The sequence below is a fragment of the Balaenoptera ricei genome, chromosome 2 (assembly GCF_028023285.1).
Source record: "Balaenoptera ricei isolate mBalRic1 chromosome 2, mBalRic1.hap2, whole genome shotgun sequence".
Lineage (NCBI taxonomy): Eukaryota > Metazoa > Chordata > Mammalia > Artiodactyla > Balaenopteridae > Balaenoptera > Balaenoptera ricei.
The window spans coordinates 12,862,103-13,006,281 of record NC_082640.1 but is presented as its reverse complement, the minus strand read 5'-3'; the positions used below and the strand labels follow the sequence as shown (position 1 = coordinate 13,006,281).

The 144,179-nt window shown below is 38.5% G+C and overlaps 1 protein-coding gene across 1 annotated transcript; it reads left to right on the top strand.

Moving 5' to 3' along the window:
- Window positions 1-44,006: 44,006 nt before the first annotated feature.
- On the top strand, window positions 44,007-134,956 carry ARMC3 (armadillo repeat containing 3). The gene is made up of 19 exons (XM_059915298.1): window positions 44,007-44,075; window positions 47,131-47,179; window positions 55,868-55,985; window positions 62,742-62,867; window positions 74,015-74,083; window positions 74,329-74,504; window positions 76,880-77,074; window positions 79,295-79,478; window positions 85,163-85,315; window positions 85,417-85,522; window positions 106,342-106,591; window positions 110,625-110,761; window positions 111,589-111,757; window positions 114,167-114,267; window positions 114,963-115,064; window positions 115,468-115,584; window positions 128,847-129,047; window positions 130,874-131,036; window positions 134,713-134,956. Exons 2-19 carry the CDS (start codon window positions 47,132-47,134, stop codon window positions 134,920-134,922), a joined length of 2,625 nt encoding a protein of 874 aa, XP_059771281.1. The 5' UTR covers window positions 44,007-44,075; window position 47,131; the 3' UTR covers window positions 134,923-134,956.
- Window positions 134,957-144,179: the final 9,223 nt, after the last annotated feature.

Genomic DNA, 144,179 nt, shown 5'->3' with positions numbered 1-144,179 from the left:
CATGGCCTTAAAAAAACTATATTCTCATAGGTACTCCATCACATTTTTAAAAATCAAAATGTTATTAACATATATACATTACAAAATTCACTCCTATTTTTGTGCCTATCCACCCTTTTCCCCTCCAAAGTAGAAGCAAGGGAGCTTCTCCTGTATCCTTCCCATATTACTTAATGTACATACAGCAGATATAGATTTATATCCTTACCCCCCACCCCTTACACATATATGTACACCATACACTGTTTTACATTTCGCTTTTTCATTTAATGCTAGGGCAAGCTTTCCCATATTAGCACACAGGGGTCCTTTTCAACCGTAGGCATTTGTTGTGTGGATGTACCATAGTTTATTCAGTGACTCCTAACTAATTATTGATGGTTATTTGGGCCCCGTCAGTCTTAAACAGAAGATGACATGAACTTGAAATAGAATGTGCCTGAAACAAAATTTAAGAGATGCTACTAATTTTTTTCCTTGAAATTATAATTGAAGTCAATGGGAAAAGATGTTCCACAAAACTTCTGATAAAGTTATCTATTACCGCTTAAAATATCGACATCCCTGGGCAAATGTTTATGAATGAGAAAATTTGTTCTTTTCATGTTATTTCCCATGTTATGAGCAGCAAAAATCTGTAATAAAACATTTAAAATAATACTTCGTAGGTTTCTTCTGGTTTTGAATATTTTGTAAGTATCTATCTGGTCAACATAAATTTTTTCTATTTCAATACTAATGGTAAAACTGGTTAAAAATTCCATGTCAAGGGCTTCCCTGGTGGTGCAGTGGTTGAGAATCTGCCTGCCAATGCGGGGTACACGGGTTCGAGCCCTGGTCTGGGAAGATCCCACATGCCGCGGAGCAACTAGGCCCGTGAGCCACAACTACTGAGCCTGTGCGTCTGGAGCCTGTGCTCCACAGCGAGAGAGGCCACGACAGTGAGAGGGCCGCGCACGGCGATGAAGAGTGGCCCCCACTCGCCGCAACTGGAGAAGCCCTTGCACGGAAACGAAGACCCAACACAGCCAAAAATAAATAAATCAATTTTTAAAAAAATTCCATGTCAAATATTTCTATTGCAAATTTTTCATCAACTTGATTTCCCCAAAGGCTAAAAATTAATCATTGTAAGCATTAGTATAAGGTTATTCTTCAAAATAATTTATGTTTTGGGAAACATGAATAGAAAAAGTAACAGAAAAAATGAATACCATGTACCAGGTGCATCTAAAACTTATCTCACATGACCCTTAAAAATCTATGAGTTAGACATTATTATTCCCTTTTACAGGTAAGGAAACAGGATCAGAGAAGTAAAATGTTATGCCCAAAGTTAGACATAAATTCAGTTTAAGAGCCAGGATTCAATCCTCTCAGTTTCTGTGCTTGTCCAGTGCTTTACCCAGACTCTTGGGCAAGTCGATTGTACATGACCTCTGATCATTTATTTTTTTGACCATTCATCACAGATAAATCACCTTCTTTTAAATTAAAAAAAGAAAAATCATTTTGCCACCTTTTAAATTAAGAAAAGAAAAATCATTTAGGGTTTCCCCAGCTATTCAGGGGCCTAGGTCAGCTATCTCGCTCTCTTTTTTTTTTTGCCCTCAGGGATAAAGCAGCTCTGAAAATAAGTGATACATATTAGATGTCTCTAAGAGGTCTTGGTTTCTAAAATTTAATAGTGGGGCAACACACTTTTGTAGACAAACCATTGTCTCTTACAAAGGTAAAGGTAGAGAGAAACATAGAGAAAATCACTGTGGAGCACAATATCAGTTACTTCCACAGAGAAACCAGATCTGGAGAGATAAGTGTGACACCGAATAAAAGAAAGTGAAAGAAAAATGAGGTAATTAGAAGCATATCTCCAGTTTCATAGAGCACAACCATATTATAACAGTTCCCTATTGACAGAAATATGCTATTATCTACTGCTGGGGGTTGTCACTTGACACAGTATGTTTTATAGAATTATATAGGAAAAGAAGTTCAAAAAAAGGGCGGTGGGGAGGTCCCATGATTCACATACTGGAAAAATCTTGAGTTTAAAGTAGATCATCCTCTTGTCTAGGTTGTTGATGTGTTTTGTGAAATGTTTGCGCACTGAGATTTTCCTTCCCCTATCATTGGTCCATCTTCCTCTTTCTCTCAGAATTGGAGAAGTAATTGGATTTGAGGTTCTCCACTGTGAAGTAGTAACTCTGGGCAGGGAAGCTGTGAATGCTCTCTGTGTCTAAAAAGTCAGGGCATTCATTTGCAAGAAATAAAGTCAAAAGGATGTTAATGGAAAAATAGAAAAATTTCACAGGTAGGGCAGGTTCAGGAAAAATGGATTCTCTTGAGTGGTGAGAACTGTTTGATTTTAGATATTCTAAGAACCTATGAACTGAGCGAATGTACCTTCCCAGACACCAGTCCCAGTATATCCCAACTCTATAGGTGTTCAAACCTCTTAGTCAAGAACTGCTTCAACCTGCATGGATTCCTGTATGTATTTACTTCAGAGCAGGTCCAGGGAGGTGAGAGATGGGACAGTAGGTGGAGGCACTTCCCTGTTCACCTCAGTCAATGATGGGCAGAGGCAGCAAACCCCTCATGGTCTGTGGGCAGTGAACCACATGTACCTGAGAGAAATGACACAGCTGGAGAAATAAAAAGGTCTTTTCCCCAAATTTCCTCTTCTCAGAGTAGAGTTAGGGCTATGCACCAGGAGACCAAAAGAAGGTGTCCACTGTGAGAGTTACACACATGTAAAAATCTTTTTTGATAAGAAATAATGGAAAATGTGGCATTGGAGATATTAGTCACACTTGTATGTTGTATTTTCTTGATATATCTTCCTGGAACATACCAATAAAATAAGTGAAAATTCAAAAGAGTGATTACCCCTGGGGGAGGGAATAAAATCTGCAAAGGAATACAAATAGGTTGTTAAACAATTCTGGTTAAATGTCATGTCTTTAAAAATAATCTGAAGCAAGGATGACAAACTTGAACATTCGGTAAGCTGGTTTGCTTATGGATTGTTAAATGAATTTCACTGTGTCTTTTCCTGATGGTTTGAAATATTTTATGTGGCAAATATGTATTGGTTTGCTCAACATCCACACCAATCTCCTCTGGGTGTGCCTCCCTGATCTCACAGACTGGAAAGTGAAAAACTAGACCCTTTTCTAGCTAGGGTCCCAGGTATGATTTAGGTTCCAACAACACAACTTAATCAGAACTGACATAACTGGGGAGAGAGGCAGGAATGAAGCATCTGTCTGTCAGGATGGCCATAGAGATGGTATAGATTAGAAGCTGGTAGCTGTGGGGCAGGTTCCCCAGCTTAACAGAGATGGCACGTTTGGGAACTAGCATCTTCTCTCAGACCATGGTGCAGGGAGAGGACCAGCAGGCAGAGTTCCAGAAATGTGTAAATCTGCACATTTTATAAGCTGAGCAATTCGCAGGTATCATGCAGGGCTGGGAGATATTCAGGTTCTGACTTTGCAGAATGCTGAGACCTTGCTGAACACTTGGAGCAGTAGGTAGAGATCCCAGAAGGGTCACATGTTAAGTAGTAGAATTAAATTAGTCCTTGATTAAAGACTACTCTAGACATACCTGAAAAAAGCTTATAAACAAGCCTCAGAGGGTCAAACTGACTTGCAAATAACTGCCTGTCAACAAAAAAGGAAGAAAAAATTCAGATATTCAACAACATAATACAATATCCAGCACCCAATAAACGAGTCAGTCAATATAGGAAAAAAAATAGAAAAAGATCCAGAAATGATAGCAGTGATGAAATCAGCAGAAAAAGGCTTTAACACAACTATTATAAATATGTTCAAGTATCTAAGGGAAAGCAGTCAGTTGAAAAAAGATATTTAAACAGAACAAAATGGGGGCTTCCCTGGTGGCGCAGTGGTTAAGAATCCACCTGCCAATGTAGGGGACACGGGTTCGAGCCCTGGTCCGGGAAGATCCCACATGCCGTGGAGCAACTAAGCCCGTGCACCACAACTACTGAGCCTGCGCTCTAGAGCCCATAAGCCACAACTGCTGAGCCCATGAGCCACAACTACTGAGCCCATGTGCCACAACTACTGAGCCTGCGATCTAGAGCCTGTGTTCCGCAACAAGAGAAGCCTCCACAATGAGAAGCCCGTGCACTGCCACGAAGAGTACCCCTGCTCGCCGCAACTAGAGAAAGCCAGCGCGCAGCAACGAAGACCCAGTGCAGCCAAAAATAAATATATTTAAAAAAAAAGAAGAACAAAATGGAACTTCCCAGAGGTGGAAAATACAATATTTAAAATAAAATTTTATTGGCTAGGATTAGCAGCAGATTAGACATGCAGGGAGAAAAAGATCAGTAAACTCAAAAGCACTGCAAAAGAAACCACCCAAACTGAAGAAAGAAGAGGAAAAAAAAGGATAAAAAAATGAACAGACTAGGGAACTATATTCAATATCTCATCATAAACTATGATGGAAAAGAAAAAATAAAAATGAACAGAGCCTCGGCATCTTGTGGGACAATGAATACCAGGTGGTCCAGATTCCTGTAACTGGAGTGTGGAAGAAGAGGGGAAAGGACAAAACAGAAGTCATGTGGAGATGCCTGAAGAAATAATAGCTCCCCAACTTTCAAATCAAATAAAAAAATTATAATCAACTTGTTGAGAAACAGTGAAAAACAATATTAAAAGCAGAAGAAGGAGAAGGGGAGGGAAGACATTACACACAGGAGGAAAAAAGAATAATCACTGACATCAGAAACAATGCAAGCTGGAAGAGAGAGGAAGAACACTTCTAAAGTGAAGAAAGGGGAAAAAAGACCCTAAAGTTTTATATCTAGGAAAAATATCTTTCAAAAAGACAGACAAAAATAAATAAATGTTCAGGCAAACAGAGAAACAGAAAATTAATGGTCAGGAAAGCTGCAAAACAAAAAACATTAAAGAAAGTTCATCCTTCAGGCCATTGAAAGATGATCGCTAATACAGATTCAGATCTACATAAAGGAATGAAGAACACCGGAAAGAGTAAATATATGAGCAAATATTAATGACTTTTTCCCCTCATTTAAAAAATAATTAAATAGACAACTAATGAGAACATACTGTATAGCACAGGGAACTCTACTGTGGTGACCTAAATGGGAAGGAAATCCAAAAAAGAAGGGATATATGTATATGTATTGCTGATTCATTTTGCTATACACTAGAAACTAACACAACATTGTAAAGCAACTATATTCCAATAAAAATTAATTAAAAAAATAAAAATAAGAAAAAAAATAATCGGCTATGCAAAACAAAATTAATGCCAATGTATTTGTGGTTTTTACCACGTGGAGAAATAGTGTATGATGATAATAGCACAAAGGATAGGAAGGGATTAAGTGAAATCACACTCTATGTAAAGTGGTGTAATAGCATTTGAAGGTGGACATTGACAAGTTAAAGATGGATATTGTAACCCCTTGAGCAGTGGTAACGTTAGGGATCTGGGTAGAGGTCTGTGGGAACTCCGAGTACTTCTGCAGCTTTTCCGTAAGTCTAAAATTATTTCAAAATAAAAAGTTAAAAAGAAACAATATATGTATTGGGTACATTTGATCTTATGTTCATTGTATCTCAAAAAAGTTGATTTTAACAAAGATGATCCAGCTATGTCTCCTCTCTGTGTGTCATAGAGTCAACTTTATTTCCAAGGTGGTTCCCATAAAGGTCTCAAGACTTCTGCCAGCTACAACTGGGACTGCTAGTTTCATCACGTCTATCAGGGGAGAGGGCAAGCACCTTATAGGAAGTTCCCATAATTCTTTCACAGAGAGCCCCTAAACATCTTATATCTCACCGCACTGACTGGATCACACGCCTACTCCTGAAAAGAGCCCTGCGGCGTGGAAAACAGCATATCTTGAATTACTAAAGCCAATCAGGGCTCACCCTGGAGCTGGGGGTGGCGTTAGTCACAGCTCAACCTTGCTACTGGGCAAGTTAGGGTTTTGTTAGGACAATGATAGAAAGAAATGGATGCTGGGGAGGCAGCCGACAAATGCCTGGAAGAGATGGCTTCTGGGTTGCTATAAGCAAAATATATGTTAAATGCCCAACCTAAGAGGCTCTAAAGACTAATTATCAGCATTACTTGACTACAGCTATTTTATCACTCTACTTGCTTTTTCTAATCAGAGAAATTTCCAAAGAATTTGGATGGGCTTACACTGGGTAATACCATTTAGATAAAATATTAGATAAACTCAACTCAATGATTTTCATGACTCCCAGAAGACACACCATTCCATTCTCTTTCCTCTCTCCTCTACTTGACAGACTCTTTCTTTCTTTTTCCTCCTTCTCTTATTTTCCCCACTCTTTTTTTTTTTTAATTAAATTTTATTTATTTATTTATTTATTTGGCTGTGTTGGGTCTTCGTTTCTGTGCGAGGGCTTTCTCCAGCTGCGGCAAGCGGGGGCCACTCTTCATCGTGGTGCGCGGGCCTCTCACTATCGCGGCCTCTGGTTGCAGAGCACAGGCTCCAGATGCGCAGGCTCAGTAGTTGTGGCTCACGGGCCCAGTTGCTCCGCGGCATGTGGGATCCTCCCAGACCAGGGCTCGAACCCGTGTCCCCTGCATCGGCAGGCAGACTCCCAACCACTGTGCCACCAGGGAAGCCCTCCCCACTCTTTTTGTTCTGAACACCTTGTTTACAGTAACACAGGTAGAGCAATCCTTGAGTCAAGTGCAATGCCAAATGAAATTAGTTTGATAGTCCTGCTGCTTTCAAAGAATAAGTTTGTCCTACCGATGCTGGGTCTTTGATTTTTCCAATGGCTATGAAATGTAAAAATGGTTAGTGTTACATATAAAAAGAACGAGTGTTCTAACTGTGAGCTCTTCCCAGTGGGAATAATCAGTTTAAGAGTGAGGATTAGAACCTCTGCAAACAGAAGAATGCATTTACTGAGAGTCTTCCCTCACTCTTGCTTACTGTACCCAATTTTCTCAAACCTTCATTGGTAGATGTTTCCCCAGTGACTGCCATGGAAGAAAACTGTCATTTTCCTAAGCCTGCTAAGTGCTTCTAGGCTTGACTGTTTCTAGCCTTGACTGCATCTAACACTTTTGGGACAAATTTCGATTTTCCTAGGAATAATAATTAACTAGTCTCAGAGTTTGCCAATAACAGGCATACACATCAAATAATATATTATCTGCAATTATGTTTCAGTTAGCATGCTATTATATAATTAGCAATTTTCAGATTACTATAATAATCAAAAGAGCATATATTTTGATAATGTGCTGATTACATGGCCCACAAAATATCTTAACTCTTCAGGAGAGGCTTGTCTCTGAGCATTTTAAAAATTCATACAGTAGAAAGTCAGCTCATCTAGCTTCTCAGCTGCAAACCACTTAACAAATCCAGAGTGAATTTAAAAAATGCCAACCCTGCTATCTGAAGAGCCTGCTATTGTGCCAGATTCCGCTGATGGAAGAATGTTTTCACAGCTTGAATATCAATCCTGAAAAAATATCCAAGAGAAAGCAGAAATAGTAGACAAAGGAGGACACTATAAACCCAAGAAAGGATGTATTATTTCCCTTAGCTATAAGTGGTCTGGACTAATGATTCTCTGAATATTGACTTTGCACATTTGTCCATTTTAGACATGTTACTTTTACTATTTCTAACATTAAAACATTTCACACTATTCACTGTTAATAGTTCACAATTTAGTTGAGTGTTAATTTTTTTAAAAGGCTAAGTATAATGTGTATATATTTAACCAAGTTTACAAATCAAAGTAAATAATTATTCTTTTTTCCCTAGAACATAAAATATTCTGTGATATTTCAGTGGGAATTGGAAAAACTAAATGTGAGTGGGTGAAGCCAGGATCTACAATAACTGACCTCATACCCAGCCCAGCGGGAGAGTTAAGAGATTCTAGAGCCACGTTGTCCAAGAGAATATAGTGAGAGCCACATAGGTAACGTCTAACTTCCTAGTCGCCATATAACAAGGCAAAAAGAAACAGGTGAGATTAGTTTTAGTAATATATTCTATTTAGCCTAATATATGTAACATATAATCAATATAAAATTATTAATAATATATTTTGCTTTTCTCCTACTATGTCTTTGAAATCCAGTGTGTATTATACTTAACAGCACACCTCAACTTGGACCAGCCACATTTTAAGTGCTCCAGAGCCACATGGGGCTGGTGGATACCATATTAGACAACCCAGCTCTAGGTAGATTTGCCAAGGATTGATATCATCTGCTTCTCAGACTTTTGGAAGACCAATTAGATTAATGGATTTTTTAAATGTAAACTTCTTCTTGAAGTATAAAAAGTACAGAAAAATGCACAAATCCTAAATGCATTTGGATGAGTTTTCATGAAGAACATAGCTGTTTAACTATAATCCAGATCATGAGATGAACATTAAGAGAACCACAGAAGGTCGCTCAAAATCCCCTTAGATTTTTAATAATTAATTAATTAATTAACTAGTTCAATTTTTGGCTGCATTGGGTCCTCGTTGCTGCCCGCGGGCTTTGTCTGGTTGCGGCGAGCGGGGGCTACTCTTCGTTGCGGGGCGTGGGCTTCTCACTGCAGTGGCTTCTCTTGTTGTGGAGCACGGGCTCTAGGCTCGCGGGCTTCAGTAGTTGCAGCACGCAGGCTCAGTAGTTGTGGCTCACGGGCTCTAGAGCACAGGCTCAGTAGTTGTGGCACACGGGCTTAGCTGCTCCGTGGCATGTGGGATCTTCCCAGACCAGGGCTCGAACCCGTGTCCCCTGCATTGGCAGGAGGATTCTTAACCACTGCACCACCAGGGAAGTCCAGATTTTCTTTTAATATCACAAATATGAAGACATTGCTTTCCTCGCCCTCCCTCCCTCAAGTGGATCTACTTATATAACCAGGAAGAGGCTATTGCTGATGCACTGAAAGCCAATCCTTGGGTGCTCAGAGCCATGACTTAGTGGCCATGAATCTGGATTATGGGCCCTCACAAATGTGAAGAAATCCTCATGGGATCATGCCAGGAAAGCAGGCTTGGGAAAGCAGGACAGCCCTGACTACATAAAAACAATTGGCTCTATCTGTATTTGTCTAGGCTCTCATTTAGTTTCAAATATAAGGTGATTTAGACTCAAATAGCTTTTTAATCTGCTTTCTTGCTTCACATCGTCATTACATATGAGAGTAGGGTAATGATGAAAAACTTATTCTCAGTTATACCAACTTGCACAGAATTTTGTGACGACTGTAAACGTTTTTGATCAGAGGCAAAATTCTCTCTTGGCATAAGAAGAGCTGGGTATACAACATATGCTCCGGAAATACTTGGTGTAACTAGGAGCATGAGAGGCCAGAGCAAGCATCCAAGCATTTTATGTATTCTTCTGAAAAAAAAATTTTTGGAAGGCTATGTCTGAGATTTATAGATGTAAAATCTTTCTAGAGCCAGGTTGGGGGCTGGGGCACAAAGGGTCAGAGTGAAGATAAGTATGAGTGCAGGGAAGCAAATGTAGCCAAGCTAGAGATTAAATCACACATCTCTGCCCTCTCCTTTAGGACCCTCTGCCTGGGACAGGAGAGCTGCAAGCCTTAAAGGCCCTTCCCAAGCAATCTCATCACCAGCACAGATCAAAATGGCTCTCCCAGGAAATAGAACACCTTGCTCCCACTGTGAGCGTGATGTCTCTCTCTTCCTTTCTGGCACATCCTTCCCAGTAGGGTGACTTTCTTTGGGGGAAAAAAGTGTCTAGGCTATTTTCAAGCACCTGACAAATGAAGATCATAATGAGAGCTGGTCGACCACAGAGCTATTTAACCGGTTAAAGATAGAAAATGGTATTGGCGAAAACCCAGTCTTTCCATAGCTTAGTGACTATTTTGTCATAACCTATTCTGGAGAGAGTGAAATCATTTTATAATATTGGTGTCGAGGAAAGGATGCTGAGGATTACATGTTATATCATTTGTCCTATCTCATAGAATATGACTTAACCCTTTATGTATCTGAGTGTGACGGAAATCCATATGATCATGGGGTCTTGGGGCTTGGCCAGGAAATGGGCTGGCAACACTAGATCTGCCAGGGAATGAAACCTTTCTAATTTCCCACAAGACTTTTGGAAAGGTTGTTGTTTGATTGAGTACCTCTGGGAAACTTTTTGCCCAGATGAATAAGGGCATTAGAACATTCAAGAATAAAATAAGTTAGTATAATCTTAATAATTACGTGCAAAATAGATCCCCTCACTTCCCAGAAAAGAAAACCACAAGACAAAATAACAGGAGTTCTAAATTTACTTTTTAAAAATATTTTCAGCTTTGTTGAGGTTTAACTGACATATAAAATTTTAAGATATTTAAAGTGTCCATCAGGGAGATTTGACAGATGTCTACATTGTGAAAGGATCCCCTCCATCAGGTAATTAACACATCTCTCACCTCACCAAAACAGTCAGTGATAGCTACATAGTTATTGCTTGTATTTAGCAAAAAGAGTGGAGATCTAGCTCTGTGAAGGCAGTTTTTAACAGCAGCAAGAGTCTGATTGCCAGATAACCCTGGACAATGCCTAAAACCCACCCATTTCCATTACAACGCAGCTTGAGGAGGAAGGAGAAAAAGAAGAGAAAGATGGCAACCACGTGTAAAAGAAACCATGAAGTTTACTTTCTCTGGCTCTTCCACCTACCTTCTGTCCCAACCTACATTTTACTCCCTGATAAAGCTCTAAATGGTTAATCTGAGCAGAGTACATAGCTAAAGCTGTACTAGAACTTTTTTTTGTGCACATTCTTCCCTAGATAAGCTTATCATTCTCTTGAATTTGCATACCTTCTATATATTCATACCAACAACTCCTAGATCTATCAATATATATCCACGGCACAAACCTTTCCTCTGAGCTTCAGGCACATAAATAGAGCTTCATAGTAGACACCTCCAGACACATGGTTTATAGGTATGGCAAATTCAGCAAGTCCAACTGAGCCTGGGATGTTTCCCTGACAAACCTGTTCTCTTGCAGTGTTCTCTGACTCAGTGAATGGCACTTAGTTGCCCAAGTCTGACACCTGGGAGTCCCATGTCAGTACTCCAACTTCCAGTCAATCACCAAATCCTTTTGATTCTAGCTCCTTCAAATCTTTTTTTTTTTTAATTTATTTATTTAATTTATTTTTGGCTGCATTGGGTCTTCATTGCTGCACACGGGCTTTCTCCAGCTGCCATGAGCGGGGGCTACTCTTCATTGTGGTGCACGGGCTTCTCATTATGGTGGCTTCTCTTGTTGCAGAGCACAGGCTCTAGGCACCCGGGCTTCAGTAGTTGTAGCACACGGGCTCAGTAGTTGCGGCTCTTGGGCTCTAGAGCGCAGGCTCAGTAGTTGAGGTGCATGCGCTTAGTTGCTCCGTGGCATGCGGGATCTTTCAGGACCAGGGCTCGAACCCATGTCCCCTGCATTGGCAGGGGAATTCTTAACCACTGTGCCACCAGGGAAGCCCTAGCTCCTTCAAATCTTAAGTCCATCCACTTCAGCTCAAGGTGAAGGGCACAGTCCTCCAGACTGCCAACTCTGCCCAAGACTTCTGACACCAGCCGGAAGTTTGGGGGCTCCCAGAGCTACCCTCACTTCAGACTAGCTGCCTACAAATACAGGGGTCCCCACAGACACTCTCAGGCTTGATAATTTGGTAGAATGACTCACAGAACTCAGGAAAGTACTATATGTACAGTCATGATTTTATTACAGCAAAGAGTAAAAATCAGAACCAGCCAAAGGAAGAGATGCATGGGGCAGAATTTGGGACTGAGAGGGCTCCAAACTCAAGCTTCCATGTCCACATGTTGGTGTCCAGAGATTTTACTGAGGCATTAAGTAGGCATGTTGATTGAGTCGTGGCCTACACTGTTAAACTCAATCTCCAGCCCTCTCTCCTTCTTGGAGGTCAGACTGGCATCACATGGCTCAAAGTCCCAACCCTCTAATCACATGATTGATCTCTCTGGTGTGGTCAGTCCTCACTTTAAGACTTTTGGTGCAAGAAGAACCCGCCAATGAGTCATCTCTTAGCATAACCTATCAGAATGTCCACCATGAGTCATTTACCAGCATAAACTGTTAGGTATGGTTTGAGGGGTCACCATGAATAACAACACATTCCTATTACTTGGGACATTCCAAAGGTATAAACGTTAACGCCCAGGAGCAGGGACAAAGGCCAGACCTCTCTCTGAGTAAAGTTAATTCATCACTGTACCGCATCTTAGAACTGGCAGGTTGGTGCTCAGGATAGACAGGCTGCATTCTTTTCCTAACTGTATATAAGAGACCAAAGGCCAAGAATAAGCAAATTGGGGCTTAGGGAGATTTTAGTCTACAAATGCCATCAGCACACTTTATTTTGTCTTCAGCTGCTAAAACTTCATGGTATAGACAAGGAAGAATTAATATTACCAGATATATCCCCAAACAATGACTGCTATACTAAGGCTTAGTTAAACCAAAGGTTACAATAATTTTGGCTTACCTCTTTCTGGTTATTTATAGTTTACAAAGTGCTTTATATATCTTATCCTTGGATTGTTAGTCATACTGTAAAAAGAATATAAAAATTAATTCAAAAATTGAGTGACAGGACTGCCCTGGTGGCACAGTGGTTAAGAATCTGCCTGCTGATGCAGGGGACACGGGTTCGAGCCCTGGTCTGGGAAGATCCCACATGCCACGGAGCAACCAAGCCCATGCATCACAACTACTGAGCCTGTGCTCTAGAGCCCACAAGCCACAACTACTGAGCCCGTGTGCCACAACTACTGAAGCCCGGGTGCCTAGAGCCCATGCTCTGCAACAAGAGAAGCCACTGCAATGTGAAGCCAATGCACTGCAATGAAGAGTAGCCCCAGCTCACCATAGCTCGAGAAAGCCCATGCACAGCAACGAAGACCCAACGCAGCCAAAAATAAATAAATAAATAAATAAATTTTTTAAAAAATTGAGTGACAATTAGCAGAGCAAAAAGATTATTCAACTTAATTAATTTAAGAATTAAGTTGTGCTAGAATTCATCTTTCTAACTCATTTTTCTAACAGTTGATATGCTAATTTAGATTCCTCTAGGAAGTCTGTTATGTGGCAAACCTTTGTTAATATAGTTCAAGATATTTTGTTAATTTGAAAGTTCAGAATTTCATATGCAGTAGTTTTTTGAGATTTTTTTCCCTCTAAAACCAAACTTGTGTTAGTGTGACATGAAAAAATTAAGATAAAGCAGATGATGAGGGGCTTTCCTGGTGGCACAGTGGTTAAGAATCCACCTGCCAAGGCAGGGGACATGGGTTCCATCCCTGGTCTGGGAATATCCCACATGCTGCGGAGCAAGTAAGCCCATGTGCCCCAACTACTGAGCCCGCGTGCCACATCTACTGGAGTCCTCGTGCCTAGAGCCCACGAGAGAAAGCCCACGCACAGCAATGAGGACCCAACGCAGCCAAAAATAAATAAATAAATGAATTTATTAAAAAAGAAGCAGGTGATGAAATTTTTTTTGGAAGGAAGATGTTTGTCATTTAAGCAGAATATTTTCCCCCTTTCCCCTAAATAGGGAGAAATTCATGTCTCTTTTTGAGAATGTGTGAAAGTTCTTTACTTCTGATATAATATCAACCTACCTACCAGTAATTTTCAAATGCAGAAAGTTATGCCCTCACCCTTTTCTTTCAAATTTTCTATATTTAAACTTTTCACAAATTCATACTGACCAAACTAAGGAGGCTTAGCTATAATGATGATATTTTTCTAAATCTTTTGAAAAGTGGTTCCAGATACTTTATTTAGAAAAAAGCAACTAACTAAAGGATCTGGTCATGATAACAGACTGAGCTCACACCAAAGCCTTATTCTATGCCTCCCAAACCCTAGAAATAAGATAAAATAAATATAATAAACTAGTAAATCTATAACTATTCTAGAAGATAAGAATAGCAGTTGAAGACCAAAAACTATAAGGTTCTTCTAAAGTATGGAAAGCAGATAGGTCCAAAATTTTAAAACCACAGCTGGAAATTCAAGAAGAACTGCTATAAAAGACCATTTATGAATCGATAGATGTATTCCAGTGTATCCGTTAGGGAAGGAGAGAAACAGGACCAGTAGTGGAGATATCTACATCCCTATGTACAAAGAGATTTGTTACAGGGTTACCACTTGCTCAATTGTGGGAGCTAGTTAAGTGGTCTCTATGAAGCTATTGTCTCTGCATTTGATACTGGAGCTTGAAGTCCACAGGGCAGGCAGTCACGTGGAAAGATTGTGAGCAGAACGGAACCCACAAACACAAACTGGAGCTCCACAAGGACAGACTGAAACTTGTGCTCATTCTTGCTACTCCTGACATTGGTGTCATTGGTGCCATTGTGTCATAGAGCTAAACATGCAAACCTGACTCAGGGGTCAGAGAAGTGGAAGGGTGATCCAGGGGAAGGGAGAAAAATTGCAGGCCTAGCTGCAATTGCTTTGTGCTTGTAAGATACGTCAGCAGATGGGTAACAACATGTGAGCATCCTAACCAGAAACATACAAGAAAGGGAATTCTAGGAAATGTAGTCCAGCCTACTAGCCAAGGTTAGTACATGACAAAGCTGGAATGCAAGAAAAAAAAAAAAAGAAATCAGTGAAACAACTTATTAAAGCTAAATGTGCTAGAGACAGACAAATACTGTATGATTTCACTTATATGTGGAATCTAAAAACCAAAACAAATGAATAAACATAACAAAATGGAAACAGAGTTACAGATACAGAGAACAAACAGGCAGTTGCTAGAGAGGAGTCGGTGGCGGGGGGTGGGGGGGGGGTGGCAGAATGAGAGAAATAGGTGAGGGAGATTCAGAGATACAAACTTCCAGTTATTGGTATGAAATGTACAGTGTGGGCAATATGGTCAATAATTATGTAGTATTTTTGTACAGTGAGGGGTGGTAACTAGACTTATTGTGGTGACCATTTTAAAACATATAGAAATATCCAATCACTATGTTGTGTAACAGGAACTAACACAGTGTTGTAGGTCAATTACACCTCAAAAACAAACAAATAAAGAAGGTCATAGAAAAACAGATCAGGTTTGTGGTTACCAGAGGCCAGGAGTGGGGGGAGAGGAAATTGTATGAAGGTGGTCAAAATGTACAAACTTCCAGTTAAAAGATAAATAAGTACTAGGGCTGTAATGTACAACATGATAAATATAATTAACAATGTTGTATGCTATATATAAAAATTGTTGAGAGTAAGTCCTAAGAATTCTCATCACAAGGAAAATAATTTTTTTTCTATTTCTTTAATTTTGTATCTAAATGAGATGATGGATGTTTGCTAAACTTATTATGGTAATCATTTCGTGATGTATGTAAGTCAAATCATTACACCGTACACCTTAAACTTATATAGTGCTGTATGTCAATTATATCTCAATAAAACTGGAAGAGAAAACAAACAAACAAAAACTAAAATTCAACACTATTTTAGTTTCCTAAAATGTATTAGGAAAAATTGGGTAATGAAGGGAGATACAGACAAAAAATACCAGGAAAAAAAAAAAAAAGGAAAAAAATACACTTAAATGTGTTGATTTTTTTTTTTAAAATGTAAAGCAAAATCAATAAAAATTACAAATAATATTTTAGAAGAACTCAATATATGAAACAGTAGGAGTGAGGCAGGAAGGAGTAGAGGGAAAGGAAAAACCAAAATGTTTCTGAGATTCTGCTGATTCAGCAAAAGATATAGCTATTGGCTAATTCTAACAACAATAAAAAAGTGACTTTAAGAATGCATTTTAAAATTATGGAAGCAAAAACAAAAAGGTGAAATAAAGACTTTCTCAGACAATCAAAAGCTTAGGAAATTTTTTTGCTTATAGAAACGCACTTTAAGAAATGGTAAAAACTGTTTTACTGATGGAAAGTGATACTAGATGGAAACTTAAATCTATGCAACTGAATAAAGAGTGCTGGAAAAGGTAAATATGTGGGTAAATATAAAATACTTATTTTTCATTTTAAAATATCATAAAAAGACAATTGACTGCTTAAGGCAAAAATAATAATACTTTATGGGTTTATAACATATATAGAAGTAAAATGCATAAAATAGCACAAAGCAAGGGAGACAGGGAATTAGTGTATATTGTTGTAAGGTTATTGTATTGTGCAGTGATACAATATTATTTAATGGTAGAATGTGATAAGTAAAGATGAATATTGCAAACTCTAGAACAACCCCTGGTACCCTCAAAAAACAAACAAATAACAAGCAATTCAAAGAGATATAGCTCCAATGAAAAGCCAGTAGAGAAGATACAGTGGAATACTAAAAAAAGTCAAAAGAATTAAGAAAAAAAGGGGGGGAAAAAAAAGAACATATGGGACAAATAAACAGCAAAGAGCAAGATGGCAGACTTAAATCCAACTATATCAGAAATTAAATTTAATGTAAGTGGCCTAAATATTCCAATTAAAAGACAAAGCCTTAGTGAAATAAGTCAAACAGAGAAAGGCAAATACTATATGATATCACTTATATATAGAATCTGAAAAATAATACAAATGAATGTATATACAAAACAGAAACAGATTCACAGACATGAAAAACAAACTTGTGGTTACCAAAGGGGAGAGGGAAGGGGGAGGGACAAATTAAGAGTATGGGATTAACAGGTACAAACTACTATACATAAAATAAACAACGAGGATTTACTGTATAGCACAGGGAATTATACCCATTATCTGTAATAACCTATAATGGAATATAACCTGCAAAAATACCGAGTCACTACGCTGTACACCTGAAACTAATACAATATGGTAAATCAACTATACTTCAATAAAAAAAGAAAAAGCCTGCCAGACAGGATAAAATGACGAAAGCCAACTACATGCATGTTAAAAGAGATGCATATTAAATAGAAAGACACTGAAATGTTGAACGTTAATGGATAGAAAAAGATAAATATAAACCATAACGAAAGAAAACTGACATGGCTACATTAATACTGTCTTCTGGCTTGCATAATTTCAGACAAGAAGTCTTTCTCTTTTTTATATTTGTCCCTCTGTATATAATGTGCCTTTTTTTTTTCCTGTCTGCTTTTAGAATTTGCTCTTAATCATAGGCAATTTAATTATGCTAAGTCTTGAGGCATTTTTCTTTGTTTTTATCTTGATTAGGATTTGTTAAGATTCTTAGATCTGTGGATTTATACTTGACCTCAAATTCACAAAAATGGTTTGCCATTTTTCTGCTTTCCCTGTTCTTCTAGGACTCCAATTACACATATGTAAATGTGTCTCACAGATAATAAAGGATCTTTACTTATTTTTCCAACTACTTTTCTCTTCATGTTTCATATCAGAGTTTCTATTTGCTATGTCTTCAAGTTCACTGATCTTTTCTTCGGCAGAATCCAATCAGCTGTTAAGTCCACCTGGTGAATTTTTATTTCAGATTTTGTATTTTTCAGCACTAGAAGTTACATTTATATAGTTTCATTTCTCTCATTATGTTTATGTATTCCTTTCATTCCTTGGCATATTTTTAATAGCAATTTTATAGTCCATTTCTACTAACATTATCATCATTCTGGTTCTGTTTTTATTAACTAATTTTTTCCTGCTGAATATGTCACATATTCTGCTTTTTTCCACAGCTGGTAATATTTTTATTGGATGCTGGATGTTGTGAATATTATGTTGTTGAGTGTCTGAATTTTTAAAAAATTTTTCTTTAAAGAGTGTTGAATTTTGCTATGGCTGGTAGGCAAATTATTTGCAGATCAGTTTGATCCTTTTGATGTTCATTTATAAGCTTTGTTAGGGTCGGCAGACAGTGGCCTTTACTCTAGGCTATTTTAGCACTATTACTAAGTTGCAACCTTTCTATGGTCTCTGCTGAATACTCCAGCTTTTCAATATGGTTTCTCCATTGTAGCTAATTAGAAAATAAAACATCTCTCAGCCCAATGTGAGCTCTGGGAATTTTCCAGTTTACAGCTCATTTGCAAAGCCTTATGGAGTTCTGCCCTACACATGTGTAGCTTAGTATTCAGCCGAAACCTCAACAGACCCTTATGCAGATTTGTACATTTTTGGAGCTCTAACTCTGCACAGTTCCCTCTTACCCAATATTTTGCCTTGTAAATTCCATTCACCTTGGCATTCCCAAACTCCAATCCCTGTCTCTTTAGCTCAGTGAGACCACTGTCATCTGCCTGCTGCCCCCTTACCGTACTACAATATGGAAAGTACCTCTGGGCAGAAACCAATGGTGATCATCAGTTTCACTTTGTTTCATTTTTTCAAGTGTTACAGTCCTGACTGGTTTCCAATTTCCAAACACTGTTGTTTCAGATATTTTGTTCAATTTTCTAGTTGTTTATGGCTAGTTCAGTACCAGGTATTCTGTCATGGCTGAAAGAAGAAAACCTCTACACTTTCTCTTGTTTGTATCATTGAACCAATGAATCACATGAAAAATTACCTACCTCTGTACTTTTTAGATACATGAGGCAATAAACTTCCTTTTTATTTTAAGACAGTATGAGTTGGATTTTTCTGTTGCCTACAACCAAAATTTGTATCCTAAGTGATACACTATATAAAGACTTGGATTCATAGCTAAAAAGTGAAATATTTATTTAGTATTTTATTATTTCTCCTACATTTTTTCCCAAATTGATCTTTACCAATGCAAGCATTGTTCTAATTCAGTTCAGTTGCCTTCTGTTAACTACAAATTGGCACTTGACATTGGCATTTGCTATCTACCTCTACAAGGATTAAACCATGTCCTTCTGTAGCTGCTGACTTTCAACACCCGCTGAAAGGAATTCAGTGTGGAGAGCAGAGATGAGGCACTCTGTGCTCTGGGAAAAACTAGCAGAACAGGTCTTCAGATAGTTAGATAGTTTCAGAAGCCGATTTTATGAGCCCAATTCTTGTATCTCCTCATATCTAGAAAAGTACTAAAATCCTTCATGGTGACGTCTGTTCCGCATGACTAACAGTAACCTTCACAAGGCTAGAAGAAACCTTCTGCAAAAAATATGTGCTTGATTGCATGTACTCTCCCTTCAGCAAATTCACATATATACTGACCTTACCCCCTACCTCTGTGGAGCAGTTTCTCAGAGCTAGCTGAAATGCTGTCTCCCGGTCTATAGTCCTCATTTTACCCCAAATAAAACTTAACTCACAACTCTCATGGTGTGCTTTTTTTTTTTAAGTCCACACTTCTATACACATTCACTGAAATGTGTCTACATACATTGACCTAAATATAATTTGATGATATGCTAGATACCAAGAGTGTAAAGATAAAGTTACTGCTCTCAAGAAGCTGACAGTCTACTAAGGGGAGTTTACATATAAGCAAATAAGGACAATACAGTTTATTGTGGACTGAATTGTATCCCCTAAAATATGTAGAAGTCCTAACCTCTGATATCTGTGAATGTGAATTTAAGAATTTGGATAAAGGGTCTTTGTAGAGGTAATCAAATTAAAATGAGGTCATACTGAAATAGAGTAAGTCCTAATCCAAAGACTGCTTATCCTTATGAAAAGGAGGACATTTGGACACAGACACAGAGAGGAAAGCACCATGTGAAGACAGAAATGCAGAGACACGAGGGAAGAAGGCCACATGAAGACAGAGGTGGAGACTGGAGTGATTCATCTACAAGCCAAAGAATGCTAAGAATTGCCAGCAACCACCAGAAGCTAGGAAGAGACAAAGAAAGGATTGTCCTACAGAGCATTCAGGAAGAGCATGTTCCTGCCTACATCTTGATTTTGGACTTCTAGCTTCCAGAACTGTGAAAGAATAAATCTGTCTTGTTTTAAGCCACCCAGTTTGTGGTACTTTGTTATGGAAGCTCAAGGAGACTAATACAGTTTTATACACATAATGGTGGAAGCACATGGCAAAAATGTAGCACAGAGGAAGGAATAAAGCTTCTCCAGGACTCATAAGTGCTATGATGCATCTACTAAGTAGTGAGTAGAAGGACCAATTACTAGGCACCAATCCAAGTACTTTCCATCAGTCAGGAGAAGCCAGAAGGGAAGGGGAGGCAGAAAAATATTTCCAGAAATAATGGCCAAAATTTTTCCAAAATTGAGGAAAACCTTAAACTCACATATTCAAGATCATCACATCTCAGGGGCTAAAAGCAAAAAGATTTCTCATGCACACAAAACTCACTGTGTTTCTGGGAGACCGTGCCAGGTACCTGTCATGAAGGTGATGGCTCTGCAGGATCTACCTCAGCTTTCCAGCCAACATCACACCATCCTCAGGATGGCCCCTAGTTGGTGATAAGCACGGCAATGTATCAAGGGCCTAGTCATTTCCGCCAAATGCAGAACTCCTCTGAAGGGCAATCTTTGCTCCAGAGTTCTGTCCTGTGGTGGCAGAGACTCTGTCCCGTCTGCCCTGTGGTCTGACAGCTCCCCCTGCCCCCTCCTGCTCCCTCCCCCTTTCCTTTGTAACTTCTATTTCACAATAAAACATTTACACTTCTGACTTCATTACCACAACTGCTTCCTGGAGAATCCAACCGGTGATCCTCCTCTTAACCCTCCACCCCACCATCAAGGCAGGAATTTGGAAATCAAAGTAAGACAAATGGAGAAAGGTAATTTTTCTGGTTTGACTCACAAAGAGATACTTCCTGCTAAACTGAGAGCACGTTTTAATGAAAACAGACCCAGGTAGAAGGCAAAAATTTTTTAGCATAATAAGAAGTATTATTGTGTAAGATACATGGCCTAAGTCATAGGAGGAATAGGCTGTCTGTGGTCTCAGAAGAATACTAATTCCTGATAGAGTCAGCGGAAGCCAGCTGCCATCTCTCACTGGGAAGAGAGGCCAAACTGTTTCTCCCAGCATCCAGGAGCCAGAGCCCCTTTTCCATTCTTTCAGAGCCAGGCCACAGCTGGGCAGAGGAAAACCCATCCACACCCAAGCAAGGTCTGGGTTGGCAGATTTCTGCAAGCCACCCAAAAGCGGCTGGAGATGACACTCCTTATCTAGCAGGATTACCAACCTTCCCCCCAAACAGGCGATGTAAAGGGATCGTAGGCAGTAAAATCCCGACCAGCAGTGTAGTGGTACTGTGCTGCTCAAGGATGCTTACAGGAACATTCAGTGATGACATTTTTATTTTAAATTTTTACACAGGCTGCTTTTACCTCCATCCCAGTTTAGTGTGGTTTAATCTGGGAAGTGAGGCATGGCAATGTTAGGAAGGGGCCATTTCTGTTCCTGATCACCTGGTAGGTCACTGTCTGAGACAACCTTGGCTTCTCTTAATGATCCCTCCCTCCTGAGGGTCGCAAGGGACACCCCGGTGGAATGAGGAAGTACTCCATCATACTGGTGATATGATGATCGGTCTGGGCGTAGAATTTCCTGGGTGCAAACTGATCTATTTTAATTTTATGAACCTCCGTAGTTGTCTTTTTTTATAAAGTGGTTTCCCAAAATGTACAGGATAAAACTCAAAATGCTTTGCATAAACTCCTTGGGCATAAGGTCTCTTCCTATATCCCAGCATCGTCTCCTGTCCCTTCTCATGGGCTGTCAGCTCATGTCATGATAACTTTCTTGCAGTGGGCAAAAGATATTTTGTTCATGATATTTCCTCTCTCTGAAATAATATCCACCCCATTGTCTATCTGGCTAAAATGTAACCAATTCTAGAAATTCAGCTCCTTGGAGCCTGCCTGCACCTTCTTCCTTCTCTCCTGGACCTGGCGGTGTCCTGCCCTATTGCTTTTCTCTGATCCTTTTTATATCTAATCACTGAGACTGAGAACTATGAGTTATTGACGGAGTTTATATAAAAGACTAAGATTTTGTGGCCACTAATGAACTCTTCTTGTAAATACGGTACACCTATTTCTAAACCTGTTCATATCATTCAGACGAATTGAAGTAGAAAACATCTGTGAAATAACAATACTTATAAAATATAATAACTTACTAAAATAAATCACTAGTATAAATATCCCAATTGCTGTATTCTTTAGTACATATTCCTGAAAAAGGGGGCCTTATAGTTAGTTCATGAAATATATGATGGGCCAAAATCTCAACAGAGGAGTGAAGTAGAAATTTAAGTAATCAAATACAGTTTTTCAATAGATTCTTCTTAGCAATCTCAAAATTTTGCTTCTGAAACTATTAGTCTAATTAAGAACTAACATTCTAGGGAATTCCCTGGCAGTCCAGTGGTTAGGACTTGGCGCTTTCACTGCCATGGCCCGGGTTCAATCCCTGGTTGGGGAACTAAGATCCCACAAGCCTCAAGGTGTGGCCAAAAAACCAAAAAAACAAAGAAAAAAAGAACAAAAATCCTAACATTCTAGTTCCACAGATGGAGTATGGGTAGAACACCAATAAGTTTCCCATCTCCTGAGACACAGCGGGGAAAAACAAGAATGGTCTTTGATAAGGTAGGGCGTTCATTCAGCATTAGAGTTTCTTACCACTTCTGATGGTAAGAGGGTAAGTGTCCACTGTCACTTAAGAGGGGGGATAGATTTGTTTCTGAAATGCCTAAGTTTCTAAGCAGCTAGATTCTTCTCCACTGGTTAGAGCAGGAGAACACTGGCATTGGTAGTCTCAACAGCAGTGGAATGGGCTGGCTGTACATCCTGTCACCTCAGATTGTTCCTATCGGTAGGGACCATGAACTCTGGATACACCCATGGTTCTGTCAAGCATAACAGGTCATCCTGGATGTGGGTTGCTCAGACATGTTACCTGTTATTCTTTTCTTTCTTTCTTTTTGCTTTAATTTTCCACTTAAAAATTATCATTAAATGGGTAATATAATCACGTTACACAAAAGGTATCAAATGTTATACCGTGAAGAACGTCTCCTTCCCACCCTTGCTTTCTAGCCATCCGGTTCTCCCCCCAGATTCGAAAACTGTTCTCCCCTGCTTGTGTGTCTTCTAGAGTATTTTCGCCACAAATGGTAGCATAATATTCACACTGGAATGCACCCTGCTTTTTTACTTGATATCTTTTTGAGATTATTTCAAATCAATACATATATTTCATTCTTTTTAAAAACTGTATATTATTCCATCAGTAAATGAATTTCATTCCCTAGCAATTGCAAATGCTAGGATGAATATTCTCTCTTTCAGCTTTTATGAGGTATAATTGACAAAATTATAATATAACATTAAAAGTGTACAATGTGATGATTTGATATATGTATATATTACAAAAGGATTCCCACCGAGTTAACTAACACATCCATCACTTCTCATATTTACCTTTTTCTTTTTCTTTTGGTGAGAATGCTCAAGTTCTACTCTCTTAGCAGATTTCAATTGTACAATACAGTGTTATCAACTATAGTTGCCATGTTATACATTAGATCCTCAGACTTATTCATCTTATAGCTGTAAGTCTGTACTTTTTATCAACCTATCCCTATTTCCCCCACCTCCCAGCCCCTGGCAACCACTTTTCTACTGTCTATGAGTTTGACTTTTCAAAAATTATTCCACATATAAGTGACCATACAGTGTTTGTCTTTCTCTGGGTAGCTTATTTCACTTAGCATAATGCCCTCCAGGTTCATTCATGATGTGGCAAATGGAAGGATTTCCTTCTTTTTTTTTTTGGCCATGCCACGGGGCTTGTGGGAATCACAGTTCCCCGACCAGGGATTGAACCTGGGCCCCAGCAGTGAAAGTGCTGACTTCTAACCACTGGACCGCCAGGGAATTCCCTCCTTCTTTTTTTAAGGTTGAATAATTTTCCATTGTATAGATACCAAATCTTCTTTACCCATTTATCCATCGATGGATGCTTAGGTTGTTTCCATATATTGGCTATTATGAATAATGCTGCAATGAACATGGGAGTGCAGATAGCTCTTTGAGATAATGATTGCATTTCCTTTGCATATATACCCAGGAGTGGGATTGCTAGATTATACGTTAGTTCTATTTTAAATTTCTTGAGGAACCTCCATACTGTTTTCCACAGTAGCTGTACTGGTTTACATTCCCATCAAGTGTCCAAAGGCTCCCATTTCTCCACATCCTCACCGGCATTTGTTAGCTCTTACTTTATTGATAATAGACATCCAAACAGGTGTGAGGTGATATCTCATTGTGGTTTAGATTTGCATTTCCCTGATTTTTAATGATTTTGAGCACCTTTTCATGTACGTACTAACCATTTGTATGTCTTCTTTGGAAAAATGTCTATTCAGGTATTTTGCTCATTTTTAAATTGAGGTTTTTTTTTGCTATTGGGTTGTATGAACTCCTTAAATATTTTGAATATTAACCCCTTAATGTATATGTGGTTTACCAATATTTTCTCCCATTCCATAGGTTGTCTTTTCATTCGTTGATGGTTTCCTTTGTTGTACAGAAGCTTTCTGGTTTGATATAGTCTCACTTGTTTATTTTTGCTTTCGTTGCCTTTGCTTTTGGTGCCAAATCCAAAGAATTATTGCCAAGACCAACGTCAAGGAGCTTATCACCTAGGTTTTCTTCTGGGAGTTTCAGGTCATACATTCAAGTCTTTAGTCCATTTTGACTCAATTTTTGTGTATGGTGTATGGTATATCCAGTTTTCCTAACACCATTTATTGAAGAGACTATTCTTTCCTCATTGCATATTTTGCCACCTTTGTCAGAAATTAATTGACCATATATGCATGTGTTTATTTTTGGACTCTCCATTCTGTTTCATTGACCTATTTCTCTGTTTTTATGCCAATACCATACTGGTTTGATTACTCTAACTTTGTAATATAGCTTGAAATCAGGAAGTGTAATGCCTTTAGCTTTGTTCTTTTTTCTCAAGGTTGCTTTGGCTATTTGGGGCCTTTTGTGGTTCCATAAGAATTTTAGAATTATTTTTTTCCATTTATGTAGAAAACACCACTGGAATTTTGATTGGGTTTGCACTGAATCTGTACATTGCTTTGAGCAGTGTGGACATTTTAACAATACTAATTTTTCCAATTCATGAAATGTCTTTCCATTTATTTGTGTCTTCTTCAATTTCTTTCATTTGTGGTTTATAGTTTTCAGTGTACAGAGCTTTCACCTCCTTGGTTAAATTTATTCCTAAGTATTTAATTCTTTTTGATGCTATAGTAAATGGAATTTTTCTTAATTTCTCTTTCTAATTGTTCATTGTTAGTGTGTAGAAACACAACTGATTTTTGTATATTGATTTTGTATCCTGAAACTTTACTGAATTTATTTGTTCTAACAGTTTTTTTAGTGGAATCTTTAGAGTTTTCTACATATAATATCACATCATCTGCAAATAGAGACAGTTTTACTTTTTCCTTTCTGACTTGGATATCTTTTATTTCTTTTTTCTTCTTTTTCTTTTCTTTCTTTTTTTAAAAATTCCTAATTGCTCTGTCTACTAATGCACAACAATGCTCTATAAAGTAGCTTTGGCCATCAAATAGTTTTCTCAATAGTCATAATACTGGCAAATCCACATTCATAATTAAATATATACCTAAATATTTGCATCAGTTACATACCTTCCCCAAACACTAGAAGCTTTACTTGAGTCATAGGGCAAAATTGTCATCTAGTGTTTTTAAGGCCGAAGAAATATATGGCAGCTGATTATTTTAGCAGATATGCATCATTTCCTTGACTTTGGCCCTTAATATGAGTTTTATCTTGATTGACACCAACTGGAGAACCATCTTAGAACCTTCAAATCATAAACTGCAGTACTCAGAACTAGTGGATAATAGAACTTCCCGTCTGAGCTGCTATTGTCCACTCTGGTGAATCAACTGAAAAAATTTTTTCTGTAGTTAGACGATAGAAATTGCAAATATTTCTAATAACCCAAACTGTAATATTCTTTAACAAAATTCTTTTGAATAAATATATAGCATACTACCTTTCTATTTGAATTAGTTTTCAGGTGCTGTAATTGGTATTGCCAAGCTTAGAATGATAGTTTTTGACTTGGATTATGTTCATTAAGATGCTCAAAAATGTGGTGAACATAATCCAAAATTGCAAGGTTCACGTGAAATATAATGTGTATGGTAAACATTAATAGGTTCAAAGAAAAAAGACACTAGTGTTTAATTACTGTTAGAATTTAATGCTAAATAGTAAGACCAGTAGAGTAACAATGGTTTATGCTTACTTTCTCAAGTAGTATCCTGCGACTGCAATGAAAACAAACTGCTTAGTAAGTGGAATATACATAGAACTACATTTTCTGCAGAGGTAGTAATGTGTTTATAAGAGATAGAGACTAAATTTGAAGTGAAGAACTCATCTTATTTTGAATAGAGGAAAACAAAATCTCTCTATTTTGGTATTGTTTTCCTTTTGGATTTTATTTGAATATATTGTCTAATTTAATATGAAAAATTAAATTAGATTAATGTGATAGAGAAAATTATTTGTATTTAAGAGTTTGTTTTGTTATTTAGTTTTTGTGTGAACTTGGTCTGTCTTCCATTAAATAAAGATTTCAGAATATTTTATCTCTCTTTAATTTTTCGATTCTTATGAAGGGGTCATATTTAAAATAAGCCCTACACCCTGAAATCAACTGCTCAGAGGATTATTATTATTATTGTTTTTAACATCTTTATTGGAATATAATTGCTTTACAATGGTGTGTTAGTTTCTGCTGTATCACAAAGCGAATCAGCTATATGAATACATATATCCCCATATCTCCTCCCTCTTGCATCTCCCTCCCACCCTCTCTATCCCACACCTCTAAGTGGTCACAAAGCACCGAGCTGATCTCCCTGTGCTGTGCGGCTGCTTCCCACTAGCTATCTATTTTACATTTGGTAGTGTATATATGCCCATGCCAGTCTCTCACTTCGTCCCAGCTTACCCTTCCCCCTCCCCATGTCCTCAAGTCCACTCTCTATGTCTGCATCTTTATTCCTGTCCTGCCCCTAGGTTCTCCAGAACCTTTTTTAAAAATTTAGATTCCATATATATGTGTTAGGATACAGTATTTGTTTTTCTCTTTGACTTACTTCATTCTGTATGACTGACTCTAGGTCCAACCACCTAAATACAAATAACTCAGTTTCATTTCTTTTTATGGCTGAGTAATGTTCCATTGTATATATGTGCCACGTCTTCTTTATCCATTCATCTGTCAATGGACACTTAGGTTGTTTCCATGTTCCGGCTATTGTAAACAGAGCTGCAATGAACATTGTGGTACATGACTCTTTTTGAATTATGGTTTTCTAAGGGTATATGCCCAGCAGTGGGATTGCTGGGTCGTATGGTAGTTCTATCTTTAGTTTTTTAAGGAACCTCCATACTGTTCTCCATAGTGGCTATATCAATTTACATTCCCACCAACAGTGCAAGAGGGTTCCCTTTTCTCCACACCCTCTCCAGCATTTATTGTTTGTAGATTTTTTGATGATGGCCATTCTGACCAGTGTGAGGTGATACCTCATTGTAGTTTTGATTTGCATTTCTCTAATGATTAATGATGTTGAGCATTCTTTCATGTGTTTGCTGGCAATCTGTATATCTTCTTTGGAGAAAAGTCTATTTAGGTCTTCTGTCCATTTTTGGATTGGATTGTGGTTTTTTTTGATATCGAGCTGCATGAGCTGCTTGTAAATTTTGGAGATTAATCCTTTGTCAGTTGCTTCATTTGCAAATATTTTCTCCCATTCTGAGGGTTGTCTTTTCGTCTTGTTTATGGTTTCCTTTGCTGTGCAAAAGCTTTTAAGTTTCATTAGGTCCCATTTGTTTATTTTTGTTTTTATTTCCATTTCTCTAGGAGGTGGATCAAAAAGGATCTTGATGTGATGTATGTCATAGAGTGTTCTGCCTATGCTTTCCTCTAAGAGTTTTATAGTGTCTGGCCTTACATTTAGATCTTTAATCCATTTTGAGTTTATTTTTCTGTATGGTATTAGGGAGTGTTCTAATTTCATTCTTTTACATGTAGCTGTCCAGTTTTCCCAGGGCCACTTTTTGAAGAGGCTGTCTTTTCTCTATTGTATATTCTTGTCTCCTTTATCAAAAAGAAGGTGACCATATGTGCCTGGGTTTATCTCTGGGCTTTCTATCCTGTTCCATTGATCTATATTTCAATTTTTGGGCCAGTACCATACTGTCTTGATTAATGTAGCTTTGTAGTATAGTTTGAAGTAAAGGAGCGTGATTCCTCCAGCTCTGTTTTTCTTTCTCAAGATTGCTTTGGCTATTCGGGGTCTTTTCTGTTTCCATACAAATTGTGAAATTTTTTGTTCTAGTTCTGTGAAAAATGTCATTGGTAGTTTGATAGGGATTGCATTGAATCTGTAGATTGCTTTGGGTAGTACAGTCATTTTCAGAGTGTTGATTCTTCCAATACAGGAACATGGTATATCTCTCCATCTGTTTGTATCATCTTTAATTTCTTTCAGCAGTGTCTTATAGTTTTCTGCATACAGGTCTTTTGTCTCCTTAGGTGGGTTTATTCCTAGGTATTTTATTCTTTTTGTTGCAATGGTAAATGGGAGTGTTTTCTTAATTTCTCTTTCAGATTTTTCATCATTAGTGTATAGGAATGCAAGAGATTTCTATGCCTTAATTTTGTATCCTGCTACTTTACCAAATTCATTGATTAGCTCTAGTAGTTTTCTGGTAGCATCTTTAGGATTCTCTATGTATAGTATCATGTCATCTGCAAACAGTGACAGTTTTACTTCTTCTTTTCCGATTTGGATTCCTTTTATTTCTTTTTCTTCTCTGATTGCTGTGGCTAAAACTTCCAAAACTATGTTGAATAATAGTGGTGAGAGTGGGCAGCCTTGTCTTGTTCCTGATCTTAATGGAAATGGTTTCAGTTTTTCACCATTGAGAACGATGTTGACTGTGGGTTTGTAATATATTATGTTGAGGTAAGTTCCCTCTGTGCCTACCTTCTGGAGGGTTTTTACCATAAATGGTTGTTGAATTTCGCCAAAAGCTTTTTCTGCATCTACTGAGATGATCATATGGTTTTTCTCCTTCAGTGTGTTAATATGGTGTATCACATTGATTGATTTGCATATATTGAAGAATACTTGCATTCCTGGGATAAACCCCACTTGATCATGGTGTATGATCCTTTTAATGTGCTGTTGGATTCTGTTTGCTAGTATTTTGTTGAGGATTTTTGCATCTATGTTCATCAGTGATATTGGCCTGTAGTCTTCTTTCTTTGTGACATCTTTGTCTGGTTTTGGTATCAGGGTGATGGTGGCCTCGTAGAATGAGTTTGGGAGTGTTCCTCCCTTTGCTATATTTTGGAAGAGTTTGAGAAGGATAGCTGTTAGCTCTTCTCTAAATGTTTGATAGAATTTGCCTGTGAAGCCATCTGGTCCTGGGCTTTTGTTGGAAGATTTTTAATCACAGTTTCAATTTCAGTGCTTGTGATTGGTCTGTTTATATTTTCTATTTCTTCCTGGTTCAGTCTCAGAAGGTTGTGCTTTTCTAAGAATTTGTCCATTTCTTCCAGGTTGTCCATTTTATTGGCATATAATTGCTTGTAGTAATCTCTCCTGATCCTTTGTATTTCTGCAGTGTCAGTTGTTACTTCTTTTTCATTCTAATTTTATTGATATTAGTCCTCTGCCTCTTTTTCTTGATGAGTCTGGCTAATGGTTTATCAATTTTGTTTATCTTCTCAAAGAACCTGCTTTTAGTTTTATTGATCTTTGTTATTGTTTTCTTTGTTTCTATTTCATTTATTTCTGCTCTGATCTTTATGATTTCTTTCCTTCTGCTAACTTTGGGTTTTGTTTGTTCATCTTTCTCAGTTCCTTTAGGGGTAAGGTTAGATTGTTTATTTGAGATGTTTCTTGTTTCTTGAGGTAGGATTGTATTGCTATAAACTTCCCTCTTAGAACTGCTTTTGCTGCATCCCATAGGTTTTGGGCCGTCATGTTTTCATTGTCATTTGTTTCTAGGTATTCTTCTATTTCCTTTTTGATTTCTTCAGTGATCTCTTGGTTATTTAGTAGTGTATTGTTTAGCCTCCATGTGTTTGTATTTTTTACAGATTTTTTCCCCATAATTGATATCTAGTCTCAGAGTGTTGTGGATGGAAAAGATACTTGATATGATTTCAATATTCTTAAATTTACCAAGGCTTGATTTGTGACCCAAGATATGATCTATCCTGGAGAACATTCCATGAGCACTTGAGAAGAAAGTGTATTCTGTTGTTTCTGGATGGAATGTCCTATAAATATCAGTTAAGTCCATCTTGTTTAATGTGTCATTTAAAGCTTCTGTTTTCTTATTTATTTTCACTTTGGATGATCTGTCCATTGGTGAAAGTGGGGTGTTAAAGTCCCCTACTACTATTTTGTTACTGTTGATTTCCCCTTTTATGGCTGTTAGCATTTGCCTTATGTATTGAGGTGCTCCTATGTTGGGTGCATAAATATTTACAATTATTATATCTTCTTCTTGGATTGATCCCTGTATCATTATGTAATATCCTTCTTTGTCTCTTGTGATAGTCTTTATTTTAAAGTCTATTCTGTCTGATATGAGAATTGCTACTCCAGCTTTCTTTTGATTTCCATTTGCATGGAATATCTTATTCCATCCCCTCACTTTGTCTGTATGTGTCCCTAGGTCTGAACTGGGTCTCCTGTAGGCAGCATATATACGGGTCTTGTTTTTGTATCCATTCAGCCAGTCTATATCTTTTGGTTGGAGCATTTAATGCATTTACATTTAAGGTAATTATTGATATGTACATTCCTATTACCATTTTCTTAATTGTTTTGGGTTTGTTATTGTAGGTCTCTTCCTTCTCTTGTGTTTTCTGCCTAGAGAAGTTCCTTTAGCATGTGTTGTAAAGCTGGTTTGGTGGTGCTGAATTCTCTTAGCTTTTGCTTGTCTGTAAAGTTTTTAATTTATCTGTCGAATCTGAATGAGATCCTTGCTGAGTAGAGTAAACTTGGTTGTAGGTTTTCCCCTTTCATCACTTTAAATATGTCCTGCCACACTCTTCTGGCTTGCAGAGTTTCTGCTGAAAGATCAGCTGTTAACCTTATGGGGATTCCCTTGTATATTATTTGTTGCTTTTCTCTTGCTGCTTTTAATATTTTTTCTTTGTATTTAATTTTTGATAGTTTGATTAATATGTGTCTTGGCATGTTTCTCCTTGGATTTATCCTTTATGGGACTCTCCGCACTTCCTGGACTTGATTGACTATTTCCTTTCCCATATTAGGGAAGTTTTCAACTATAATCTCTTCAAATATTTTCTCAGTCCCTTTCTTTTTCACTTCTTCTTCTGGGACCCCTATAATTTGAATGTTCATGCGTTTAAGGTTATTCCAGAGGTCTCTGAGACTGTCTTCAATTCTTTTCATTCTTTTTTCTTTATTCTGCTCTGCAGTAGTTATTTCCACTATTTTATCTTCCAGGTCACTTATCTTTTCTTCTGCCTCAGTTATTCTGCTACTGATTCTTTCTAGAGAATTTTTAATTTCATTTATTGTGTTGTTCATCATTTTTTGTTTGCTCTTTAGTTCTTCTAGGTCCTTGTTAAACGTTTCTTGTATTTTCTCCATTCTATTTCCAAGATTTTGGATCATCTTTACTATCATTACTCTGAATTCTTTTTCAGGTAGACTGCCTATTTCCTCTTCATTTGTTTGGTCTGGTGGGTTTTTACCTAGCTCCTTCATCTGCTGTGTATTTCTCTGTCTTCTCATTTTGCTTAACTTACTGTGTGTGGGGTCTCCTTTTCACAGTCTGTGGGTTTGTAGTTCCCATTGTTTTTGGTGTCTGCCCCCAGTGGCTAAGGTTGGTTCAGTGGGTTGTGTAGGCTTCCTGCTGGAGGGGACTGGTGTCTGTGTTCTGATGGATGAGGCTGGATCTTGTCTTTCTGGTGGGCAGGACCACATCCGGTGGTGTGTTTTGGGTTGTCTGTGAACTTATTATGATTTTAGGCAGCCTCTCTGCTAATGGGTGGGGTTGTGTTCCTTTCTTGCTAGTTGTTTGGCAAGGGGTGTCTAGCACTGGAGGTTGCTGGTCGTTGAGTGGAGCTGGGTCTTAGTGTTGAGATGGAGATCTCTGGGAGAGCTCTCACCGATTGTTATTACAAGGGGCCGGGAGGTCTCTGGTGGACCAATGTCCTGAACTCAGCTCTCCCACCTCAGAGGCTCAGGCCTGACACGTGGCCAGAGCACCAAGACTCTGTCGGCCACACGGCTCAGAAGAAAAGGGAGAAAGGAACAAAAAAAGAAAGAAAGAAAAGATAAATAAAAAAATTAAAGTTATTAAAATAAAATTTTTTTTAATTATTAAAAAAAAAAAAGTAGAGAGCAACGAAACCAATAAAAAAATCCACCAATGATAACAGCTAAAAACTATACTAAAAAAAACGGACAGACGGAACCCTAGGACAAATGGTAAAAGCAAACTTATACAGACAAAGAAGCATACACATACACACTCACAAAAAGAGAAAAAGGAAAAATGAAATATATGTATATATATATTTAAAAAAAGGAAGAGAGAAACCAAATCAATAAAGAAATCTACCAATGATAATCAGCTCTAAATACTAAACGAAGGTAAACATATAAATCAGAATCTAGTCAGTCACATATAGCAAACCCCAAGTAAGTCTACAGTTGCTCCCAAAGTCCACTGCCTCAATTTTGGGATGATTCGTTGTCTATTCAGGTATTCCACAGGTGCAGGGTACATCAAGTTGACTGTGGAGATTTAATCCGCTGCTCCTGAGGCTGGTTGGAGAGATTTCCCTTTCTCTTCTTTGTTCGCACACCTCCTGGGGTTCAGCTTTGGATTTGGCCCCGCCTCTGCATGTAGGTCACCCTCTGGCGTCTGTCCTTCACCCAGACAGGAGGGGGTTAAAGGAGCGGCTGAATAGGGAGCTCTGGCTCACTCAGGCCAGGGGGAGGGAGGGGTACGGAGTGCAGGGCGAGCCTGCAGCAGCAGAGGCCAGCGTGACATTGCAACAGCCTGAAGTGCACCGTGTGTTCTCCCGGGGAAGTTGTCCCTGGATCACGCGGGCTGCACAGGCTCCTAGGAGGGGAGGTGTGGATAGTGACCTGTGCTTGCACACAGGCTTCTTGGTGGCTGCAGCGGCAGCCTTAGTGTTTCACGCCTGTCTCTGGTGTCCGCACTGATAGCCGCAGCTCGCGCCCATCTCTGGAGCTGGTTTAAGCGTTGCTCTGAATCCCCTCTCCTCACGCACCCTGAAACAATGGTCTCTTGCCTGTTAGGCAGTTCCAGACTTTTTCCCGGATTCCCTCCCGGCTAGCTGTGGCACACTAGCCCCTTCAGGCTGTGTTCACGCAGCCAACCCCAGTCCTCTCCCTGGGATCCGACCTCCAAAGCCGGAGCCTCAGCTCCCAGCCCCCGCCTGCCCCGGCGGGTGAGCAGACAAGCCTCTCGGGCTGGTGAGTGCTGGTCGGCACCGATCCTCTGTGCGGGAATCTCTCCGCTTTGCCCTCTGCACCCGTTGCTGTGCTTTCCTCCGTGGCTCCAAAGCTTCCCCCCACCCCCGCCCACCCCCCCGTCCCCTCCAATGAAGGGGCTTCCTAGTGTGTGAAAACTTTTCCTCCTTCACAGCTCCCTCCCCAAGGTGCAGGTCCCATCCCTATTCTTTTGTCTCTGTTTTTCCTTTTTTCTTTTGCCCTACCCAGGTACGTGGGGAGTTTCTTGCCTTTTGGGAAGTCTGAGGTCTTCTGCCAGCGTTCAGTAGGTGTTCTGTAGGAGTTGTTCCACATGCAGAGGTATTTTTGATGTATTTGTGGGGAGGAAGGTGATCTCCATGTCTTACTCCTCTGCCATCTTGAAGGTCCTCCTCCAGAGCATTATTAACTCCTTCAAGGTGCCCTGAAGTTTGAGGTCTAGTCAAAATTAAAGATACACTTTAGGTGACTGACCTCTTGTGATTTAAAATTTTCATCAATTTACATAATTTCACTTATTAATATCATAGATTATACTCTACTTGAAGCTAAAAATTGTTTCTTTAAATATTTAATAATTAAGATTTTTTACTGGTAGATATATCTATCCATTATAAGTTTAAAAATACAAACAGTGGGGATCTTTCCCCTCTACTTATTCAAATAATAACTACAGTGGATTATTATGCACCTTCTTTTGCTTATTTTTTTCTGTTGTACAAGCACTTGGATCAAACTTTAATAATTTTAAGTATTTCCATTTATTTATTTATTTATTTATTTATTTTATAAATTTATTTATTTTATTTTTGGCTGTGTTGGGTCTTCGTTCCTGCATGCGGGCCTTTTCTAGTTGCAGCGAGCGGGGTTACTCTTTGTTGTGGTGCACAGGCTTCTCATTGCGGTGGCTTCTCTTGTTGCGGAGCAAGGGCTCTAGAGCACAGGCTCAGTAGTTGTGGTGCATGGGCTTAGTTGCTCTGCAACCTGTGGGACCTTCCCGGAACAGGGATCAAACCCGTGCCCCTGCATTGGCAGGTGGATTCTTAACCACCACGCCACCAGAGAAGTCCTCCATTTATTTTTTAAACTTGTTTTACTTGGCATTTCTTAAAATAAGTGATGGAAAATATAACAACTTTGAAATGAAAGTCTGATGATTCTGCCCAAAATTAAACACAAAACTCCAATAGTCTGTGGAAATTAAACTTACTATACCTGAAATGATGCTGCTTTGGAACCAGATCCATGCAGGGTGGCCCACCCTTTCGAATAAGGAGGGCCTTCCAAATTCAGGCTCAAGAACCCTCCTTGGGTCAAGGTTATAGTCACCAACTGTCATTGGAAAAGCGTGAGCTCAGACCTCCTTTTCTAGCAGTAATAATGTATCAGTCGTGATCCAGCTAAAATCTCTGGCCCAATTTGGTTAAGAAAGCCAAGGAGGGATCAGACCCAGCAGCCTGGCCTCAATAGTACCAGGTGCTATTGTATTGCCTTACAACTCACCACAACAGGCCAAGACGAGAGCTCAGAGAACCCTCTCCTACTAATGCACTGGTTTTCTTGGGAAGTCCTCAAACCACATTATATTCAATATAGTTTATTCTGGTGAGTCTGATCTGGGTTGTATTTTAGATCAACCCACTTATTCTCAGTTCAAGGGATCCTTCCTTAAACAGACACAATTGTTCAACTTCTTTTTAAAAACAAGCTAAATGCCAGAAGCCAACTCGGGGAATGTCTTCATGTGCAGGGGTTACTCTGACAGCAGTTCCTACTCTGTATCCACAAGCATAGGTTACACATTCTGTGTAGAGGGCTGATCAGTGGTGGGGAAGTCATTCTGGGGCATCCTTCACAAAATGAGATGTTTATCTCAAATGGATAAGTTGTCTCAGACTTTCTGTAAGTGGGATGCATCCTATTTTTTCTCTTAAACCTCTAACCTGTAACAAACAGGAAGATTATCTCCATAGTGCAAATTATAGAAACTTGAGTTCAGAGTCCAAGAATGTAAAACCTAGACTAAGAACTAAATGACTACTACATATGGAACCAGTCCACTAAGTTAAGCTGATTTTAAAGGCCTGGAGTCAAGTACATGATGAGTAATGTTTACTTTGTAACTCTATCTTTCAGGCTTTTCAATGATCTTTTTTATGGTGTGGCTGTCTTTAGTGTGAGGGGATCTTATTTTTAGCAGTGGGAGCTTAGTCGTATTACCCTTTTGAATGGCCAGCAGGGCTCCCCACTGTTTCATGACCATTTGCAGAACAGTGTCAGTCTCTGGGGCCCTTCATTTTTTTCTCCCCTGGTACAACAAGACAAATGCACTGAAATTGTGCCAAGATTTCGCTTCAACCGTAGCATGAGATAAAGAGGATTTACAGGCAAAGAAATCCCTTGAACAGCAGCCAAAAAAGCAGATAACTTTTAAATAACACAATGTGGTGGAAGAAACTGCCTTGTGGCAGTCTACAGTGGAGGAAAATAGCAACTATTTACAGTACATGTTGGCAAACTATCTGTTTAAGCTCTAGAAAAGGTGAAGGGTTACCATACTGTTTATGGGTTTCCTTACATCGCTAACACTGAATTGAATGTTACAAACAGAAGTCTTACATTTTTATTGTTTATCTTTAACGAAGTTCAATTGATTTACAACAATCAACCATCTGACTAATTCAATTTGAATGGAAATGAATTCAAAGAATACATTAAAAGGAACATATTACAATAAATTACCTAATCTTATACAGAGGTACCCCCTTCACTTTAAGCGAATTTAGATTTATAAAGTAGATAAATAATATATAATTGCTTTCTTTTACTGAAGGGCTCTTTTCTTTTTTTACATAAAATGATTCACCCTCAGATTTCTCTAAATAGTGAACTCTCAATGTTCTTAAAGTATAATTAGATTGCAAAAATTCTTTTCAAAAACATATTTTCTGGAACATATCTATTGAATCAAATGAAGCTTGTTATGCTAAGACTCTCAAGTCGTTAACATGGGAGAGTTGATGGTGTTGTGAGGTTTAATTGTTTCCAAAACCACAGTACTTGTGGGTGGAGCATGACAGTTATAATACCTAAAGGCACTGATTTTTGTTGTTGTTGTTGTTTTTGTTTTTTTGTTTTGGCCATGCAGCTTAGTTTCCCCGACCAGGGATCAAACCTACCCTGGCAGTGAAAGCCCAAGTCCTAATTCTCAAGGCAGTATACATTATTATATTTCCTGTGATCTTTCCAATCTTGGACCATGTTCATTAACACACTCAAAATATTAGTTCATACTTTTTTTTTAATTAATTTATTTTATTTTTTATTTTTGGCTGTGTTGGGTCTTCGTTGCTCCACGCGGGCTTTCTCTAGTTGCGGTGAGTGGGGGCTTCTCTTGTTGTGGAGCACGGGCTCTAAGCACGCGAGCTTCAGTAGTTGTGGCACTCGGGCTCAGTAGTTGTGGCTCACGGGCTCTAGAGTGCAGGCTCAGTAGTTGTGGCACAAGGGCTTAGTTGCTCCGCGGCACGTGGGATCTTCCCAGACCAGGGCTCGAACCCGTGTCCCCTGCATTGGCAGGCGGATTCTTAACCACTGCGCCACCAGGGAAGTCCTAGTTCATACATTTGTTTTTAAATTATTTATTTATTTATTTATGGCTGTGTTGGATCTTCGTTTCTCTGCGAGGGCTTTCTCTAGTTGTGGCAAGCGGGGGCCACTCTTCATTGCTTCATCGCGGTGCGCGGGCCTCTCACCATTGCGGCCTCTCCCGTTGTGGAGCACAGGCTCCAGACACGCAGGCTCAGCAATTGTGGCTCCCAGGCCCATTTGCTCTGCGGCACGTGGGATCTTCCCGGACCAGGGCTCGAACCCATGTCCCCTGCATTGGCAGGCGGATTCTTAACCACTGCGCCACCAGGGAAGTCCTAGTTCATACATCTTTTAAGCCAATAAACCAACCTTCCAATTTTCAAAGTAAGAATTATCTATACCCACAATTACAGCCAAAATTTCAATTCTTCTTTTGGCTCAGAAACTCTTGAGAAAATTTTTCATTGGTCATCCTCTTTGGTATGAACTGGCAGAGTGTTTTTTTAATCTTAATTTTTGCATAAAGCTGTAAACAGGTATGAATACAGGGGCTTGGATTCACCATTTTGAGACTATCATTTAACGTAGAATATGGATCTGTGGAAAATCTTTACACTAACATTTCTTTGTAATTAAAACATTGAGTTCTTTCACTGATAGGACTTTGGGAACAAACTATAGATGTAAACCCTTTAACCTACAATTAAACCATCAATACATACATTTAAGCAGTATTCCTAATACATCTTATTTGTTTCAAAATATTCTTTAAATATCTTACCTTAAGGTCTTTGCTTTGGTGCCTCTTTGCAGAATAAATAATGTCTTTTTTGAAGCATTACTCTTCAGGTTATGTAACTAGATCTATTAACTTGTCACACTTCATAATGTCTATGGATTCATCAATCATTTGATTTAATTATCTTCTAGATTAGTGTTATCTTTATGGCACCTCACATGCCATAAATGCATCTACTTATGGTGCTATTCAAAAATGACATCTTGTCCTTGCCTGTGCCTTGCTGGTCCCAAACATAGACAATTTTCACAGAGGCTGTTAAACTGAACGATTCTGCAATTGTGCGTGTGTGACTTGGCTTTAGCTATGATATTGAGCTTAATTTCGTAAAGGTATAACTATTTTCATAAAAGAATTTCATTTTTTATTTTGAGCTTGCAGATGCTTTAAGAAGTTTAAATCTTTCTCTCTTCAAGGTCTAAGCTGTGTGGAGTGGAGCTGGCCTGATTAGTTAGGCACTATTGCTTCACTTGATAACTTTTCCATGACAGCAACAACCAAAAAACAGGCTGAGGAGGAAAAGAATTAATGAAGAATGTAAATGCTAACTGGAGAAAATCCTCATTATTCTGCATGAAAGAGACTTAAACTTCCTGATTCCTTGGCTTTCTTGTTTGGCCACTTCTGCAGTATTTTTCCCAAATTTTATTGAGATATAATTGACATAAGACATTGTATAAGTTTAAAGTGTACACTATGATGATTTGATACATGTAGGTATTATAAAATGATTACCACAATAAGGTTAGTTGATATATCCTTCACCTCATATAATTAACATTTTGTTGTTGTTGTTGTTATGATGAGACTATTAAAACTCCATTCTTATAGCAACTTTCAAGTATACAATACAGTATTGTTAACTATAATCACCATGCTATACTTTACATCCCTGGAACTTATTCATCTTATAATTGAAAGTTTATACCTTTTGATCAACATCTTCCCATTTTCCCAGACCCCTCAGCCCCTGGCAACATCATTCTATTCTGTTTCTATGAGTTCGATGCTTTTAGGTTCCTCATATAAAATGAGATTATATTGTATTTGTCTTTCTCTGTCTGACTTATTTCACTGAGCATAATGCCCTCAAAGTCCATCCATGTTGGCATAAATGGCAGGAGTCCCTACTTTTTTATGGCTGAATAATCTTCTATTGTACATAGATACACATTTTCTTTATCCATTCATCTGTCAGTGGACACAAGTTGTTTTCACTTCATAGTTATTGTGAATTATGCTCTGCAGTATTGTTTTGAAAGTCATCTCTGATATATCAGCCTAGAACCTGTTTCTCCAGCCTTTGCAACAATGCTATAAATCTCTAATTCCCTGCTAACTAGAATAGATTTTGTTGTCTGCAATGGGACTTCAAATGACACAGTAATTGAAACGAGAAGTGATTATTGATCTTAGAAGCTCAAAGATGTAAATCTGGGACTGGCTATTTGACCTGATTGAATTTGAAAACTGAAGATTTGCTTACTTTGAGAGGATGGCTTATTGGGAGTCACTTGTGGTCTCCTAAAAAGAAGTACCTATTGAAGAGTTCTGACAGAATAAGTGACTACTGCCATAGCACAGTGTGGTGGACAGAAGGGCTACAAGGGATGTGGGGAGGGTGAATTACTTCTAATTATATTTAGTCGTTCTGAGACAGAAAATGACAGTTTTAAGATCCCAGCAGAAGCCATGGCTAGAGAACCAGAGAGTGCCTATGACTGCCACACAATGATATTTTATCTGTTATAACCATAGTCTGGATCTGTAGATATCTGGTTTATAATGTGTGCTGAATTCAGAGCTTCACCAGGCTTCTGAGAAGGCCTAGAAGGAATGACCAACTCAGTAGCAATGAGCAACGCTAGTGTTTAGATTATGGTCTCTAAATTTCATTTTCCACTGTAATGAACCAGGTCCAAAAATATTTCCAAATTATATATATGATAAATGACCTGTGTCCAGAATGTATAGCAAATTCTTGCAACTCAGTAATAAGACAAACAGCCCAATTAAAAGTAGGAAAAATATTTGAACAGATGCTTCACAAAAGAAGATGCAGAAATGGTTAACAAGCACAGAGAATCAGCTCATCATGATTAGTCATGAAGGAAATGCAAATTAAAACCAGAAGGAGATAGCACTACATACCCAATAGGAAGACTAAAATTAAAAGGCCTGACAATATCAAGTGTTGTAGGGCATATAAAGCAAATGGATGTCTGACTCATTGCTGATGGGAATGCAAATATAGTATAGTTCCTCTGGAAAACAGTTTGGCAAGTTCTCATAACATCAAACATACACATGGCATAAGATCCAGAAATTACACTCTTGGGTATTTTCCCAAGGAAGGAGAAACATATGTTCACACAAAAACCTGTGTATAACTGTTTAGAGCAGATTTATTTATAACAGTCCCAAACTGCAAAGAACCCAAATGTCCATCAACCAGTGAATGGATGTTGTACATCCATGGACTGCAACACTACTCAGCAACAGAGAGAAACAAGCTATTGACACATGCAGCACCATGGACAAATCTCGAAAGTATTTGCGAAGTTTAAGAAGTCAGACTGAAAAGGTAGTGTATTGTGTGGTTCCATATATAAGATGTTCATAAAAATGCAAAATTAAAGGGAGAAAAAACGGATCAGTTGTTCCCATGGAAGTGGGATGGAGAGAGAGATCTGACTTCAAAGGGGCATGAAGGAAATTGAGATGATGGAAATGTTCTATATCTTAATTGTGGTAGTGGTCACACAACTGTAAACATTTGCCAAAACTCATCCAACTGTATAAATAGGCTCTCAAAAAAATAGACATGTGCAGTAAAGACTAAGTCTGTGGGGAAAAACAGAATCAAAACAGCAGTTTTAATTATTTCATGAAAACCCTTTACAATTTGTTATAACACTGTATTTTCAGGATGGGCTGGTATGATGTATTGGCTCAGAACATGACTGACAGTCAAGCTGACCTCAGCTCAACTCCTGGCTCTGCCATTTATCGATAGAGTGACCTTATGTCAATTACTTCATTTGTATCTTACAGGGTTATGGTTGGGGTTTAATGCTGCATTCTAACCACTTCATAATTGCCTGGCTCATAATAAGTATTCAATAAATATGAGTTATTTGAAGAATATTTAGAAACAGCCAAGGTGGGGAGACACACACATTAACAAATGAATTACAATATCATGTGAAAATAGCAGAAATAGAGCAGGTATAAGGTACAAAATGAGAAATGTTTATTATGTTTGGAGAATTAAGACTTTCTGGAGGAAATCATGACTAAAATAAATTTTGAAAGACAGACAGGTTTCAGGTTGATTAGGAGAGTTAAGGGCATAAAATGTCATGGTGTCCTTGAAGAATTATGAGCAGTTTGCTATTTTTTTTTTTTTTTGAGTGATTAGAGAAGTTATTGCAGTAGGGAGGAGTCAGCCAGAACAAGGTCTTGAATGCAAATTTAGGAATCTTATTGCATCTCATCATGTATGTGGTGGAGTGACTGGGGACCAGCGAGGAGAGAGACAAATTACAAAGATTACCTGGGTCATCCTGGAGAAGATGGACTGAAGCCAGGAGAAAGTCAGAGGATGGGAGACGTGTCAGAAGGCTTGTTTGATGAAATCAAGCAAAGGATGGTGACACTCTGTACCCAGGCTATGGGAATGGAAAAGTGAGAATAAATTCAAGAGAATCCAAATAACTGCATATGAGGGAGAATAAGTTTAGAATGACTGTCAGACTTCATGCTTGGGTATCTAGGTGGGTGGTGGTACCCCTTGATAAATAGAAAAATGTTTATATTGGGAAAATAATGAGTTTAGGTGGTAAACACCTGTGGACATCCAGGTGGAGCTTTCCGTAAAAAGAAGGATACATGACATAAAATACAGGTAACCAACAAGGACCTACTGCACAGGGAATTATACTCAATATTTTGTAATAACCTATAAGGGAAAAGAATCTGAAAAAGAATACATATATGTATGTATATATATATATATATATATATATATATATATATATATATATATATGACTCTCTTTGCTGTACACCTGAAACTAACACAACATTGTAAATCAACTATACTTCAATTTAAAAAAAAAAAGGCTATATGAGCCTATAGCATAGTACTGGAGTCTGGTGGGGAGCTATGTATATGGCATTTGAAGTCACAAAAATAAGTAAAATCACCCTGAAAAAGCTATAATATAACAAGAGAACCAAGGACAGATCCTTGGGAAATATCAACATTTAAGGCTGTACAGAAAGGACCTTAAATAATGCTTATGAAACTAGGAGGATCAAGGAAACCCAGGAAGGTGTTTCAAGTATGAGGTATCATCAAGAGTGTTATTTGCAGCAGCGATGTCAAAAAAGATGAAGTCTAAGTAACAGACAATGGATTTGGGTAGTTGTAGTGGTAGGACCAAACCAGATCACTATGGTTTGAAGAGTGAATGTAGGTTAAAAATGTGGAAGTATCAAATGCAAGCTACTTTGGGGGAAATTCATGGTCAAGAAGAGAAAGAGAAAAACAGAATGATAGCTAGAAGGAGCTACAGGTTCAAAGGAGGCTTTTTGTTTTTTGTTTTTTGTATGAGGCAAATGAGAGACTTCACAGTATTCATATACTGAAGGGAAGAGAGAGAGAGGCTGAAGATACAGGAGTGTATTATTCAAGGTCCAATCAGGAGACGGAAATCACATGTTATTTGACCATACAAAATCTAATATAAAGAACTGTTAAATATGTATTAAGTTGTTTATCAGGTAATTGAAAAGGTAAGAAGAGGACATAAAGGGATAGGAAAGAAGCAATGGTAAGAAGCATCTAACACTCTTAGGACTGGGAGGCCAACGGAGACAGGTAGCAGATGGAGTTCAAAAAGCCTGAGGGGAATTCAGGAGAGGGAGAGATTTTTTGCTAAGATCAATCAAAGAGTATTTTATGAAGATGGCATTTGAGCTGGGCTTCATTATGCAGAAATGAAAGAATATTCCAGGAGTTGTGCAAGTTGCCCATGACCTCGCAAATGGTAGATGCTTAATAAATATTTGTTGAATAGATGAAATGATGAAGGAACAGAGTGAGCACAAATCTAAAGGAGAAAAGCATGGAAAAATTTGGGGGAACAGTAAGTTTGGCTGGGGCTTGTGTTTGGGACAGGGGTGGGCTGCACAGATAGAACGGGGTGGGGGGGGCAGATGGCTTTGAAGAACAGGCTAACGAGCTTAGACTTTATTTTAGGAAGCCGCTCAAGTCTGAGTAGGGGAGTGACATGACTAGAGCAATAATTTCCGGAAGGTTGATCTGTGGTACCAAGAAAGCACTGGAAAGAGAAACCGAAACCATCACTTAGAAGGCAAAAAATGATGACCTGGATTGGGGTGACAGTAAAGATTTAAGAGAGGGAATAGACAGGGGACAAAAAGTGGAGGGCGGATTGATTTAAGTGCTGATTGGAGTTGGGGGTGGAGGGCGAAGAAGGGAAACTGAAGTTCCAGGCTATTGGGAGGAATGGCAGAAAGAGGAAACAGCTGTAAGAGGAGGAGGTTCTGAAGGGACATGATACGTTCTGTGGGGACAGACTGGACACCCTCGTGCCTGGAAAGTCAGCAATGCAGGTCGGCAGCTCGGCGGAGTCCGGGCAGCAGGTGGCGATTTGGAAGTCACCTCACAGAGACTCTGGCCGAGGCCTGTCGCTGGAAGAACGCATCCGCACCCGCACCTCAGAGTATGTGAAACCATAGCCAGTCCTCTGGCCAGCTGCTGAGGCGGCCCTGTCTCCCGATTTACACTTGTCACTAGGGCTGGCCCTCAACAACTGGAAGGAGAGGATTCCCAGTGTCTATCCTGCCCCGAAGCCCGGGACTCAGGAACATTGGGCGCACACAGCTCCTCAGGTACCTACCTCTACTCGCGAAGGGGAAAGGGGCGCCTCGGGAAGCCGAGCGCGCGCTTCCACGGCCGAGGCGCACGCGGGCGCGGATTGCGCAGGCGCGGCCCGCTGTCGCCTAGCAACCAGGCACAACAGTGGACTAGAGACGCAAGCTGGCTGCAGCCGGTGCAGCTGGCCAGGTCTGAGAAGCCGCTGCCCGGCGGGATCTCCCTGCAGGTAAAGGCGGGAGGGCGGCTGCACCTCTACCCCTGCGGTTTGAAGAGAGGCCCAGGGTAGAGGCCCCAGCAAACTTTGGGGAAGGAGATAGTGCCCCGCGTGTGGGGGGCATCTGGGGCAACTGAGGGAACACCTTCTAAGGACCTCTGGGTCCCTGCCTTACGCCCGCAGTGTTAGGCTGTGGTTCCCGTGGATTTCATAAGCGTGCCGGCCGCCTCCTATCTAACAAATAGGGGACAAAACTGAGGCCCAGAGTGAGGATCTGAGGGTCTAAGATTCCGTTACTTGACTCTGAGCAACTCAAAAAGTGGGTCCCCAATTGCTCTAGCCCTTCTCCTCAAAATAAATCTCGTTAGAAAATGTTTAAGATCGCATAGGCTGAAAATTCACAAAAAAGATCAATAAATTCGTGAAAAAATGTGACTCCTTTCCAGTAACCAAGAAGATGCATATTCAAAGCAGATTTGTTTTCATGTCCAATGCCGTGAAGTTCATACCTTTTCACCCAGTTATTTTACTACTAGGGATTTCTCCTAAAGAAAGAGTTGCAGATGTAGATGAAAATTCTATTGTCTAAGGATGTTCATTTGCAACCTTGTCCATAATTCCAGAAAACTGGAAACAAATGCTCAACAACAGGGGACTGGCTAGATGGTGGATTTTAAAATATTATTTTAAATGACATGCTGATCCACTAATGATGATTGAAGCAATAAATGGAGAATGAGATTTCATGAACTTGTCCATTAGTTTAAGAATTTAGTAAGAAAATGGTCCCAGGAAGGGAAGTTGAGAATAGCAGATAGAAATCCAGGTAAGATGGTAAAATCACTATAGAAAATACACAAAACATGAGCTATATCCAAATAGTGCTGATCTCCCTGAACTTATTTCTGAGTGATTTTTTAAAATTCCATATTCCCTTCCTTGTTTTCCAAATTCTCTGTAATGAAATGTTATACCTTTATAAGTGAACAGTAGACACAGAATTATACACTTAAAAATGGTTAAAATGGTAAATTTTATGTGATGTATATTTTAGCACAATAAAAAAAATCAATGGGCAGGTGGTAAAACAGTCAAGGAAAACAAATTTAGTTTGCTTCAAAAAGTCAAAGAGATTTATTTTCTTAATTTGACGTCTCTGTAGCTTTAAAGGGAAAAGAGTCTTTAAAGAATAAAATAAGGTAATTTAGTTGTATCACGTTGATTTTAAGTGAAATGTTTAACTTACAAATTAAAAAAAAACCTTAGGGTCATCTCTGGGGTTCACTGCCCCTGGACTATGTCAACTGTGTATTTTCTCCCTTATTAAACTGTTATATCCAATATGGTAATAAAAAAAACAAACGAAATGCTTCCTACTTCACCATATTGCCAAGGACCAGTTCCATCTCTGTAATCCTGTATGTTTAGGCTATTCCAGCCTCTGTATTTTTCAGTATGCAATTACTCAAAACCACTATCCTGAAATGGGAAAAATAAGTTCCTGAGTGAAAATCAGATGACTTCAAGTAACTTTCTACGGGTGTAATTTACTTGCTTCTTGAATGTTATTCATAAGGAATTCTTTTGTAAAGCAAAGGCTGCTATATCTTGGAATTGGTTATAAAGAGCTGTGAAATCTCTTTTTCCTAGAGAAATCATAGGTCAGATTTTCATCTGTCCAGAATAGTCTGTGTGTCTGCCTGAAACATTATAGGCACAAAGTCTAGGATCTCTGTGCTTTTCAAGTATCTGTGAAAGAAAGATATTTGGGATCTGAAAAAAAGCATTTGGTCTAAAATATGAAAAGAAAATTCAAAAATTAATATTAAGTGTTTTATTAATATTAAAATTACATTTGAAAACAATTTTCTTATTTTGCAAGAACTTCCAGGTGTACAAACTGATGAGTCATTTCAAATGCAAAATTTCAAATCTTTTTTATGATGAAAATTATATTTAACAGGGGATGTGGGTGTATTTTAATGTTTTAACATATTAGGTATAGCATGAGGTAGTGCACAGCATCAGCTTGCCCAGGCCCTCAAGGGTCTTGAAATTTATGTGACTTGAAGTTAGGGACCTGGAATAGATGTCTTTCAGAAGTCACTATGAGTTTCTATGAACATGTGGCTTTTTAACTTATGTGATCAATTCTTGGAGTTGCTTTTGTCCCTTGGCAAGCCATCTGAACTAACCCTGACATTGTAGATTCTCTCCAAAGATTTCCTACTTCCCAAAATTTTCTTGAGACTATAGTAATTCCCTTGAGACTAGAATATACCATCTGAGATTGCCCTAATACCAAACATAACCCCACAAACTCTCATTGGAGAAAACATGAAAGATTTCTAGGGTTATTTTAACAGTCACCAGCATCTTGGAAAGTTCTCTGTACCCAGGTGGAGTTAGTAACCCCAATTTCCCTAGAATACATCTTTTGAGATTCTCAATTACTTTTTTATTGAGCTATGGAATACATTAGAGAAAACATTTTTTTATCTGGGAAAATGACACATATGTTCACTTGGTCTTGGTAGATCTTGGATATCATTCAGAAAATAATTACCCCCAGGAACAACAGAGTTAATGATTTTTATAAATGTCAAATGCCCAGTATGTACCAGACACTGTTCTAGGTGCTTGGGATACATCAGTGCAAGAAAGCAGACAAAAATCCCTCCCTTTGTGGCAGAACATTCCTGCAGATCTCAAAAGTAATTTAGATTTGGTCTCCCAAGCCCTACACAAGTGAGCTATAAGCATGGTAAACCATTACCTGTTATGTAAGTAAAATTTATGTCATTAATGTATTCTCCTTCTTTCCAAACTGGAAGCCAGGACTAATGCCCAACAATCTTATCAATAAGTTCCTTTAAAATTGTGACGTTTGGGATGTAGGTAACATATTTGTATATGTGCAATAATTTCTACGTGTATTGCCCAGTTTCTTTTTAGGTAAAATTTAGAGGACGAAGTACATCTCCTCCTAGGAATGCAGGTAACTGAGAGATTTGTACATATACAATGTACAAATGACATTTTAACCATTTGTGGCATCTTTTTCCAGGATGGGTAAAAAGATAAAGAAGGAACCAGAGCCCCCTCCCAAGGATGTGGTAAGTTTCTGATTTGAATACTAGCAGCATGTTAACAACCAGTTTTAAAAATAAACTGTTGAAACAGTTTGGCATGTACCACTATATACATGAGTGCATGGTGGCAGAAGTCCAAAGTCTGACTAATGATAAGATTAGTCAGAGAAATCTAACATTATGTAAACAAACATTTACAACATTGTCATTACCTGATTAGCACAATTAGAGAGTAATTATTAGCTTTTCCAGTATGTGGATGGCATGTTTATAAGCCTAGTTAATGAACAAATAGTTTTGGTTTGTTCTTTCAAATACTTTAAATTTACATTTGCCAGTCTCTCATTAATGTTAATTATCCAAATGAATTTTAAAAAATGACTGGAAGTTATGCTATAGCTATTAAGTATGTATGTGAGGTTGTCTTAAGATGACTATTTGGATATTGGAAGTCCTGTATTTTCCAATTCTATGGAGAGAAAAATCTGTGTTCATCACCTTTTTCTCTTTCCAGTGCTTGAATAATGCATTCCCCACAACACAAAACCTTGTCTCTCCCTTTTAAAAGCAGGGTTCAACAATGTCCAATAGGTTGGTCATTTGGGACAAGGTGATCTTAGAAGTTGTAAAATAATTTAAAGTGGTCATGGTAAATAAGCATGGATCATACAAAAAATTATTTCCATAGCGGTAGTGATTATAGAAGTAAACAATTAGAAGTAACAAAAATGTTTTATAATAAAAACTTAGTTAAATAAATTATTCCATTTTGATAAAATGATGTCACTGAATATTTGATAGCATGGGAATATGATCACAATATATGAATTAAAAAGCTATGACATAAAGAGAAAATAAATTGAGTTATTTGTAGTGAGGTGGATGGACCTAGAGTCTGTCATACAGAGTGAGGTAAGTCAGAAAGAGAATAACAAATACCGTATGCTAATGCATATATATGGAATCTAAAAAAATGGCACTGATGAACCTGGTGGCAGGGCAGGAATAAAGATGCAGACGTAGAGAACAGACTTGAGGACATGGGGGGGAAGGGGAAGCTGGGACGAAGTGAGAGAGTAGCACTGACATATATACACTACCAGATGTAAAATAGATAGCTAGTGGGAAGCTGCTGCATAGCACAGGGAGATGAGCTCGGTGCTTTGTGACCACCTAGAGGGGTGGGATAGGGAGGGAGGGAGGGCGACGCAAGAGGGAGGAGATATGGGAATATATGTATACATATAGCTGATTCACCTTTTTGTACAGCAGAAACTAACACAACATTGTAAAGCAATTATCCTCCAATAAAGATGTAAAAAAAGAAAAAGAACCCATCTGAAAAAAATGGAAACTCACCAATTTTTGGTTTCTGCTATGCTTACTGGGATACTGAGTTAATCAGTTTATAAGAAACTACTATTCTTGAACTGTAGTTGTTCTACAGAAAGTGGAGATACAGAACCTATTCTAATTACAAAAAAAAAAGCTATGATAAAAAATTAAAGCAGGGTTTTATTGTCTCTCTTTAAAGTTTATGAACTACTGATTATGTTAAAAATAGAAAATGTCCTCAATTTTCAATTTAAAAACTTATTTTGAAACAGACATTTGGTGTGGTTGTCTTCAAATAAAATGTGAATGAGAAAAAATTGTGTATAGTCAAAAGACTCGCAGGATTTTACTGTTTGAAAGAAACTGAGGTTAGTGCAGGAATCTTCCCGACAACACTGGAACACTGTGGTTACAAATATGACCTCTGTCCCAGCTCTGCCTCTCATAAACTGTTATTTTGGTGAAGTTGCCAAATTTGGCCAAGTTATTTCAGCTTTTTTTTTTAATCTCTTCAATGAGAATTGTCATGTCCAAGTCATTTTGGTTGTTCTATCGATTACAATGAGAGTACATGAAGTTCACAGTGCCTAGCACATAGAAAACACTCAGTAAATAAGACCTGTTGTCTTGTGAATCCTTTAGATTCTGCTACACACACACACACACACACACACACACACACACACATCCCTATATAACTCCTGTATGATCCTTCAATGCAGCTGGAAACAGAGGCTACAGAAGACCTGTCTGTCCAGGTCTAGGAAAGCTTTGCAGAGAAGGTCACTGTGGTCTCCTGATACAGTTCATCAGTCTGGCTGCTCTCCTTTGGATATACTCCTAAAATGTTCTAAATTCTCTTAATTTTTCATTGCATCTTATTTGCATTACCCTTCTTTTTGCTGCAGAATAGCATCATTGACATCCTATTACTACCAGAAAGTGGAGTCATGCACACAGTACTTGACGACAAACACTTTCTGATTAAAATTAGAATTAAGGAACTATTAAACAATAGATACATTTGTCTAATACACGCTCCATAACTTTATAATGTCTTGCTGGTGTTGTCCTCTGTACTCCAGTCCTTGAGGAGCACAATCAAGGACTGAGAAACAATTCCGATCCTCAAGTTAACAAAAATCTAGCTTTTGATTCCTTGGGTCACAGCAGTCTTGAGGGCAGCCAAAGGCATGTGTAACAGTGACCGTTGCTCTCTGACAATCCCGAGGATCCTTCCAACCTTCCCCTACTCTGATTTTATGTTAATAAAGCTGATAGAGTAGTATTAAAGTATCTAACTGCTGTTCTGTCTTATAAATTCTAATACTTCAAAACACTATAGCACAGTTTAAACTATCTGAACTTGGAATTTGTTCCGAGGTATACCTCTTCAAAGTCTGTGAAAGGTTTGTTGTACACATTAGAAATAAAAACCAGATTTAAAAGAGGGACATATAACTGCTTGAGAAAATAACCTTTTCTGTGTCAAGTCATGGCAATTTGCCATATATATCTCCTAAAACATTGTTTCCAAAGATTTTTATTTTTATTAGTCTTTCGTCTACTGGTTAAAATGCGTAACGGGGACAGAAAAAAAGAGTTAACGGGGACAAAAAAAAAGAGTGTTTGGTGATAAGGTTAAAACAAAATGCTCCCTTTGCTTTTGTTAGTATTCTCATTGTCAAAGCATACACTGATATGTGCATTTATGGTTTATTGCTCTCCGTTTCTTCTCATAAAGGAGGACACTAGCTAAAAAGATGCCTGAATGGGGGGAAGATATGGCTTGAATAACCAACACAACTATATTATGCTTTCCCAAATTATTTCCAAGTCTGTCTGAAAGGTTGTTTGTGATGCTTTAACAAAAGGCAGACTTTTTCTGTGGACTGATTGCACGAAAGAATTATTAACAGAAACAACGTTAGTAGGCAATGTTTGGTATAAGGCATGATATTCGGTTACTGAGTATGGGCTCCAGGGTTATACTGTCAGAGTCTGAATCCTCACCTCATCACCCACCATCTGTGATCTGGGGCAAATCTCCTAACCTCGGTATTCCCCAATGAGGATGTAATCATGTCCACTGCATACCCACTCACAGCAGTGGGGCAAGGTTAGAGAAGTAAAAGATGCTTAGAACAGTGCCAGGCATTAGATAAGAACTTAGTAAATGTAATTATTAATGATGTAGTTGAGGGTGCTGTCCATCATTGTACAAAACTGTTGAAGTTTGCGTGAAGTGTCCAAGGAGGCAGGGGTATCAGCTGTGAGAGCCCATCCGGCCACTGAAGTTCCCAGAGGCCTAGAGCACAGCCATCACGATTCATGGTCAGGTCTTCGAGTTTAAGAGCACAGAAATTTTATTCTCTTATGTTTCAGAGGCAGTTGAACTTTAGTGGGTAAATCCACAGTATTTAAACTCACAAGAGACTATGATTTGGCCTTGGAATCTTAGTGGTTAAGTATCAAGTCAACTGAACATTTATGTTAATGGGTCAACGCCTTCCTGTTAGGTGCATACAGGGAACCAAGCATGGTGGGTGTTGAACCAGAGGAACGGGCAATAGTGGAAACTGCTCCCTCACCTGGACAACCAAACCCAGTTCCCTGGACGAGTGGGATGTCCCCAGGGTCTTGTTTTTCTGGACCCTTTTCATCAGCCTCAGAACTCAACCTCTAACTCTGTCATAGACTGCCAAAACTGCCATAGACTTTTTTTCTAGGAATGAAGCCTCTTAGGGACTTTATTTTCCTATCTTTCTCCCTCATCACAGATGTATGTATAAATAACCTACATATACAAAACTGTATAAATAAATATCGGCTTGCTCACCTTGCTCTAAAGATTTGCTATTTTGATTCAGGTTGTAAAGCAAATGAAAGGCCATTTTAGCGGTTTTCATTTTAACCTTTACCCTTTTGCAGATTTTAAGTGATGTCTAGAGAGTCTGTACTAAAAGTTCATGCTCGAGTGGTGCAGTCTACTTCCTTCTGTTTATCTGTCTCCCTTTTCCTGTGCAATTGGCTCCTCGTGATCGGAGACCACTGACTTGGTAAACACATTCCAACAGAAATCAAAAAAGCCTTTTATTTGCACTTACCGGCAGCATAAAAATCACTCAACTCTCATGATTTATCTCTTTTCACTGAGTTCAGCTTTATAATTGTATGTTCTTTTAGACTTGTGCTGTCTAATACAGTAGCCACTGGCCACATGTGGTTATTTACATTTAAAATAACTAAAATTGTATTAATTAAAATCAACAACAAAAAATAAAATGAAGAATTCAGTTCCTCAGTCTCATCAGTTACAGTTACACTTCAAGTGCTCAGGAGCCACGTGGGCTTGTGCCGCCAGATTGGACGATGCAGGATCAGAACATTTCATCGTTGCAGTTCTGTTGGGCAGCCTTATCCTAAATAGTCTTATTTCCTTAACAGAGGTAGAAAAGCATCTCTACACGTATATGGCTTCTCTAATTGACTGGGTTTAAAACTCAAAGCTTAGCCAAAATGCTTCCCCTTTCCTTCATTCTCTTTGTAAATAATTTTGGTTCATCATTTATTCAGTACAGAGCACGAAATTATAATTTCACAACCAGCTTGTTGGTGACTGACTATGAGTTCTTCATGGGAAAGCAAATGGAATCTGTAATTACAGCACAGGATTATATATTTAGTCATGTGGCATTCTTTTATAGCTATCATTTTATTCTCGGCGCCCTTTTTAATGAAAAATTACTATAATGCCGTAGGCTCTGTAGGAGAAACACATGTCATGCCAAGTTTCTCCACTGTCTGCCAAACACTGGTATTTCTCCTCCTTTGACAGCTCTTACAGTGGTAACTCTCACGGTCTCAAACTTCCTCTTAAGCTTCTTGTACCCCCATCACCTTTTTCTTAAGGATGACCAGAAGATATGGCAAAATACCGAAACATTTTCTGAACCACTGAAGGAGCATTAAAAGATATTTAAATGTATTTCCACCTACCCTGCTCCTTTGAGAATTGTAGCCATTCTGTGGAGATCACGACAAATCTACGCTTCAACATAGTTTACTCATTCACGTGCTCGTAAAATCAGCTTTAAAAATACTGAAATATCAGAGGTCTCTGAAGTGGAAGTTCTAAAATGGAAGGAAAGGTAACCAGCCAGGATGCTAGGGAAACTGACTTAAGTGGAAAAGGTGATCTAAGGCTTTGATTCTCAAGGGTTTGGTGGTGGGTCGGGGGCCTTACGAGGGTAGGATGGTGACTGTGGACTCTCTCCCTGTAGAATGCACACCAAAAGTTCTGCACACAATTTCAGAGAGACAAGCTGTCCCTGGAGCCCACTGATGGCTCCGTGAACCTCAGATTTGGAATCTTCTTTTCTGGCATCAACAGACAGTACAACAGTTAAGGCACTTCAAGGCCACATGTATAAAAAAAGAAGTTTCCAGAGGCACTTTAATATATTCCTTTATAGACATTATAAGGATTCCTTTATAGACATTATTGAGGATTTCCATATACTGGGTGTTGTTCTAGGTAGTGAAGATAGAGAAATAACATAATCTTTTGTCTGAAGAAAGTCATTCATTTACTGGACAAATATTGAGTACATACCATATGCAAGTATTCCTTTACATCCTGGGCATACAGATCAGGCCTCAAGGCAATTTACATTCTAGTGGGGCAAACAGTCAATTAACAAATAATGTAATTCAGGTAATGATAAGATCAATGAAATTTTACCTGAGTTTTGTTGAAAAAATCTAGAATTTTAATTCCAAATCATTATTAACTTTTTTTTCTTATTATGTCATTACTTCAGAAATCCCTTCTTAAGAATTACACTGTGATTCAGACCATCATTATCATCCAGTTTAAATATCAATTTATCAATTTATTGATCCACCACTACTGTGTTTATATTTTGTCCTCCCCAATCTTGGCTGAAGTATTTGCCAAGTAATTTGTTTACGTGTACAGTTGGTATACTTGTTGAGTTTGTGAATGCCTGAACATGTCTTTTTCACGTATGAATGATAACTTAGCAAGGTATAAATTTCTAGAGTCACAATCCTTTCCTCTGAACTTTGTTGATTATCCTCGAGGGCTGGTGAAGGGAAGGTCTAGGTCACTTGCTGAGGCCTCATCTTTCCTTATTTTTCAGTAATATTTCTGCTTCCTATTTCATATTTTCTATTCAGTCAAACTCCTATTTTACACACCATAAATGCAGCATTCATTCCCATTTTAAACCTTCCTGGTGTCATTTTCCCCATTTGAATATCCTTCCTCCTTATCTCAGCCTACCCCATTGTATCCATTCTTCAAATCGCATCTAAAATTCTACCACCACCGCGGACTTTTCTCCATTTATCCCAGTTCAAATTAACTCCCCCTTCCGCATCACAACATTTATCATCTCTGTCATATGTTTTTGTACTTCATAGAATCCTAGAATTTTATATCTGGAAGAGATCTGAGAGACATAATCCAACTCCCTAATTTTTCAGATTAAAAAAGACGTGGTTAGTGAGCTAGTGATGACTCCAAGTGCTCTGGCATTCTGGGGCTACCCCTTAATGCCTATCTAAGATGTTTCTCAAGCCTCAATCACCGGGCACTTTTAGAAGTTCTTCCTTAAAATTTCTCTGGATTTCCAGGCCCTTATGCTCTCCTGGTCAGTGTTGCAGACAGCATCCTAGCCATTGCTCTAGGCTCTGCTAGAGGCCATTTTTTCCCACTGGTTCATGTCACTGGAACCCGTAAGTGCCGCAAGCCTGGTGCATATGGCAGACTTTTACTGAAGATTTGTCTCCCAAAAAGAATCTAAGAGGCTTGAGGCTTTGATAACTCTTTCAGCTTCCACTACAGAGCTAGACATGCACAAACAACAGCTTCAATTTGGATGTTAGATAATGCTGTCCTAAAATCCAACAGCCATTTTCCCTCCAAGAGGTATTTTTATCCCAGCCACGTCCTTTCGGGTCATTGCTTACTGCCATCTTCTCTGTTTTCACTCTTTTAACCTCACACAATTATATCTCCTTATTCAGAATAATCTATCTCTCCATCCTCTACCCAAAACTGAACATCAATTTTTGCTATATCTCAAAACACATTAAGATATGCATTTAGAAAGGGCCAACACAAAGAACCAGGTAAAGCTTTGAAATTCAAATTTTTTTCCTTTAACATAAGCAGAACCTCCTCCTCCATGGTCTCTGGAAATGGAAGAAAAATAGTGTAATAATTTGTTTTCTCCTTGACCAAACAAAACCCAGGGAGGTCATGCATTTGTTATTGTTCATTTCAACTCCACATGAATTCTCAAGATCTCACAGCAAGATACAGGACTTCTTAGAGTCCTATACTTTTTCTTTATACTATATTACCTTTTCCCCTGTTCCAGATTTTATCCAGTTTTTTTTTGTTTTTAATTTTATAGCTACTTTATTTATTTATTTATTTATTTATTTTTGGCTGTGCTGGGTCTTCGGTTCGTGCGAGGGCTTTCTCTAGTTGCGGCAAGCGGGGGCCACTCTTTCATCGCGGTGCGGGGACCGCTCTTCATCGCGGTGCGCGGGCCTTTCACTATCGCGGCCCCTCCCGTTGCGGGGCACAGGCTCCAGACGCGCAGGCTCAGCAGTTGTGGCTCACGGGCCCAGCTGCTCCGTGGCATGTGGGATCTTCCCAGACCAGGGCTCGAACCCGTGTCCCCTGCATTAGCAGGCAGATTCTCAACCACTGCGCCACCAGGGAAGCCCTATCCAGTTTTATATTTTGTGATATGCTGTTATCTTTTGCTTTTTAGTTGTTTCACATATGTAATTCCTGCTTTTCAAGAAAGGGTGTAGTGGTTAGAAAGCAAGTACTGATCACTGAGACTGTCAGGGCATCTAATACATACAGGTTCTCAAGGATTCTTGTGTATTGACTAAGAATTATACTAACATAATGTTATTTAATGAGCATCTATTATGTGCCGGACAATGTGCTAAATAAGTGCTTTACATACATGATCTCTAATCCGCTCCTTAATCCTTTGCAATAGGTATTATTATACCCATTATTCAGAGAAGGAAACTGCAATTCTAACAGCGTAAGTAACTAGTTTGATTCCCCATGGCTAAAATGAGAGACTACACCTGCCGGATTCCAAAATACTTTGCTCTTCCCTCCATACTCCAGGAATTCCAAAGCCGCCAACGTTGACAACCGTGATGGTTTTTAAATAAAAAATTTACAATGCACTTTGTGGGCAGTGACCACATCCTTTTTGTAAGATTATGTTCTCTTTAAGTTTCAAGACACCACTCATGTTTTATGTGCTTTTAAAGCTCGCATGTGGCTCTGATATTTTTCTCTTTGAATTTCAGTTTGATCCATTAACAATTGAAAGCAAAAAAGCAGCAACCGTGGTGTTAATGCTTAATTCTCCAGAAGAAGAAATTTTGGCTAAAGCATGTGAGGCCATTTATAGATTTGCTTTAAAAGGTTTGGATTTTTTTCAGTTTATCTTTCTAGTTCATTAGTTTCTTAAAAATATTTGCTACATAATGGGCACTTTTCTCCCCAGTCTTTAACTTACTTCCTGTCTGATGAATTCTTTCAGACAATCAGAATATCATTTAATGCATCACCTGAAAGTAATATATCTCCCTATGTGCCTAACCTAGTCTTAAGGAGCAATTTAGTCAATCGGTAGAATAGTCATTTTGAAGGCTTTATTGCAGTTTAAAAAACTGTAAATGTCACAGGAGCTGAAAGAGCTCCTAAGGATCAAAGCTGGAATAATTTGAGCAACAAAATAAACAAAGTATTAGATTTATAGCCCTATAATTTATATTAAAGAAGAAAATAAATATCCATAAGTCTATACAGACAAATAAACGATTGAATAAGTAAATAAATGGGAGAGAAAAGACCAATCTCCAATGCAGAAGAATCCCAATTTATGCAGATACTCTGCCCTTGAGGAGGTGGGATGCAACTTCCTATTCTTTAGGGGCTGTGCATAGTGACATCTTTCCAAAGAGTGCAAGATGGACACAGGGGGAAAAGAGTAAGTTTGTAGCAGAGAAACCTGACAAACACTACCTCTGCCAGGTGATCAAAATCAACATCAACAGAGATAACTCATTTGATAATAAGTGCCCTTGACATGACATAATGAAAATGGCACTTCTATGTTATTTTCCCCCAAACCTATAGCCCCAGTCTAAATATGATTTTTTTAAAAAATAAAACAAATTCCAATTCAGGGACATCCTCCAATTACCTAACCAGTACTCTCAAAACTGTCATAGCTATCAAAAACAAGGAAAGTCTGAGAAACTCTCATAGCCAACAGAAGCTAAGGACACACAATGACTAAATGTCATGGGGGACCTGGATAGGATGCTGGAACAGAAAAAGAAAAACTAACAGTAAGGAAATCTGAATAAACTGTGGAATTTCATTAGTAATAACATATCATTACTGGTTCATTAATTGCATCAAATGTCCCTACTAATGTAAAATGTAAAATAACAGGGAAACTGGGTGTGGGACACATGGGAAATATCTGTATTATCTTTGAAATTTTTCTGTAAAACTAAAACTGTTGTAAAATATAAAGTTTACTAAAATGTTGTAAATGTTACAAATTATATTCTATTGAAAGACTTGTTCATAGAGGATTTACAAACATAAGAGACAGTTACATTTTAGTTCATTCCAAGTGGTGATAAAATTAGACTTTTATTATACTATGTAACATTGAAATTATTTGAAGAGTTTAGTGTAGCTTGGTATTTTTAACAAAACCTTCTTAAACTAAAATGGGAGCAATTTGATTTTAAAGAAATGGTACTTTAAAACATTGTTTGGGGGACTTATATGAGAGAACAACAAATCATTCAATTAGCAAATGGTAAAATACTGACCTAGCTAGTCATCACCATCACCTCACTCTAGTCTTCACTGGGAATTCTGATAAAAATCAGAGTGGTTCTGGAAGGTATGGTTCATGAGTAGATTGTGTAGAATACTGGGTCAAATTTCAGGGAGACATTGGATCATGCTTTTATAGCACAGAGTCATAGCATGTCATCTCTTTTTATATTGTAAGTTCGATGTTCAGTACTAGCAGTATTTTCTGAAATATTTTCTTAAGTTAAATGATGGGACTTTGCCTTCTTGCCAAGATGAAGTAAGGGGCCAGATTTACCCTCCTTACCAGAACAAATAAGAAAACAGAAAAATATACGAAGTAAGAGTTGGCAACACACTGAATGTCAGGCCATGAAGGACAGCGACCATTGAGAAACAGGAAACAAAGGAAATTAGCCCTCTGATTGCCCCAGCTTATTGATTTCAGAGAGTTTCCAGGCCATAGCCCAGGAAGGGGTAACCTGTGCAGAGCCTGGTGGACTCTCTGAGTTGAGACGATAGACCTGAAAATCCAGGAAGATGAAGGCAGCAAGTTTTCAGGAAAGAGTAACAGAGAGGAAAGAGTTGCACAGAGAGAGAACTCAGGAGTTCTGTAAAGGGTCCCACTCAAGTGTTCAGCTTGATCCACATGTATATGTGTGGGGACTACTTGAAGTCAGACAAAGCACCCAACAGGCTTAGAGGTAACAGTGCCTAGCGCTCACACAGGGTCAGAAGTAGTGCCTGTTCGCATCAGCCAGACTGCAAAACCTCAAGATTCATGGAGAACTGTGCAAGTACACAGAAGGGTCTTGCCTCAATAGTTAGAAATAATTAGGCCTAGACTGAGCCCTGTTCTAGTACTATCAAATAAATATTTTAAAAGCAAACCCGAAAGGATCAAACTTTCTCCAGATAACTGTGTCCCAGAACAAATTTCAAGGTAACAACAATATCCATTGCCCAACTAGGTAAAATTCACTATGTCTGGCACCCAGTTAAAAAATTACCAAGTGTGACAAAAAGCAGGAAAATACAATGCATAATGAGGATATAAATCAATTTGTAAATCAAAACTGACCCAATGTATGTGTAACTTGAGTCTCTGAATAAAGGAGTGAGGAACAGAATAAGTATTTGAAAAAATAATTGTTAAAATTTCCCCCAATTTGATGAAAACTCTAAGCCCCCAGATACAGGAAGCTTAAAAGAAACTGAAGCACAATGAATATGAAGAAAACTACACCAAGGCACATTATAATCAAATTTCTTGAAAAGACTGATAAAGAGAAAATCTTAAAAGCATCCAGAGGAAAAAAATGTTACATTCAGAGGAACAAAAATAAGGATGACAACAGATTTATTATCACAAATGATGCAAGCAAGAAGTCAGTGGAGCAATATCTTTAAACTGAATCAGTTTTCTGTGCACCTGAAACTAACACAACATTGTAAATCAACTATATTACAGTAAAAGTTAAAAAAATTAAAAAAGTACCGGAAAACAAAAATAAAACTTTCAACCTAGATTTCTACACCCTTCAAAAATATCTTTCGAAAACATAAGTGAAAAAAAGTCTTTTTCAAACATTCAAAAGCTGAAATAGTTCATTGCAAGCAAAACCACACTACTAATTATATTAACTAGGTCCTTCAGGCAGAAAGAAAATGGCACCAGATGGAAATATGGATCTACACAAAAGAATAAATATAGAACACTAGAAATGGTAACATATAAGGTTTTTTTTGCTTAATATTTAAATCACTTAAAAGGCAAATTGGTTATTTTAAACAAAACTAATAATCATATATTGTGCAGTCTGAAACATATGTAAAAGTAAGTTATATGACAACAGAACCAAGGTAGAAAGGTGAAAAGTGGAAGTATACTATTATAAGTGTACTGTATGTGAAGTAGTATACTACCACTTGAAAGAAGACTGTGCTAGGACATATACTACAGATCCTAATGCAACCACAAAAATAACAAAGCAATGATATCAAATAAGCCAACAAAGGAACAAAATGGAATCATAAAAAATTCAATTCATACAAAGAAGGCAGAAATGAAGAAAAGAAAAACAACAATGAAACACATAAGAAATAAGTAACAAGATGGTATATTTAAACCTAACCATATCAATAATCAAATTAAATGTAAATGGTCTGAATACATCAATTAACAGGGAGAGAGTGTTTTATTAGAAAAAAAGCAAGACCAAACTGCATGATGCCTTCAAGAAATGCACGCAGAATATAATGACACAAATAACTTGAAAGTAAAAGGATGAAAAAGGATATCCTATGCTAGCACTAATCAAAAGAAAGCTGAAGTAGCTATATTAATATCACAAAAATAGACTAAAAAAAGAGTGGTACCAGAGATAAAGATGGCCATTTTATAATAATAATAAAGGGGTCAATTAATGAAGATGCTACGAAAAATCCTAAACAATTAATGTACTTAATATCAGACTTTCAGATTACATGAAGCTAGAAATGCAAGGAGAAATAGACATCTACAATTATAGCTGAGGATTTTGATACTCTTCTCTCAATAAATGAAAGAACCAGTAGACAGTAAATCTGTAAGGATATAGAAGATTTGAACAGCAATATAAATTAATTTAACCTAATTTATATTTATAGAACACTCCAAGAACAGCAGAGTATACATTCTTTTCAAGTGCATACAGTACATTTATCAAAATGGATTATATTCTGGGCCATAAAACAAGCCTTAATAAATTTAAAAGAATTCCAGTCATACAAAATATATGCTATTCCATATTAGAATTAAATTAAAAATCAATAACACAAAGAACTCTGGACAATCACTAAATAGTCAGAAAGCAAATAACACACTTCTAAATAACCCGTGAGTAGGAGCTTCCCTGGTGGCGCAGTGGTTGAGAATCAGCCTGCCAATGCAGGGGACATGGGTTCGATCCCTGGTCCAGGAAGATCCCACATGCTGTGGAGCAACTAAGCCTGTGCGCCACAACTACTGAGCCCGCATGCCGCAACTACTGAAGCCCGCATGCCTAGAGCCCATGCTCCACAACAAGAGAAGCCACCGCAATGAGAAGCCCGCGCACTGCAATGAAGAGTAAACCCCGCTCACCCCAGCTAGAGAAAGCCCGCGTGCAGCAACGAAGACCCAACACAGCCAAAAATAAATAAATTACATAAATAAATTTTAAAAAATAATAATAAATAAATAACCTGTGAGTGAAAGTAGAAATCAGAAGGAAAATCCAAATTAAAATGAGAACACAGCATATAAAAATTTGCAGGGGGACTTCCCTGGTGGTCCAGTGGTTGAGACAATGCTCTTCCAATGCAGGGGGTGCAGGTTCGATCCCTGCTCAGGGAACTAAGATCCCACATGCCACATGGTGTGGCAAAAACAAAAACAGAACAAAAAAAAATTTGTAGGATGCTACTAAAAGAGTATTTAGAGAGAAATTTATTGCACCTGTTAGAAAACAAGAACGTCTCTCAAATCAATGACCTGAGCTTCCACTTTAAGAAAATAGAAAAACAAGAGCTAATTAAACCCAGGCATTAGCAATAAGGATATAATATATACCTGAGCAAAAATCAATGAAACAGAAAACAGAAAAACAGTGGACAAAAGCAGTGAAATGAAAATGTCTAGCCAGGTTGATAAATAAAAAGAGAGAAGACAAATTATTGATATGAGGAATGATAGCATCACTACAGCTCCTATAGATATTAAAAGGATAATCTAAATGTTATGAACAATTTAATGCCAATAAATTCTACAACTTAGATAAATTGGGCAAATTCATTTTAAGACACAAACTCTCAAAGCTCATTAAAGAAAAATAGATAGCCTGAATAGCCCCTTATCTATTACAGAAATGGAAATCTGTAATTTAAAAATCTCACGAAGAAAACTTTAGGTCCAGATGTTTTCACTGCTGAACTCTGCCATACACTTATGGAAGAAATAATACCAGTTATACACAAACTCTTTTAGAAAATTGAAAAAGATGGAATATTTCTCTATTGATTCTATGAAGCCACCATTTATTTAAGTATCCTAAAATTTATCCTTAAATTAAAATTTATTTGGGACTTCCCTGGCGGTCCAGTGGTTAAGACTCCATTCTTCCAATGTAGGGGGCGAGGGTTCCATCCCTGATCAGGGAACTAAGATCCCACATGCTGCGTGGCACAGCAAAAAAAAAAAAAAAAAAATTTATTTGACAAAATATTTTCATCTAAGAAATTCACTTTTAGAACCCCAATAAAATGCAAATATTATGGAAGGTTTGAGAAGGACGTTTGTAATAGTCAACAATGCATATTTCAACAGATTCTTATCAAGTGACAGATTTAACCATTTAGATACAGGGCAGTTCCACAGGCTATAGGAAGGTACAGTCTGTGTTTAGAGAACTGAGTTATCAGAATGAACCTATAACTTCAAGTATAAAATATTTTAATTTTATGAGAAAACTGAGGCAGAATAGTTTAAAAGACTTTATTTTACTCATATTAATTTTGAAAATGAAATATGCATTTTCATAGCTGGTGAAATTGAGAAGCTGAAATTAATCAGGACCTAAATATTATTCCAGACTTTGAAGAATGATATCCCACTTATTGGGGTAGGGATAAACTGCTTTTACAGTTAGGCCAGGTGCTGGCCTTCACTGACCTTCTGGTTCTGGGGCTTCTTGCCACAGTTAAGGAATCCCAGTAACCCCGGTGGCTCCGCTTTGTGTGTGTGCCTCCATGCTGGCTGCAGGCAAACCCACTGGGTGAAAAACGAGCACCCTAAACTCCAACTCACTTGAATTTGAAGTGGGGACTCTGTGTGTTAATTTTTATAATTAATTATGCAAGTAAGTATTATTGAGTGCCCATTACATGCCTGGCACTGTGTTAGGCACGAGGTTATGAGAGAATAGAACAGAAAGGGTATCTGTCTTCATGGAAAGTTAAGTAACAGGGATGTAAGCGAACAATGCACGGAGATCGTTAAGTGGTATGAAGGAAATAAAGCAGGATAAAGAGATCAGAAAGACTGAGATGTAGTGATGACATTAGGTAGGGTGGTCAGAAGAGACTCCTCAGGAGGTTCGGTGTGAGCTAAGAACCAAATGAAGAAGCCAGCTTTGTAAACATCCAGGGAAGGGAGAGTAGCAAGTCCAGGATACCTGAGCTCTAAGGTTTATTCTGAAAGAAATACGTGTGGAAACAGAGGAATGTGAAAGACAAATGGCAAATAAGAACTTGGAATTACACAAAGAAGAATTTTGATGAGATTGCTATCCATGTCTGATTTTATTTTACCTGTGATGTCAGGTGAAGAAAATAAAGCAACCCTCCTTGAACTTGGAGCTGTGGAACCGTTAACTAAGCTGCTCAACCACGAAGACAAAATTGTGAGAAGAAACGCTACTATGATATTTGGAATTCTGGCTTCTAATAGTAAGTATCCGCTTTTAAAACTAATTAAATAATCTCACATGATGCATTATACTTTTAAATTTAACCTTAAGGGACTCACTTTAATTTTATTTAAGCTGACTTTAATGTTAACAAAAAAGTTAAATAAGTGTAATGTGCAACAAATGTATGATTTCATATTTTAAGTGATATTTTTAAATATAAAAATATGTGCACATATATCCATGGAAAAACTCTCAGAGTTGGTGATGTAGTATGTTCCAGTCTTACAAGTTAGGAGAACAATCATTGTCTTTTAAAATTAAAATAGTTTTTTTCTTGAGTTAGGATAATGTAATTTGAATGTCTGCCTGTACAAGTTACACTTCATGTGTATTTCATTGTAACTGAAGCCCAGAGTAAAAAGTTTTGATACACTTATTTTTTGAAGCTGCAAGCTATATTTTGCCAAAAAAAAATTTAGATACGTATTTACTCCTTAAATCAGACCTATTACTTGCTTTAATATTTTCACATATTTAATATGGTAGAATAACAGTATTACTTAAAATATGCTGTCACTTCTATTAGAATATCACTTTGACTAAAACCATGTAATACAGGCAGCCCCTGACTAGTGAACAGGACGTGTTTTCTGTTTGTAAGTCATTTTCATGTTATGGTGGTAGATTTTCGAGTTGGCCAACAAAAGCCTTGTTATTTATAATAAAAAATGACTTTCTTGGTGGAGACTGAATTCTGTCATGAAACTCGGGCTGATAGGAATAAACATGTCTCTATCATGGCACGTGGCTAAAATCATCCTACCTTCTCCTTTTTACCATTGTCTCAGCAAGCACACAAGCACAGATTCCTCCTCCAGCTTCCTGCACTGTCCCAGCTCACATACCCTAGACCCTCTGTGATGCAGTGGGGGCCCCTCATTCCATGGTGTCCAGCAGGGACTGTGGCCTTGGTGTCTTCAGAGACAGTTATGAGTGGAGGAAGGGGGAAGGGAGGGGAAGGAGAGCCTTCTCTGGCATCTGTGCCATCACAACCTCAGCTGCAGAGACCACGTGAACAGCACCTGCAGGGTTATGGGGTTGGTGGGGGCACTCTGTAGTTAGTGGAAGGGTTTCTGGTGGAAACTCCAGGACTAGCGGTGGCTGTGCTGCAAGGCGGGGGCTCTGGGAGTATCTCCGGGAATGACAGCAGGATGAGGACAGTCAGCGGGCAGTGGATATTCCACCAACGTAGATTACAATAACACTAGTCAACACTTACAAAGTATTTACAATGTGCCAGGCACTGTCGTACATAGTATTTATATATTAAATCGCTTAATGAGGTTGGTGCTATTATTTCCTTTACATATGAGGTGACTGAGGCACAGAGAAGTTAAAGTAGTAATCATTTGTATTGTGGGGCCTTCATAAATCTGTCTCTGGGGTTGTCTGCAGACTAATTCTGCCATATTGAATGTGCCATATAGAATTATGTATAACCAAAACAGGGAAAATATTTAAATTTCTTCCGTTTTATTCTGCGTACATACCACAGAGTTTGAAAACCAAAGGTGCTTGGTAACACCCCACGTGCAACTCCTTATTTTATTTATTTTAAATTATTTATTTATTTATGTATTTATTTATTTTTGGCTGCGTTGGGTCTTGGTTGCTGCACGCAGGCTTTCTCTAGTTGTGGCGAGCGGGGACTACTCTTTGTTGTGGTGCGCGAGCTTCTCATTGTGGTGGCTTCTCTTCTTGCAGAGCATGGGCTCTAGGCGCACAGGCTTCAGTAGTTGTGGCATGCAGGCTCAGTAGTTGTGGCTCGCAGGCTCTAGAGCGCAGGCTCAGTAGTTGTGGCGCACGGGCTTATTTGCTCCACAGCATGTGGGATCTTCCCAGACCAGGGCTCGAACCGGGTCCCCAGCATGGGCAGGTGGATTCTTAACCACTGCACCACCAGGGAAGTCCAACTCCTTATTTTAAACACAAGAAAGATCCCTTGAAGGACTGGGTTCCTTGCCCAAAGTCATGCAGGTGGCTAGTAGCAGAACTGAGATGAGAGCTAAATTACAACTTTACTCTCTGACTCATAGTTCAGTAGACCTTCTATTCACTAAATCTTTTACGATCCTTAACATTAGCGTCCATGCTAAGTCAGATTCTCCTTCTAAATGATTTAGAAAGGAGAGTTATAATTTCCTGTTTACATTTATATTTTCAATGTAATATCCAGGTCTCTATGATTTTTTCCCTTTTTTATGTTCTTAATTTCTATTATTCATTTTATTTTGTATTTTCATCTTCTAATATATACGAGTTTATCATCTGTGAAACCCTACAATTAGTTTGCAAATTTTTCTGAGTAGGTTTTTAAGTTGAATTTCATGAGTTTCTAAAGGAATCTGTGGCCCCCAGATGTTAAGAATACTGTTACATTTGGGTGCTAAATGAGATGGCTCCCTTAGACCTGTCAAACCACAATCTGTAAGCTGGCTGGCTGGGCTGTAACCAGCGCTAGAACCAGTGCAGTCTGCAACTGCAAAGCTTAACCATGGAAAGAGCTTTGCTGTCTTCAAGGTCTCCACTGAGTGCTTGGGTCTCAAGTATACTGCATGAACTTATCAAACTTCTTTTGATTCTGTGAAGTGGGTGAAAAAAAATCAAACCATTATTGGGATTAACTTACCTGATTTTCTATTTGAACTATCTGATGACATGGATAAAACACATGGCATCCTCAACTGCTTGTGGAGCTCCTTTTTTGGTAAGAGAGCCAACACAATAGCTGGTGCTTCACTTTTCATACATGTCCAAGGAAACTTGGAATAAAAAATGAGCAACAAGTCATTTGACCTAAATGCAAAGTCATGTTTCCAGACTAATATGTAAATAAATGCACCTCTGAAGCTGCATGGTTAAATCATCATCTTTGGGCAGTCTTAAAATAACTGATGCTTCTTCAGAAATTTGTATTTTCATATCGTTTTCCACCACTATGCTCGTAGTGGATGAACCAACAGGATGTTCCAACATTCCAGGTGCTAAAGGATTGCTATGAGAACCATCCTTCCCTTTTGCAGTTGCAAATAAATTATTTTTTTCTTTTTTTGCTAGAGTGATTGAGCTATGTGCTTGTGCTATGCCTGGGTCATTCAAGATAGGAATTTAAATTACTTTGTTAAACCTTTTTATCAAACGGGAGCTGCTATCTTCTTTCACCTTCCAGTTTGTATTTAGTTCAATGAGGCCATATCACAGAGACTCATTTAATGAAGAGAGAGAGTTCAGCTAAAGAGAGAGTTCATTAGGATCCTCGTGAGGAGAAGTAGCCTTGGAAGCCCAGATGTTACATTACTTAAGGCAGCGGTCCCCAACCTTTTTGGCACCAGGGACCAGTTTCGTGGAAGACAATTTTTCCACGACTGGGGTCGGGGGGAGGGCAGGGGATGGTTTTGGGATGATTCAAGAGCATTACGTTTACTGTGTACTTTATTTCTATTATTATTACGTTGTAATATATAATGAAATAATTATACAACTCACCATAATGCTGTCAGGAGGCAGAGCTCAGGTGGTAATGCGAATGATGGGGAGCGGCTGTAAATACAGATGAAGTTTTGCTCGCCCCCCACTCACCTCCTGCTGTGCAGCCCGGTTCCTAACAGGCCACGGATCGGTACCATTCTGTGGCCCGGGGGTTGGAGATGCCTGATTTAAGGCAATATGAAGAGCTTGCCATCTTAGGAAAAGGTTGATGTAAAAAGAGTATACAAGATCAAGAGTAAATTAGGTGGTCAATATTATGCAACAAAAAAATTGTGAATAAGAATTAATCCAAGAGCATGGGATATCTTTCCATTTTTTTTTTAAATTTATTTACTTTATTTTATTTATTTTTGGGGGTCATCGTTGCTGCACGCAGGCTTTCTCTCTAGTTGCAGCGAGCAGGGGCTACTCTTTGTTGTGGTGCGCAGACTTTTCTCGTTGCAGTGGCTTCTCTTGTTGTGGAGCACGGGCTCTAGGAGCATGGGCTTCAGTAGTTGTGGCATGCAGGCTCAATAGTTGTGGCACACGGGCTTAGCTGCTCCATGGCACGTGGGATCTTTCCGGAGCAAGGATCGAACCCGAGTCCCCTGCATTGGCAGGAGGATTCTTAACCACTGAGCCACCAGGGAAGTCCCTCCATTTCTTTGAATCATCTTCGGTTTCTTTTATTAATGTTTTAGAGTTCTCAGCATATAAGTCTTTCACCTCCTTGGTCAAGTTTATTCCTAAGTACTTTATTTTTTGGATTCGATTTTAAAATGGATTGTTTTTTTTTTTACATTCTCTTTCTGATATTTCATTGTTCATGTAAACAAATGCAACCAATTTCTGTATGTTAATCTTGTATCCTGCTACCTTGTTGAATTCACTTATCGCTTAGTTCTAGTAGTTTTTTGTGTGGAGTCTTAGAGATTATCATACTAAGGGAAGTAATTCAGAAAGAGAAAGACAAATATCATATGACTCCACTTACATGTGGAATCTAAAATATGACACAAATGAACTTATCTACGAAAGAGAAACAGACTCCCAGACATAGAGAACAGACTTGTGGTTGCCAAGGGGGGAAGGGGGTGGGAGAGGGATGGATTGAGAGTTTCGGATTAGCAGACGCAGACTATTATGTATAGAATGGCTAAACAACAAGGTCCTACTGTACAGCACAGGGAACTGTATTCAATATCTTGTAATAAACCATAATGGAAAAAAATAAGTATATATATGTGTAACTGAATCACTTTGCTGTGCAGCAGAAATTAACATAACATTGTAAGTCAACTATACTTCAATAAAATAATGTTTTTAAGAAAAGGATGCAGTTAAAACAGATGGCATGGGAACTACAATCCTGCAGGCTGTGGAACAAAAACCACATTCTCAGAAAGATAGACAAGATGAAAAGGCAGAGGGCTATGTACCAGATGAAGGAACAAGATAAAACCCCAGAAAAACAACTAAATGAAGGGGAGATAGGCAACCTTCCAGAAAAAGAATTCAGAATAATGATAGTGAAGATGATCCAGGACCTCGGAAAAAGAATGGAGGCAAAGATTGAGAAGATGCAAGAAATGTTTAACAAAGACCTAGAAGAATTAAAGAACAAACAAACAGAGATGAATAATACAATAACTGAAATGAAAACTACACTAGAAGGAATCAATAGCAGAATAACTGAGGCAGAAGAACGGATAAGTGACCTGGAAAACAGAATGGTGGAATTCACTGCTGCGGAACAGAATAAAGAAAAAAGAATGAAAAGAAATGAAGACAGCCTAAGAGACCTCTGGGACAACATTAAATGCAACAACATTTGCATTGTAGGGGTCCCAGAAGTAGAAGAGAAAGAGAAAGGACCAGAGAAAATATTTGAAGACATTATAGTCGAAAACTTCCCTAACATGGGAAAGGAAATAGCCACCCAAGTCCAGGAAGCGCAGCGAGTCCCATACAGGATAAACCCAAGGAGAAACATGCCGAGACACATAGTAATCAAATTGGCAAAAATTAAAGACAAAGAAAGATTATTGAAAGCAGCAAGGGAAAAATGACAAATAACATACAAGGGAACTCCCATAAGGTTAACAGCTGATTTCTCAGCAGAAACTCTACAAGCCAGAAGGTAGTGGCATGATATACTTAAAGTGATGAAAGGGAAGAACCTGCAACCAAGATTACTCTACCCGGCAAGGATCTCATTCAGATTCGATGGAGAAATCAAAAGCTTTACAGACAAGCAAAAGCTAAGAGAATTCAGCAACACCAAACCAGCTCTACAACAAATGCTAAAGGAACTTCTCTAAGTGGGAAACAGAAGAGAAGAAAAGGACCTACAAAACCAAACCCAAAACGATTAGGAAAATGGTAATAGGAACATACATATTGATAATTACCTTAAACGTGAATGGATTAAATGCTCCAACCAAAAGACACAGGCTTGCTGAATGGATACAAAAACAAGACCCATATATATGCTGTCTACAAGAGACCCACTTCAGACCTAGGGACACATACAGATTGAAAGTGGGGGGATGGAAAAAGATATTCCATGCAAACGGAAATAAAAAGAAAGCTGGAGTAGCCATACTCATATCAGATAAAATAGACTTTAAAATAAAGAATGTTACAGGAGACAAGGAAGGACACTACATAATGATCAAGGGATCAATCCAAGGAGAAGATATAACAATTATAAATATATATGCACCCAACATAGGAGCACCTCAATACATAAGGCAACTGCTAACAGCTATAAAAGAGGAAATCGACAGTAACACAGTAATACTGGAGGACTTCAACACCTCACTTACACCAATGGACAGATCATCCAAAATGAAAATAAATAAGAAAACAGAAGCTTTAAATGACACAATAGACCAGATAGATTTAATTGATATTTATAGGACATTTCATCCAAAAACAGCAGATTACACTTTCTTCTCAAGTGCGCATGGAACATTCTCCAGGATAGATCACATCTCGGGTCACAAATCAAGCCTCAGTAAATTTAAGAAAATTGAAATCATATCAAACATCTTTTCTGACCACAACGCTATGAGGTTAGAAATGAATTACAGGGAAAATAACGTAAAAAACACAAACACATAGAGGCTAAACAATACGTTACTAAATAACCAAGAGATCACTGAAGAAATCAAAGAGGAAATCAAAAAATACCTAGAGACAAATGACAATGAAAACACGATGATCCAAAACCTATGGGATGCAGCAAAAGCAGTTCTAAGAGGGAAGTTTATAGCTATACAAGCCTACCTCAAGAAACAAAAAAAAATCTCTAATAAACAATCTAACCTTACACCTGAAGGAACTAGAGAAAGAAGAACAAACAAAACCCAAAGTTGGCAGAAGGAAAGAAATCATAAAGATCAGAGCAGAAATAAATGAAATAGAAACAAAGAAAACAATAGCAAATATCAATAAAACTAAAAGCTGGTTCTTTGAGAAGATAAACAAAATTGATAAACCATTAGCCAGACTCATCAAGAAAAAGAGAGAGAGGACTCAAATCAATAAAATTAGAAATGAAAAAGGAGAAGTTACAACAGACACTGCAGAAATACAAAGCATTTTAAGAGACTACTACAAGCAACTCTATGCCAATAAAATGGACACCCTGGAAGAAATGGACAAATTCTTAGAAAGGTATAACCTTCCAAGAGTGAACCAGGAAGAAACAGAAAATATGAACAGACCAATCACAAGTAATGAAAATGAAACTGTGATTAAAAATCTTCCAACAAACAAAAGTCCAGGACCAGATGGCTTCACAGGTGAATTCTATCAAACATTTAGAGACGAGCTAGCATCCATCCTTCTCAAACTCTTCCAAAAAATTGCAGAGGAAGGAACACTCCCAAACTCATTCTATGAGGCCACCAGCACCCTGATACCAAAACCAGACAAAGATACTACAAAAAAAGAAAATTACAGATAAAAAAATCTTAAAAAGACCCCGAATAGCCAAAGAAGTCTTGAGGGAAAAAAATGGAGCTGGAGGAATCAGACTCCCTGACTTCAGACTATACTACAAAGCTACAGTAATCAAGACATTATGGTACTGGCACAAAAACAGAAATATAGATCAATGGAACAAGATAGAAAGCCCAGAGATAAACCCACGCACCTATGGTCAACTAATCTACAACAAAGGAGGCAAGGATATACAATGGAGAAAAGACAGTCTCTTCAGTAAGTGGTGCTGGGAAAACTGGACAGCTACATGTAAAAGAATGAAATTAGAACACTCCCTAACACCATACACAAAAATAAACTCAAAATGGATTCGAGACCTAAATGTAAGACTGGACACTATAAAACTCTTAGAGGCAAACATAGGAAGAACACTCTTTGACATAAATCACAGCAAGATCTTTTTTGATCCACCTCCTACAGTAATGGAAATAAAAACAAAAATAAACAAATGGGACCTAATGAAACTTCAAAGCTTTTGCACAGCAAAGGAAACCATAAACAAGACCAAAAGACAACCCTCAGGATGGGAGAAAATATTTGCAAACGAATCAATGGACAAAGGATTAATCTCCAAAATATATAAACAGCTCATGCAGCTCAATATTAAAGAAACAAACAACCCAATCCAAAAATGGGCAGAAGACCTAAATAGACATTTCTCCAAAGAAGACATACACATGGCCAAGAAGCACATGAAAAGCTGCTCAACATCACTAATTATTAGAGAAATGCAAATCAAAACTACAATGAGGTATCACCTCACACCAGTTAGAATGGGCATCATCAGAAAATCTACAAACAACAAATGCTGGAGAGGGTGTGGAGAAAAGGGAACCCTCTTGCACTGTTGGCAGGAATGTAAATTGATGCAGCCACTATGGAGAACAGTATGGAGGTTCCTTAAAAAACTAAAAATAGAATTACCATATGATCCAGCAATCCCACTACTGGGCATATACCCAGAGAAAATCATAATTCAAAATGACACATGCACCCCTATGTTCATTGCAGCACTATTTACAATAGCCAGGTCATGGAAGCAACCTATGCCCATCAACAGACGAATGCACAAAGAAGATGTGGTACATATACACAATGGAATATTACTCAGCCATAAAAAGGAATGAAATTGGGTCATTTGTTGAAATGTGGATGGATCTAGACACTGTCATACAGATTGAAGTTAAGTCAGAAAGAGATAAACAAATATCATATATTAATGCATATATGTGGAAACTAGAAAAATGATACAGAGGAACCTGTTTGCAGGGCAGAATTTGAGACACAGATGTAGAGAACAAACATATGGACACCAAGCGGGGAAAGTGGCGGGTGGGTGGGGGTGGTGGTGTGATGAATTGGGCGATTGGGATTGAGATGTATACACTGATGTGTATAAAATTGATGACTTAAAAAAAAAAAAAACAACAGATGTCATGAAGATACTCTGGGAAGGAAGGTGCTGGCAGTTCTGAAACAAGCTAGAATTGTAGATGTCACACTGCTTGCCTAGAATGTGTTCATGTGGCCCAACCACAGGTCCAAGTTGCCATATCTGAGAGGGTTCTCTGCTGAGAAAGAAGGGGACAGAGACAAATATTATATTTAAAGTGACAGAAGTAGCAGCTTATCCATTATTTCTGCTGATTTAACCTCAAGAACAGAAGGCTTATTTGAACAATCTGGTGTCAAATAGTTGAATAACAAATTAATCAGCTATGCCACCAATTTACAAGAACTGCCATTGAATCTGAATGATCCATTGAGCCTTAAGAAAGTGGTGTAGTGGACAAACCTACTAGATATGTTGTTGAACAGACCTGGGCTAAATTCATATGTAGAAGTGAATTTCGTGGCCCAGAGAATCCTCTGATGAAAACTTTTAACTTGTTTGGGCACACCAAGGGGTGGTGGCACATATAGATGCAGCAAGGGGGCCTCTCCCTGTGGGAGCAGATGCTTCCTGCAAAGAAACACAAGGAGCAGAGAGTACACAGGGCCTGAATCTTCCTGACCTCATGGTCAGCGTTGTAGCAGAAACTTTGAAGTAGGTGGAAGATTATTTTGTATACTAAACGGAGAATGTACTTGGAGATCTAAAAGCCCAGAAATGCTTTTCTTCAAGCATGTAAAAATAGGGGACTTTGGTACAGCCTTCCAAAAAATCATTGCAGACAACACAGACTGGACTCATAAGAGTGAGAAGAGAATGACAGCATGCTTTTCCAGAGGGGGCACCTCTGTCTAGTTTACCAGGACACTTGGAAGGATCTGACTGTTATGCCATGGCTATTATTTCTTGACCTGTGGAGGTAATGTGTTTTTCAGAGGAGTTTCGACTGTAAAATGAAGTCCTACACTTCCCCAAAACTCAATTATTCTTTTGTGCTGAAAGCCTATCCATGTGCATATATAGCTAGCTGTAAGTTCGCTAGCCCTCTTTGAGCCATTCTGAACAGAACAGAAAGAAAGAAGTTTTGACAGGTTGAGGAACAGCCATATCCCTGAATCCCACAGGAAAAGGTGTCCAAGAAAAGGCAAACGTATCCAGTGGTTAATTCCTGAGACCATCTGCTTCAGCTGCTGCAAAGTGAATTTTTCCAAACTTCTGGTAGGACTAATTTTGGCTTACAGAAGAGATAATCAACCAAGAAGAGAAACTGCAAAACTGAAGTAGCAGCTATGCCTTATTTCTCAGAAAAAGGGGGTTAAGGATGGCAAGAAAGAAGTAGGGGCATAGGGCTTCCCTGGTGGGGCAGTGGTTGAGAATCTGCCTGCCAATGCAGGGGACGCGGGTTCGGGCCCTGGTCTGGGAGGATCCCACATGCCGCGGAGCAACTACGCCCGTGAGCCACAACTACTGAGCCTGCGCGTCTGGAGCCTGTGCTCCGCAACAAGAGAGGCCGCGATAGTGAGAGGTTCGCGCACCGCGATGAAGAGTGGCCCCCGCTTGCCGCAACTGGAGAAAGCCCTCGCACAGAAGCGAAGACCCAACACAGCCAAAAAATAAAAATAAATAAATAAATAAAATTAAAAAAAAAAAAATCCTACTTAAAAAAAAAAAAAAAAGAAGTAGGGGCATAATTGTCTGGCTTTAATTAGGCTCCTATAAATAATACAAAAGTGAACTTTAAAAAAATAATATACTTATCTTTAAGCATTTTTGGCATTTCTGATAAGCAAATGGAGCATATACAAGATGTATTTATGGGAAAAGGCTGAGGATAATTCTTATTTGCATTTTATACTAGTTTTATTAAAATCTAAATTTAAAAATATCCTCCCAACAAAACAAAACAAACAAAAAGAATTACTGTTATATCATAAGCAAGTGTAGGGCACAGTAACTCAACTTTACTGACGGTGTTCTAGGCACTTTCATGCATTTATGGTTATCTTTTCTAGTGTTTTGGAAGGTCGTACAGCTGAGCAATCAAGGAACATGGGCTAGAGTCTGTCTGGGGTCAGACAGACCTGGGTGTGAAACCCGTCCCCCCCTCTTACTTGCTGTGTGATTGTGAACCTCAATTTCCTTATCTGTAAAATTAGGTAATCATAGAACCTATCTCATAAGGAACTATTCCACAGACATTGCCATTATTATTATAATTAATAAACATTAATATTCTGTTTCTTCTTTTGTAGATGATGTCAAAAAATTGTTAAGGGAGTTAGATGTCATGAATTCTGTGATTGCTCAGCTGGCCGCAGAAGGTAACTCTGCATCCTCCATCTATCAATATTTCAAAAATGGGGAATGGTTTATCTTTCACATCTGATTAAAGTACAGATTGAAAATAGTTTTTGAAACACCAATTTTGTATTGTCATTAAACTCTCCCAAACCAAGATGGGCTCCAACCAAGGTAAGATCTGTGGAGCTTTGGTTTTCACAGCGTGCTTTAACGTAATGGTTGAATAAGCCTTCACATACTTGTGTTATTTGTTTTTGATACACAGAGGAAGTAGTTATCCATGAGTTTGCTAGTCTTTGCCTAGCAAACATGTCTGCAGAGTATACCAGCAAAGTGCAAATATTTGAACAGGGTGGATTAGAGCCTCTCATCAGACTGCTAAGCAGCCCAGACCCAGACGTGAAGAAGAATTCTATCGAGTGCATTTACAACTTGGTCCAGGTGAGATTAATTTCTAACAATGAGTTTTGACAAAAGCTGGTTACAGAATTTATTTTCCCATTAAAAAAAGGACAAGGCTTCAAAAAAAGGTCCAGTTTTAATTAATCACTCCTTCTCACTACTATTTAGTAGTTATCATTCAGAGGAAAAAAAAATGGAAGTTTAGAGTCGACACCTTTCAGTTTTCACGTTTTGTAAGTAATTGTTCCCCATAAAAGGGCATTTAAAAAAATAGAATGGCTTGCAAATTAAGGCAGGATTATACTAGGTAAGTACTATTTCTTCCAAAACAGGAAATCTAATATTAGTGTTGAACTAGTTTTGACCTAGGCAGTTAACTGTTGATCTAATCTTGGTGATCCAACTGGTTGTATCATCTGCCTTATGCAATGTACCAAGATTTTGGATTCGGCTTCTTTGTTGGTGAAAAGTTGAGTTTTGCTGAACAGAACTCATCATTCACAGTTGCAAGATGCTACCTCACTGTGCTGCTTTCCTTCATAATGGAAGAAACACCCTACCCGCCCTTGCCCACAACCTGTCCTGTCCTCTGGCCCCTCCCCTCCAATCCCCAACCCAGCACACACACCCTCACACCCCCAGCAGGTCAGCTTGCTACCACTTTGGACAGCCTTCTCTGCTTCTTTTCCTGCTCAGGTTCCTGAACAATTCCCACACACGTTTGGTAAGCTTTAGATCAACTGGAAGTACAAGACGCCATTTTAAGTAGCCGTCAAGAGAATGTGAAAGAAGAGATATGGAAGCAAAGGTGAAGGAGGGTTCATTGAGAAGCAAAGTATCTAGACAAAATATATAGAAAAAGAGGACAAAGGCACTCATGCCAAAAGGCACCCAAAGCATGCAACCCTGGCCCTGGCATGTCCTTGCCGCGTAGCTGGGCCCCCACTGGTGTTACCTTTACTCTTCCTGAAGAGCAAGTGCAGCCATATCCCTTCTCTGGTGACTTTACTTCATCCTATAGGCCTAAATAATCCTGCAAACGTGTTTGTGTGTTTCATGCCAAGACTCCTCATTAAGTCTATTTCTCTATATTTTTTATCAAGTGGAAATGAAAAGACTTACCTCCACTATTCTTCATAACAGAAGGACTAGTTAATAACAGTGTATTCATTTCCTAAGGCTGCTGTAACAAAGTACCACAAACTGGCTAAAACAACAGGAACCTATACCCTCACGGTTCTGGAGGCTGGACTTCTGACATCAAGGTGTCATCAGGGCCGTGCTCCGTCTGGGACTCTGGGTAGAATCCTCCCTTACCTCTTCCCAGCTTCTGGTGGTGGCTGTGAATCCTTGGCGGTCCCTGGTTTGCAGCCTCATCACTGCAATCTCTCCCTCTGTCGGCTCTCTCGCCTCCTGTTATAAAGACACCAATCTTATACGGACATCACTAATTACCCACCCTACTCCCCCATGACCTTAGCTTAACTAATTACATCTGCAACGATCCCATTTCCAAATAAGGTCACATTTTGAGGTACTGAGGACTAGGACTTCAACATATTTTGGGGGTGGGGGGTTACAATTCAACCCATAGCAAGCAGCAACCTACAGTTTTTATGTCTGAAGGAAGCTGACTACGAGAGGCCAGTTGAAGGACAGACAGAGGGAAGATAAGCTGGAAGTGGGGCCTTTTCTGTATTTAATTCTATTTTAAGTTTACCCTGTTTTGATTTAAAATGTCATGATTTAGTAGTCAGAGTTTGGGGGCTATTCATGACTTTTTTGCTTTGTTTTCTCTGTCGCTCACCCCAACGACCCTCCCTCCACCACTCACCCAGGATTACAAGCACACCATGCAGAGCGACTTGTCTGGACTCTAATGACCCCTTGATCTTGTAAACGTCTTAAATTAAGGTCATGTGTCAGAACTAAACCTGATGTAAATTTGCATGCACAGGTCCTGCCAACAGCACTGCATGCAGATTAGCATTTTATAAACCATCCATTTGAATGACGATAATAAGGAATTGATACCATCATTTCATTTTATCGACTACTATTTGAAACAGGGTATAGCGTGTGAAAAGAATTTCATTATGCATAGATTTTATTGTGATGCTGTTTCTAGTAAGAGGAATTTGCTGTATAATAAAGAAACAGTAGCTGCTGAGAAGTCATAGATCATGCCTATTTCCTACTATTGACAAGGTCTGTATAGTTAAAATGAATATTTTGGTGTTGTCAATCCAGGGTTTGCTTATATTTGTTTGTGAGTATTTTGGAAGCAAATCCAGAATAAAAGATGGGAACATTATAACTTATAATGTTCTTTGTTAGAAAATAGAATCTCTCCATTCTTGAGACTGTATTTTGCTTTAAAAATCACTTATTTGAACATTTATATTTCCTGGCAGGATTTTCAGTGCCGAGCGACACTTCAAGAACTAAATGCAATCCCTCCTATATTAGATCTCTTGAAGTCAGAATATCCAATTATTCAGTTGTTGGCGCTCAAAACCTTAGGTGTTATTACAAATGATAAGGAGTGCCAGGCAATGCTAAGAGACAGTCAAGGAGTGGACCACCTTATTAAGATCCTAGAAACTAAGGTACCTGTAACATTCATTCAACTCTCTATGAGGAGATGTATCTCTCCTAAGTGTTGTTATAAAATACAAATTATAGAATATTTTTTTAATGAAATTTTATTATATTTAAGCATGATGCTAAGTAGAATGGACTAATTTGCTTATTGCTACATAGTTTACCAGCACAATTAAATCAGACTAATGGTAGAGGGCATTCTAAAATAATTTAATTTTTTAAAATCTTCTAATTTAGAAGATTTAAGATTTTTAAGTTTTTGTTTGTGATCTTATGTTTTCTTGAAACACCTAGAATTAGTCTTTTAACCTTTGTCTGCCCCAGTTTTCTCTAGGGTAAAGCAAGAAGAGTCATTTACCACACATGATGGAGGGTAACCTGCTTTACTCAGTCTACTGATTTAAATATTAATTTCACCTAAAAAATGCCTTCACAGAAACATCTAGAATAATGTTTGACTAAATATCTGGATACTGTGGCCTAGCCAAGTTAAAACATAAATATTAACCATCACAAGTCCATCGCTAGTCAATCTGGCATCCGTACACAGCTCGTAAATCATTAATCTCCAAATAAAGACAAAAACAAGATCATACTTCCACTTAACATGGTCCAGCTGTCCTGTGTACAACCAAAAACACACTGTCCCCTTCCCCATAGGAGGATGCAAAGCCCTTGGATGATGTTTACTCTTCTCCTTGACATCCCATAAAGATGTAAAATTAACCGTACTTAAATACCATATTGTAAAGGCAGTACATCCCATGTTGCCTGAGGGGATAAGAGAGAGAAGAAAAGGATATTTCATACGCACACACACACACACACACACACACACACACACATTTATAACAAAATAAGGAAGCAATACTCATGACAATTATAGTCCTCTTTTCTGTAACTGATCACATGGTTGTAGTTGGTATTTATAACTACCTTCTTCCGATACCCATTCCATATTCCCCTTGCCCTCAGCAAGCACCTCAGCTCATCTTGATTCTTTACTTGATGTGGTGACCCAAACCTTCATTCCTCAAGAGCCTGGACCATTAGTAGTGGTACCCAGATTGGGTCATTATAGTTTTCCATCAACCTTAATCACAGGGTATGGTATTACTAAGAGATGCCATAAGGGACCCCCTGTATTCCAGGCATAGTCTTCCTCACCTCTGTTGTGGAGTAGCAGTCCAATTTCCCTTGGATAGGTGGGATCAATCACCCCAATCAGCACAGTAACTCTTCTTTGCCTGTTGATTCGGAGCCATGAGGCTCCCAAAGAGGCCAGGTGGCAGTCTTAGCTTTCAGTTCTGTGGACTCATTGTTGTGTCTCCAGGTGGAAGTATCCCTCCCTTTGGATCTAAGATTTCTAGATCAGCAGAGCATGAGGTTACAGATACAGGAAACAAAATTTTTGCTACTGAATTGTCATGGGTAATAGTGAGTGGTGCCACTCCCATATCCACTCCTTGGTTCCTGGGAGTAACAGCAACATATATTGGATGCTGTTCCAGAGAATATATAGCCCTGCAAGTTATTGCCACTTAGCTAGCGCTGTCACTGTGTCTTCCGTAGGCCATTCTATCAAGCCAGCTGCTTCAGGATGGTAGGGAATATGGGAAAGCCAGTGATTTCTGTGACCATCTGCCCACTGCTGCACTTCTTTCGCTGTGAAGTGAGTTTCTTGATCAGAACCACTGCTGTGCAGAATACCATGGCAGTGGAGCATCCTTGCTGTGATTTCTACCTTAAATTTCTAACTGTTCAGAAAAGGCTTCAGTTTTCCACTGCTATGGGGATTCTGGAGATTCCTCAGGCAGGAAAGCTACACACTCACAATACCTCCCTCTACCAATTGGAGATTTTAAGGAATATACTTTCCTTCAGCTTCTGTCTGCTTTTTCAAAAAATATTTTCTTTAGATTTTAAACTTGTTGTCGGTGGAAGGCTGCTTGAGCAACAACACTTGGATACCATTACTGGAAGTTTCCAGCAACTATTTTTTATCTGTAAAATATTTTGGAATAGGGGAAATGAGAAGAGACGGGACTAATGGTCAGGGAGAGAGATGTCACGTTAATAGACAGAACTGTTTCCTTGGGCCTCTGTCACAAGAAAATTAATTACATTATGTTCTGACTGACCTGAGTCCCTCTTGTAATAAAATTTGGAAAGTATGGATTGCTTTTATTACACTTTTCTAAAGTTGTGTTTGCTTTTATTATTAGGAATTGAGTGACCTTCATATAGAAGCGCTTTCCGTGTTGGCCAATTGCCTTGAAGATATGGATACCATGGTGATGATTCAGCAGACAGGGGATCTTAAGAAGCTCCTATCATTTGCAGAAAACTCTACAATTCCTGATATTCAAAAGAATGCAGCAAGAGCAATTACTAAAGCCGCTTATGATCGTATGTCTCATTTTGTATAAACTAAGCATACCTATTTCCTCCTGTAGTCTTGATTTCAATTAGTACTAAAAAACGCTAGAGCATTTGTCTGCTTTTAGATGGTCATTTGAGGATAGTGCTATACTTACTATTTAAGATCAAAATTCATCTCAATGCTAATAAGTAAAAGTAGAGATTGCTTTGTCAAGGATTTAATAAACTCAATATGATTTAATTATAAACTTTTTTTAAAACTGTTCATTCCTAAATTAAGTTTTAAGCTATTATTTCTCCTGATTTTGAAATTTTACAGAATGTATGCACTCTTTGTGACACCGAAAACGTCATTTCAATAAATCCACATTTGGAATGATATCTATACAGTAATTTCGAGTTGCAGCTGGAGTCTAGCTGTTCCATGTTGTATAGCTGTGAAAAATAATATGCTCATACTATACACAAAATACAATTTTCATTTCACTGGCAAGCTATGTTGACATAAATCTGTAAAATATGAGAGATTAATTATATCATGAACACTGAAGATAAAATTATAGTTTCAATTTATGTATATTTGGAGTATTTTATTTAATAAAAGATGTGATTTTATTTTCCCCCTTCCACATCACCCCTCTTTATAAATGATGACAGCTTTGACTAGTTTAAGTGATTTATATTCTAAACATATATACTCACATCTGTATATATGTCTATGTGTATATTATGGGAAACATTTCCTTTTCAACCCATACTGGCTTTCTTCAAAGTTTTAATGCAGTATGCCAAATTTCATCTCCTAGTACAAAGTCAGTAGAGAAGCGCCTCGTGACTCACATCATACAGGCCAAATCTAAAGACAGCCTGTAAAATTAATTTTGGCAAAATTGCTTAATTCAGAATTCTCCCAAAAGGAACTTAGGCCTTGTCATTACCTGGTCAGTTCTGTTCTCCACCTATCTCAGGCCTTCTTAGTTATTTGAGACCAGATGAGAGGGCAATGGAAAGACATGAGCAATGTCAAAACTAAAAGTTTTACGTATCTCAACTTCTCTTTGGGTTTCGGCCCCTCTTGTGATACAAGTTTCGTGAGTTTATTACCCATCACGCGATACAGTAGTGAAAAGAGCACGGGGTGGAGAGCTCTTGCACTCTAGTTCTACTACTAATTACGCTACTGGCACTGCAGTGACCTACGGGTGTGTCTGTGAGTGAGCTACAGCCTATCTGGATCTGTTTATGAATTCATTTATTAATGTTTATTAAGCCCCCAGTTTGTCAACAAACCCAGGACAGGAAAGTAAGCAGGCAGTCGCGATGCCGTGTTAAACGTGCCTGATGATGGGGGAACAGGATCCCCCAGGAGGGTCCACCTAACGCAGACTCGGGTCAGACAAGCCTTCCTGGAACAGGTGATTTACAGGCTCGGACCTAGAGGAGATGAGGGAAACTGGCTGGGCAAAGAAGGTCCTGGTGGGTTGGGGAGGCTCAGCAGTGCTCTGAGGAGAAAGGACAGTGTGTAATGGCCAGAGAAGGACAGAGCGTGGTGAGTTCCAGAGCCGAAAGTTTTCAGAATGGCCAGTGAATAGATTGCAGCAGAAAACTGAGAGTCAAGGCTGGAGAAGTAATGAGGCGCCACGTGCTAATGGGCATCACGAGCCAAGTTTAAGGGCTTTGGACTTTATTTTCATGGCAACAAAGCACCCCTCAAGTGACTTAGAGAGGGGAGGGAACCCTACAGATTTTCACTTTTTAGAGAAAGAGCACTCTTGCTGCAAAGTGGAGAAGAGATTAGACATGCGCAGGACCAGATGCAGGAAGACCGGGAAGGAGACTGCTGCGGTGATCTAGGTGAGAGGAGGAGGGGTCCTGAAACAGAGCCGAGGTGGTCGGGATGGACTCGGAGGCGTTTGCAAGGAGATCCAGCAGCACAGTGCTTGAGGGTCCATATGGGTTTGTTGAATGACTTTGTGGGTTGAGGGAAGAAGAAGGTGATGCCAAGGACAAGGCCTTCTGGCTTGGACAGCTGGACGTAGAATGGTGCCACTCACAGAAATGGGGAACTCAAGAAGAGCGGGTTTGGACTGAAGGAAAGGAGATGAGTTCTGTTCTTTTTTGAAAAATTGTAAAATACACATAGTATAAAATTCACCGACTTCACCATTTCTAAGCGTACAGTTCAGTGGTATTAAATACATTCATGTTGTTGTGCTACCATCACCACCATCCAGCTGCAGGCCTCTTCGTCTCACAAGCCTAACCCTCTGTACCCATGAATAAATAACTCCCCCGTTCTCCCTCCCTGCAGTCCTTGGAAACCACCATTCTTTCTGTCTCTGTGAGTTTGACTACAAGTACTTATATAAGTGGAATCATACAATATTTGTCCTTTTGTGACTGGCTTATTTCACTCAGCATAATGTCCTCAAGGTTCATTCATGTTGTACCATGTGTCAGGATGTCCTTCCTTTTTAACTCTGAAAAATATGCCATTGTATGATTATATCACATTTGTTGATCCTTTCATCCGCTAATAGACACCTGGATTGCTTCCACCTTTTGGGTACAGTGAATAATGCTGCTATGAACATAGATGTACAAATATCTCTTTAAGCCCCCACTTCCAATTCTTTAGGGTATATACCCAGAACTGGAATTGCTGAGTCATACAGTAATTCTACGTTTACTATTTTGAGGAACTGCCATACTGTTTTCCATAGCAGCTACACCATTTTACATTCCCATCAACAGGGCACAAGGGTTCCAATTTCTCCACATTCTTGCCAACACTTGGTATATTCTGTCTTTTTTTCTTTTTTTAATAGTAGCCATCCTAATGGGTGTGAAGTGGTATCTCTTTGTGTTTTGATTTGCATTTCCTTCATGTTTAGTGATGTTGAGCATCTTTTTCATGTGCTAAATGGCCATTTAAAAAATCTTCTTTGGAGAAATGCCTATTCAAATCCTTTGCCCATTTTTAAACTGGGTTTAAAGTTTTTTTGTTATTGAATTGTAGGAGTTTTTATATTTTCTAGATATTAACTCCTTATCTGATATCTGACTTGCAAATATTTTCTCCCATTCTGTGGGTTGCCTTTTAACTCTATTGATTGTGTCTTTTGATGCATAGACATTTTAAACTTTGATGTAGTCCAGTTTATATTTTCTTAACTCCATTCATAAGTAGGTTTTTACAAATGTTGCTCCTTATACTGTTCTGTATTCATTTATAACATTCTTTTTTACTTTCAATCATCATAAAAAATTTTTTTGTAGGCTAGGGTTAGGGTTAGCATTGTCATTGCATGTCAAAAACACAGTTGAAACAAAAACACATAATATACACTCTTTAAGTTTTGTTTGCTGAGTAAAGTTTTAATATGCACCCCTAAATCTGTATGCCTTTGACCTGGCACCAGGAGGAGGAAGGTGTTAACTACCATGTTGCCATGAGGTTTATGAACTGGCATTAACATCTCAGCAGGAGCACAGGTGGCCCACTAGCAACTTCTGAGAATGGGTAAAGAAAAGCATCATTACATACAGATTTATTTTCATATACAAAACCTCATGCTTTTAAATTTAGTGATACTGAACAAATGTTATTTTTAAAGGACATTATTCTATTAGTAGCATAATTACCTTGCCATCTTTATTTTCTGTGTAATTAACACGTAAATACTTCTCAGTGTAGCAATTCAATGAGGGTACTTGGTTAATATGTTAATTCATCTTTTAAATCCATTATAGCCACGCTGCAGTCAGCACTTTTGAGGTTTGGTGAACACAGCTGGATTTTGAGAACACTCCCAGCAGGGTTGAGAAACTAATTGCCCACAGTATTTAAATTATTTTTTTTAAATTATTCCAATAATTGTTTATACACTGTTTTTTTATTGTAACCATCACATACTCCAAAGTTAGTCTTTTCAAATTAATTCTTTTGGTCGATTTTCTTGATAGAATCCACTCAGAGTGTTCTGTTTAGGAAAGCTGATTGAGCATCATCTCGGAAGTCTTAATTATAAATCTGAGCATTTTAAGTCAGAGATTCTGGAAAAGTTTGAGATCTTGTTTATTCAGGGAAAACTAATAAGGACTACATATATTTTAAAACATTTTAGGGGCCATATACTTGAGATTTAAGTATTAATCGCAGCTTTTTAATGAAACAGTTATGGCCTGACTAAATTCCAGTTTTAAATGAAAGGAGCAGGGATTAAAATGATAGGATTACAGGACATGGTTCATGATTGGTTTAAGACGAATGAACAGAAGTGTTAGTGACTTAGCTTGTGCCAGTGATGGCCAGATTGCTCAGGCATACATCTGTGTATCAGAGGAACAAAGGCCAAAACAGTATTTGCAAAGGTGGTGACATCTGACCGTGATACCGCTTCTGTGAAAAAGGTAATTTTTAAAAATCATTGTTGAAAGAAGACAAAAATCAATAAAAGTGGAAACCTAGTTGCTATAATTTCTGAAGATATCTCTGGGAAAAAGTTAATTAAAATATGTACAAGTAGTGAATTATTTCCACATGTCGATGTAATCTAAGGTAGTATCAGCAGTTTTTGCAGAGATCTTTATCCTAACAAAATATTCTTCTCTTGTATATCAACATCCTAAGAGCACATATCACACATTCTTCCATTTTAATCATTTACATTGACTTTATAAAGGTTAATTAACAAGAACCAAACCTATGACAAAATTTTCTTAAGAACTGGAAATAAATTAGCAAGGAATTATTTGTAAGCTGTTTCTTTTCCAACTTGTCTCTGGTTCTATTATAGCATTAAAACTGAGTTTGGTTTAATATATATTTTTTCTAGTACATGCTTTTAATAAATAGTAATTTATTTAGAATTAACTGTAGAACACAAAACAAAAATTATTTAATGTTCTAATTTAATTCAATGCAGTATTTGCTTTTGTATAGTGATGAGATTGTCATTTATTAAAAAATCAAACTAAATAGAGGAACATCGGGAACAAAAAGAACATTAAAAATACTTTGGTTTTGGTTTTAATTTCGTGTTTTATAGTGGGGTTAACATCATGGTATGTACTTAGAGTCATAACTTTGTTTTCAAACAGAGCTGTGCTATGTTTATGTTATTTTATGTTTATGGCAACTTAGCAATTAAGTAATTATTATAATTTTTGCTATGTCAGCATGTATTGTAACAAGATAAAAGATGATCATAAATTCCTTAAGACTTGGGATCATATCAATACTTTATTACTCATTTTGACTTTCTCCTCCTCTCCGCTCTGCTCTTGAGCATCCAGCTCACAGGTTTGTGCGTCTTAGGCATTCTTCAAATATAGGGCTTTGTATTTAAAATAAACATGTTTTTGTATTCAGTGAGAAGACAGCGCGTGTGAACACAGCACCATGACAGGCACATGATTGATGTTAAATAAGTTCTTGCTAAGTCTGAAGCTTGCCTCTTTCTTATTATAGAATCTTCTTTGCCATAGTATTGATATCATATGAGGGAATATGAAAAAAATGCAATGCCCATAATTCACTTTGCATAATCACTGTGTTCTAAAGGATAAATAGGTATATATTTTAGACTGTGACTAAAGCTAACAAATAGTTTGAATTCCTATCATATTTTGGATGGGGAAGTCTTTATACTTGCACAGTTTTTGCAGCAAAATTCTGATTTTTTTTTTCCCCTTTTGGTTTATGAAAGCTGAAAATAGAAAACTTTTTCATGAACAAGAAGTTGAAAAATGCCTTGTAACCCTTTTGGGTTCTGAAAACGATGGAACTAAAATTGCCGCTTCCCAAGCTATTTCGGCAATGTGTGAGAATTCGGGCAGCAAAGAATTTTTCAATAATCAGGGTAAGCAAATTGGAAAAGGCCACTTTGAACATTTTTAGGTTGCCATATTCTAGTTCACATGGATGTCTGTAAAGTCACATTTTATCTTTCTTTTTCTGTAGGGATCCCACAGTTAATTCAGTTACTAAAAAGTGACAATGAAGAGGTAAGGGAAGCTTCGGCCCTTGCCCTGGCGAATCTGACCACTTGTAATCCCGCTAATGCAAAGTAAGTACAAAAAGACTCATTCAACAGGGACTTGTTTATGGGATATTTAACAGTCCAAGATGTGCTCACTGTAATCTCCTGGCTTTCAAGGCAGTTTACATATTCTTTCAGATGCTTCTATGTTGAGTTATTTATTCCTCAGGAACCCTTATGAAAATAAGAGTCAGCAGATAAGCCTGTTTTCCAAAGACATTACAAAATCTCGAGGGTTTCTGGGCTTGCTGGGAAAATGTGCAGGCCATTTGATGCAGGTAACAGGCTAACTCTTGTAGAAGGTTCCAGAACAAAGAAAACTGGCTAATGCTGGAAATATTAAAGACATTCTACAAATATTGGTAAATCAAGAAAAAAATTTTAAAGAACCAATTTTAAAAGGATATAAACATTAGATAAATCGAGAAACATTTTAAAAGTTCATTGAAAACAACATATATGGGTAAATACTTATGGAGAAGGGTTGAAAAGGAATGTCCTCCGTATTCCAAACACTGTGGCATGTGATTTATATTCATTTAAATTTTTAATTGTCTAGATACTCCATCTACTAATGAGGAAACTGAAGCTCTGCAAGTTTCCCTAATTTTCCTGGGTACACATATTCATTCAACTAGATGAGCTGGAAATTAAAGCCAGATCTCTTAGACCCCAAAGCCTTGCTATTTCCTCTACAGAAGATACGGTTGCCTTATGAAACAGTAAGAATTTTTAGAAGGCAACTTTCATAAATAAAATGATTATTGCCATTTGCGATAACATGGATGGGCCCTGAAGATATTATACTGAGTGAAGTAAGTCAGATGGAGAAAGACAAATATTCTATGATTTCACTCTTATGTGGAATATAAAAAACAAACCAACAAAATAAATGAACAAGCCCAACCAAACAAAAGCAAATGCATAGATACAAAGAACAGAGTAGTGATTACCAGAGGGGAAGGGGCGGGGGGGGGGGGGAGTGGGAAATGGGTAAAGGGGATCAACTGTATGGTAACGGATGGAAACTAAATTTTTGGTGGTGAGCACACCATAGTGTATACAGAAGTAGAAATATAATGTACATATGAACTTATATAATGTTACAGGCCACTGTAACCTCAATAAAAAATAAATCTAAATAAATAAAGAAGAGTAAAAAAATTCTATTTACCTTCCCTAAATATGGTATGAGTATTAGTCAGGGTTCTCTAGAGAAACAAAACCAATAGGAGATATATTTGTAAGATTTATTATAGGGATGGGCTCATGAGCTTATGAAGGCTGAGAAGTCCCACGATCTGCTGTCTGTGGCGTGGAGAACAAGGTTGTAAAGGTCAGTCCCAGTGTGAGAACCAGGAGCACTGATGTCCAAGGAAAGGAGAAGATGGCTGTCCCATCTCAAGCAGAGAGCAAATTCACCCTTCCTCCTCTGTTCTGTACAGTTCCTCAATGGATTAGATGATGCCCACCCACGTTGATAAGAGGGATCTTTATTCAGTCTACGGATTGAAACGCTGACCTCTTCCAGAAACACCCTCACAGACACACTCGGAAATAATGTTTCACCATTATTGACTGGGCATCCCTTAGCCCAGTCAAGGTGACACATAAAATTAACCATCTCAGTACGTTAGTTTTTAACACCCATTTATTATTGTTTTGTGGCATTGTGGCTAAAATGACCCCTTTCTTACTTGAAATAAATCCTCCTCCATCCCCATCATATAGTTCATCTGTCTCCTACCCTTTCTTTCTTTTTCTATACTCCCACACAAATATTTTATAAGACCTTAATGGAATGACTAAAAATCTAACAATGTCCAATAGAAACGTAGCTGAAATGCATAAGCATCAAAACAAAATTATGTTCCTTTAATAGCTACAATCTTTGACATGATAATTTCCTAAATTCAGGGCCATCATCATCTGTATGAAAGCACACACATTTCTAGAATATTGGGTCATAGTAAGTAGCAATTTGAAAACAACATATTCAGTGATTTTTCCAGTGTAGTCATGCCAGTGCAAAAATCTTATGACACAAAAACACTTCTATCTCCAGTGCATTTAGATTTATATATTATCTAACATACTCCAAAAGGCCTCCAGTGTATATAGCTCTCTTGATTTGATGAGAGTTTGCCTGGTTTACATCGTTTTATATAAAATCATAGAAAATTAGGATGGTAAGTAGTTCTAAAAGAAGCTGCCTTCAGATCTTCTCTCTCAATTATCTATTTATGAGATTTTTGTCTTCTGCCAATATAGTTCCATTTTGTCAACACAGGGAGGTCAATTAGGACTAAATGCTGCCTGACTTTTCCTCTATGACAATCAACCTTATTTTTGTAATTTTAATTTATTTTTTATAAATTTTAATTGCTGTTATTTCTTTAACCTATTATGTATCGTACATTGTGATTTCTTTTTTCCAACATATGTTTGGTGAGGGAAATGGGACATGAATGAAAGTGTTTTATGGATTTTTTTTGAGGTCTATATAGCTTTTACTTTGGACTTTTTGAGCTAAAAGATACTGAAAATTAATGGTTTTGAGGAGGAAATAGAGTCAGGTTTGACCTGTTTGTGCCAAATGCTGAAAACTGGGGTTGAAAAAGATTTTATAGTCAATCAAAAGGAATGAACACAAACAAGCCCCATTGTCGATCCTTCTAGGGTGGTACTTACTGAAGCTAACCACAGCAGAAGAGACAACAAAGATGACTGGTTATTTGTAGTAAAAAAATGTTTCCTACTCAGATCATTTTTAAAAAATTATGTTAAACTCAGCATTGGTGAGTGTTTCCAGCATCGATTTTTAGAAGCAGTCCATTTCATCAGCTTTCCTAGCAAAGTGCTAGCTATAGGAGCAAGGCTGAGTCCCTGCCTCTGCTGCTGGGTGGCTGGAGCTGGGGGTTAGAAATAGTTAGAAAGTTGCTTTTCCACCACACCTAAGTAGTAAGAGAAGAAGGCAAAAACCCAGAGCTATTGTCTTCCAGGTGCATTTGGTAGCTGTTTGGATACCTGATAATTGCTAGCCCCTTTTTTTTTTTTTTTAATGCAGTTAAGCCCTGAGAATTCTGATTTTCTTTGTTAAAATATAACCCCTTCCCCTATACTTATATCTCAAGTGCCTAAAATGGATTTCTAATTCTTACACTCAGGGTACGTACCTTCTGGAGCTGGAAACTCATTTCATGAACTGAGTAATAACTGGCATGTTATGACAACATATAATGCTGGTATAATTTCCTTTATGTAACTGAGTTTTGCTTGGAAAGTTGTGGGTAAATCAGAATTTTCTGAAGTAAAGAAAAAAATCAACCAGAGGAAAGAGGAACATACTTTGCCATGACTCTTTTTGCAAAACTGGCAAATGCTTTTTTAAGTCAAAGTATTTTTATAATCTAAAAACATAATTTTATAATATACATAAAATAATTTATAATCTAAAATACCTGGATTCAGATCTGTGCTCTTGCAAGAGAAAACACACCCAAATGTAATAAAATAGTACAATGATGAGAAATTTGGTAGCAATGATAAATAAATAACCAGGCCATCCATACCCCTTTGTGGAAGATTTTCAACTTGAATTGTAAGTATCTCTTTAATTGGTACCAAAAGATCTTGCCTAATTGTTATCTTCTGTGAACGAGGCTTCCTAGATAAAGTCTTCTAGATACTTGAAAATTTACTTCTATAATCAACAAAGCTTTTAAAAATTTGTAATGAGTTTGAATCAAAACTTTGCGGGGGTGGGGTATGGTTATCATTTTGAGTAAGTGGCTATCGTACGCTCCGCTCCACGGTGGTGTCAGGGGCCCTTAGGGAAAGTGGGTGCTTGCCTCCTCTCTGAGTATAGCCTCCAGGTGAGGTGGCTTTGGGGTTGGTGCATTTTATTGACTCCTACTGGCAGGCTGGCAGTGTTAATATTCACTGCTGTCTGTAGATCTGATTGGCAGGCACAACCCTGCCAAGGTTCTCTTCAGATCCCTTCCTTTCAGTCAGTGAAAAGATTGGATACCAGGTAACCAAGCTTTATCAAAGTTTACATAAAAGCAATAAGGGAAGACCTGAGGCCACTGCTCTAAGGGGTGTTTTGGTCTTCACAGGCCATTTCTTTCTTCCTTTCTTTTTTTTCTGATAGTTTTCATGTGTGTTCTGGATATGTGAAGTCTCCAGGTATTGAGTTATGGATAAGTGAAATTGTAGTTTAAAAAAATAATTTAACAAACACAAATCCCTTTACTTACAAACAAGCCAATGTCAGAGAGTAAAATGATGAAGCGTAAAATAGATAATAAAGTATATTCTGAAAGTACATTCACCTCCCAGAAGTGTTTTGCTTTAGGCCTTTTGTATGACCATCCTCTCTGCGTGGAATGTTCTTCTACTCCAGGATGCCCACCGCTCAGTCCCTCACCCCCTCAGGTCTGCCCATATGTCCCCTCAAGGAGGCCTATGGTGATCACAGTGGTTACAACTGTACCACCCACAAACATACTCCATCCTCCTTTCCTACTGCCCTTTTCTCATAACTCTTATCATTTTCTTACATACCATACAGCTCGCTCATTATGTTCTCTGACCAGCACCCAACACCTTTGTCTGTTTAATTCACTGACACACACCAAGCATCTAGAATAGTGACCATCCCATAGCAGGCTTTCAGGGGGAAATACAACCAAAAGGAAAAGGACAGTGGAAAATAGAAGGTCTATCTGACAATGCCCATAACTTAAAACAGAAAGTGATCATCTGTATTGTGTTGTTTGTTTTCACATAATTTGGATCACAAAGTGGAGAGCAACTTAGCTCTAAGAGTCTTCTAGCAATACTTTTCGTTCTATATTATCTGCAGAAAAAGGTCACTCAAAGTGGACAAAAGACAATGAATAAGAACAAAAATAACTATTTGAGGGTATAGGAAAAGAGGACAAGAATAGCCAGATTCACTTATTTAAAGTGACAGGGGGAAAACAAGTAATATCATTTTTAAGTGAATAAGCAAAAAGTGAGGTTAAAACAACCCCCATAAAAAGAAATAGATAAAAAAGGAAACCAAGAAGCAATAATGAATTTTATATAAAAATGTAATCCACTTAGTTAATTTGGACACCATTATGTTTTTTGGTTCACTGTTAATCTTTCTGACAATTCTCAATGTATAATATTTTTTGGAAAGGAGAAAGTTGTTCGCTTTTGAAAGAAGAAGTACTATTTCAGCTAAATTTCATGTTATATTTATCTTGTACTCTTTTATCCAAGTAGTCGTATCAAAGTTTTATTTTATTTATGCAAGTACTGAGAGAATTTATTCTTGGTTCACATTTTCTGAGGGGCAGAGTCTACATATTATAAGAATATTTTAAACTATTAATTTATAACATCACTGCCATCTGTTGGATCTGATCAGAATTAGAGTTTTTAAGTTATTCCATGAATGAAGAGTTCAGTGCTTTCCATTTTCCAATGCCAACACTAAATAAATTTTGGCTATTGGTAAACAATGAAAAGATTAGAAAATAATACGATTGTTGACTAGATATTTTTCAATACATACAATTATTTTAAGAAATAAAACACAATGAATAAAATTAAATTATAAAAAGTAATAACTACAATTGACATGTATACACTACTACATATAAAATAGATAACTAATGAGAACCTACTGTATAGCACAGGGAACTCCACTCAATGCTTTGTGGTAACCTAAATGGGAAGGAAATCCAAAAAAGAGTGTATATATGTATATGTATAACTGATTCACTTTGCTGAACAGCAGAAACTAACACAGCATTGTAAAGCAACTATACGCCAATAAAAATTAATTAAAAAAAAAAGAAGTGGTATATATATATATAATGGAACACTAGTCAGCCATAAAAAAGAATGAAATTTTGCCATTTGCAGCAACATGGATGGACTTGGAGGGCGTTATGCTAAGTGAAATAAGTCAGACAGAGAAAGACAAATACTGTATGATACCACTCATATGTGGAATCTAAAAAATACAACAGGCTAGTGAATAAAACAAAAAAGCAGCAGAGTCAAGCAGATTGAGGGAGGAACCAAGATGGCAGAGTAGAAGGACGTGCTCTCACTCCCTCTTGTGAGAACACCAGAATCACAACTAGCTACTGGACAAGCATCGACAGGAAGACACTGGAACTCACCACAAAATATATCCCACATCCAAAGACAAAGGAGAAGCCACAATGAGACAGTAGGAGGGGCGCAATCACAGTAAAATCAACTCCCATAACTGCTGGATGGGTAACTCACAGACTGGAGAACACATACCACAAAAGTCCACCCACTGGAGTGAAGGTTCTGAGTCCCACGTCAGGCTTCCCAACCTGGGGGTCCGGCAACAGGAGGAGGAATTCCTAGAGAATCAGACTTTGAAGCCTAGTGGGATTTGATTGCAGGACTTCAAAAGGACTGGGGGAAACAGAGACTCCACTCTTGGAGGGCACACACAAAGTAGTGTGCGCATCAGGACCCAGGGGAAGGAGCAGTGACCCCATAGGAGACTGAACCAGACCTACCTGCTAGAGTTGGAGGGTCTCCTGCAGAGGCGGGGGGTGGCTGTGGCTCACTGTGGGGACAAGGACACTGGCAGCAGAAGTTCTGGGAAATACTCCTTGGCGTGAGCCCTCCCAGAGTCTGTCATTAGCCCCACCACTGGAGCCCAGGTAGGCTCCAGTGTTGGGTTGCCTCAGGCCAAACAACCAACAGGGAGGGAACCCAGCCCCACCCATCAGCAGACAAGCGGATTATAGTTTTACTAAGCTCTTCCCACCAGAGCAACAGTCAGCTCTACCCACCACCAGTCCCTCCCATCAGGAAACTTACACAAGCCTCTTAGGTAGCCTCATCTACCACCGGGCAGATGGCAGAAGCAAGAAAAACTACAGTCCTGCAGCCTGTGGAACAAAAACCACATTCACAGAAAGACAGACAAGATGAAAAGGCACAGAGCTGTGTACCAGATGAAGGAACAAGATAAAACCCCAGAAAAACAACTAAATGAAGTGGAGATAGGCAACCTTCCAGAAAAAGAATTCAGAATAATGATAGTGAAGATGATCCAGGACCTCGGAAAAAGAATGGAGGCAAAGATCGAGAAGATGCAAGAAATGTTTAACAAAGACCTAGAAGAATTAAAGAACAAACAAACAGAGATGAACAATACAATAACTGAAATGAAAACTACACTAGAAGGAATCAATAGCAGAATAACTGAGGCAGAAGAACAGATAAGTGAACTGGAAGACAGAATGCTGGAATTCACTACTGTGGAAGAGAATAAAGAAAAAAGAATGATAAGAAATGAAGACAGCCTAAGAGACCTCTGGGACAACATTAAATGCAACAACATTCGCATTGTAGGGGTCCCAGAAGGAGAAGAGAGAGAGAAAGGGCCAGAGAAAATATCTGAAGAGATTATAGTCGAAAATTTCCCTAACATGGGAAAGGAAATAGCCACCCAAGTCCAGGAAGCGCAGCAAGTCCCATACAGGATAAACCCAGGGAGAAACACGCCGAGACACACAGTAATCAAACTGGCAAAAATTAAAGACAAAGAAAAATTATTGAAAGCAGCAAGGGAAAAATGACAAACAACATACAAGGGAACTTCCATAAGGTTAACAGCTGATTTCTCAGCAGAAGCTCTACAAGCCAGAAGGGAGTGGCATGATATACTTAAAGTGATGAAAGGGAGGAACCTACAACCAAGATTACTCTACCCGGCAAGGATCTCATTCAGATTCGATGGAGAAATCAAAAGCTTTACAGACAAGCAAGAGCTAAGAGAATTCAGCAACACCAAACCAGCTCTACAACAAATGCTAAAGGAAGGAACTTCTCTAAGTGGGAAACACAAGAGAAGAAAAGGACCTACAAAAACAAACCCAAAACGATTAAGAAAATGGTAATAGGAACATACATATCGATAATTACCTTAAACGTGAATGGATTAAATGCTCCAACCAAAAGACACAGGCTCGCTGAATGGATACAAAAACAAGACCCATATATATGCTGTCTACAAGAAACCCACTTCAGAACTAGGGACACATACAGACTGAAAGTGAGGGGATGGAAAAAGATATTCCATGCAAATGGAAATCAAAAGAAAGCTGGAGTAGCAATACTCATATCAGATAAAATAGACTTTAAAATAAAGAATGTTACAAGAGACAAGGAAGGACACTACATAATGATCAAGGGATCAATCCAAGAAGAAGATATAACAATTATAAATATATATGCACCCAACATAGGAGCACCTCAATACATAAGGCAACTGCTAACAGCTGTAAAAGAGGAAATCGACAGTAACACAATAATAGTGGGGGACTTCAACACCTCACTTACACCAATGGACAGATCATCCAAAATGAAAATAAATAAGAAAACAGAAGCTTTAAATGACACAATAGACCAGATAGATTTAATGATATTTATGGGACATTCCATCCAAAAACAGCAGATTACACTTTCTTCTCAAGTGCGCATGGAACATTCTCCAGGATAGATCACATCTTGGGTCAAAAATCAAGCCTCAGTAAATTTAAGAAAGTTGAAATCATATCAAGCATCTTTTCTGACCACAACGCTATGAGATTAGAAATGAATAACAGGGAAAAAAACGTAAAAAACACAAACACATGGAGGCTAAACAATACGTTACTATATAACCAAGAGATCACTGAAGAAATCAAAGACAAAATCCAAAAGTACCTAGAGACAAATGACAATAAAAACACGACGATCCAAAACCTATGGGATGCAGCAAAAGCAGTTCTAAGAGGGAAGTTTATACCTATACAAGCCTACCTCAAGAAACAAAAAAATTTCAAATAAACAATCTAACCTTACACCTGAAGGAACTAGAGAAAGAACAAACAAAACCCAAAGTTACCAGAAAGAAAGAAATCATAAAGATCAGAGCAGAAATAAATGAAATAGAAACAAAGAAAACAATAGCAAAGATCAATAAAACTAAAAGCTGGTTCTTTGAGAAGATAAACAAAATTGATAAACCATTAGCCAGACTCATCAAGAAAAAGAGGGAGAGGACTCAAATCAATAAAATTAGAAATGAAAAAGGAGAAGTTACAACAGACACCGCAGAAATACAAAGCATTTTAAGAGACTACTACAAGCAACTCTATGCCAATAAAATGGACACCCTGGAAGAAATGGACAAATTCTTACAATGGTATATAACACATGGCCAAGAAGCACATGAAATGCTGCTCAACATCACTAATTATTAGAGAAATGCAAATCAAAACTACAATGAGGTATCACCTCACACCAGCTAGAATGGGCATCATCAGAAAATCTACAAACAGCAAATGCTGGAGAGGGTGTGGAGAAAAGGGAACCCTCTTGCACTGTTGGCGGGAATGTAAACTGATACAGCCACTATGGAGAACAGTATGGAGGTTCCTTAAAAAACTAAAAATAGAATTACCATATGATCCAGCAATCCCACTACTGGGCATATACCCAGAGAAAACCATAATTCAAAAAGACACATGCACCCCTATGTTCATTGCAGCACTATTTACAATAGCCAGGTCATGGAAGCAACCTAAATGCCCATCAACAGATGAATGGATAAAGAAGATGTGGTACATATATACAATGGAATATTACTCAGCCATAAAAAGGAATGAAATTGAGTCATTCATTGAGACGTGGATGGATCTAGAGACTGTCATACAGAGTGAAGTAAGTCAGAAAGAGAAAAACAAATATCATATATTAACGCATGTATGTGGAACCTAGAAAAATGGCACAGATGAACCGGTTTGCAGGGCAGAAGTTGAGACACAGATATAGAGAATAAACATACGGACACCAAGGGGGGAAAGCCGTGGGGGGGTGGGGATGGTGGTGTGCTGAATTGGGCGATTGGGATTGACATGTATACACTGATGTGTATGAAATTGATGACTAATAAGAACGTGCTGTATAAAAAAAAAATTAAATAAGATTTTAAATTTTTTAAAAATACCAAAAAAAATTAAAAAAAAAAAAAAAGAAGCACACTCACAAATAAAAAGAACAAACTAATGGTTACCACTTGTGGGCGTGGGCAATATAGGGGTGGGGAAAAAAGGGTTATCATGGGTTTATATGAAGTCACGTGTGTGAAACTTTTGGAAATTGTAAAGCACTGTAAAATTTTTAAAATCTTTCATTCAATAAAAAATTATTTACAATACAATTATTTCAAGACCTATAGAGAAGTAAGTCAAAACTGTGATTTTGATATAGAAAGTAATCAGGTCTCTGTTGTCTACACATAGATCATACTAACTAACTCTGATTCTTCATACTTACTTCATGTTCTGTCCATAAAGAACTGGGCGATTTCCTTAAATCTGAGAGACCTTGTTATCTCCTCTTTCTTATTTTTTTACTTTTTGTTTTTAATACCCCTTCTTGACTTCCCACAACAGCAGTGACTCAAGGAAGTTTTAAATGGCAGCACATAGTGGTTACTTAAAAAAAATTATTTTTTGATTGATTGCTGGGCCACTGCTTGCTTCCACAATACCAGAGACAAAGAACTCTTCCCTAGGGACCATCCTGCCATCATGTAACCTACAGTCAGGACCACAATAAAGGAAATGAGGGAGATGAGTAAGGAGTACGCCCCAAGGGGACTCCAGAAAGAGACAGAATGCCCCCAAATTATATGGATGTGCATTTTGAGTGCTTTGGGAACTTTTCAGCATCCTCATTTTACATGGATGACGTGTCATTTTGTAGTATCAGTATTAATATTTCTCTTCACTAACATAGAAATAAAGCATTGACTGAATAATTTTAATACCTAGTAGAATTATTCATGGGGTACTATGCCTAAGAAAGCCATGTAATGTGTAGAGAAAATTTTTGAAAGATATTCCACATACAGAACTTCAAGAAAAGACAGCACTTCATTTATTCACAGTGACCCAACTCCCTATCCATTCAGTATTGTTAGGGAAGGGCCTGACCTTGAGTGATTTCTTGGAATGTTAAATCTCTCTAGTGTGCATACAAAGCACTTTTCAAAGCTTTTTAAAATTCCCACCCCATTAAATAGAGTTAGTGGAAGTTAGTATACATGTGTATTTATTTTTACAAATATTTTAATTTCTTTTATTCTGTAGACTTAAGTATAGACTAGTGCTATTCCTTAAAATTGCCTATATTTTCTTGTGTACTTGAGGCTGTAGTGCAGTGAATGATGATGGTCATTTTGAAGGAGGGAAAAAACCACCTCTCAAAGCTGGCAAAACATCACAAGATTCACTTCCGCATCTCCATTCCTCTATAGGAAGAGATGGGATACGTACCTCCCAGATGGCTAGAGATGTGTACCATCACCCTTTGAGAATAAACTTTAACATCCGTTCTAGATCATACTTCTTGGCCAATATGCACAGATTCACTTAGAGTAAGTGATCTTGTCGCTTACAGTACTTTTTTTTATCAAAGAAACATTGACCATAGAAATAATCCACTGTGATTTACAACATTAAAATGCAGTCTCGGGAAAAATGCAAACTCATGTTACAGACGTGATGTATGGGTTGGACTTGATAATGCTAAAGTTCCGCGGTTATTGTCTTTGTTAGGGTTTTTCACAGGGAAAATGTTTTCAGAGTTCCATATTCCTTCTAACAGTGGAGGAACTGTGTCTTCATACTGACCCCTAGTGGCAGTTTAGGAAGAAGTTGGGGGAGGGGCAAAAAAAGGTGACGGTTTTCTCTGTTTTTTAGTGAAAACGCACGCTAATTTAATTTGAAATACTCTTCAATATGTCTAAAATAATATTTTAAAACTGAAAGACTTACTGAAAGACTGTGATCTGGAAAGCATTCCATTGTGGTGCTTTTAAAGAGATAGTATTCCACTGCTAACTGTGTGTTAATAGATGCTTGTCTTCGTCTCTTTTTAAGGTGAAGTCATTTCAGAATATTGTGACACATTAATTGTCCTGGTGACTGAATATCGGCTGTGCTATATAACCATATAGGATAAATATAATACACTTAACCGACATAAATTAATCTTGTTGTTAGGTACTTTAGAGTTGAATTTTTGCTCTTGACTTTATATAATAGAAAAGATTATTTTGTTTTAAAATTCTTACATCTTACTTTGTTGTCAGATGCTACCTCCTTTGAATTAGAATGCTCACAATATGAGAATCCTGCAAGAAAACTTGAGTTAGTTTCCTTTTAGAAAGTTCAGTTTTGTAGTAAGGATGTTTCAAACCTTTGTATTCAGGATGATACCTCAAAGAACTTTATTTAAAGTGTTCTTCACTATTTTAAAAGCCTTCTGAGTTAATAGATAAAATAGATGGGAAGCATCTTCGTGGTAAACTTAAGTATTATTCTTGCCTTATTTCCATCCAAGTTTACTGAGTGGATACTTTCCGTTTCTACCCCCCTTAGTGCCTAGATTCCTCCTCTGCTGTGTGTTGATAGATGCCTCTGATTTGAAGGAATATACAGAATGAAAAGCTGGATTTTGCAATAAAAACAAGTTGATTCCATACCCCCATTTTGTGTCAGTTGATGCCTAGTCGACCTTCACAAACAGTTTGAATTTTGTTAGCTACAAGTTTTGTGAGGCTAGGTGAATCCCATGAAATGTTCATTTAGAAACTTATCTATGCTGCTTTTATTACCTAGAGAGCAGAGACTAACATTTGCATAACCTTATTTTAAATTTGCTGCTACATCCTTCAGGTTTAATTTCCACTGTTACTGATTTTAAGAGGAAATTATCAAACAGTTTGGATACCTTTACATTGTGTGATTTTTCTCCTAAAATTTGAAGCAGTGCTTAAAACCTACATAAATTCCATTTTTACTCATCTTTGACTTTTCAATATTAATCCTTTTCCTTGATTTTTCTTCCCTCTGAAAATGGCCTTTATTACTCATCTGTTGCCTAAACAAAGAGACTTGGGTGGGATGCTTGAGGAAACTGCTTCTGCTTTAGCCCTACAGGGGTTGGAGATTTGACTGTCTAGCTGAAAAGTTGTCTGAAAATGAAAATTTCATACACACATGCAAATTTGGATATAGGATCCTATTTTCCCATGATCCAAGAAATGGAGACAGGATATAGGAAAATCTCTGCCCCTGTGGCTCACTGAGTATGCGTGGATGATGATGATGATGATGATGTTGATAGTGATGGTGAAGATGATGATGATAGTGATGATGATGATGATGATGATACCTGGCCTGTGTGGCCAGGCATTGGGCTAAGTACTCCAAATGGAATTTATCACTAAATCCTTGAAGCAGTCCTGTGAGGTAGGGAATATTATCATCACATCCATTCTACAGATGAGGAAATATAGGCACCGTCTTTGCTCAAGTTCACAGAGTGGGATGGACACTTCACACCGAGGCAGTCAGCTATGTATATCCAGGGGGAGCTCGTGACTTTTCTCTCTCTCTGCCTCCTGCTCACTATCTCTGCAACTTTGAACTTCTCTATATCTTCCAACCAAATGTTTCCCTTTGCCTTCCTGGTCTTTTTGGATTCTTCCAGACTGCAGGCACCTTTGGAGAATTGAATTTCCATCCTCTCCTTTCCTTCCTTCCTCCTTTCTTCCAGGTTCCTTTCCCTGTTTTCCCTTCTCTTCCTCCTCTTCCTCCTCCTCCTTATATTCTCTTTATAAGAGAATGAGAAAGAGGAAAAAATGTATCCAATGGTTAGTAAGAATTTCCCACTATGCTATACATCAAAATGGTCTCCCTTATTTCTCATTCCCTGAGGAATGATGAAGTGAACCAAATAGATTCTGGTTCTTTTTTTTCTAGAAAATACAGTACTTTTTAAAGCTTAAGAGACTGATAATTGTAAAAAAGATAGTGAACTAAAAGTCAGATCATCATGGTTTTAATTCTGTGTCTGTTGACTGACTCGCTTCCTGAGCAAGTCTTACTCTCACTAAATATTATCTTTCTTAACTCTAAAAAAAGTGAATCTGGATTATCTATTATATTTTGTGTGTCTAAGCGATTACCCTTGATCCAGGATCACAGGGAGCCTGGAACATACCTTCCACTAGGAACTAGATGGGATCACTCCTTACCACTTTTGTCATTTTATCCCAGAGGCTAAGGAAGTTATTATCTGTGAATTTCGGTTTCTTTTGTAACTGTTTCACAGTTACTCGGGTGTTCTTTATGTGCCAGGTACTGCTCTAGGCTGTAGGGATCATGACAATGCTTCCATGAAACTGCTTTCATGAAGTCTACAGTTTGGACAGGGAGACAGACAACACACGAGTAATTTTAAGGTAATTTCAGAAGTGATAACAGTATAGATGAAATAAAACAGCACGAAGTCATAGAGAGGGGCATGCATGACACCAGTGTTGTGAAAGGGGTCACAGGAATGACACAGCTGGTCAATGACCGTCTCTCTGACGCTCTCTCTGACATTAGAGCTGATGAGACGAGGGTAGTCCTGGCAAGGGGCAGGGGGTTTTATGTGCCGTCACACTAGAGATTTCAGCGTCCTTATTTTTTTTAGTTAAGAAAATCAACAACGTGGTATTTCTAATTACTTTGGGATTGTGGCCCTTGTCATATCCAGTTATGTAAATAGACTGCTTTCCAGGCTAAACAGAAACATTTGGTAACTGCAGAAGCCATTTATTATGAATGTTCTAACACCTTGACCATTATTCCTATTTTATCAGAAGACAAGTCAGCCATGTAAAATGAAGACAGTTGTTCTTTCCTGATGGCAGCTAGTTAATTATTGGCAGGCATTCCAGCTTTTTGAAACAGAAGGTGGCATGTATGGAAGTGAAGTATCATGACTGAACAGATAGGTCAGTAAGGATTCCATGTCACTTGTAAGAAAATTACATTTGATTTCCCTGCACCTTGATTGACTGCCTCGTAATTGGTAACAAAAACCCGCATGCTCTCTGTGGAGGTGCTGGGTTGGCGTGTGCTCATCTCTTTGCAACTAGCAGTTTTCTCTTGAAAAATCATGATGCCACAGCAACTGTAGCATAAAAGCATGTTCTGGAAGTTCCCAAATCACACCTGCTAGGACACATCGATATGATGGAAACAATTTGGTTCCACATACTTTTAAATATTTTTTTTTGCATTTTTTTCTTATTTTGCTATAGGATGCAAAACTTCCCACATCTGTTTCTATGTCTGGGTTTCACTTTAATAATAGAGTTACTTTACACTCTTCATTTTAAGCTTTTTGCCTGCAGTTAATTGTGATTCTCTCCCTTACTATGGATAAGCATCTTTAAATAATACTTTTTTCAAAGGAGACAATACTCTTGGATACTTTTGTCAATCCTGGGGTTCAGCCAGAGTTGGGGGGCACATATATTAGTCTTCTGCAACTGTGGGGCTGCTGCGGGGTGATGGTTCTTTGGGACTCAGAAACTGATCAATTTAACAAACACCCTCGACTTCTCGGGTCATTACCTTTGAAAAACTGTCTGGGATGAGAGTCAGGAATCCTGTTCACAGCATTCCAGATCCGGCTGTGATAACCAGGAGATCTGTTTATCATAACGGCCAGCACCCCACCCCCCTCGCACCTGTATAGACTCGCCGGGAGCCCGCAATTAAACTCGCCAACACTGAGTCACTGCTGCATATGCACCTCTCTTCACCACTTGCAGTGTGTCTGCCACCAATACGTCTTCCTTGGTGTGACAAACCTCACGGAGACATATGAAAAGCCGTGCTGGTAGGAATGGTTGTAATCACTGTTAACAAACAAGGTTCTGATTGCCAATATTACCATCTGTTCCAGCGGGTTCCACATATCCCCCTGTATATATAGGCTCTGTTAAACAGATTTTCTGTGCGGCCCAAGGTCACCCTTGATTCATGTAACCAGCCTTTGCAGATGAGTTAAATGTGAGTCTCCAAACAGCAGCAAGGATCAAAATCTGAGAGGTACCAAATCGTGTCCTCTGATGACACAACCCAAACAAACTGTGTTTGCAGAGAAAGAATATCCACATCCCTTGATACATGAGAGGGACAGATCCCAAAGGCATTGTCTAAAGTGCAAGATTTCATCTATTAAACTTCACATAAAAATGACTTCATGGGGGGACTTCCTTGGTGGCACAGTGGTTAAGAATCCACCTACCAATGCAGGGGACACGGGTTCGAGCCCTGGTCTGGGAAGATCCCACATGCCACAGAGCAACTAAGCCCGTGCACCACAACTACTGAAGCCTGCGCTCTACAGCCCGCGAGCCACAACTACTGAAGCCCGCGCACCTAGAGCCCATGCTCCGCAACAAGAGTAGCCACCGCAATGAGAAGCCCACGCACCGCAATGAAGAGTAACCCCTGTTCGCTGCAACTAGAGAAAGCCCGCGCGCAGCAACGAAGACCCAACACAGCCAAATACATAAATAAATAAATAAATAAATAAATAAATAAAACAGTAATAAAAAAAAATGACTTCACTATATAATCAGAGAAGCCTAGGCGTGAGGAGGAAATAAACTGCTTTTAAGAACAACTATAAGTGATACAAGCGGAGATCCCCATATTGTTGGATCCCACCCCTTCTTGCAAACTTCACACTGAGCTAAGTACTTTTTCCCTCTCCGCTTCTGGATGCCAGCAAGAGGTTTTCATCACTCCCCTTGAGTTGATTCAAGTCAATTAAAATATATCGATCTTCTCGGCACTGGGGATATAAAAAGACTCACATGCTGCCTAAGAAGTAGGCACCAGGCGTAGACGTGGCAGAGGAGGGGGTGATTAATAAGGAGGGGCAGTGATGGACGTGGATAACTTCACCGAGGAAGCGGTGAGTGAGCTGGTTTTGCAGGGCGAGCTAGGGGTCCTCAGGTAGAGGTTCGGGAGGGATTTGGGGACAAATGGAGAATGAAATAGCATTGTATTTTCAGGGAAGCATAAATAGACGCTATTTGTGCAATTGGGTTTTTCCTTAGAGCTCTTAGTGCCCATGCTGTAACTGTGGGGCTTGGGGACTTAATATGAAAAACTATGTGCTGAATTCCTTTCCGTAACAGGTGCCGTAAAATAATATTTCCAGATTGTGACTCTTCTCTGACTGTGAACACTTGTGCCAAAACCTCATTTTTTAAAACAAAAGGAAATGTATACGTTTAGCAAACGAATGCTCTGAGGACATGTGAAAAAGAGACCTAACCTAGTTTTGGGGGTCAAGAAATGCTTCCTTGAGGAAGAGACATTTGTGCCAAACTTGGCAAGATGAATGGGAATTATCCGGGGGAAGGGACGTCCGGGAGTGAGACCAGAGTGTGGGCACACCCCGAGGCGAGACGGAGTCTGGCGTATGGCAGGTTGCCAGAAAGGCCTAGGATACGACAACAGGATGAGGTGGCGGGGTGCATGGGCTGGTGAGGGAGGTGGGGTCAGCTCATGCTTGGCCTCAGAGGCCACGTGAGAAATTTGGGGCTTTATCCTGAGCAATGGCAAACCGTGGAAGTTTTAAGTAGGGGAGAAATAAGATTATTTTTAAAAAATCACTTAAGCTGTAAGATGGAGAAAGGATTGGAGGGGATGAGGGGAGACCTGTTAAGAGAGTACTTATATCAATCCACAAGATATAGGATGTTGAATTGGATTCAGTGGGAGAGATGGAGATGGAGAAAAGGAAGCGATCTGAGAAATATGGAGGAGAGAAATAGTCAGGACTTGGTAATAGACTGGATACACATGACATGTCGAACTTCACTTCTATTTACATATGTCAAATGACATAAACAGATGTTTTTATACATTCCCATATTTGGTTTGTAGTTTGGTTAATTTCTGTTTCAATTTACATTTTAAACTCTTAATTGATTAAACTCCAAATTGATTAAACTCCAGCCGGATGGAGACTAATGATAGTAAATATCAGAAAATAGTTTCAGATTGTTGTGATGATATATGGCCCTGTAATTCTGGATTTTGTAACAAAGCAGTTTGACTTCTGTCCTATTCATTTGGATAATGCTCTACCATCTAGGAGACTAAAATGTGTCTTAAAAATAGGACAGGCTTCAGCTTGTGTATATGTTAGACTTGGGGAAAAATAAGACAGAAAGTCTTGCGTTTGAAAGCACAAAATTAATGCAATTCTTTTTTTTTTAAAAAGTACAAATTCTGCACTCTATTTCTATGACTGAAATTACTTTTTTTTTAAGTAAGACTAATAGCTTGATTTTCATATCATAAGTTAATCTCAATTATGCTTTTCGCACTTAGAGCTGCACGTAGCAAATTATGGGCAGATACGTACATATAATATACGTTGCTCTCCCAGCTGTGCCTGTATGATTTGTCTTTTGGTGCTGGCAGTTATGTTCAATTTAGTAAAAGCTATATTCCACTGTGTACTAGAGTCTTTGGTTTTTTTAAACAGCTAGGTTTTTATGTACTTCCCTTTACTGCCTCCATAAAGAGCAAAGAAAAAGCAGAAGGTAGAGTATAAATGAACCAGGGCCAGACATGCCTTCGTACAGGAGAAAGGGAGAAGCAAAATCCAAGCAGAAAGGCTGAGAGCAGAGACATACCTGATGAAAATCCCTGAGTCTCCATGACCCAGGTTTGTTTGTTTGTTTGTTTTTACATAAACTAGAGAAACTAAAACGATGGAGTACGATCCTACATACTTACTTACATTTTCCCTAAACTCCCTGATACACACACAAAAGATAAAACCTTTCAGAATTTACTAGTATGCATTTACCTAAAGCATTTCTGGCTTCTGTCATGGATGCTGTTGAAGTGCCTCCATTGTGTGCTCTTTCTTTACTCTCCAAGATGTGTTAAAAAATGAACATTGTCAAAGATAAAAACCACTAAGTGACAAAGGAATCGTGCATTTTAGCCAAGGTGTGTTTATAATGATTAAAAAAACACAGAGTATTTGGTTTAAGGAACTGATTGCATCAAGTGCATGAAAAATAATTCAAAGGAAACAATTTTTTTTGAGAAGGTTTAAGCTTATGTTAATTAATTAGAATATGTGCATAATTTAAAATTCTTCCTGGCATTTTTTTTTTAATTCAGTGTTGAGTATGAGAAGTTCCTGGTGAACTAATATATTAGAGCCTCCAAATTTTCCCTTATTCATAAAATCAAATGACCACCGTGTCAGTTAATAATAGGAGAGAGACGTAAATGTGAGATTATCTTAAGAGTGTTTATTTTATCCTCTAGGAAAGGAAATTAAATGCTGTTCCTCAGGCTGCCATAGTGAGATGCAGGGCCTTCCTCTCAATATTTTTCTTGGGCTTCCTCCCAAATTTTGGTCACATGTCATCTAACCAAATTTTAGTTTTAAGGGAGGCCATCCCAGAGAAAGACTAGGAGATGCCACAGAGGGTTAAATAGACACCAGGAACTGGAGGAGGGGAAACACGGAACTGAGTGCTGACTTTAACTTGGTATCAATCAGTAGGGTGTGTTTTCTGGATGGATGTATATAAACCGGGGGTAGGAGGTGCGTTCATGGTCAACACCAAGGAGCCCTTCATTCTCCAGAGATGTAGCCTCTAGTCATTCCGTTCCTGCCCGGTGGCTGCGGTTAAGTCTCCTTCAGAGCTGGTTTGTGCCTGATTCACAGCTTCCTTTCACCTAAAGCTAACAGTCTCCTTATTGAGGTTGTGTTTGTATTCTGCTCTCTGATGAATAATTGTGATACCTTCTGTTCTTGACACTGTCAGTTCTCCTTCACAACCAGCAGATTCAAGTGACAGAACCAAACTGAACTCATCAGAATACAGTGATGGGCTAAACTACATAGCCTCACTTCTTTTTTTCAGTGTTGGTTATTACTGTGATCCTAAATTTTTTTTAAAGTGGCAAATATAAACTGGAAAAAGATGTTCGTATTATTGAAGTCTCAAGTGTATTTTTATTGTCTTGATTAACTCTATTTCTATGATGATTTAAATGGATTTTTAACATAATTTGGGGTTTTCCTTTAAAACCAGGATGCTCTATGTATCTTACTGCTTGAAACATCTCTTATTTGAAGCAATTCCAAACATTAAAGAACATAATTAAATCAACTTCCACTCTTTAAAATGATCTCTTTTTTTAATTTTTACTATTTTATGAGCTTTTTGAGTGATTACAAAGCAAGGACTATAGAAAGTATAGTGTTTTTAAAAGGAGGTTTAGGATTTCTAATTGTGGGAAAACGTTTTTATACTAGAAATAGGAAATTTAACAACTGGATATGCCTACATTACTAAAATTATTCTTGTCAATATCATGACTTTGATCTTGATGTTTAATTTGTAAAAGCAACATCCACCCCCAAAATGATTTGCTGCCTTCAAACGTGTTAACATCTGCCTACAGTTAACAGCCTCACTTACAAAAAGGGAAGATGAGCTGAAGAATTTTAAATTCCCATGCTCACTCATTCCTCCCATTTAAACCTTTGTTTTCTTACTGGTTAGGAATATTTTAATAGACTTTCTTTGAATAGAATTTCCTGGTCTTATAAGTATCACTGAGTTAAAAAATGAATAGCTGTAGTAGGGTTTCTAAGAAGCAGTCATGCATTTTCCTATAACCCAAAGCTGCAGACGTAGGGAAAGGATTAAATTCATTCATAACCCCCCAGACTCCATTTAAATCCCCAGAGCCTCAATTCCAGGTTCATTGCCCAGGTAAATTAATTTCTTTCTGAAATTGTCTTTAGGCACTCGTTTGTTTTATAAGCTTAGTTGTATGTTCCAAAGATCATTTCTTGAACAGGGGTGAACGGTATTCATTTCTCCTTCACTGACCCAGCGCTGCTGCCGAAGGTGATGGTATCGATGCGTTAATCAATGCCCTGTCCAGCAAACGAGATGGAGCCATAGCCAACGCCGCCACGGTGCTGACGAACATGGCCATGCAGGAGCCCCTGCGTCTGAACATCCAGAGCCACGACGTCATGCACGCCCTGCTCAGCCCACTGCACTCTGCCAACACTGTCGTGCAGAGCAAAGCTGCTCTCACCGTTGCTGCAACCGCGTGTGATGTCGAGGCCCGGACAGAGGTGAGCATTTGCATCACTTTCCTTTTCTCTTTCTTCTGGTCCGTACCTACTGGTGCATTAATTTGAAACATTTTCAAGTATTTGAACCTACCCATCATTTAAGTCCCTCAAAATTGGTGCAACACGTCGGAAAACAAATTAGCATCACCCAGCAAAGAAGGTGAGCGTACCCTATAATGTGGCAATTCTAGGTATATACCTAAGACACTCTCTTGTCTCTGTGCACCAGGAAGCATTGTTTATAACATCTCAACAGCTGGAAACAAACCAACTGTCCAGTTGTTAAGAGAATGGATACATAAATTTGTGGTATATTCATAAAATAGAATCTTGCATCAGTGAAAATGGATGAACTGTAGCTACAGACATCAACAGAGAAGAATCTCAACCAGCATAATGCTGAGCAAAGTCAAGTTCAGAAGAAAACAGATGTGTGAATTCTATTTATATAACGTTCAAAAATATGCAAAGCAAAGCAATATGTTGTTTAAGCACATACATATAAAACTATAAAGAAAAGTGAGAGAATGATTGACCCCAAATTTAAGAAATTGGTTGCCTCTTGGGGGATCAAGGGGGTCGATGTGTTTGAAGAGGAGCACACAGGGGTTCAAGGTCATTGAAATGCACCATTTCTTAAGCTGAGTGGGGACACTCAGGTGTGCCTTTTACTATGATGCTTGAAATTATAAATATGGGTTACTCACACTCTTCCGTTTCTCTTGTATTTCAAAAATTTAAAACATGGAATTGTATTTTTTACAAGTCCACCATATAAAAGTGTGTTTGGCCCATTTCATAAAGACTTGATATAAACCTACAAACGTACCTTTTTCTCTTGCTTTTTTCCTGTTTGCTTGTCGCGTGGCACTCATTCAGACAGCCTAGGACTGTTCCTCTCTCCCCAGTAAAAATAACAATATGGAGCACTTATTATGCACAGCCAGTGTGCTAAGCACTTAACATGCATTTAAGCTTCACATGAAATAGGTATGTTTGTCACTACTTCGAAAAGATACGTGCACCTCAATGTACATAGCAGCATTAGTCACAATAGCCAAGATATGGAAGCAACCTAAATGCCCATTGATGGATGAATGGATAAAGCAGATGTGGTATTTATATACAATGGAATATTACTCAGCCAGAAACAGAATGAAATTCTGCCATTTGCAACAATGTGGTTGAACCTAGAGGTTATTATGCTCAGTGAAATAAGTCAGACACAGAAAGACAAATACTGTTATCATTTACATGTGGAATTTTAAAAATAAAACAAACGAATGAATATAACAAAGCAAACAGACTCACAGATATAGAGAACAAACCAGTGGTTACCAGGGAGAGGGAAGAAGGGAGGGGCAAGATAGGGACAGGGGAGTAAGAGGTGCAAACTACTAGGCATAAAATAAATAAGCAACAAAGACATATTGCACAGCACAGGGAAATATAGCCATTATTTTGTAATAACTTTAAAGGGAGTATAATCTATAAAAATATTGAATCACTATGTTGTACACCTGAAACTAATATAATAAACCAACTATATGTAATCTATGTAGCATGTAAACCAACTATACTTCAATTTTAAAAAAAGAAATAGGTACATTTGCAATCCCCATTTTATAGAGGAGGAAAATGAGGCTTAAAGAAATAATGTGCTGAAAGCAGAGTTGATGGGTCGGGAAATCAGGGACGGCGAACACACCTTTCTGAGTCCAGAGCCCCTGTCCTCACACTGTGCTGTCTGCTCAGACAACTAACAAATCTCTTCTGTCTCTTAGATATTTTTTCTACCCCCTTCTTTGTTCCTGTTGACTCAGTTCATTTGTATTCATCCATTAAGGTAGTAAGATAGTCACCAAATATTTTTTTTACCAGCTACCACGTGCCAGGTGCTGCAGTAGGCAGCGGCAACGCAGTGATAAACAACACTGTGTTAGTTGGTCATTCCTCCATGCGGCTCACTGAGCAGTCCATCCGTTTCCTGGAATACTGCAACTGACTCTACGGCCCTCCCTACCCCTGTCACCTCCTATTCCCCAAACTGCCTCCAGACTGATCTTTCAAATGTATGACCCTCATCACATCATTGCAAGTCCCCAGGCGTGTGCCACTGCCCCATGGGAACAGCTAAGCTGCTTAGTGTGCTACGCAGGGGCTCGCAATGATCCACCCCTACCTGCCTAAGCCTGAACTCGCTTCCCAGGTGTAACTCTACACTCCAGAAATACCATACGATTTGAATTCTAAAATTCTCTTATTTACACCTCCTTGATTTCTCTGCTTGGAAAGCTGGTCTCACCTTTGTTCACCTGATAAATGCCTGTCTCTCCTTCAACACCCAGCTCAGCCATCCTGTCCTCCATGACGGCTTTCTTTAGTCTTCAAATGTGGACTCAAACGTCCTGCTCTGGGCTCACACCACCCCTATGCATGCTTCCCTTGAGCTCTGTTTTGCATTAGTTTTTGTATGAAAGACCATAAGCTCCCTGAGGCTTTAGGGAAGGGAACTGAGGTTTTCCTTCCCTGAGTCCATGTCATTGATCTATACCTGGCACACAGTATATGCTTAATAAACAGTTGTTGAATGAATGAGTGAGTGAATGAATGGAGGAATGAGTGGAGAAATTAATAAATGAATTAGATATTTGCCAAAAGAACACGTGGAGTCAGATTGCTATCTTATACTCAGATATAAAGATGTTCAGAAATTTGGCCTGCTAAGCATCAGATGCTTCAAGTAACCTTTTCCAAGCTTGCCCAGGTCACGTGTGCTAATGTGTAATCCCCATTAGAGTCCCTGTGTTTGAGCAGAACATGATTGGAAGTGGATCGTATCTCACAAGGGCTCCTGTCTTCAGATACTACACAGAAAGACCTGTAGAATATTCTTTTTTGTCCTCCGGGCTCAGATAATACAGCATTACATTTCAAACAGTGAGACAAGAGCTCTGTCGAATCTTCTTTTTTTTTTTTTTCCCTGATTGGAACAATTTTATACGTGTGATTTCTTTTAATAGTGTAATTAATGCAGTTCTCCCCGATTCTCTTCTTGTTCTTTTTCTTCTCTTTTTCACTCCTTGAAGCAGTATGAGTGATAACAAAATGGATCTCCTTCTGGTGAATTGCTTCAGCGTTGCTTCGTCCACACTGCTGACGTCATGGCACTGTCCAGTGACATGGGTGGCACTAGCCTGCATTGGTTACTCCTGCCTAGCTTTGGAGACTGTGTCCATTTCCTATTGCTGCTGAAACAAATGACCACAACTTAGTGCCTTAAAGCAATACAAATCTATTACCTCACGGTTTGGGAGGTCAGAAGTCTGAAAATGGGTCTTATGGGTTAAAGTCAGGCTATCAACAGAGCTGTGATCCCTCTGGAGACTTGAGGGGGAAATCTGTTTCCGGGCCCTTTCTAGCTTTTACCGTCCACCTGCATTCCTTGGCTGTGGCCCCTTCCTCTGTCTTCAAAGCAGATTACTGCAACCTCTGTTTCTACAAGTCTCCTTTCTCTGCTCCTCACACTCTTATCTCCCTCTTGTAAGGACCCCTGTAATGAAGTAGGGCCAACCTGATACCAGGACCATCTCCCTATCCCCAGATCCTTAACCACATCTACCAAATCCCTCCCAGGGACAAGGGCATCTCTGGGGGCCCGTGATTCTGTCCTCCACAGGCCAGATGGACACGCAGTGGTGAGCAGCAGAGTGAGTGAACGTGGGGCATCCCGCTTGTGGAGGGGAGAGGACAGGCTCTTTGTCCTGCACCCACCCCATGTAAACTCACAGTGACCTCCCTCAGTTACTTTACTGCAGCCTCTTCTTGACTTTGAACAGAACATCGCGCTCCTGTCTGTAAGGTTTCTGCAATTGATTCCCCCTGAATTTAATAAATCTAAACATGGACACATCCTAAAATGTTTTTACATAATCAAAACCCTTTCAACAATCAAAAAATGAGATTTTTTTTTAAAGCATGAATGTTTATGTTCTGTACTCTTAATGTGTAAAATTTTGGCTTCCATTTCTAGCTGAGACATTCAGGTGGGCTGGAGCCGCTGGTAGAGCTCCTGCGTTCCAAGGACGACGAGGTCCGACGGCACGCCAGCTGGGCCGTAATGGTCTGTGCCAGTGATGAGCCCACGGCCGCTGAGTTGTGCAGGCTCGGGTGAGTGGAGCGGTCTGGAGAGTCTGGCTCAGATGAAGGACACACAGTCTTCAGGCCAAGGAAGGTCGAGCAGAGTCTCCACGCCCACTCTCAGGCCGCGGGGCGTTCAGACGCTCTGCGGGTCGCAGTCCCTCCGAAGGGACCGCCTGCAGAAGCGTGATCCTCCCCGCTCCTCCCCCGAGAGATCTCCCCCGCCACCGCCACAAAATCATCTTCCATGTTTCCTTTTCCACTTTTTCATCCTGATAAACGCTTCTCTTTCACTTTCCTCTGCTTTGCTAAACACAATCCTATTTGTCGCTCAGCTATCAAGGTTAAATTAAAACGGGCAAGCCATGACTGCCATCTCTGTTTTCTCCCCCACAAACCGTTCCACCACAATGACGCCTTTAACCAACCTCACCACATCGGTTCCCTTACCAACAGCCTATGAGTCAGCTGCCTTGAGCAACTCAGCCAAGAGGGTTTCAAGATTCCACAGACAGATTTTCCCTGTTTCTAACCATTTTTGTTCTTTGTATATGTCACCTGGTTAGCTGAAAAAATTGGAGTCCGATAACTAATTTTGCTTTAAATGAAGAACTTTTTCTTCCTAAAGTGTCCTTTTCAACTGTTTGATCATGAGTTTCTACATGGCATGTATGTTCTCAAAAAGGGCTGATTTGTCTTCATAATTCTGTCAGGATTAGTTTACCTAAAAGGGTGGGATGGTTTTAACCTTTCCATCTCAATTCTTCATTCAGGATCGTAGTGAGGTGTATGAATGGGAACTTACTGTTGGATTGCTTATATAAGGCAAATAATGTCTTTTTTGCTTTTATTGACAGGGCTTTAGATATCCTTGAAGAAATTAATCTATCAGTAAGTCGAAAAAACAAATTCAGTGAGGCAGCTCATAACAAATTGCTCAACCACCACCTGTCTCTGAAATACAGCCAGACTGGCTATTTGTCATCAAGTAACATAATTACTGATGGAGTCTATGATTATGGTCGGGTAAGTGGCAGCACTAATTTGTATTTTAGTATGTGTGATCAGTTCTTCTTGCATCGTGATGCCATTACGTTGCAATTTTATAACTGCCTAACATAATTTATATTTTTATAGGCAGAAACTTGGGAATCAGAACTTCATCCTTAAACTTTGTCTGGCTATAAGATTTTGCATCTGTGTACAGTTTTAACTAGAATCTGATGACCTGAACTTAAATTAGTTTGCTGTTGCTAGTCTCAAGTTTCAGAGAAGATATAAAGCAATCGGCTTTTATATTACTTCTAGGGCTCAGTGTTAATGATAATGATAATGTCAATAATAGAAGTATAAGTTTTTATTCTATTAATTATAATCTAATTGAAATTAACCAAATTGTAATACTGAATTTTAAAATGTAATGTAGAAGAATATTATTTTACTTAGCTGTGTTTGTGATTACGATTTTAAAACAACTTACAGTGTAATTCAGTGTTAATGTTAAGAGAAATGGGAAGCTAAACATTAGAGTCTTGAGGGCTTTTTGACATTACTGTCTAAGTCAGCATGTTCTACTTCTTCTGGAAACCAAAAGCAATAAGGAGAATGGGGAAATTTTTTTAAAAACCTACAAATCCCATTTTAGGCAGAAGTAGGAAATTGGTATGATCTGCAGACTTCAAAAATATTTAAAAGTCCCTGGGATCAGGCAGAAGTTACACAGGAGGAAGAATGAAAAGGGAAAAAAAGCACAGAGAGGGACAAGAGTGGTAGCAGATCTCAGAAAGCACCATCAAAAGTCTATACTTCCCTAGGGGGTGGAGAACTCAGACATACAAAAGCTATATGCTTGGTTCGCAAGGGGGTAGGTGGGCAGGACCCCAGGAACTGGGGTGAGCAGGGCTGGCAGCAGAAACCCTCTTGGACGAATCTGGTTCAAAGAAGCAGAGGCGACAGGGCCATAAAAGAATCACAGCTAAGCCGTATTTGCAGGAAACACTGTATCGTGGTAACAGAATTAGAGACATGTTGAATAACCAAAACCGCCAGCCTAAAACTTTTTCTCTTCCTTCTGCTTCTGCCAGCCACTGCCACCACCATACCCTCCATAACAGATACACACAAACCACCGAGAAATTACTGCTCTCGTTCAATGATGAGTAATTTTAAAAGAACAGGTGCCACATTATTAGCACAAAGACGCTTTAAGAAAAATGAGGAAAAGAGCAGAAAAACCACCAAAGAGCACTTACCAGAGAACTTATCTGTTGCCATGGAACAGATAAAACTGTGACAAAATGTATTTGTTCATGAGTTTTTTTAAAAAAAACTTAATGAGACAATTTCCTTATGAAGGAGAACTCTCTGATTCACTCTAAATATTTTCTAATATTTCAGGCTTTAAATGTGTCAGTGAACAAAAGAGACAAAGATCTCTACTCCCATGGTACCAGTGAGAGGAAACAGACAATAAACAATAAATCTCACCAATACATTCTATCACATGATCAAAATGATAAGCGCTGCAGTGGGTGGGGAGGAGAGCAGAGAAGGATAAAGGGGCTGAGGACACTGGAGTTGATGTGGTCAGGTAGCCCCACTGAAAGGGTAATATCTGAGCAAAAAATTTGAAGGAGGTGAAGGACTTCTTAGCCTTGGGGATAGTGGAGAAGGAGCTTTCTAGATGGAGGAAAGAGCTAGTGCAGAAACCGTGAGTAAATGTGGTTGGCACACTCAAGGAACAGCAAAGTCGGTTTAGCTAGCACTGAGTCAACCAGGGGCGGAATAACAGACCAAATCAGAGCAGGTAAGAGCAAGCAGCTCATGGAAGTCTTCTAGACCACTGGAAGGATTTGGGCCTTTACTCTAAATGAAGTGGGAAAACACGTCAGGGTTCTGGGCAGAAGAATGACACGCTCTGTCTTACTTTAAAAGAACCATGAAAAGTATCTTGGATGAGAGAAGGATCTATTACTTGATTGGAAAAAGAGCTCACAGGGTGATCTGGTCTAACCCTCTTCACCAGGCTGATAAAATTGCTAGTATAGGGCTTTGTCTAGCTTGTTGGTAGTTATCCTCACAACATTTTTAGTGATCTGTTTAGTAATTAGTTACTCCTACAAACGATAAGCTCTTCCTTATGTATATGGATAGATTTTCAAACTCAAATACTTCCAGGGGCCAAGCTGATAATTATGGTATGAAACAGTTGAGTATCAAGTTACAGAGACTGGGGGGGTGGGGGGAGGGGGAATTGGAGGGTGTATCTTGCCCAAAGGCAAGACATCCACAAGCTTCAGTTCCCTATTTTTAAGTGTGTGTGTGTGTGTGTGAAATTAGATACCTCAAACAGTTAAGAACCTATTCTATCAGTATTCATTAAAAAAATATATAATGCATGCAGATATTACTTTTCAATTCTTAAATTATCTACAGATAAATCCTGGCACCAAACTTTTGCCTTTGAAGGATCTCTGCTTACAAGAACCAAGTGACCAACGTGCTATACTCTTAGTTAACAGTAAATCTTCTGATGCGTGAGTCTTTGCGGGGAGGAGGAATGAAGGGAAGCAAATAATTTTTTTGTTTGTCCATCATCATGTGAATACATAAAGGTTCCCAGTATGGTATCTTTTCATAGTTCCTGTATCTAGCACCACCATGAAAGTAAACACTGGTCCATAAACTCATAGCCTGACATAGTAAAGAACACAGAATAGTCACCACTGTGGTTTTTCCTTTGACTCTATGTTACCAGTCAATTCCATGGGTATTTCTGCAATCAGGGCTTATTACCCTTCCGGTAACATGAAGTAACTGAAGAAAGTATAAACAGATAGGAACAAACCAAGATGAATTATGTTTACAAATCTCCAGAACTAAATCCAGGAATACCACTGCTGTCCAATATTTTTAATAAAATAAGGAGAAAATAGTAGAGCTAAAAATGAAAGTTTCAACAGCCATTAAAATGGTCTTGTATTCCTATATATCTATATAATACATTTTATGTGACACATTTTATAAAACTATTTCCAGTTCTAGCTCATGAAAAGCTTTATAATATTCATTTTATCTTATCTTAACCTCTTTTTGCTTTTAAAATAATGTGTCACTGTTAAAAGTCAGCTCTAAATATGATTTTTCAGAAAAAAAATCTATTTTGTAGGACAAAGTCAATATTGACAAATTATTTTAATTTGTACATAATTTCAAATATGTAAACTTTTAGTTCTCCACCTCCATCTACGGAAGATAAGTCATCAGACGTTGGTTATGGGCGAAGTATTTCTTCTTCATCTTCTTTAAGAAGAGCAAGTAAAGAAAAGACCAAGTAAGAAAATGATGTTTTGTCTACACTCAAATAATTCTCTCCCTTAATTTGGGAGTAAAAAAGAAATTTAGATTTTAGGTTTTGGCAACTTAAATTTTATTCTTCTCACAGTCACACAATTTCAGGATGAAAGCCAGGAAACCTGGTTTGACATTCTGTCTTCTGTGAACCCAGAGTGAGATCTTGAGCCCCTGCCCCTGACTAGTGCACTGTCCATGATCAGGCTTCGTGTCCTTATCTGTAGATGGAATAATGCCTGGTGCCCTGCTTCTTCTCGGTGGCTGGAATCAAAACATATAATGGAAGTGAAAATGCCTTATAAATTATAAAATGCCTTGCAAATGTAGTGCATTGTTATTTTCTGTATGATTGAAATTGGTTGTGGTTTTTTTCAAATGACAAGAGAAAACAGTTATCATTTTAGTGCTGGATTTGCATCTCCCACCGAAGAGAAATCAGAATCTACTTCGGGACGCAATACTGCTCTTAGCAAAAGCGCCACTAAAGAGAAAGGATCCAGGTAGAAACTTCCTTACTGTATTCTTCTCCTAACTGTAATCCCGTCAAGTTTTAATTACCCACAGAGTTGGTGAAAGGGAGGGGTGGCTTTTAACTAGGAAGCTCTTCTTATGGAATCAGAAGTAGGACTAAACAGGACTCATGAAGTATAATTAAAATTACCTTTATTTGTGTCTCTTGTTGTCTCTTTAAAACTTACCCAGAGGGAATTTCTTCTCCTGCCTCTGGGTGAGAACTCAGGGTACTTTGCTCACTGTAAAGTCCTACAGTCACTTTAATTCAGAGACAACAGAAACAGCAGTCTCCAGTCAGCCCTTTAAAAGTCCAGCCATGTGCAGGAATCAACTTAAAATGAACTGTTCTGCCCTCCCCTGGTGGCTGCCTCTGCAGCTGAAGAGCAGCACCGGCCGGAGTGTGAGCCTTCCCTCTTCGCTGCCTCTGGCTTCCACGTCCCCTCCCCATCTTGCTCACGGAAACCCCTGGCCCTTCAGGAAGCAATGAGAAGAGGAAAGGGAAACAGGACCACATTCTGAATTTGGCTGGAACCATTATAATGTCGTTCCACGCTTTTTAGCCTGGCATATTTTAAAACACTATCTACATGTTTACATATTTTTAAACATATTCTTTCTCTTGTGAGCACTTTCCTGGATTCTTCAAAAAACCACTCAGACCTCCTGCCCCGCTCCATGACCCGTCAATTATTGTTGACTCAAGCCCTTGAAAAACACTGGGGTGCTGGAGGCTATTTGGCACACATGTATACAATTGAGCATCTACCTTCTAAACCGAGACTGTCTCCTAAGGTCTCCTAAGGAGTGGTCTGCCCTCCTCCGCAGACCTCAGAGCTGTGTATTTTCTATTTCTGACTTTATTTTCTCCTGTCAGTCTCTGTTGCTCACTGTTCTGATCTCTGCTTCTGATCAGCCCTCATCCTTTCTGCCCTCCTGCCCCTCCTCACCTCTTCCCTTCCCTTTCTCTCCTCACTTGGCTTCTCTCGTTTCTCCTCCTCTGGACTGAGAGTGCCTTGAGGACAAGAACACGTTCTGACTCGAATAGTTTCTCTTTTCATCCCCAGCATTTAGCACAGTGCTTGGCTGGCATACATAAGGCATTTGTGTTTATTCAAGAGAATAGAAATCTCAACTTTTTGCAGGAAAAGGTTATTTTCAACAAGATCCACACTTATAAGCTGTGTCTCTTGAGCAAATAGGTTACCTTCTCTTTGGCTGAGTTCACTTATCAGTAAAATGCAAAACAAAACAAAACTGTAGTCTGTTCCTCACAGTGTCTTGAGAAGATTAAATAAGTTAATGAATGAAAAGGGCTTAGAGCAGGGCCTGGCCCAGAGTAAACGTTCAACAAATGTTAGTACTACTGGACGAAACAGTTGCAGGGAGCCCAAACCCACTCCAGCCTTGCAGGGATGCAGAAGAATCCCCAGAATCCAGCGCACGACAGGAGCTGGGAGTAAAGTAGATAAACCATTAGTCTGCTTGCCTCTCTCCCTCTCTCTTTTTCTCTCTCCACCTGCACAGTGTCTGTTTACAATTGCATTGTTACCTTCCTTGACTTTCTTTTGGTTATCCCCTCACCCATAACTGTAGCTTGTATGTGACTTTGACTTGCCATGGGACCAAATCTGGCCCCAATTCCAAGGCAGTCTTTCAGTTCTAAAGCCCAACAATAATCAAGTACAATCTGCGTCTCTTGTGCATATTTGTGGAGACCATCTTATCTTCACATGCTTGACAGGACATTTGGCTGGCTCGGAGGCAGGTGTCTCCCTGTGGTCTCCTCAACTCCTCAGCTTCCTGGGGAAGAATCCACCTGGCTTATTTAAGTGGTCCACTGGGGGATAGATTGGTCATAATCTCGTTTTCCTGTTGTTTATCTTTTGGTCAACCTTTCTTGTGACTGTTAAAACTTTGGACCCCTGAACATAGAGTAAAATATTTTAACTCTACTCATCTGAAAATGTCACGGAGAATGTTTAATGTTGACAAAAAAAAGTACTGAGCAATACTGACAAAGAATAATGAGACATCTAGAACCACAAAGTGGCTGAATTTTTGAAAGGGAGAGGAGAGATGGGAGACAAGTCAGTCAACTGTGTGTGAGGTACCAGGCAAGGAAAGTGAAAGTACAGACTTCTGTCTTTTTCCTGATGAATATTATTACCATATACCATGTAAATTAAAATCATTGAGCAAGAGGCTCTCATTAGGTGACCAGCCACCATCTTATCTCTGTTTTTGAAGGTTTTAATTGCACTTTCTTTTATGGCACAGCACTCAAAGGAGAGGTGATTAATTTATATTTTGTTTATCCAGACACCTTCTTGATACTTCCCTAGGCTTCACAGAAACCAACATGTCTAATGCTCTCTAAAGCTTTTCCTTGTAAAGACCATTCTCCTTACAATAAACATTTACTATACCCATTCGTGAAAGGAATTACAAGTTCTATCAATACCATCTTTTTTATTCAGACTAGTTTTCATAAATATTTAAGTTGATTGCACATGAGTTTATTACACACACTTAAAAGTGTGTTTTTCTGTCCCCAAATAGGAGGATATGAAATACATATCCTTCCAGTCTGTTCATCTTTGGAGACTTTTAGATCTTTACAACATATACTTTAACATTTCTGCTACTTAGGTCATCTTGATAGCATCACAACGACTTCCTAAAACATTTTTGTTTTTAAAATGATTTTCCTCAGAAAACTGGACAGCCACATGCATAAGAATGAAACTAGACCACTATCTTATACCATAAACAAAAATTAACTCAAAATGTGAGACCTGAAGCCATAAAACTCCTAGAAGAAAACTTAGATGATAAGCTGTTTACTTCAGTCTTGGAAATCAATTTTTGGATCTGACTCCAAAAGCAAAGACAACAAAAGCAAAAAAAAAAATAACTGGGACTACATCAAACTAAAAAGCTTCTGCACAGCAAAGGAAACCACCAACAAAATGAAAAGACAACCTATTGAATGGGAGAAAATATTTGCAAATCATATATCCAATAAAAGGTTAATATCCAAAATATAAGAATTCATAAAACTCAGTAACAAAACAAAGCAATCTGATTTTTAAAGGGCAGAGGATCTGAATAAACATTTTTTCAAAAAAAGACATGCAGATGGCTAACAGGCACATAAAAAGATGCTCAACATCACTAATCATCAGGGAAATGCAAATCAATACCACAGTGAGATATCACCTCACACCTGGTAGATTGGCTATCAGGAAGACAAGAGATAGCAAGTGTTGGCCAGCATGTGGAGAAAAGAGAACCCTCATGCACTGTTGATGGGAATGTAAATTGGTGCAGGCTTTATGGAAAACAGTATGGAGGGTCCTCAAAAAATTAAAAATTAAAATGATCCAGCAATTCCCCCTCTGGGTATTTATCTGATGAAAATGAAAGCACTAATTTGAAAATTTTCTACACCCCCACGTTCACTGCAGCATTATTTAACAGAGCCAAGATATGGAAACAACCTAAGTGTCCATCAGTGGATGACTGGATAAAGAAGAAGTGGTATATGTATACGATAGAATACCACCAGCCATAAAAAAGAATGAAATCTTGCCATCTGAGATAACATGGATGAACCTTGAAGGAATTATGCTAAGCGAAGTATCAGACAGAGAAAGACAAATACTGTACAATTTCACTTATATGTGGAATCTAAAAAACAAAACAAATGAACAAACAAAACAAAAATCATAGATAAAGAGAAGAGAATGGTGGTTGCCAGAGGGAAGGGGGGTTGAGTGGGAGAAATGGGTGAAGGGGGTCAAGAGGTCAAACTTCCAGTTATAAAATAAAGTCATGGGAATGTAATGTACAGCATGGTGACTATAGTCAATAATATAGAACATATTTAAATGTTGCCAAGAGAGTGAATCCTAAAAGTTCACTTTGTATGGTGACGGATGGTAACTAGACTTACTCTGGTGATCATTTCACAATGTATAGAAATATCGAATCATTGTGTTGTACACCTGAAACCAATATAATGTTACATGTTAATTATACCTCAATTTAAAAATTTAATTAAAATTTAAAAAATAAAAGAATTTCTCTCAAACCCTCTTTTTACCCATACCTTACCTTTTTTTTTTTCCCTTCCCTTAAATCTTGACTTCAAAAGTCTTCCAAAAACACATATTGTCTCTTGGTCACATTTAAATACCTTCTGACCTTCTTTTCTTGAATTTATTCATTCATTCAACAAATATTTACTGAGCACTTAGATGCCAGGAATTATTCTAGTATTGGAAGTATAGCAGTGAACAAATACCTCTGTCCTAATAGAACGTACATCCTAGTGGAACAAACAAAATAAACTACACACACACACACACATATCACACACACACACACACACGATGTACCTTCCTAAGACCAGAATAAATCATATCTCCACTTTGTACAATACTCCCTTCTCATACTTTTGGAATAGATTGGGTAGAACAGGACACCTAACTGGAATAGATTTTGTTCAATGTTGAACTGCTTGAGTTTCTAATTTTTATTCCTTGTGGAATTTATTGAATGCTACATGGTATTGTGATTATTTTTCACATACCAAAATCTTCTCACCTAAATTGAAACCACAAGGGAGCCAGATTCATGACTTACATCTCTCCCACCAGCTCTGCTCTATAATTTATATATTCAAATAGTTGGCACTTCCCTGGTGGTGCAGTGGTTAAGAATCCGCCTGCCAATGCAGGGGACACGGGTTTGAGCCCTGGTCTGGGAAGATCCCACATGCCATGAAGCAACTAAGCCCGTGCGCCACAACTACTGAGCCTGCACTCCAGAGCCTGCAAGCCACAACTACTGAGCCTGCATGCCACAACTACTGAAGCCTGTGCGCCTAGAGCCCATGCTCCACAACAAAGAGAAGCCACCACAATGAGAAGCCTGTGCACCGCAACAAAGAGTAGCCCCTGCTCACCACAACTAGAGAAAGCCCGTGCACGGCAACAAAGAACCAATGTAGCCATAAATAAATAAATAAATAAATAAATAAATAAATAAATAAATAAATAAATTTATTTATTTTAAAAAATAGTTGAAGGGATCAGAAGGAGCAAGTGATTAAACTTTGATGATGTCAATACACAGTTTTGAGCCAATTATCTCTCTCTACTTGTCCATCTACCTACTCATCCACCTGTGAACACAGAAAATATCCTTATTGTTTTGGGTTCTCACAGTAAATCTCTGTTGTCTGAGGTAGTTTTGCTAAAGTTTCTGCAAGAAACCTAGAATTTCTTATATCTTTACTCATAAATTGATGTTCTTTCTGGAGATTAATTTTACAGGAGTTAATTTTGTAATTTCCAAGCTCTTGTTTCCATGTTTATCTAGAAATGAAATTCATTTAAGTACTGAAGCCCTTATTTACACCACTTGGCAGCCTTCATGGGAAAGAAGTCCAAGTGAAATACTTCTATTTATAGCAGCAGGAAATTACAATTCAGGGGTTCCCATAAATTATCTCTTTTTAATCACTCAGTCAGATTTCCCTCTCTGATGCGCTTAGCCCAGGATACCGGACGTCATCTTCTCACACCAAATGATTCTTCTCACTTCAGGCAGCATGCTCAGGGAAAACTACACCTGCTTTGTTTCATAGGTGGCTCTGAGTAATCACAGGGTCGAGATCTCCAATCTTACAAAGCTACCCTGTAATTTTAGAAAACAGGTAAACCTATTTATGCTTTCTTGCCATTCTAATTGACCTTCCCAGCATTAGTTCCTAATTTACTAACATCTGACTATGCATGTTAAGATGTTCAGTTTATTTATCTTACAAAAAAGGAAAAGGGTTAAGATGATATAGCTGGAAAATAGTAATTTTTGCTTGCAGATTTTATCACAATATATGGTTAGTGCATTTAATGCATGATTAGACTCTTTCCTTGGCTGTAGTAAATAGAATATTGGATTAGAAAATATAAAACTTTTTTTTTTTAGTATTTGTTATGATTATAGAGTTTTGTGTAATTCTCCAATAGCACCTGATTGGAGTATTTTTGTATTTTTTTCTCTAAATTAAAGGGAAAACTCAAATGGACTTTAGTTGATCCTCCTCCCACACCATGCTTCAAATAATACTTAAAGATAATTCCCACCCCTAATTTACTGCTAGTGGAACAGAATGCTCCATACTTGTAAATACATAATTTGGGAGATTTACCTGCCTACACTAGCCTAGTCCCATTTTGGGGCTTTCAAATATATAATCACGGCTAAGATTTATTATAGCAAAAGATACAATGCAAGATCAGCAGGCAAAAGATACACATAAGCAAAGGCGAAAGAAGTCACACACAGGCTTCCTAGTCCTCCCTCTCTCTCTGCTAGCATAGCATAGAATGCTTCTCATAAGAGATTGCTCCACCCAAGAAAGCCCACCTGAGTCATGGGATCCAGACTTCATAGAGGTGTAAATTCCAATTACCTATAGGGAAACACCAATTTGAATGACAGTAGATTTCTCTCAGACCAGAAGGAAATGGCACACCATTTTTCAAGTGCTAAAAGAATCAACCATGTGTTCTCTATCTGATGCATCTATCCTTCAGCAATAAAGAGGGAGAAATAGACATTCCCAGATGAGGGAAAACAATTTATTGCTAGCTAGCCTACCCTTACAGATTGGCTAGCTAAAGGAAGTTCTTGCAACGAAAAGAAAATAATGAAAGAATCTGGAAGGATCGGGAAGAAAGAAGGAAGAGCTGAAATATGGGTATATACAATAGACTATTTCCTCGTGAGCTTTATACATCATATTTGATGATTGAAACAAAAATTATAAAAACATCTGATACTCAAGACGATGGTATTTAAAAGTGGAGACAGTAAAGAGACCTCCATGGGTGTGAGGTTTCCATATTTCTCTCAAAGTGGTAAAACGTGGATACCAGCAGACTGTGATAAGCAATATATGTATATTATAATACCTACAGTATTACACTCAAAAGCAATGTAAATAAATCAAGATGGATAAATAAGAAATGTTCAAGTAACCCACAGGAAGGCAAGAAAAGAAAAACGAAGGAAAAGAACCAATCAAAAGGCAGAGATTGGCAGAGTGGATTAAAAATTTATGATTCAACTATATGCTGTTTAAAGAAACTCAAATGTATCAATATAGGTGGGTTGAAAATGAAAGGATGGAAGAAGATACCATGTAAACATTAATTTTTTAAAAAGCAGGAATGGCTTTTTAAATATGTACTAAGGTAGACTTCAGAGCAAAGAAAAATTCTAGAGACAAAGAAGGACATTACATATGATAAAATGAATCAATCCATGAAGAAGACATAATGATCCAATGTATATGCACCAAACAACAGAGCCTCAAAATACATGAGGCAAAAACTGATAGAGCAGAAAGGAGAAATAGAAAAATCCAAAATTATAGTTGAGGACTTCAACATGCCCCTCTGAGCAACTGATAGAACTACTTGACCTAAAATCAGCAAGGATATAAAAGAGTTGAACAACACCAGAAATAAATAGGATTTAATTGACATATTATGGAACATTCCATCACCAGCAACAGAATACACATTTTTTCAGCTGCATTTGGAACATTTACAATACCCTGGGTCATAAAACAAGGCTCAGCAAATTTAAAATAATTGAAATCATACAGATTATGTTCTCTGACCATAATAGAATCAAACTAGAAATTAATGACAGAAAGACAAGAAGAAAATCTTTAAGCATATGGAAATTGAATGATACACTTCTAAATAATCTCTGGGACAAAAGGAAGCCTCAAAGGACTTAAAATATACAAAGAACTGAATGAAAATGAAAATACAACTTTCAAAATTTGTGGGATGCAGCCAAAGCAATGCTGAGAGGGAGATTTATTTTACTAAAATGTATTAGATAGAGAGGTCATAAATCAATAATCTAACCTCAAGAATCTAGAAAAAGAAACCTAATACAATTAGAAGGAAGAAAATAATAAAAACAGAAATCAATGAAATTTAAAACAGAAAAACAGCAGAGAAAGTCAATGAAATCAAAAGCTGGTTCTTTAAAAATGTCAATAACTATGTCAATAGTACTATGAGAACTTTAATTCAGCACCTTAGATGAAATGGACCAATTCATCAAAAACTGCAAACTATCAAAACTCACCAAAGATGAAACAGATGCCCAAATCATCATTTAACTATTAAAGAAGTTGATTTCATAAAACCCTTCAAAAGAGAAATCTCCTGACCCAGATGATTTCATTAGTGAATTCTGCCAAACATTTCAAGAATTAACACCAACTCTAAACAATCTTTTCCAGAAAATAGAAAAGAGAATGTTTCCCAACTCATGTTATGATACCAGCATTATCCTAATGTCAATACCAGACAAGGACATTATAAGAAAAGAAAATTACAGCTCAAAATCCATCATGAACATAGATGAAAAAAAACCTTTCTGAAATATTAGCACATCAAAGCAATATATAAAGAGAATAATTCATCTCAGAGGAGTTTATCCCAGGAATGCAAGGCTGGTTCAATATTTAAAAATCAATCAATGTAATCCATATTAACAGTATAAAGAAGAAAAAGCATATAATCATATTAATTGATGCAGAAAATCAGTTGACAAAATTCAACATCTATTCATGATAAAAAATAAAACTGTCAGCAAAATAGAAATATAAGGGAACTTCCTCAACCTGATAAAAGGCATCCACAAAAATGACACCATACTTAATGGTGAAAGACTGGATGCTTTCCTGCAAAAATCATAAACAAGACAAGTGAGGAGAGAAAAACTGTTCCTATTTGCAGACAACATGATTGTCTAAATAGAAAATCCTTAAGGAATCCACTTAAAAAAAAACAAAACTCCTAGAACTAATAGGTGAGTTTAGCAACATGTCAGGATATAAGTTCAACACAGAAAAATCAATTATATTTTTATATACCAGCAATGAAAAACTGAAAACCAAAAATTTTTAATACCATTTTAGTATTAATAGGGCTGAAAAATGAAATATGAAATTAAAGTGAAAGAGAAAATGAAACAAAACATGTATAGAACTTATATATTGAGAACTGTAAAACACAAAGGAAATCAAAGAATCACTAAATATGTGAAGAGATATACCATGTTCATGTGTTGGAAAACTCAACATAGTGAAAATGTCAGTTTTCCCTGAGTTGATCTAAATTTGATACAATTCTATCGAAATTCCAGCAGCATTTTTGGTAGATAGAGATATGCTAATTCTAAAACTTTTATGGAAAGGTAAATAAATTATAATAGTGAAAAATCATTTTGAAAAAGAATAAAATTGAATCATTCTACCTGATTTTATGACTTACTGTAAAGCTACAGTAACCAAAATAGTTTGGTATTGATGAAGGGATAGACCGGGACATGAATGAACAGAATAGAGTCCAATAATAGATGACAGAAGCCTGGTCAATGGATTTTTTAATTGAAAATATTATGATATAATTGTAAATTTACATGCTATTGTAAGAAATAACATAGAGTGAGCCCATATACCCTTAACCCAGTTTCCCCCAATGATAACATTTTCAAAACTATAGTACAATATCACAACCAGGATAATGATGAACACAATCCAATGATTTTATTCAGGTTCCCCCAGTTTTACTCCTACGTGTGTGTGTTTGTGTGTGTATTAACTTCTATACAATTTTCTCACATGGGTAGGTTCATGTTAAGATAATCAATAGTTCTATCACAAGGATCATTCATGTCTAACTGCTCAGCACCATTTGTTGAAAGTCTATACTTCTTCCATTGAATTGCTTTTGCACCTTTGTCAAAAATAGTTGAGCATATTTGTGTGGGTCTGGGTCTTCTGTTCTGTTACATTAATTTGTGTGTCTGTCCCTCCACCAGTATCATTCCATCTGGATTACTGTAGCTACACAGTAAGATTTGATATCAAGCAAAGTGATTCTTCCCACTTTATTCTTCTTTGTCAAGTTTGATTTCGCTATTCTAGCACCTGTGCCTTTCCATATAAATCTTAGAATAAGATATTCTATTCTACAAAAAAACTTTGCTTGGATTTTGATAGGAATTACATTAAACCTAGAGATCATTTGGGGAGAATTACATCTTTAATATGTTGCATCTTTAAATCTATGGACACAGGATGTCTCATCATGTATTTACACCTTCTTTGATTGCTTTTGACAGCACTTTTTAATATTCAGCACACAAATCCTGCACATGTTTTTTAGAAGTTTATACCTAAGGATTTAATTTTCTTGGCATAATTGTAAGTGCTCCAAATTTTTTTTGGTTTTTAATTTTGGTTTCCACCTGTTCATTGTAACTATATAGAAACATAATTGATTTTGTATGTTGTTCTTATATCTTCAGATCTTGATGAACTCAATGCTTAGTTCTGGGAGTTTTTTCAGTAGATTCCTTGGGATTTTCTACATAGGCAATCACATCATCTGCTTTGTCTTTAGTTTTCAATAGTTTGATTTCAACGTGTCTGGAGTGCATTTCTTTGGGTGTACCTTATTGACATTCACTGAAATTCTTTTTTATTTTTTTAATAAATATTTATTTATTTATTTATTTATTTATTTATTTATGGCTGTGTTGGGTCTTCGTTGCTGCGTATTGGCTTTCTCTAGTTGCAGTGAGCGGGGGCTAGTCTTCGTTGCAGTGCATGGGCTTCTCATTGCGGTGGCTTCTGTTGTTGCGTAGCATGGGCTCTAGGCGTGCGGGCTTCAGTAGTTGTGGCACACAGGCTCAGTAGTTGTGGCTCAAGGGCTCTAGCGCGCAGGCTCAGTAGTTGTGGTGCACGGGCTTAGTTGCTCCTCAGCATGTGGGATCTTCCCGGACCAGGGCTCAAATCTGTGTCCCCTGCATTAGCAGGCAGACTCTTAACCACTGTGCCACCAGGGAAGTCCCTGAAATTCTTGACTATGTAGATTTATGTCTTTAACCAAATTGAGGAAACCATTTCAGCCCTAATTTACTCAATATTTTTTTCTGTGCTTCATTCTTTCTCCTCTTCTTCTGAGTCTACGATGACACCAATATTAGCTCTTTTTTATTGCACCACAAGTCCCTGAGACTCTGTCAGTTGCTTTTTCAATCTTTTGTTGTCCAGATTGGATCATTTTTATTGATTTATCTTCAAGTTCACAGATTGTTTCTTCTGTTATCTCCATTCTGCTATTAAACCTATTCAGGGAATTGTGTTTTTTAAGTTTTGGTTATTGTATTTTTCAGCTGCAAATTCTATTTTTTTATCTTCTATTTCTTTCTAAGACTTTGTAACTCCCTAGTCATTTCAAGAGTGTTTGACCTACTTGTTGGAACAGTTAACAGCTGAGTCATCTCAGCATTGATGTGTTTTGATTGCCTTTTCCCATATGAGGTGAGATTTTCCTGGTTCTTCACATGTTGAGTAATTATATAGATTGTGATATTATGTTATGAGTCCTTCAGTTCTTATTTATGGGTCTTACACATATTCTAAGAAGAATGTTTCTTTTGTGTGTGTGTTTTAGCAGTCAATTGGCCCAGTTGCTTTCAGTCTTCAAATTTCCACTAGTGTTTTGTGGGTTGTCATTCCACCATTAGTCCCATTTTCAAAGGCTTTGCGGTGCTATTTGGATCAGCCCTGCATGTGTGCCAAATAGTGTCCAGTATGAGACTTGGGTGGTAGTTTATACCATAGTTCCATCTTCAAAATCTACGTATGTGCCGTTCAGGATCAGAACTATGCACACACAGCTTGGAAGTAAGCCTAGGAATATATAAACAATTTTATAGGGTTGCTTTCCTGAGCTCCTCCCTCTCCATGATCTCCCTTGTCTTTTTTGGTTCCTTGGAGCTTCCCTTTTGGTCCTCAAGCCAAAAAAACCTTTATTTACCCTGCGCTGCTACACTCTTGCCATGACTGTATCCATGTCCACAGCCAAACAGCAGGAGGACTGAGCAAGTATAAGGCAGTTTTAGACTCTTAGGGACCTCAATGTCACCGCTGCCACCACCGTCACAAGCTTCCTTAGAAGATGGGGCACAAGATAATGGATAAAAATAAGAAAAAAAATCAAAAAAGGGGCTTTCCTCCACTGTCTCTTTTTCCTGTTTCTCAATCGGGCTTCTCCTTGGGCTCTCTCTGTGCTGATACCCGCTTCCAGACTTGGGGCTATGTTTAGTTCAGCTTGGAGAATAGTGGAGGAAAATTAAAATATAAGCTCACCATCAGTTCCGTAGTCATTCAAATGTCAGTCTTCCCTGATCTTCCTGCTATGAATTATTTTTCCGAGTTTTCAAATAGCTATTGCATGCACCCTGTCCAGGTTTTATTACTGTATTCAGTAGGAGACACAGGGTGAAGTGTGCTTACTCCCTGTTACCTGGAATGAGAACCCCTGTCATTGTTTTGTTCCACTCATGAGAGAATTAGTAAGATATTAATACTGGTTCAAAGATCATTTGAGAATATATGCATTTATATCCAATTTAATTAAGGAATGTTAGAAAAAGATTTTAACCTTTGGGAGTATCTTTTTCCATTGAAAAGAAATAATTTGCATCTCTACTAAACAAAAATCTACATGTTAACTAGTAACTTCTCTAAGTCTGGAAATTTTCATTAAGAGTATCTTTTAGTTAAACAGTATCTTTACTGCTTACTAAGTACATTCTATTTTCCCTAAGTACAGAACTAAATACGTTTCCCTAGATAAACTTTGCATGAGTCTTTGCCCCTGCATGACATGGAAATTCCATGCCATCCTTATTTTGTTTTTGTCTTTTTCCATGTTTTGGATAATTCTTCTTAAAAGTGGGATCCAAATTCTTCTTGCAAAAGGTCTCAACTGAAGCAAGAGATGATATGAGACTGGCATAGACTCTCTGAGGAGGCAACCTATTTTTTCCCAATTCCATAAATATTTATTACATATCTACAATGTACCAAATATCTTGATAAGCAATGGTACAGAAAAGCAATGATTTTCATAATATGTATCAGTCATGTAGTAATCTCTTGAAAAATAATTTCTCCGGCAAAATATACAGACTATAAAACTCTATCACTGTCATGGAAAATTTGAAAACTCTGTATGGTATGGTTGCTGAGGTATATATAAAATACTGTATTTCTGCGATGCTCTTCAGATCAACTCAGAGCACAGTTAGTGCTTATTCACTCTGTGATTTTGATTGCTATTGTTTACTCTCTAAGGAAAGGCAGAGGAAAAAAAGAAGAGGAAAAAGTGAAGGAGGAGGAAGAGGTTGCAGTAGCACCAAAACTGCCTGGAGAAGGAAGCCCTGATAAAGAATGGCTCCCTCCCTCTGATCCTGACTTCTGTGTTTATGTGTATGAAGTGACCAGATCCATACTTCCCATCACCAGTATAAAGGAACAGATTGAGGTTCTTGCAAAGTAAGCGTCTATATATACATACACATTTTCAATTTCTGAAAAATGTTTTTGATGTTACTGATTTGCACTTTTTAGCCAATTTTCAAACAACTACACCATAATAAAACCGAACTTGTATAGCACCCTGCCTCTGACTCTGAAGCAGAAACACAATGAATTGGAAATAAATCCTCCATTTCTATTTTAGATGATATTTTTGCCAAGAATCAGAGCTAGGAGCTGGAAATTACTTAAAGAAAAATGTCTAGGTCATTTTCTCCAGCTAAACCAGGAAAAGCATCTTTCAGGGTGATCCTAAAGAAGTTATGAATGAAGGAATCCTATTTTGAATTATTTATAAACTCACAAGTTGTTTTCTAATACAAATAGCCATCCCTTATTTTTATGTTGTATGTCTGATATTTTGTGTTTCACGGTGCTCCAAAGTGGGATTGTGGGTATTCTAAGAGATGGTTCGGCACTCTGTATAAGCCAGTGAGGTAGCCTCCTAAATGAGAGCATTTAATCTGATTCCGCTAAGAGAAGGCTGAGAACCTGACTTTACGATTGACAGGAAATCACTAGAAATGGAGGCTCGCCTTCATGACTGACACCAGCCAGTTGTGAGCTCCTGGCTTGTGCAACAGCTGCAATCTCCGTGGGAGCTTGTATCTTCTCCAAATAGAAGTGAATTGCAGGCACCAAACCTGGATGTGACAACTGCAAGAAACACAGCCGCCAGATCACTGACTTCTTGTCAGGCGACTCTGGAAGAGAGCGTTTTTGGCTACCGAAGTTTTCCTTGATGTCCTTGAGAAACGATGACTCAAGCAGAACTCTGACTTAGCTCATTTCAACACTTGTCAAATTTCCTCATGCTTTGTTCCTATCAGAAATAGTTTTCATCATTCCCAAATAATTGTTTTTTTAACCTGAACCCACACCAAGAGAGCGATACAGAGATGTGTCCCCATGCCTTTGGCTCCTAGCGGCTGTTACAGGACACCTGGCTGGCACTGAGGGTCAGTTTTCTGCCTAATCCTTTCTCTTGGTTTTCACCATTGTTCTTCTTCACTTGGTTCCACGTACAGCAAGAGGAAATTCTTTCTTTACAATGGGCAATCCTGCCTTTACTCCATGATGTAGCAGCCTCAGTTGACAGAGGATTTTTGCAGGTGTGCTTACTGACATCTTCAGTGAGAGCCTAATCTTAGGAGAAACTCACAGGCAAAGTACACCCCTGTACCTCACCTCCTCGCCTAACTGTTAGTAATTTTTCCCTTTTTGCCTCTTCCTCTCTCCTCTAACTTCAGTGTTACGTAAATGCCATGTCTTTCTCTAAATTTAAAAAAAAAGATAAAATTTAAAAGAAAAAGATGATAAAACTTGAAAAGATTTGTGAACCTCAGGGTTCACAATGGTCCTATATGTTTGTCTTTGTCTCTGAGTTTAAATTCCTTAAAAGAAGGACCACATGTCAGGACAATGCCTTGGATTTCAGATTCAAACATTTGAAAATACTTTCCAAGAGTAAGATAACGTTTAAAAACTGTGTTGATACAAATGTAGTGTGATATTGATTTGTATCTTGCTATAAATATTGGGAAAATTAGCATTCATTTCTTTCTTCCTGCTGAATGAAATTGTTGGAATTTCAGTTTATGTAAGATAGTTTAAATATAGTAAGCATAATGTTAACTTATAGTAAATACATTTTTTAAAGTAAAGCAAACAAAAATCAGAGGGAAAGTATCTTTTACAAGTATAATTACACAGATATTTATACTCAAAGCATCCAAAGTGAGATATTAAACTTGATTGATTCAATCTCACTGTAATTGACACAGGTACGTGGCAGAAAAAATGGGCGGTAAAATTCCAAAAGAAAAACTACATGATTTCAGCTGGGAACTTCATATAAGTGAACTAAAGTTTCAACTTAAGTCCAATGTTGTACCAATTGGACTGATCAAAAAAGGAATCTTCTACCATCGAGCTTTGCTTTTCAAGGTATTTAAGATGTTTTGCTCATTTCCCACTAGGTAAAAATGTTTTGTCTTTATCATTGTGGAGTGAGCCAGTTGCTAACAATTAACTGGATGATATTAATCCTATCATTTAGATGTACTTATATTTGGCATGTATATGTATGTGTATATACATACACACACGTATATTCACCAGACTATTGGAAACATATTCATTCAACATTTATCACACACCTACTCTAGGCCAGGGCCTCTTCCAAGGTCTGGGAATATACGGTTACTAAAGTGAGAGTCCCTGCATTCAAGGGGGACCTAAGCCAGACTTGCGGGTTCTCAGGTGACGTCAGGGAAAGTTTCAAGGGGGGAAGTGATATGTGGCCTCAGAATTAGAGGCTACATAGGATTTCAGCAGGTAAAGAAGGAAGACAAGGGTGTTCTAAACAATACAAATATTTTATTTAAAATAACAGGTATGAGAGTCAGTGGTCCATTTGAGGGATGTAGAGTAGTTGGTCTGGATCCAGAAAAGCGGGGAGGGGTTGGATAAGGCTAAAGCACCAGACAGTAAAGCACCATGTGAGTTTGTACTTGATCTTAAAATCTGTGAGTAACCACTGAAAGTTAAGGGGAAAGTGATTTTGAAAGACCACTCAGGCAACAGAATGGGGAATGAACTAGAACGGGGGAAAGACTGGAGACAGGAAGGCCAACTGGAAGGTCACCGGAGCAAGAAGTACAGGTGCCTGATACTAAAGCCATGGTGGAGGCTGTGAATGAGAGGTGAGTTTGGCGGGAGATGTAGGAGATAAAACTGAAAGGAGCTGTTGACTGCCTAGTGGTGGTGTGAGAGACTGCATGAGAAGAAGAAAATGATTTCCAGGATTTGGGCAGGGTAACTGGAAATGATGGCATCATTCACAGAGATGTGGACACTGGAGCAGGATCAGGTTTAAGGGAGGGGGTGATCTTTTTTTTTTCCTCCATTGTATCCAGTGTCTGGAGTATAACAGGAGCTGAGAAAATTGTTTCAGAGCCATAGACTTAAATGTATAAACTTCCTACCCTCTCCTGAATACCTATAAACCTCATTGCATCTTACCTCCAGTTCCAAGCCAATTCTATTTATAATCCAAATGCCAGTCTTTCCTATTTCCTTGGATTTCTTGCTCTATCAATTCTTCTCTCCCATCTTAAATCTCTTTCTCTCTACTAGCTGTTTTACCTTTAAAATCTAAACTTAAGTCCAAAACATTTAAAGAGAAAATGTAAATCTTTTCTCATTATATCTACAACTACTCCTATAAGCGCCTATCACCATGACCACCATCATTTTGAGCTTATGTGCCAGGCACTTAATAAATATAATTGTGAAGAGTCTCAAATATGCCAAACGTTGAAGTTACTACCTTTGTTTTAAAGATAAGAAAATTGATACTTAGAGAAGGAATTTACCCAAGGACAACCAGAGATACAGCTGGAATTTGAACCCATGCCTATCTGAGCCAAAACCTACCATACTGCTTCTATCTGAAGATAATTCTCATTCCCGGTCAAAATTCTGAGTCATCTCAACTCCTAGTCACTCCTTGACCTCAGTTTCATCCTCAACTCCCTGCAGTCTGGCCCTTGAAGGCCAGATCCCTCCCAAGAAGGATCACAGTGATCTGTTTTCTGTCTTGCTTGATATGTCAAAGAATTTGTCACTGATCCTTCTCTTTCTTTAACACCACTTTTAGTAACTTCTGTCCTCTCTTGCCATTTCATCTCAGTCTCCTTTGGAGACCTCTTTTCCTCCAACCTTGTCTTAAGTGTTGGGGTCCTGACCCAGAACTCAAGTTCTGTCCCCGGCTCTTCTCTTTTCTCCCTTTACATACTTCGTTTGGTGAGGTCATCCTCCTACATCACCTTAAATACGACTTACATGCCTCAGGTTTCCAGATCATTTCCTCTGTCCCACAAGCCGCTCCTGATTCCAGGTCTATCTGTCTGTTTACCCTGTAGCTAGCTGACCTTGTGTGTCTTGTAGGCACTGCATTAGTCTTCTCAGGCCACTATAACCAAGTACCACAGATGGGGTGGCTTAAACAATAAACAGTTATTTCTCACAGTTCTGGAGGCTGAGAAGTCCAAGATCAAGGTGCCAGGAGATTCAGTGTCTGGTGAGGGCCCACTTCTTGGTCGGCAGTTGCCGCTTTCGTACCGTATCCTTATATTTCAGAGTGCGGGGAGGGCCCTTCCTCCTCTTATAAGGGCACAATTCCCATCATGGGGGCTTCACCCTCATGACCGCCTCTTAAGGGACCCACCTTCAGAAAGAAAACAGGAATCTCAAGGGGAAACATTTCAGTTCATAACGTTACAGCAGACTGAATTCATTACCCTCACACCTCACCTGAGTCATGCAGTTAATCACCCAGGTCTTGCCTACCACTGAATCCTGAACACCAACACTCACTGGTAAAACGTGTTATCCTTCCATTCCTCCCAAAGCGTTCACTCCCCCTACATATACTCTTCATCTCCCCGTTTTCTTTCAGCTCCTTTCCTCCACGGCAGCCTAGATAAATCGTCCACAGACCGTATAACCTGCTCACTGATTTCCCTCGTCTTCGTGCCCCCATCCTTCCGCCCCTCCGCCTTGTCTGCCCACACTGGACCAGTCCTACTGCCTGCCTTTCCCACAATGACACTCGGGCTGCAGAACGTGACAGTGGGATGTGCCACAGCCAATTCAGGGTCCAAGGTGGTGGGTGTACGTGCTGCCTGGCCATCTTTTCCAGCTCCTGGCCACAGGCTTCTCCTATTTTCCTCAGCATCTGTGCCCCACATCTGCCTTCTTTCCTAAGCCTTTTCATCTTCACCTCTTCCTATACGCAGATGACCTTGTTTCCCACTTCACAAAGAAAATAGACACTTCCAGATTCAACTCAGCTGAGGTTAAGAACTCAGACTCTGGGAATTCCCTGGCGGTCCAGTGGTTAGGACTTGGCGTGGTCACTGCTGGAGCCCTGGGTTCAATCTCTGGTCGGGGATAACTAAGGTCCCACAAGCCAGCTCTCTTATCCACTATGATGTGGCTAGGAAGTTTCCAGATTATTTAAAAAGTGCTTTTAAAATCAGGACAAATTGAAGAGACAGCTTCTGAGGAACATAAGCAACCCCTGAGGACAGGGCATCAGGCAGCCCAAGAAGGACCAACCGCTCACAATTCTGCCCCTCCGGCTCCATAACACCTGTCTACACCACACAGAACAAATGGGCTAGAAACAGGTCCCCACCATTCCAATCCTGCCATTCAATCCCACTGCATATCACACCCAAGGAGCAGCCCAGGAGCGTGGAAAGATTGATAGATGCAGTAGAGCTGAAAGCCCAGGGAACAGCTCTTCTCCAATTACGTTATCAATCTTGTGCTGATACAATGCAGCGCAACTGCCTGAAAAATGTCCCTTCCCAGCAGGACCTACACAGAGATTTTGAGTCCACAGAATCTTGAGCAACAGGGGAACTTATCACATTTTACCAACTCCTATCACAACACTCCACATTTTTTCCAGCCTCCTTTCTAAGCACTTTGTTGTTGTTCTTCTGCAAGAGTGTATATTTCACCTTCGACCAAGGTGGGTCTTTCAACCAAGGCTTTTTCTCCGCCCCTCCCCCTCCTCACTCTTGGTTGATCTCGCGTTTTCTCCCCCCAGGCTCTGGCTGACAGAATTGGCATCGGCTGCTCTCTGGTTCGCGGGGAGTACGGCAGAGCCTGGAATGAAGTCAAGCTGATGAATGAATCCCGAAAGGGGGTGACTGGGGCTCTCCCTCCCCCGGAAACTTACATAGTTGACCTCATGTTCCATCCAGGGGCACTGATAAAGTTAAGAAGCCGAGAGGCAGATCTTTACAGATTTCTCTAAACTTCCAAATGAACACAAAAGGTGTTCAAACAAGAAATTCATTATATACCCTTTCTATGAAGTTCACCGGTAGATTTTATCAATATTTCTTTAAATAAAAATATTAGAAATGCTCTCCCTGTGTAGAAATGAGGTCACTAGGATTGGACTTCGTCGTGCTTCTGAGTTCAGGCTTTTGGCAAGCATTCAGTCTGATGAGATCAGATTACACTTGTGTAAAGCTTATTATTCTCGAAATTAATCCACCCCGCTGTTTCCTAAGGAGCATCTCCGCCCTTTGGGAATCATGTGTAAAAGCACCCAGCTACTGTTCCCAGGACAGTGCCCTATGACTGTCATTCTTCATGTTCCGGATGCTCCAGGAAGACTTGGTTAAATCAAGTCCATGGTTTTTTGTGTCTTCAGTCGCCTTGTCTCACTCCCATAAAGTAAGAATATTGATATTTTGAATATTTGTAGATCTATTTTAGTATCACAAATTCCTTTCTAAAATTTTTTGTTCATATTTTCCCAAATTTATCATTAAGAACACTGTTTAGTATACTTCACTGAACTAAAAATATTTCTAAAAACTATTTCCATACACTGCACTTGTCTATATTGACTTGGAAACATACCTTCAGTTAAAAACAATTCTGATTTGCTTTTTGCACGTTTCAATGCTGGGTCACAAAAATGTGACTTCAAATTTACATGACTTAAAAGTTCTTTTCTGGAAAATTTTGAAATGTAAGTATAAAGTAAATCTTTGCTGAGGAATTGTGTTTTCAGTATTGAGCACAAAATGGGGAGCAAGCACCCATTTCAAATGGCAAGAGAAAATGAATCTCATGAAGTATACATTTTCCTAGCCAGGCTTTAAGTCTAAAGTTGACCCGTCTAATCATTTTGCTAGAAGGTTTCCAAAAGTGAGTTTGATTTTAGAAATTAAGGTGAAGATTATTCTGTATGAACCAATGTGTAATTTCAAAGAATGTGTAATTCTTTATTTCAAAATAAAGTCCCTTACATCAAATGGTGTGGTAATTATAGTTATCACCCAGTTTCATGAAGAGAGCACAGATTATAGGATACATATCCATCTAAGCATTTCCAAGTCTCTCTTGATCCAGAAAGCATTCAAAGTGGATTACAAAGATATATAAGATGTAACAAGATAAAAATAAATGAAAAACAGGCATAAGTGTAGGAAAGAAAGTTTGACAAGGCCAGGAATAAGCTTAGAATTCAAAACGCAGTCCATGAAAATCCTGCGTATTTGTTAGAGGTAAGTGAAAATCTGACTCAAACTTTCTAGCAGCCAGTGCAGAGGGGAATGCTATCAGTTACATGATTGGTAACAGGGTCCACTAGATAAAAGCACAAAGCAGCTTCCCAAGAGGAACAAAGACCAGGGGAATTCTTCTTTGGGAGCTTCATACAGATGACAAATGTAATATAGAAAATAACATCTTTGAAAAACAACCTGCTGGCAAGTTCTGGAAATAGTTTTCATAGGCCAATGGCCAAAACGTCAAAATGGAATGAGGGAAAAGTTCCATGCAGAGCCACTAAGTTGTTGTTCAGGTAGACACCACATTTTTTAGTCTGGTGCAGACCAAAGAGACATTTTTTTTTCATCTTAGAGATGATTTTTTGTATAGTGTCTCTCTCGCTTAGGTTCTAGGTAATAATTGCCCTCCACTTTTAGTAAGTACACATCAGATTGCACATGTATTATTTCCTTGTCAAAGAAGCAGCATTGTCAGTCATGGAAAATATTTTCTAGAAGTTCAAAATAATATGTCAAATCAAATGGATATTGACTTTTCGTTTTCATTGACATGAAGTTCTTTAAATAGTCACGTTTCTCAGCAAGATTTCCCCATACTATCCCTCTGCCAAAGGCAGTAATCTGGAGATAAGAGAGAGGGGATTTCTGGGCTTCCCTGGTGGCGCAGTGGTTGAGAGTCTGCCTGCCAATGCAGGGGACACGGGTTCGAGCCCTGGTCTGGGAAGATCCCACATGCCGCGGAGCAACTAGGCCCGTGAGCCACAACTACTGAGCCTGCGCGTCTGGAGCCTGTGCTCCGCAACGAGAGAGGCCGCGGTAGTGAGAGGCCCGCGCACCGCGATGAAGAGTGGCCCCCGCTCGCCGCAACTAGAGAAAGCCCTCGCACAGAAAGGAAGACCCAACACAGCCAAAAATAAAAAATAAATAAATAAACTCCAATCTCTTTAAAAAAAAAAAGAGAGATAGGGGGTTTCAGGAGACAGTACATTTTCCCTTAGAACCATTCCCAGAAAGGCTATAAACCAGTTACTGGTGGGTTTTTTGTTTTGTTTTGGTTTTTTTAGCTCAGTTGAATAATAAGGGTAAGATAAATGGACAATATGAAAACTATTTGGAACATATCACCAGTTTGGGTATATTTTTAGAGCAATACAATAGTATCAAATCACTTATCTAGAGTTTAGTATTTAAAAGTACTATTCTTAATTTAAAATTACCTTATTATTATATAGATCACTAGCAAAAACTTTGCTTAGGCGTATGCTCTTAAAGCCAGAAACATCATTAGTTTAATAATAAAAGTAGACTTGACTTTAAAGGACAACTATCGAGTGTCAGGCATGAATATATTAATATAGTGAATTCAAGTAAGACCCTGTGGAACTCACACAGTACAAAAGACCTGTAGGATATGCCAATAAGCCACAAATCACAATTTGAAAAATAGAAAGCGTTGTTGGAAAAGGTAAAGAAATTTTATTGTGGTGATTTTACTTATACATTTAATAAGCCTTTATTATTGACAAGCAATACAATAATAGTGGCAAAAAGCCCAGATTTGTGAGTCAGAGCTGAGATTAAGTTCTGCATCTACCTTTTTCTACTTATGTGATTTTGAGAAAATTACTCAACCTCTCTGTCCCTCAATTTACTCATCTGGAAAATGGAGATAAATGATAACAAATAGTTACATGTTGTTTACTATGTGTCAGAGGCTATATTCTACACCTTCATTTAATCCTTCCAGTAACCCTATGATGTATAGGTAATATTACCCATGTTTAGCAAGTGAGGCACAGAGAAGTTAAGTAACTTACCCCAAAGTCACTCAGCTAGTAACTGGCAAATCTTTAAATTTAAACCTAGTTTTTCTGTAGAGGTGATGCTCCTAATCTATATGCCTAATAAAGTTGCTACAAGGATGAAGTAAGACCGTGCATGTAAATGACAGGTGTGGGTGTACACGGAGGAGCGGGTTGTACATGCCTATATGTGAGTACGCGTGTGTGTTTATAGCTTTCTTTTCTATTCTCACATAATGTTCTGTTCATACCTTGGCCTCTAGCATGTTTTGAGGGAATTCTTTATTCTTCATGTATCTGTCTCTTCTTTTAGATCAGAGGTTAGCAAATATTTTCCTTAAAGAGTCAGAGAGTAGGGACTTCCTTGGTGGTCCAGACTCCATGCTCCTAATGCAGGGGGCCCGGGTTCGATCCCTGGTCAGGGAACTAGATCCTGCATGCCGCAACTAAGAGCCCACATGCCACAACTAAGAGCCCACATGCCGCAACTAAGACCTGGCGCAGCCAAATAAATAAATAAATAAATAAATATTTTTTAAAAAATACTCTAAAAAAAGAGTCCGATAGTAAATATTTTAGGCTTTGCAAGCCATACAGTCTCTACTGTGACCACTCAACTCCGCTATTGCATCACAGAAGCAGCAGTAGATGCTGCTAGACAATAAACTTTATTTAATAAAACAGGTGTGGGCCAGATTTGGCTCACGGGCCAGCTTGCCAACCCTTGCTTTAGATGATGAGCACTTTGAGGGTATGGACATGGAGAGGGCTGTACTTAGCCTAGTCCCTGGGCACCTTGACTAAGCATCGAAGGGAGACTCTCACAAGGGCATTTTGTCTTCCTTGGTTTCTCTGGGTTCTAAGATCGATCTACTTGATATTAATCCAATGGATGCCAAAGCAGATGCATTATTTTTCACTAAGGATGAGGACAAATTTGACCTCTCTAAAAAAGAAAATTTTCCTATCTTCTGAAGCATGAATGGTCTGAGATTTCACCCCAGTTGTAAGCTAACTGCCACTGTTTCATGGTTGCTGGCGTAAGACACAAGATACCTGGGTCAGAGACAAAGGACTTTACTCCTCACTGCACAGCGAGCAGCATGAGACAGCATATTGTGTCAGGTCCCCTTGCTCCCAAGTCTCATGGGGGCAACGTGGACAGACCCAGATGGATGCCTGCAAGCATGATGGGTTGTGCTCCAGCAGAGGAACACTGAGCTCAGAGAACCTAGCTTTTACAACACATAGGCAGGAAGCATCTGCCCTTTTCACTATATCTTCCTGGGCTGTTCACTAACATCCTTGAAGAGATAGTCTAGAGCAAAGGGCAGTCAGGAAGCCTTTGTTTGTAAGACATGCAGAAAAGAGGGAGATCCATGGAGAATTATCTCCCAATAGCTTCATCAATTCTTACAGTATATGAGGCTTTATGGAATTTCTCATCTATAAAATAGAGATGATTGATATATTTTGACACAAAATTTATAAAATGTTAAAAGTATATATATAATTAATTATAATTATTTAAGAAAGGTGACAGTAGATCAACTCAGTGATTCATGAGGCCAACTTTCGTTCTCTGGCAGCACCAAAGGAGCATTAGTGAGAAAGTATGGTAGTTATCCTCAATATCATCCTACTAATATTTGGTCTACAAGTTCAAATCCAAATTCAGATTAAGCCTCACCTTCTTCCCTGAGCTTCCTCAAGATGCTTTTTGCTCTTCTGGTGACCTTCCATGACACTGCCTTTGGCACTCATCTCATCATTTTCCCACATGCTTACTGCCTGGCACTGCCCCTTTCCTCATGAACATGGATACCATGTAGTAGTGCAGACCATGCATGGTCTTTGGGGTCAGAGAGACCTGGGTGTGAGAATCCTGCTTCTGCTATTCTTAACGGTGAGATGTTGAGCAAATAGCTTGGTGTCCTTGTCTCTAAAATGGGCATGTAGCTATAATAATGACCTCATAAGGCTGCTCTGAGGAACAAATAAGATAGTGGTTGTATACGCTCAGTACAGCGCTAAAATAGTAAGCATCTGACAACTGTTAGCAATTATGCTTTGATCTCTCCCAGTGAGATGGAAAGCTATTTCAGGTCTGGGATCCACCTTACAGGCAGAGTAACCAGCACAGGGAAAGCCTGAACAATATTTGTTGACTGTCTTTGTGCCATAAACGAACTGACCTTAAAGACTACAATGGGATTCTTATTTTCATGTGGATCCTTTTAAAAGTAGTTGTGTGGTAAAGAAAATCATTCCCATCTCTGACTTCCTTTTGCCTTTCAGTGTAGAGGGTACAATGATGGCACAGCTACTTCTGAACTTGCTCTACAGGAAGTGAAAACACAGAAATGCTCAACGTCTTTGAAGCTCATAGTTGAAATCATTCCCCATTTTGCCTCTCTTTCTTTTGATTCCATAGTCTTTACTTTGAGAAGAACTTTGAAAAACCCAGATGAATCCATTTATATCTGTACTATCAAGTCATTTATCTGCTAAATCATGATCCTGCATACACAATTTTCTAATTGTGAAGTCATGCCCCCATCACCAACACCTTGCCTACGCCCAGGGTGTGACCTGTGTGTGGCCGCTTCATTGGAAAAGGACATAGTATTACTTCCATGGTTTGATGATTTCTTATTGCTGCTTTGTCCAGCTGGTCTGTGATTTTTAAAGACTCATCTTGTATATTTACCTTTGAAGGTACTATCAGTTTGTATGGTTAAGACTACTTAGGTTCTTTTTAACTTGCTAACCACGCATAAGGCTCCCGACTGGCTCAGACCTTTCCACCAAGCAGAACCTGCACGTGGGGCAGGCCCTTGATTTACAAGCCCCCAGTAACAAGCATCTGCTTTAGGAATATATTTCAGTCACAGGAGTCTGGGTCTGATCTCATCAGGATCAGCTAAGAGCCATCCATTTCCTTTTCTAACTCGCAGGTATCAGCTCTCAAACCCTGCAGACAGTCCCACTCTGATTATCTTGAGAAAGTCCCAGTTTGTTTTACACAAGAACAGCTGGCACACAAATGGAATCAAGCACTTTAAAGTAGTCATTAATCATATTGATGAGAACAGCTGAAACAAACATTGTTCTCTGAGTACTTACATATCTGACATACAAATCGAGTGATAGCCCAATTAGTTTATTTATAGGTTCCTTTCTTTGAAAAGTCTGAGTTAGTGCCTTTCTTTTCTTGCCATAGTCTTTACTTTTAGAAAAACTTTGAAAACCCAGATGAATGTATTTGTACCTGTATTATCAAGTCATGTATCTGCCAAATCACTGATAGTCATTATCCTGCATACAGAATTGTCTAGCTGTGTGATTTCATTTATTTGGCTTTCTAGAAAAAAAATTTTAGTATCTTTTTATTAATACAAATCAAAGAGGTACAGACAGAAAGAAAGATAAATATGCTGGTCCCTTAGACTCACAGAATAGAAAGCTTGGCTTGTATCCTTTGTATGCAATTATTTACTTCTTTGAGAATTAGGATGAAAGGGATAAAATGAACTGCTGCATGAGATGGGGAGATTTTCCTTGTGCAGTTTTTATTTTCCCTAGCTAATAGGAGAATAAAAAAATAAATAAAAAGGAAGATAAGAATTGCTAAAATGGACTTTAGTCCCCCACTCAGAAGTAATATTATTACTTTAAGGAATGGCACAAAATTTCACAACAGGAAAACCATCTCCATGCCCAGCATCCATGATTGCTGCATAAACGTTATTGGTGAGTTAAAAACATTCACAGGATAACTCAAATGCTCCCTTCTGATGCATGTTCTTTATGAAATGAGTGCCCTGAGACTCAGGATTGCTGAGTCTAACACTGCTACACCATCAAATTCAGAGGATATGCTCACAAATATGAAATCCCACAGAAAGGAAATGAAGAAATGAGGAAGGTCATGGAAAATCTCTTAATACAGGCCATCTGCTTCCTTTTAGGCTTAGTTTCAGGCTCACCATTGAGTCATTGGCACAGTCCCGAAGGCCTGGGCTGGGCAAGGGGATGGCGTCTGTCTGGGAACCTAGTCCAGAGCCTTAATGTAAGTCACTCCAGGAGAGAAGCCAAATCTCGCTTCAGCCTGTCACTGGCTGAACTTCAGAGCCCTTGGAGTCAGAGGTCTTGAAAAGTGGCTCCTCCAAGGACATGCCCTGTTATCATTTTCATGTACAGTTGGCATCACTGTCAAAGACACCGTGTAGGAAGGATGCAAAAGCACACAGAGTTCAACTATGAACTAGAAACTTCCACAGAGAAGGTCGGAGTCAATCTTTGGTGAGTACTCCAAAGTGTTCCTTCAGCTCACTTTTCACATTCATGGTTAAGTGTGGTTATTAAGACCTTAATCCAAGCAGAGATTTGCAAATAACTGTTCTTCAAAATTTAAAAAAAAAAAAAATTGGAACCAAACTTTTGTTTTAATGTGTGTTCATGTCTATAAAAAGCCAATTAAAAAATACATGAAATAAACTGTCTAGGAAATTTGAGACCCACGTAGTATTGAACGTCTTGGTTGCGAATGCCTTCAGCTTTAGAAAGTTTTCTTATTTCACCTTCATTGTTTGCTGATGGCAGGGCTGAGAACACACTACTCCAAAATATGGCAACTTGGAAAACTGAATATTTTTTGCTGAACGAATTTGAGAAACGGCAGGTGTAGGCGGGTCTCCCTGAACCGGGTCGAGAGACCCCCATGTGAGAGGCAACCTCCTTATACCAGGAGGAAAGGAACATCCTTATCTCCGAAGACCAAGGGGCTCTGAGGGGCATCTGAACAAACAGGCCTTGCTAACTTTTCCTCAATTTACTACAATTAACACATATCCTTTTGCCCCATCACGTTTTTTTCCACAACTTTCCACTCTTCATCAAACCTAGTATAAAAACCCTCAGGTTTTACCTGCCTTGGGATATTCATTTCCTTATGAAGGCTCCTATGTCATGTAAATCTTAAATAAATGTGTAGGAAAGATTAAAAACTAACTATGCCACAAGTTCCATACTTTAGGCCAGGGGTTGACAACATTTATCGCAAATTTGAGAAAACAGGTACCCAAATATTAATTGGGGAGCGTCTCTTAGATTTCCCAAGGCATTAAAAGCTGAAAAAAATTCCTTGCAATTTTTCAATTTTGTATTAACGGATCTTTCATGTTGTTAGAAAGGTCTTGTAGACTATGGACGATTGTTTGCTGGCTTAATTGAAAATCTACCACTTTTTGTAAAATATCACTTATAGTAGTTTCCTCATAAGTTTCTTTAAAACATTCATAAGTAAAATAATAATTCATTTTATTATCTATCAAAAAATGGTTCTGTATATGTGTGTGTAAGAATCTAAGTCATTTCATAGCTGGCCAAAATTACAAGCTCAGATTCTGTTAAAAATCTTTAAAATTTTTATTGATCGATGTTTAATTCCGATATCAGGTGACTAATTTAGTCGATTATTTTTTTTTTGAATTTTTGAATTTTATTTTATTTCTATTTTTATACAGCAGGTTCTTATCAGTTATCCATTTTATACATATTGGTGTATATACATCAATCCCAATCTCCCAATTCATCCCACCACCACCTCCCCCACCACTTTCCCCCCTTGGTGTCCATATATTTGTTCTCTACATCTGTGTCTCTATTTCTGCCCTGCAAACCGGTTCATCTGTACCATTTTTCTAGGTTCCACATACATGCATTAATATACGATATTTGTTTTTCTCTTTCTGACTTACTTCACTCTGTAGGACACTCTCTAGGTCCATCCACGTCTCCACAAATGACCCAATTTCATTTGTTTTTATGGCTGAGTAATATTCCATTGTATATATGTACCACTTCTTCTTTATCCATTTGTCTGTCAATGGGTATTTAGGTTGCTTCCATGTTCTGGCTACTGTAAATAGTGCTGCAATGAACATTGGGGTGCATGTGTCTTCTTGAATTATGGATTTCTCTGGGTATATGCCCAGTAGTGGGATTGCTGGGTCATATGGTAATTCTATTTTTAGTTTTTTAAGGAACCTCCATACTGTTTTCCATAGTGGCTGTATCAATTTACATTCCCACCAACAGTGCAAGAGGGTTCCCTTTTCTCCACACCCTCTCCAGCATTTGTTGTTTGTAGATTTTCTGATGATGCCCCTTCTAATTGG

Bases quoted from the DNA above. Each gene is read 5' to 3' on its own strand.
- ARMC3 (XM_059915298.1), top strand. From the start codon at position 47,132: ATGGGTAAAAAGATAAAGAAGGAACCAGAGCCCCCTCCCAAGGATGTG. The intron at 62,868-74,014 runs GTAAGTATCCGC...CTTCTTTTGTAG, and splicing joins TGGAATTCTGGCTTCTAATA to ATGATGTCAAAAAATTGTTA. The intron at 77,075-79,294 runs GTACCTGTAACA...TTTTATTATTAG, and splicing joins TTAAGATCCTAGAAACTAAG to GAATTGAGTGACCTTCATAT.